Source organism: Lichenostomus cassidix, chromosome Z, assembly GCF_008360975.1.
Source record: "Lichenostomus cassidix isolate B80296 chromosome Z, HeHo_3.0, whole genome shotgun sequence".
NCBI lineage: Eukaryota > Metazoa > Chordata > Aves > Passeriformes > Meliphagidae > Lichenostomus > Lichenostomus cassidix.
The window spans coordinates 4,212,529-4,356,707 of NC_139511.1; the positions used below are offsets into that span (position 1 = coordinate 4,212,529).

Below are 144,179 nucleotides of genomic sequence, written 5' to 3' on the forward strand. Positions count from 1 at the left end.
AGAGTCAAATATTAGAAATATCTGTTCACCACAGTGCTGTGACAAGGGAAGGGAAGTTTCAGGGAAGTTTCAGGGAAGAAGTTTCAGGGAAGAAGTTTCAGGGAAGTTTCAGAGAAGTTTCAGGGAAGTTTCAGGGAAGTTTCAGGGAAGTTTCAGGGAAGAAGTTTCAGGGAAGTTTCAGGGAAGTTTCAGGGAAGGGAAGTTTCAGGGAAGTTTCAGGGAAGGGAAGTTTCAGAGAAGTTTCAGGGAAGTTTCAGGGAAGTTTCAGGGAAGGGAAGTTTCAGGGAAGTTTCAGGGAAGGGAAGTTTCAGGGAAGGGAAGTTTCAGGGAAGGGAAGTTTCAGCGAAGGGAAGTTTCAGGGAAGTTTCAGGGAAGTTTCAGGGAAGGGAAGTTTCAGGGAAGGTTTCAGGGAAGTTTCAGGGAAGTTTCAGGGAAGTTTCAGGGAAGTTTCAGGGAAGTTTCAGGGAAGTTTCAGGGAAGGGAAGTTTCAGGGAAGTTTCAGGGAAGTTTCAGGGAAGTTTCAGGGAAGGGAAGTTTCAGGGAAGGGAAGTTTCAGGGAAGGGAAGTTTCAGGGAAGTTTCAGGGAAGTTTCAGGGAAGTTTCAGGGAAGGGAAGGGAAGGGAAGTTTCAGGGAAGGGAAGTTTCAGGGAAGTTTCAGGGAAGTTTCAGGGAAGGGAAGTTTCAGGGAAGTTTCAGGGAAGTTTCAGGGAAGGGAAGTTTCAGGGAAGTTTCAGGGAAGTTTCAGGGAAGTTTCAGGGAAGTTTCAGGGAAGGGAAGTTTCAGGGAAGTTTCAGGGAAGTTTCAGGGAAGTTTCAGGGAAGTTTCAGGGAAGGGAAGGGAAGGGAAGGGAAGGGAAGGGAAGGGAAGGGAAGGGAAGGGAAGGGAAGGGAAGGGAAGGGAAGGGAAGGGAAGGGAAGGGAAGGGAAGGGAAGGGAAGGGAAAGGAAGGGAAGGGAAGGGAAGGGAAGGGAAGGGAAGGGAAGGGAAGGGAAGGGAAGGGAAGGGAAGGGAAGGGAAGGGAAGGGAAGGGAAGGGAAGGGAATTTGAACACAAGGTGAATTATGAAAACACTCATCCTGAGGTGACCTCCAAACCAGTGCTCCATTGGTAGAGGAAGAAGAAACTTGGAAATTCAAGTGTAAAATGCCCACAGGTTGGTTGTTGACTGATCCATTCCAAGTTTTGTCCAACCAGTCCCATTACAAGGAGAATACACGAGGGGGCACTCAAAGAGTTAGACTTACAGAGATCCATGGGCTTGCTTAGCAACTTGACAAAAAGTGAGTTGCCTCTCCAAAGAGTTTTCCCAAGTTTTGTGGTCCACAGGACAAAATAAAAAAAGAGTGAGCTGTGGTGTGGGGATGCCAAGAGTCCTGGGGACAGTGGTGGCACTTTGGGTGGACATGGTGACAAAGCAAGAGGAGCAGTGAAGCAAAGGGCACAGGGATTAAAACTGAGATTCACAGTGTTTGAATCACAAGCTTGACATCCAGGTCTGCATTATTATTTTGTACCTCTCAGGCAGCAAGGCTCAGCCCTGACGGGCTTCTTCCTGCCAGTCCCATTTTTAGGCTGGGAGAGCAGGACTGTTTATGTTTCCTCCTAGAATCCCTGGATGTTCCTGAGGCCTCTGGGCTGTGTGAGGAGGTCAGGTGGGTGGTGAGTCCAGGGACAGCATGGGGACAGTGTGGGGTGGGATGTCACCAGGCAGGGGCTCTGGTGACAAATCCCAGAGCCAGCCCTGTTGACACATCCTGATTCCAGGGAGAGGCAAGGAAAAGTGCTTCAGGAAAGCCTCTCTTCCATGTGAGATCTCCTCCTGCCACTTCTGCTGAGGTGGGATGTGATCCTGTCCTGTGCTGAGAGGGATCATCCACACGGATTGAGGGGGAAAAGGATGGACAGACAGCATAGCTGTCAAACCAACCCGAGCAAAAGTGGTGGAGTTCAGTAAATGCCTTCTAATTTTGGTCCTTTTGAAAAACAGATCCAAAGGATGTAAGGGGGAGACTTTCAAAAGCCACAAGTTTCAGCCTGGCTTTGGTCTCACTGCAGCCAGCAGGAATTTTACTCCTGATTACCAACGGGAAGAGAATAAAGTGGGGAGTGAGCAAACCCCACCTGTACAGAGCAGTATCATTCCTTCCCTCCGGAGCTGAGCAGAGCCTTGTTTCTGATGATCAGCAAAAAGCCTGCATTTAATGTCAGCCGAGGGGGGGAGAGTGCTAGAAACCTCACAGACACCCTGGGATGTCACACCGAAACAGGAGGCTGCGCTGAGCCCGGGATGAAAAGATGCAGCAGGCAAAGGCAGCGTTCACACAGACTCTGACAAAGAAAGGAGGAGGGAAAGGGAGCAGGAAAGCTCTGGGAACAAAAGGATGGACTCAGCTCTCAGCCAGGCTGAAACAAACGCTGCTGTAGTTGGTGATAACTGAGTGTAGCTTCCCCGGAGCTGATCTGGGGGAGGATGGGAGCACTTTTTTTGCTTTTTTTTTTATGTTTTTACACAGCAGGTGTGTGAATCTGGGCAACACAGTGCAGCAAATAAGGAAACAGAAAATAAAACCCAAGGAGTGACCGTAACCAAACCACAAGGATGACATCAGAGAGCCCAAATTTTCCACCCCCTGCAGCAGCAGTGACAGTGCCTGACTTCACCTCTATTGCTGTAAGACACCCACAGTCATCCTCCTTTGGATAGCTGCCCCAAGACTAACGCTGAACAGTGACTTAGAGAAATAAATTCTGGAGAAGAAAATGCACTGCTTGCCTCTTTCTTCTGTATTTGTAGTGGTGAATGGACCTCTAGTGGCAACAGCAAAAATCTCTGATCGAGTAGAAATAAGTTTTGGTTAAGGGAATATGGTGTAGATAGAAACTGTGTGAATGAAGTTCAGAATAAAGAACAGATACCTTGAGTAATTGAACATAATATTTTAATTTGTGGGTAGCAAGGCCATAATTATCTCTGTGTGCTGTTAACTGTGCAGTGGTCTTTGCTGGTTTTGCCAGAGCAAATATTAGTGTTAGCTGTGAAAAATGATTAAAAAGTTCCTCCTCATAGCTGAAATTTATTTTGAGTGATTTTATTAAACGAAATCATTCATTATCATTTTTGTGTGTGTGTGCAATTGCACTGAGATTAGCTTTTCTTCTTGAAGCCTCAATTTCTGCCTTGGAAATATGAAAGTCTGGAGCAGTGCAGATCAGTAAAGACTCCAGTAATATCCATGACTGGGACAGCATTGCAGAGTTGCCCAGCTGAAAGACATTTTTGTGCTTTACAAACTCAGATGAACAAAGAGGGAAAAGGCTGAGATCTAAATCTAGGTTGAAAAACTTTTATCTCACACTACTTTTCTTGCCTACCATTGCAGTTACCCACAAGCTTCTAATTAGGAATGGGGTTGGCCCAGGAATCCATCTCATTTATGGCACTGGGAAGGTAGGCAGTTTATGCATCCTTTCCAAAAGAGATCAGAAATTAAACATACTAAATCCTATTAATTTTCAACAAGCCACCAGCTTTCCAAGAGGTTAAGTAAGATTTGAAAATGACAGTGAGGCAGCTGAGATTTTCTTGCAGCAGGGTGATCCAACCACAGAAGGTTCCCCAAGCCATCGAGTGGCTTTTGAGCACAACATTTGCATTCTTGAGTCACAGGAGTGGGGTTTTGGTGGTGCTGCCTGGTGAAGTTCATCAGCTGGATCTCTCCTGGCACGGGAAGCAGCACTGAAAGTGGGCAAATGTCTCTCCAAGTGCTCAGGGCTCAGTTTATCTGGCTGTAGACACAGGGAGTCAGGCTACACTCACATTTTAGGGAGCCCAGGTTTTCTTTGCAGCTGGAAAGACCTAGAAAACTCTCTCATTTTTTTTTTACCTTCTAAGACCATAAATCCTGGCAGTGTATCTTCACCTGTTTGCCCTTTAAAATCTCCATGTATTTTCTCTGTCTGTTCTGCTGGAAGTTAATCTCACACTTGTCCTCCTGGCTGATGTCCTTTCCCAGGGTGTATTCTGGGGGCAGAGAGAGCTCTACAAAAGGACAGGCACCCCAGCTCAGCTCCAGCAACATTCTGCTCCTCTCTTAGGCATGTCTTTCCCTTTTATTGGCCCTTTTTCACTACTCACTTTTTCACTTCTGCTCTTGCTCTGCAGAGGGAATGGTTTTGATGGATGTGGTGCAGATTGAACACTCATCTCTTGATGTCTCAAAGCTGTTGAGCCAATCCAGCTCATCTCTCCCACCCTATCAATGAAAACACACAAAATCTATTCAACCAGAGCAGCTTAAAATGTAATTCACTAAGAAAGAACTTTTTTAGGAGGAAGAGAGAGAGCTCATGCAACAGGAACCTGATTTTTGGTCCTAAACATCACATTATCATTTCTCATATCAAAGTGATGCCTCTTACCAAAACTCTTCCTGCTTATGTGTGTGCTTTACAACCTCAAAGCTCATCTGAAGATAAATGTTTCCTTTGCTTTATAAGAGAACAATTAAAAAAAATAAAATAAAAATCTATCTGTAAAAATTGTCACAGGGCCAGAACTAAAAGAAGTGCAAAGACCTATTCTTCACAAAGTTCCAGCCTTATTAATCTCTAATCCAGGTAAGACACTGCAAGTCCCAGCATCTCTTGTCCTCTGCCTGTCTTTCACCACACATAAAATACACACAGAAGAGATGCAGATTCAGCAGCACCAAAGGGGGATAAACCCCACTGAATGTCAATGGCAGCTCAGAAACCAAAGCCTTCCTCAGAGTTTTTTTTAAATGTCGATTTAAAATTGCAACTACCTGGCTAAACGTTATTTGTAAAGCTTATGTGGCCCTTCTACACTGCAGGAATGCAGCTGTGACAAAATGAGACAATCACCCCTCCTCTTCACTGGTGCAATTTATCTGCTACACAGTGCATGTCAGACATCACTGAGGGGGTGGTGGTGTCAGATACATCACCAGATGCATTCCAATATCCAAACCAGGCTTCTGAGACCCTTTCCATGTTCTATCCATGCTCTTCAGACATGTTATAAAGAAATTATCAAGGAGGTCAACCAAAACCCTGACAGAAAACATCCTGGTTTGTATCTGTTTGCTGATGAAAGTTTTCTAAACCCTCTGGTGTTAATAAGCTATTAAAGACCATGTTTGCACTGTAATAATAATTAAAATATCACCAGTGTGGATCTGACCCTGTGTGTACAAATCCTTGTATGACAATTAATGTAGTAGTGAGATGTGCTCCTAAAAACAATTAAGATATAATTGGATGAGTTGATCCAGAAAACATATGGTTTATTTATAAGGAGGCAGAGGTGGAAGAAGCAGCTACTTTTCAGCATGGCACAAATTAGAGCATGAGAAGACACCACAACGTGTCTCCCTAATTAATTCAACTATTCAACGTCTATATTTAATTTAGTTTTTATCGCGGGGAGAAAATCGCCTAATTACGTGATTTCACAGCCTCATTTTCACCTTCACGACTCCTTATGTGGTCAGATGATGTCACCCCCAAGCAGGTGGCAAAGCAACCCTTCCTTTGTTCTGTGCAGCGATGCCACTTCTGCCTCCTTTCCCTCCTTGTGGCTTTGTCTGCACAGGATCAGGTTCTCCTGCCTCTGAAATAAGTCAGCTCAGAGTTAAGTTAATAAGTTGAGCCAGAGCTCATCACATGGTGACAGGGGCATGGCTTGGCAGCGCACAAGAGATGCTGGAGATCACACAAAAGATGCCTGGGGGACAGCCAGAGACTAGATTAGACACTAAGCCTTCCTCCCCTCTGCCTGGCCAAAAGTTGTCTCCAAAAAGCTGGCAGGAAGGATAGCCTTTTCATCTCCTTTGCTCTGCTGTAGTTATCCCACCTGACCAAGGGCTGGACTCACTGACTGCCCTCTGCACTCCCTGCAAAGTGAGATGGCCATGAAATCCAGAGCTGGGCTAATATTTGTTTCATCTGGGTCCATGACTTATGTTTTTCTTATTTGTGTTTTTCTTATGTGTGAAACAGGAGGCAAAGTGTTTCCCTCTTCCCAGCAGTTCCTGGGATTTAATTTAAAAAAAAAAAAAAAAAGCTCATAATGTGCACAAACTCTACCATAAAAACACAGTAACAACATGGTAAGTAAGGTCTCCAAGATGCCTTAGATAATTTGTTTGAGGATTTAGTATATCCTGAAAGAATGGGAAAGAGGTCCAATGAAAACTCCTGTTGTTCCAGTGGTGGGAGGTGACTGATATGGTGCAGAAATAAAACATGGCTGTAGAGTGAAAAGTGCTGGTCTTAAAAGCCTCCTAGCTCTGTTTGGACCTCTTGGAGTGAGGAACAGCCCTTTTTGGGGGGGACTGTGGATTATCCAAAATAGGGCAACACAATTCAGACTATAAGATCACTCCCACCCTTTTTGGAGAGCCAGCAGCCACACAAAACCCCAAATCCCACAGGGCTGGAAATTCCCAATCCCCACGGGCTGGGAAGTGAGGACAGCACTCACTGAGAGGCACAGGATGAGCTCACCTGGGGAAATCATTATGTCCATGGCAGGCAGAAAATCCCAGTGTTCAAAAATCCCCTCCTCTTTGATGTCCTCTCCCAGCAGGACAAACCAGCACCACCAGATGCTGGGCTGCCTCCACCCTGGTCAGTTTGGGCCAGCAGCGCTGGAAACCCCTGGAAGAGGCAAAACTTCCCTGAGAATGTGCTGATTTTGGCTGTCTGGTGTCTCCAGAGCAGCCAGCGGTGGGAACAGTGCTGCATTTTCCTGCTGGGCACCTCCTCCCTGAATCTTTCCCGTCAGAAGCTGCACGTCCTGCCCCAAATCCTTAGGAAAACTTTGGATTACTGCAAACAAAACGTTTAAGGTAGAGTGTGTTTGTCCTTCCTGTGTGTTTGGCAGATTCTTCCAGCTGCACTGGGTGTGACACGAGGAAGTTGTGCAGATTTAGCCATGCTGGCACCAGACAGGTTCCCAAGGAGCAGCACCACTTACAGCTGCAGTGCAGTTTTTCCAGCCTGGATTGCTATAAAGGGCAGAAATCTTGCCTACACTCCTTCCAAGGGTGGCTGCTTAAAAGCCTAGAGGAGACAAATTCCAGCACACACCGAAGCTGGGACTCTTGAAACACACCTGAGCACATGCAAAATGCACTTAATTAAGTCAGTGTCCCGTTGGAAATCACTTAACTGCTTAAGGGGTTTAACTGCTGCTGCATTGAGAAAACTCTAAAATGAATTATTGTACTTTGGAGCTGAATCAGCCACGCAATTTCAGATGGGCAGGGCACCCCGTATTTACAGCTTGGTGCATTCTGTCGAAAAGGTGAGATAAAACACGGGGAAACCACAACTAAAGAAGCTTTGAACCTGAGTAAACTCATTTCAAGTCCTGAAAAAAGTTGGAGTTTTCTTATATAACAAAGCAGCAGCTAAAAGAATCAGTAATAAATAGGTGTCTTAGCCCCATATCTTTGGCCGGTGGAGCATGCAGACACATCCATTATCACCTTTTCTCTTTTTATATGAGCCCTTCCACCCCTGGCTGTTGCAGCAAGAATGGATTCAAGAATCAGAGGAATTCACAGAGCCCTGCATTTTGCATATGAAATACCCGTGGTAACAGATAGTCTTGGGCAGCCTGTGTAATTGCTGGTGAGTGTTATAGGAAGTTTTGGACCGCCGTCAAGTAGTAAAAGAAAGTGAAGGAATAATACTTTTTTTAAAGTTTTGTCCCTTTTCAATGCCGAGGAGTGAGTCACCGCAGCCTGGCAGGCTGTGAAAGTCACATTCCTGGTTATACTGCCTGGTGAAGAAGAGATTCCTGATGTCTTTCCCGAGTTTGGTGAGACCCCAAGCCAGCGTGGAACCCCAACCATGAGCCAGGTCTGCCTCCAAACCCTGCCTGCTTTCCCCACACATATCTCTGGTGCCTCAAATTGCATTTTCCCGAGAGACTTCTCTCTGTGCTTCCTTTCAGGGAGACATTATTGAGTGAGGCAGAGATTACCTGGGCATAATAAAAAGCCAATTTGCAGCAATATTCAGATAAAGACCGAGTTCAACATTTTGTATTCAAAATTGTTATTGATTTGAGGGAGTTGAAGTTACGTTCATTAGTTTGTAGATTGTAAGTGAGAGGGCCTGTAAGCTTTGGAAAAACAGGCTGAGGAATCCAATCTGATCTTGACAAAATGGGAAATTAACCTGGGAAAAGGATTAAGAAAGTAAATTATTTGTCTTAAAAGCCTAAAGACAAACCTGGAAGGAATAACCAATTGTACAAATACAGTATAAAAATATTTGGGGGTTATAACTGGTCACAGATTACGTGTAAGCCAAGAGTGATATAGGCAGTTTCTGTCTGGATGAATGAACACAGCAGTTTTGTCTAACACATCTGAAGTCAGCCCTCTGCTTCTTCACACTGATACACTGTGTGTATTTACCTATTTGGTCATTTTTGGGGCATCAGATTTCAAGAGTAACGTGGGCTGTGCTTGAGAGGCTGGAAATCCTGACCTGCAAAGGCAGGACTGTGGTTCTCCAGCTCAGAGGACAGCAAAGGCAGGGGTGAGAGATGTCCTCAGCTGTTCCTCAGCTGCTCTGGGGAGGAATGAAATAACCTGCCTCCCATTCCCATGGCAGATGGGACACAGAATTGTGCTGCCAATTGCAGGAAAAGGTCATTAGCTCCAGATTCAGGAAACAAAACATCCAGGCAAGCAGGAGCAGCTGAGCCCTGGGGCTTGTGTGTCACACCTCCACCTCTGGAGAGATTGAAGGAGAGATTAGACAAAAATCCATCTTGAATAACCAGCCTTGGGGCACCGCCATGGAGGAGATGTCTCTTCCAGGCTTGTTCTCTGGCTTCCTGTTTGCCAGTTGACTTTTTAAATAAAGCACCTCCATCAGAGGATTATTTTCTGTTGTGTGAATGGGTTGCTGATGCTCAGATTGACCCCCTCCATTTTCCTCGGGCTCGTTTGTGGATCTGACATTGCAGAGAGCCCCAGAGCAGTGTTTCCTGGCTGATTGATCACTGTCCCTTGCTTGTCCCTGAGCTGCCACAGCTCAGCTGCTACCAGGTGTCTCCTCCAGCCATGTGCTTGAACCCCAGAAATCCTCCCCAGCTCTGTTTGCTCATAAAGAACCTGAAAACCTCGGGGAAAACACACTCCTGGAAAGATCACACTCCTCTCAGCCCTTTGGTGTTGGAGCAGGAACTCTTAATTCCACTTATATTAGTTTCTAATTAACGAGGCTTTACTCCCTCCCTGAAAATCCTCACATAATTCAGCTCCTACTCCCAGATTTTGTGAGTTTAGTAACTGGGAGAGCCCAGCTCAGAAATCAGGGGCTTGGTTGCCAATTGTGGGGAAATCAGTGTGAAATCATCAGTTTGAAGCCCTGTGGGTTGTGTTTCTGCAATGGATCATTTCCCCTGTGCTGGGGCATTCAGATGCTAGACCACAAAAGCCAATTTAGATAAGAAGGAACTTTGCAGCAGGGCCTGGTGATAAAAGGATCCAGAAACCAGGGCTGGGGAGACAAGAACAGAGCCAGAAGGAGGAGGGGGGTAGAGGGAATTTCCTGCTTTACCCACACACAACAAAACAGCAGCTAGAAACACACAAAGCATGTGTCTTACCCCAAATCTGATAATCAGTTTTCCTGCTCTTTGAGGAGGGAAGCAAAATCACCCTGTCCAAAGCCACTGCAGTTAACAGGATCACACCTGTCCACTTCAGCAGCAGTGGTGTTTTTAAGGACTTTATTGGACTTGTGGCAATTGCTGGGTAGGAAAACTTCTGTTCCATCCATCAGCCTAGGTGGATAACATCCCCAGCTGCTGTCCAAAACCATGATTGTCTACACAGATATGCTGCCCCCAAAACAAAGCTTAGCTGCCTGCCAGCAAAGTTCCTTCACTCTAATTTTGGACTGGAGATAGGGGAGACATTCCCAACAGTGTTGCTGTGGCACTTGGATCAAAATCAGTGCTATCAGGTGAAGAGGAACAAGGAATTAAATAGGGTTTTTTTCCCTACCATTTCTTCTTTCTCCTTATTGCTTTGACTCACAGCCTGAAAAAGTTATAGTTAGGATATGGTTTGGTTTGGTTTGGTTTGGTTTGGTTTGGTTTGGTTTGGTTTGGTTTGGTTTGGGATTTTTAAGAAAAAGATAGGCAGGGGGGGAAAATTCCAAACCACCATCCTGGAAAGCACAGCAAACTTTCTGCTTTGGGATTTTCTTCAGGAAAAAAGGCTTGTGGGAAGCCACCTTCCTCAGTTCAGAAAAATATCCAGCAGCTCCTTCTTTCCCTTCAGCTACAGCAATTCTGGTGGCTGATTGTTGTCACACATAAAGCAGCTACCAAGATCTGCCCCAAAAGTGTTGTTTTCCCCCAAGAATTTCGAGGCTCTGAGGTTCTCCTCTCACCACGTTCAACACGATCACTGTTGCTTCATTTCTCTGGCAGTGACACCTAGCAACCTCAATCATTTTGGCAGATGTTGTGCAAACACAGAGGTCCACTTACACGACTCTGCATGACACCCTCTGAGCTCTTCTATTATTTTTGGGATTATTTGCACGGCTGGTGAGAGTTTCTGTGCTTCCTGCCTCTCAAACACCCTCCATTCAGCCAGATCTCTCCTTAGAAATCTTCTCTAAGTGTAATCAAGCCAAGTCTTGGTGGATTCTCTCTCTTCAAACTGTCATATTCCCTGAGAAAATGTTGTTTTGGGTTTTTTTCCTTGCCTCTGGGCTGCCCCTTTTCAAACCTGAAGGCACCAAGGCAGATAAATCAGGAGAGAGAGGTTCTTTCTAAGCACTTGCCCATCAGTATGTCGTTTATATTCCCCTCACTTTTAGAAACCCTTCTCAGGGCTTTGTTTGCTTTTCAGCTGCTGCCAAACATTGTCCAGATGGTCTTAATGTCACATCACTGTAGGTCTTTTATTTCCTAGCCTGTGCCCTGTTTTGTCCTTCCTTCCAAGCCAATGTCTCTAAGACTATTTTTGGCCCCTTACTTCATTTCCCCTCCCTTCTGTCCATCAAGCTGGGTGAGTCACACTCATCTGTCCAGGAAACCTCATCCATTACCCCAATTGTTCTGGGCTGAAAGGAGGAGAAGAACAGTCATCTCCAGATGACATTGTTTATGCCACCCCAAAGCAGCTCACCAAGGGTTTAGGTACTTAATTCCAGGCAGTTTCTCCACACACACACAAAAGGCTGCCCTAGCAGCACTGACTGAACCTTCAGGAATGTGCTTTGGAGAGGGAGCATCCTGCCAGGAGCCTGCAGTTATCACATGCCAGGGTGTTTTTTAGCAGTTCCAGGAGATCCAATTCTCACCTAGACTTGCAGGAGGAACCCAGGGATGCCAGCAGAGATGTCCAAGCACAAACACTTGGCTGAGATTTGGCTCCTCTGCCACGCTGGGTGGGTAAAGAAAGATGCATACAGTCCTTGGGTCTTAAATTCAGGCAAATGGGCACTTGTCTTCAGCATTTTCCTTACCAGTGTGATCATCAGAAACCTTCATTTCCCTCCTCAGTTTTTCTCTGGCATGGAAAGTGACTATCTGCTCTGAGTTTAACTCCATCATAAGGAACCCTTTCCATTCTTTCAGTGCCATTCTCAGGGAAGAAAGCTTTTCTGACTTCTACCATCCTTCCAAATTCCAAGGACATCTTTTCCAGAGCTTTTGGTTTCACCATTGTCCTTAGTTTTGGTGCTCTCCTGTCTGCTCTGTTTTAAAACCAAATCCCAGTCAAACACCACATTCCTCCAGAGCAGGCAGCTCTTTCTCTGTGGTGTAACCTTCAATATCAGCAAACATGAGGGAAAAGAAATTATCTCAGCCTCAAGGAGCAGCTACTCCTGCCCTTCAGAGGCAGAGTAGAGGAGGTTTGTGGGTTTTGGAAACAAGGCTGTGCATGGTGGACACACAGAGCTGTAGACACCTTTGTGACTTTTTGTTTAACACCACTCAGTCATGAGTGGGAAGTATCTCTGATTATTAAAAAAAAAAAAAAAGTCTAACCACACCTGTGTCATAAAGAGCTAACATAATCAAGGGAGCTGAAAACTTCATAAATAGAGGACTTGACTGACAGCATCTCAGGAGGTCCCACATGGTGTCCAATTCACCAGACTTTGTGAGGCACAGAGCCAAATTCTCACATTGCTTACCTGACACTGTAGATAAAATCCCTTCTAATGCCAGAAAAAGAGCTCTGGAACCACACACTGGCGGTTCTTAAGAGGTGAGCTTGGTGTTTTCTCTCCCATCCAGTTCCAGGACTGTGAAACACTGCAGAGCTTTCCCTGGGGAGCCTCTGTGTGCTTCACAACTTGTGCAGCAAAAAGTGCTGCAACCAGCAAGATAACAAGGCAGGGAGGTGCTGGGGGTTGTAAGGTCTGCATACAAATTAATTTTGGGAAGGATGGAAGGAAGTTTTCCCTTTCCATTAAAAAAAAAAAAAAGAAGAAGAAGAAGAAATCTAGTTCACAGAAACTCCAGGTTGACCTAATTTTTTTTTTCCTAAAAGCACGCAATTCCAAAAAATCAAAAGCACCTGCAATCATTCAACACCTCTGTGAAATCAGGGCAAATCTTGGGCTTTTCTTATTTTCAAGAGTAATATAATACAGCGAGTTCAAACCAAAAGATCCTTCCCAGCCTGCCTAGTAATCTCCTGAGAGCCATCCCATACATCCTAACACAATGCTGTCAGCTGGATGATGGGATTAAATAGCATCCAGGTTAAAGCCAGTGCAATCCAGAGAACAATGATTTCAAACTCAGCAGTCTGGGAAGTGGAAGGCATGGTGTTCCTCCTTTTTTTTATTTTATTTTTTGTGACTTCAGGAATAATTCTGCATGCTGAGAAAATGAGAGTGAAGCTCTCAAAGGTCAACCCTGCCTGCCCACCAACAGGAAGATCTGGGTGGGATGTAACATCTGCAGTGACAGTAAGGGACACAGGAGCCATCCAAGACCATATTTAAAGCAGAGGTGTATTTTATAACATTTTAGTTAAAGGAAATGAAAAAAAAAAATATTTTTAAAGTCTGTCCAATCCCACCTCCATTTCTCACCAGTTATAATGGTATAGGCTTTGCAGGAATCAAAATATTCAGGCACAAAAAAAACTGGCTTTGGACTTTTCACTCCCTTGGTCTGCAACACAGGTTTCATTTTTAGAAAGCAGAGCAAATAATCCTAAAAATTTTGGTAAAATCTTTAAAATCTGGAACTTTTTTTTGTGTTCTACTGTTGGGCACCTGGTTCAGGGTCCAGATCCAACCAAGATCCTGGATTCTGTGCCAAGGTTTCAGATAGCCTATCCTGTCCTCAAGGATCAATATCAGTGCAGCAGCAGAGAGGCACACACAGACAGGAAATTTATGACCATGGGTTGGTAGAAAAAAGCTGATTTTTGAGGTGTTATGCACACACTGAACAGGCAAAGCTGGAGCACAGCCTAAAACTGACAAGCCCAGTGAGAAACCCAAATCAGAAATTCCCATGAACACTTTCCCCCCAGACACACACCCTTATTATTACGGTTGTTATTGCAATTACCATGCTTGTTGTTATTATTTCACCAGTTCTGATGTTTACATTTAATCTCCATCTGCCAGGCAGCTGCTGCAGAGCAGGGATCCTGTGTGTGTGAGCAGCTACTTTGGTGACCCCAGTAATTACAGAAGAGCTCCACAGCTTCCCCCTTCCCTAGGCACCGTGGAGATGACATCCCTGAGACAGCAGGATGAAGGCTTGGTCTGCCACTGTGGATCATCACTAAATTGTTTCCCCAGCTCCTGTCACCACCCTGCGAAGATTAATGAAAACAGAATGAAAAGCAGTGTTTTCCTCCCAGATCCTTCCACTCCTGCTGCTCAGAGAGGAGGATGAGCACACCCTGAGGGGTTTGGCACTCCAGGCAGAGCACAGGAGGTGAGCAGTGAGGAGGACAACGTGCATTGTCCTGCAGTGGGGTGAATCCCTTGGGACAAGCAGCTCTTGACCCCAGCAGGCAGAGCTGGGGCACAGGTGAACCCATCCTGGTAGAAAACATCATTTTCTGGGACAATCCCACTCCTCACAGACACTCAGCTCTGCCAGGGAGACCACTCAGCTCCAGTGGTCAAGCCACACTTCTGAAATGATGTATGCACTGAGCTCCTGCAAGTTCCTCAGGGTTTTTTTTCTTTTTTTGTGCTCTCCAGACAGTGGGAGCAATAACTCTGGGAGCTTCACAAATTTATGAGGCACAACTCACATGGCTGCAACCACGGTTAGAAACATGGGAGAGCTAAATGCAGCTGGCTATTTATAGAGGGACACAGGAGCACCTTCCAAATCACTGAAGATGCTCCAGGCTGGCTCGTTTTGCCTCTGGGACAGAAGGATGGGCTTTCAAAGAACCTGATGGTGTCAATCTGCACCTCTGGATTCCCAGCAGGGAGCAGTGGCCAGAGCCTCTGCTCAGGTTCTTGGGGAGCACAAAGGGAGGTAAATCCATCAGGCAGTGGAGGGGTGGTGATTTGTGCCAATGGAAGAGCTGCTGCCCTGGGGGAAAACTCACAAAGTTTTAGTCACACATTCCAGTTTGTCAGGAGATTTCCCTTGCAGACACACTGCAAGATGCGTGTGTGTGCATGTGTGAAGCTAGCAAAATCTCCTTTTTTTAATCTTTTTTTTCCCTCTGCAGCTAGTTGGGAATAGCTTCATCCAAGCTCCTGCATGACAGCTATCCAAACGTGAGGTCTTCCCCATCTTTCAGCTCCATGCTCTGGTGTTCCCAACCTTTCCATGTCCCCACTTTTCCCACTTCTCCATGCCCAGTGCATCCCATAACTTTGTGTCCTGCACTGCTCTATCAGGCAGCACTAGTCCTGGCAATGGAACAAAAATTCAGTGCCACAGCTGCCCTTATCAGGAGCTTCACTGTCGCTGCCTGAGGCTGGGAATTTCTCAGGAGTTGTCTTTGAGTTGAGGGGTTTTTTTCCTCTTTTTGCAAAATATTTTTAATAGTATTCAGGGTCTCATAGTATTTATTCAATCATTCTGGAGATGATTTGGCAGCATTCATAATCTTCTTTTTCTGCAGCAGCATGAAGTGCTAGAGGAAACAAGGGTTGGCCAGTGAGGGTGAGGAAGGAGAAGCTGACAAAATTGGTTTTTTTTCAGTTCCCTTGACAGAGAGGAACAAGCCACAGATGTGCAGTTGAGAAAAATAGGTGTTATTGTAGGAAAGGGAGCATTACAGCTCTGGGCATCGTGTGAGCCTCAACCTTTTCTAAACTGAGGTTTAGAAAAACCTGTAACAAGACTCTGTAACAAGAAAGGATATTGAACCAGTGCAAGAGCACTGAGAGTTGAAAAGTCTTTATTGCCTTGGTTATATGCCTGGGAAGGCAGGGAGAGGGGAAAGGACTGCAGTTTTCAGGAGCTGCTGGTGGGATACAGCAGGGAGACAAGGCAGCTGCTGTGGGATGCTTGTGAGCCTAAAGAAATGATCCAGCTCCACACAGAGGTATTTTTCATCAGGGCAGCATGAAGTGCATGCCCTTCTTTAGGATCCAGACTCCCTGCTCTGCCTCCTGGGCTTCAGGAGGTGAGAAACCAAGCCTGGTGAGGTCATGGAAAAACACCAGGGAGATGCTGCCTGACATGCTCTGCCTTTCCTCAGCCTGTGCTGTTTCTGTCATCCTGACCTCATTCTTTTCTCTGGTGTCCAGCCTGGATCCAGGGATGGAAACTGAAGCTCCTCATCTCAGCTGGCTGCCCCTTTACCAAGCCTCAGAGCTGTCAGGGAAAGCTCTGACTGCCTGACACTTCTGCTGAGATGCCACCAGGGTTTAAAGCTCCTTTCTCTGTGCACCTCTGCTCACAGGGATGAGATAACACAGCTCTGATCCCTCTGGGTCACCATGGCCCCGTTTGACACCCCTGCCTTCAGCACCAGGGATGGGCAGAAACTGGAGAATTCCTGCTTCAGAGAGCTCAATTCAGTGTTCAATTAAGAGCACAGATGTTGAGGTATCAAGTGTCCTCTGTGCTGATCCGGGCGGATTTGTAGGATTTGGTGAAGCAGGAATGTGTAATTGTCCTTCCAGAGGAGGGGAAAGGGAGCTGCATTCCAACCAAAACCAGCTTTGATTTCTGTGCTACCTGCCTCTCAAACACCCTCCACTCAGCCAGATCTCTCCAAAAGCTTCTCTAAGTGTAACCAAGCCAAGACTTGGTAGAATCTCTCTCTTCACACTGTCATATTCCCTGAGAAAACATTTTTGGGACCTTCCAGAATGGAGCTTTCAGCAGTGTTTTGTCTCCAAACAAAGGCCATCTCTACCAGGGCTCAGAGCAAGCCACACTGCCTTGATTTGTGAGGAGATTCCAGCCAGAATCTCTCGCACGGCAGGTTTTCTGAGCTCACTGAATCAGCACCTCCCAGCAGAAAACCTTTGCCTGTGGAAAGTTTCCAGCCCATCATTGCTTTGGAAACAGAGCTCAGGGCAAATCTCACTGCCACATCAACACTGAATCATACCTCAGATGGAGATAGAAGCCCAGAGGGTTTCCAGAGAAAGGTTTTTTCACCACACCCTTCATTCAAAAAAAAATTCCTTTTTCCACTTCCAGTTCTTCCCAGGGCAATGAGCATTGTTAGAAGTGTTTACATTGCTGCTCCCTGCCAAATTAACATTATCACTCTCACCACCGCAGGAGCTTCTAGGTGATGTGAGCTGCAGTTCCAGAAGCACTAAAAGCAAAGAGGATATATGGCTACATTTAACCATCACTCCGCTTCAACGAGCAGGAATCCTAAATTCTAGGCTTTGTGGAAAAGCCAGAATATCAGGTACCTCCGAGTTTCACGAAAACAAATTGCTTTGAGCACACATTTTGCTGCTCTGCTCTCTCAGCTGTCATTCCACAGCCACTGCTGGAGCAGTGAGAAGTAAAGAACCACCTAAAATATCAGCCCCTGTTTTCACCACATTCCTGCTCTCAGCAGCAGCAGGACAGCACTGCCACAGCTGACTGAAACAGGAATAATCCCTGCTATTCCTGTGGGGCAGAAAACTGAGGGCAACTCCTCCAAACCTCACCAAGCCTGACCTTTAAGGCTGTTCTCCCTCTCCCAGTCGTGTGTGCCAAGTCTTGGCATATCATCATCAGTGGGAAATATGTTAGGGGGCTGGAGGAGGAGGAGGAAAATAACTGGGAGACATGTGAGTAACTGAGACAATGCAGAGCTGCCAGGGCTGTGACAGCTGCTGAGGGCAAAGCTGAGCTCTGACATTATGCACATCCAGGTAAATTATGGTTTGGATGTGTGTTTTCCTGTGGGGAAAACATACAAGGGATTTATTATCATTATTGTTATCACCACCACGTTGTGAAGGGAATATTGAAAGCTCCATTTCACATCACCAGTGGCTGTTTTCTGGGAGGGGAAGAAGGGTGGTGGTGTCTCTCCCAAACACCCTGAAGTGGGTTGAGTGAAGTTATTCCTTCAAAAATGCCAAATCTACAACTCTTTAGCTTTCCAGAATGTATCTTAAACCAGTTTTTTCCAAACTTTTCTAAAATCTCTCAGCAACAGCAACATCAGCCTAAACACAGTGGACAAAAATTGTCTTTTCCATGCTGAACAGCTTAAGAAAAGTGAGGCAAAAAAAGAGATAGAATGAGAAAAGTAGTGGAGCACCAAGGCTGTCGCTGTTCCTGTGAGGACAACTCTTCATGCCTGATCTGAATGCCTTGTGGCTTCAGAAAAGCTTTGAGCTTTGCCAGACAGACTCCTGGCTGTTCTCAGAGCCCATGCTGGGTCCCCATCACCCTGTAGGATAAAGCACTTTTCCCTTTTTTCAGTGCTGAGTGAGCTCCTGCAGCTCCAAAGGAACATCCACAGCCTCTGGTGAAATGCTCAACTCTGCCTGAGGGACTGAGCTTCCCCAGGCTTGCTAAAACCAGCATCTCAATATCCCACAGCCTGCCTGGAAGGGTTTTGGCCAAGCTTCATCAGTGAGATAGGATGAAATATACCAGCTTGTGGTGGAAATATTAATTAGTTGCTGTTTCTGCAGTGTATTAGATGTTATGGTATCTCTGTCTCTTCTTATCTGCAATATGGGCTTTCTGGCCCTTCTCTCTACCCCAAACCAATATTTTATGCAAACCTGGAGTGCAAAGCCTTCACTGACATATCACAGGATGAGCCAAGTGACTATCACTCAAATATTTATTTCATGAGAAGTAAGAACATTTTGCACTTTTCTCCAGAACTCTTTCAAAATCAGCTCATTTCTTCTTGCTGGAAGGGAGCCCATTGTTCATTTGACACTAGAGATAGAGCTTTGCTGTTTTCTTTTAAGTCAGCATTTGGAGGGTGGACAGCAGAGAGGGAGTTAAGCTTTATTATGCTGCCTTGTCAAAAGGATACAACATTATGCAAAAGGAATGAAGTGGAACAGAAAAAAAAATTTGCTTTCTTTTCCACACGCTCTCCCTCTCTGGCATACAGCTTTCAAATGATATTCCTGCTTTGCTTTGTCTGGTAGATTGGATTTCAGATGTGTCAATTAAATGGCAAGAGCACCTTGCTGCCTCAGGAAACAGCCATCAGCTTCCTGTTGTCCTCAAAATTTCCAAATTAATGGGTCAGAAGGACGGTGCTGTTTGTCTGGTTTTAAATCTCCCTTAAACAAGCATTTGAACAGCTTAATGCTGGAGCCTGGAGTCTGGAATGAGCAATATTCCCCCAGAGTGAAGGCAGGCAGTGTCTCACCCAGGGGGGACAGGAGGGGCACAGAGTGATGTGCCTGAGGTGACACCGAGTGCGGCAGCAGGGACACACAGCCCCCCTGTCCCCAAACTGGAGGCAAACAGAGAGGGACGGCGTGATCCACCAGGAGAAAAGAGGACAGATGGTTGTTTTCCTCTGTGGCTTTGCAGGATAAACCAGAAAACAAGGAGTGATGCCCCTCCTGATTTGTTTTTCTAACAACGTGTCCCTGCATCCCAGCTGCTCCTCTCGCTGCAGAATGCTGGGCAGGGAAGGGTTGGAGCACAAATCTCATCAGGAGAGGCTGAGGGAGATGGGAAAGAGCTCAGCCTGGGGAAAAGGAGGATCAGGGGAGACTTTCTGGATTTCCACAGCTCCCTGACAGGAGGGGCAGCCAGGTGGGGATCAGGCTGTGCTCCCAGGGAACAGGACAGGATGGGAGGAAATGACCACAAGCTGTGCCGGGGGAGGTTTAGCTGGGATATTAGGAAAAATTTCTTCACTGAAAAGGCTATTAAGCATTGGGACAGGCTGTCCAGGGCAGTGATGGAGTCACCATCCTCAGAGGCATTTAAAGGACATGTAGATGTGGCACCTGGTGACACATTTTATTGCTGGGCTTGGTACTGCTGGGTTAACAGCCGGCCTTGATGGTATTAAAGGGTTTTTTTTCCAACCTAAACAATTGTATGATAGCCAATAAAGTGTTTCTTTGTGCGTTTACCATCCTTGGAAGTGGAATCCCTGCTGGCTGGATGTGGCTTGCAGGGACTCCCAGAGAAATCCAGAGCTGAGTGTGATTAACTCCCCTGCACCTCTGAGGAACAGCACCAGGAAATTGCTAACATTGTAAATTGTCTCAAACATGCACTTACTGAAGCCTTTAAAGAGCAATTACTATATGTTAACTGAACACCCATCAACTGTAAAAACAGCAGTTATGTGGGTTTAATAGGTATATAAAGGAGGAAATCTCACCACCCTGCAATTAGTTCTAAATCACATAAAAAGTGTAACTTGTACACTTATTGCTTATTAATACATAAAACATGTACAGCGTGTTAAAACATTTAATTAGCACGTACATAACAGGCCAAAAGTTAAGCACCAAATTATCACTAAAACACTGCTGAGCTCTTCATTAGCTGCATGAACAAACCCCCAGCAAGCAGGGCTGGGATTGTTCTGGGAATTGGGTGCTTCCAGCTGATGTTCAGTGATTTTAGACTGGGAACACTGACTGCCCATTTTTAGACTCCAGAATCACCTTTCTGACAGCACAGGATGTCCCTGGGAGAGCCAGAATTGGAGAGCTGGAGGCCTCCAGCATCACCAGGAGGGATGTGAGGGATGGATATTGCAATGGGAGTCTGAAAAAAGCATAAAAAGGGGGTCCTGAGTCTTGCAGTCAAGATGGATTCTCACTAGGGAGGAAAATAATACCTGAGATGTGCCGCTGGGAACATCACCCAGTCACACAGTCTGCTGACAGAAGGAAACCACAACGCAGAATTACCCTTTGTTTAGTCTAAGTCAGCTGCCAGAATGCACATCCACCACATGAAAGGCAAAACCTGAACATGTTCCCAGAACATCTTCCTGAAAAAGCCATCTGCCCAAGCTAATGTTACCATCCTGCTCATGACAATGAGCTCTGGGAGCATAAACTCCATTTTTCCAAGCAAGATAACATCCTCACCTCAGATTCAAGCCTGCCAAGGGCAGTCCAGAGCCTGATTTCTCCAGAATCACTCAGTTATGGTGTGCAGGATCATTCTAAGAGCCTGGGGCCAACAAGAGAGGGTCTTGTCTTGGCCCCAGACACACAGATGGATGTTGCTTCTCCCCAGGAAAAAAAAAAAAAAAGGTAATAAAACAAAAAAAAAAAGGGTAGAAAAGCCTCCTTTTCCTCGGAAGTGTTTTTTAACAGACCCTAAGGAGGTGTGCAGATTTCCTCCCCCTCAGAAAGAGGGTGTCCTCTCACTGAATGTGCTGAAATGATTTGGCAGTGTTTGATGGCGTTCTACTCATCTAGATAGTAAATCCTGATTTATGGTACCTTGCCAGATTCAAACACAAAGAAAAGCTAAAAAAAAGCTTGAAAAAAGCAAAATTTAAAAAAAAAAAAAGGGTGTTTCATGCACGAAGGTATAACTTGGAGCAAATATTTAACTTAAAGCATATTCCCTCTTGGTATGTCTGTGTACTTACCCAGGGAATGGATCAGAATCTGAGCAATTTGGGGAGAAAAAGGTGGAGAGCTGACCTTGGCTGCCTACCAGGTGCCCCTTGTTCCCTCCCCTCAACAGGACAGGGGAAAAAAACAGGACAAAAAGCTTGTGGGTAAAGATCAGGACAGGGATGTCACTTTCCATCATAGGCAAAAGCAAAATACACTCCCAATCCCTGGAAATGTGTTAATTTCTCCAATAACCATCAGCAATGTACCAGCAATATCATCTAAGCCCTGAAATAACTATTTTGTGTGGTCACCAAAAGGTTGGGCAGTGTAGAGCTGCTTGGAGGAAACAAATATTTTCCAGAAGGAACAGATTTCTGCTCTCTCCTGGGCCTGTGTGTCTTCAAAGTCAATGGAGAAAAAATGACCTTTTGACTCTGCAACACATCAGTTTTATGGTCAGATTAGCTCATCAGCACCCAGCTCCATGATGCAGATAGTTCCTTCTGATTTTCCATTTTTTGGTAACAGAGAAGGGAAGGTTTTCAGGCTGGGGCCATGGACAAGGACCCAATTCACCAGAATTTATTTTTGTATTATGGTAGAATTCCTCAAAATGACATTTCCTATACCAGTTTTCCATCTAGCAAAAAGAGATGTTAAAGCCTTTTTCTGCTCCAACAGTATGACACAACCTGTTTTTCCTTTATATTGTAAGATTTTTTGGTGAAGTATTTTTGCTCTGTTCCTACTACAGGAAACACCACAGAAATATTTGTGTGACAAGACTTCTTTATGCTATTGGCATGTAATATAGATTATTGTCTTGTTCAATTTTTTCTTATTCCATCCTCTAATTACTCTCTTTGAGAGAGCATTAGTGGCAAAGGATGAAATACTAACAGATTTCTTTTCAAATTATATCTACTGCTGGTGAAAAGAAACATTAGATTTAAAATAACTGAAATAACTTCATGAACTACAGAAGCCTCTCTAGTGCAACTGATCCTCCATGAAAGGGACCTTGAAATGGTGATAGGAGATATTTATACATAGTTTTAAGCCCTTGTCTGTCACTGGACTTCAAACAAGAATTACAGTTTAGGAATTTTGAATGCAAGTTTGTACAACCCTTCCTGCTCTGAGAGACTCAAAGTCTAAATATTATGGGTTTAGAGATTGTTATTCATGACACAGTAAATTTAATCAGGAGGGGACTATCACTACCTTTAAAAGAAAGGTCTGAAATCATTCCCAGTCTGAAATTGGAGACAACCTGGACCAGCTAAAGCTGTGCTGGAAACCTGCTGTTGGAGAAGAAAACAAGATTCCTTTCTGCTCAGTCAGCTGAAGACAACATGGAAACCCTTGGGCAGGGCAGAGCAGTCCAGCAATGGAATATCTGTGCAGACAGGTTGTTTAGGAATCACCAATTTAGATGTTTAGATCTGAGCCATGAAGCTTGGATCAGGATTCAGACAAGCTACAAGTGAGCCATGGGACTGGGGCAGTGCTCAGATCCTGATGTCTCCAAAATTCTTGTTTAATTTGGACCTGAGAGGGTCCAACTGACACCCAGCTCCAGCTCCAAAACATCTCAGTACTGAAAGGAAATACCTCATTTCATCCTCTGCTTTGAGGTCTGTGTGGGAAAGCACAGTGCCAGCCTGGGTAGGAGCTACAGATAACCCCAAAGAGAGAAAAAAATTAGGAAGCAAGCTTACATTGTCACTGTCTGCTTTTGTGTTTCCCTTTTTCCACCATTAGCTTTCAGATTAGACATCTAGGGAAAGGAAAGAAAAAGGAGGGAAGGAGGGAGGGAGGGAGGGAGGGAGGGAGGGAAGGAAGGAAGGAAGGAAGGAAGGAAGAAGGAAGGAAGGAAGGAAGGAAGGAAGGAAGGAAGGAAGGAAGGAAGGAAGGAAGGAAGGAAGGAAGGAAGGAAGGAAGGAAGGAAGGAAGGAAGGAAGGAAGGAAGGAAGGAAGGAAGGAAGGAAGGAAGGAAGGAAGGAAGGAAGGAAGGAAGGAAGGAAGGAAGGAAGGAAGGAAGGAAGGAAGGAAGGAAGGAAGGAAGGAAGAAAAAGAAAGAAAGAAAGAAAGAAAGAAAGAAAGAAAGAAAGAAAGAAAGAAAGAAAGAAAGAAAGAAAGAAAGAAAGAAAGAAAGAAAAGAAAAGAAAGAAAGGAAGAAAGGAAAGAAAGAAAGAAAGAGAATGAAGTATAATGGCCATGTTTGAGATACTTTGGTTTGATAAAAAGGCAAACCACATTTTTGTACATAAGAAGCAACCATGAAATGTAGTTCCTGCTATTTGCAGAAAATATTACTGAACACAGAATTAGTAAACTCTCTCAAAGCAGAAGAGCTGGAGAAGAGCTCACCTGTGTTACACCCCTGCAATTTCATTTACAGCATTTGCTGGTGCTCATTTTGGGATGGGAGCCCTCTGGAATTTAACCTGGACATTTTAACTGAGGAAACTTGGAAACTTGTCTCATTTAAGGTTCCAATTTTGAATGAAAAATGAAATTATCACCTCTTCCCTGAGCATTTTAACCACCTGTTAGCACAGCAATTTTCCATTGCTGACTGGTGAAGGTGCAGGGTCATACTCCTGTTTAAATTTAGTGTATAACCACAGGGTTTCCTCTCAAGGATGACACTGAGGAGAAGGTCTACTTTTTTCCACAGGTGAAAACTAGGTGAATCCTCTCAACCTAAGGCTCTCCCACAATGCACAGTGTCCTCAGTGACAGCATCCATTTGATATAAATTAATGGGGAGAAAAAAGAAGCATCTCCTTGTCAGCTTTCCAGTGAAATTACATGGAAAGAAATCTAGGTTACAGCATGAATCCCTGCAGAATTAGGTCCTAATCACAAAAAGTGCACTTTTAAATGGATTAAATAACAACATATGTTTAATCTGATGGTAAGAATATAAATATACTTTTGTTGCTGCTGTTTGTTGAGTCAGTTACATGGGATGTGGTGTCAATATCTGATCACCCTTCCTGTTTTTGGTTGATAGGACAGAAGAACAACCACTTTCTCAGAAGGATCATCATATTTAAAGTCGTGGACCTCCAAAAAGCTGGAGAAAGAAGCACAAGTCCTGTTTGCACCACCTCACCAACGACCATAAAAATGGAGAAGAAAATATCATTTTCCAACCTGTTTTCCAGGAGGATATTCCTGTTGTGTTAGCAAGAAAGACTCTGCAGCTGCAGCAAAAAGGCTCAAAGGCCTCATGTCTTTCTGCATCCAGTATGTTTGGAGTGCTGGATGTTTATTTACCTGTGAGAAACCAAATCCTTTCCACTTTTGAATGACAATTTTTACTCAAATCACATCTCAACAATCACGTGTCTGAAGCCCTGAAGAGTCTAAGCAGGGGAAAACATGTTTTCTTTCTGGAAAAAAAACACCAAAGACCTAGTGCTTACAGAGCTTGCCTGCTAATTATCTATTGGTTCTTAAAGACCAAAACTATCATTCCTTTAACTGCAGCATCTCTGCTAGAAGTCTGCAGTGACTTCAGTCTAAATGATTCCTCAAAGACTTGAAGCAATATTTGGCACAGTAGTTAAATATAATTTCCTTCGGTTGCAGAGAAAACTCAAAATTTCAGTCCAACATTTTCAACACAAGCTAAATTAATTTGAGGCATTGCTGGTAAATACCTCCCTCTCTTTAAATGCTGCTGAGAGCACAACAGAACAGCTGCAGGGAGACACATTTCACTTAGATTTGGAAGTCATGCATGTACAGTTGGCTAGACTGAGCTAAGCTCTTCATTAATAGAAGTGTAAACTCTATAGAGAATTCAAGAATCGAGCTGAGGCATATTTGCTCTTACACCAAATAATCAAAGAGGGAAATTATTTGAGAAGAAAAGCATGTCCCTTCTCATTCCAGCACCTGACTTCATTTTTTTTCCCCCCCTAAGCATCCCAGCTGAAATGAATCAATTGCAGTTCTTGACTGATTATTTTATGGAAAACACATTTTACAAACAATGTCAGAATAACAAGGTTCACACAACTAACTTTTAGGAAGCATTTAATTTTAGGATACTAAAATAGCAAAAAATTTTAGGCAGACAAATATTTTACCTGTCAGTCCTCATCAGAGAAATAAGCAGGTGTTCAGTCAAATTTAAAACTGAATTGGTAGCAAAAGTACTGTAACTGATATTACTATAACACACAATGAATGTGAAAGAGGTAGGACTTCTTCTACTTCTGTGGATAAAGCTTTTGTCAGAATGGATTAAGGTGAGGCTTTCATTAAGGGCAGATTATTCCCTTCCTGCTCACCATGGGATTTTCTTTTTTCTCCTTCAAGAGCTCAGACATGGAACCAGAGAAGGAACACACCTGATCTGATTGATTTCCACATTCTGCTGGAACAAAATAGATCTCAAATGCAGCAAAAGGAAAGTCAATAGTGCTACCTGACACTTATCTGCACACTCTCTCTGTTTGCTACACAATACAGAGCATTGCATGAGAATTTATTTTATTTTGCTTATTTTTTGAGCCTTTTTTCTCATTTTTTCACGAGCTGACAGAACTTTGGATTGGATTCCTCTAGCTGTAAAAAGCGAGAACACTGGCTCAACCCACAAAAGCCAAGCAAACCCAAAATCTCCCCACACTGGCAGTATTTTGTTGGGTGTTTCGCTTGATTTGCAGCATATTGTGTGAGTGCTGGAGAGAAGGGATGGTAGGATCCAAGTTGGAATGAATTAAATCTGAAACAGAGATCGATATCTCCTCCTCTGTGGTAGTAATTTTCTACATGTTAAGAGCTCTTGTGTGCTGTCCCCTGGCAGTGATTCCTATAAACCTGAAAGTCTGGCAAAATCCACTTTGATTCTGCTAAGAAATCACTGCCTTAATTATGTGATGTGACATTTAGATGCTCGTTTATTTGCTTTAGAAATAAAAAACAATATTTCGTATTGCTCGTACCTGTAGATTTGCCTCTTGGTCAAAAATTATTAGACATAGGACAGGCAGAAATGCTGCTCAGAGAAGAGGCAGGGAGAATACCCTCAAAATAGCTCACACTTCACCAAAATAATGGGCTTGCAAAAAGAGAAGTCAAGGGTTTAGAGAAGTCAAGGGTTTAGAGAACACCAAAGAAGTAGGAATTGGGAAATAGGCTCATGAGGGAGATCTGGAGGTCTCTGGTTCAGCCTCTTGCCAAAAGCAGGATTATTGCAGACACTAGACCCGGTCAGTGGTGTTTGTAATCTCTTTGCTTTGGGGCCAGAGAGCTGCTCCTTCGTGGTGGAGAAGTCCTGTGCTCTCAGAAAAACACTGGGGGAAGACTTCAGTGTGAGGAAGAGAGCAGGAACTTAGGCCAGCTTTCATGGAACTGGAAATCAGCAATTTTGTTTAGGTGTTTTCTCAAAGAGAGTGTGTGGGTTGACATGAAGTCTTTTGAGATAACCAGGCCAACACTTCATACAGTCTCTACCACTTCCCAAAAGGGGACTTTCCTCTGGAAACCCTACAGATCCTGAGCCACAGGACAACCTCAAACGCTGGACTCTTCTCCAGGGAGGCTGGATTTTTGGAAGAGAGGGAGATATCAGCCTGACATTGCTACTCCCATAGCAACTCCTGCACAGCCTTTGCTCTGGGGTGAAAACAAAGGCAAAATCTCTGTGTAGGGAGCATTCAGCCCCTGAGCCTCCAGGCTGAAGGGAAATGCCAGCAGCCAGGACAGCAATAAAGTGGCAAACATTTACCCAGGCCTCACAAGCAAAGGGAGGACAATGAGCCTGGGAACAGTGTGTGCAAAATCCCAGTTGTCCCACGGCACAAATGTGAAGCCCAGCTGGGAAAAAAGGGACTTGCCCATGGAGGCAGAGGAGTAATGTAACTGAAGGATCATTGTTAGTAACAATTCCCTTTATTCCCTTCGCTTCTTCCCTCCCACTCCTGTGTTGTTTCCATTTGGCACAGGTGATCCAGAGCCTGAAGGGAAGGATGGGATGAGAATGTTTACGAGAGCTTGTAGGGACAGGACAAGAGAGAAGAGGTTACAATCAAAGAGAGTGGGTTTAGATATCAGGAAAAAATTCCTGGCTGGGAGGGTGGGGAGGCCCTGGAATAGGATAGGATAGGATATAGATAGGATATAGATGGATAGGATAGGATAGGATAGGATAGGATAGGATAGGATAGGATAGGATATAGATGGATAGGATAGGATAGGATAGGATATAGATGGATAGGATAGGATAGGATAGGATAGGATAGGATAGGATAGGATAGGATAGGATAGGATAGGATAGGATAGGAGAATAGAATAGAATAGAATAGAATAGAATAGAATAGAATAGAATTCCCAGAGAAGCTGTGGCTGCCCCTGGATCCCTGGAAGTGTCCATGGCCAGGCTGGATCACCCTGGGATAGTGGAATTTGTCCCTGCCCAGGGCAGGGGGATTGGAACAGGATGGATCTTTTAAGATTCCTTCCAGCCCAAACCATTCCATGTTTTTATGATCCAATCACATCCAGCCTGATCCCTAAACACAGGGAGATCAAAGCCTTGTTTCAAACTCAAACAATCCTGACACTAAGGTAGGTGGGAAAACTCAACTGCAAGGATCTAGAATTCATCCCAAGGTCTTCCATTATTACATGAGGTATGTAATTCCTCTTAGTGATGTATCACTGAGCAACCCTTTCATTTTTTAAATTGGTGGAAGTGCAGGCTCTGGGCTAGATAATGTGCAAATTATTTGTAGGTCTTCCTGAACAACTGTTTCCAGAGATCACTGAAAAAGGTATTGTCTGACAGTCTAAAATGCATCGTTCCCTGCCTTCCCCCATAAACTCAGGTTAAGGAAATGAGCATCTTAACAGATAAATATATTTCTCTACTTCTTGACCCCTAGGGAAAAAGGTACAAGCATGTAAAGCTATCAGGTGGTCAGAGGTTTCATGCTGTTTCACAGCAAACACAGTCCTTTAAGATCCAACTCCAGTACAATCAAAAAGCTGCTTCAACTGGGAACAGGATCTGATTAAAACACAACCAGAAAAAAAGAAAAAACAAACAAACAAACAAAACCAAACCAAACAAACAAAAAAAACCCCACCAAAACACCCCCCCCAAAAAAACCAAACCAAAAAAACCCACCAACCTTCTGACACCTTCTCAACATGCATTAAAAAATCTGCATTCAGCAAAGAAAGATTCCATGACAACACCACAAGTATCACTTTAGGTTTTCAGAGGAGGAAACTCCCCATAACCTGCAAATCAAATATTCCCCATGAAGCATGGGAGGAAAGGTTGCAGGACCTTTTTATTTACCAGAAAGGGCATTTTGCTCCCCACCCAGAGCTGCCAATTGCAGAATCAGTCACTTGCAGGGACCCAGCTTCAAGAGAAGCCAATACAAAACCACACACAGACAAGCGCACACTCTTAAAAAGTTTTTATTAATTTTCATTGTTTTTTTTTTTTTAAAAAAAACAAACCCGTCAGTGCAACAGTTCAGTATCCCCTTCCTATCCCCCATCAGTAAGCAGTAATTTTAAAATCAGGAAATACCGAGTGCTGAAGCCAATGGGTTAGCATTTTGCTATTATTTCCTTCTGTCAAACTCTGAAAAAGTCCTCTGTATAAATTAAACAATGAAAAAAATGTTATTTTCAATTCTATGTCATTACAGTCAACAGAATCATAATAATGCACCTAAAATGTGTGTCCACAATATATCAGGTATACATTTTTGGGAAAAGAAAAAAAGGAAAAAAATATGACATTCTAAGCTTGTTAAAAGGATAATGGTCCCATATTTTTTTATTACAGGTTAGCAAAACAAAATCCAATGGATTACAATATTTACATGTTATTTGAAAAATTAAGTAGTGATAAAAGCATGTCACAATCATTGTTTCTTCTTTTTTTTTTTTTTTTTTTTTTTTCCTTTTTGGTAACCATTACAAACACCCAATCCAGGTATGGAACTGTTTAAATATATTTGAAATGAGGCCAATTAAAAAACAAATACAGACACAAAATGTGTATTTATACTTGTCCCTCCAATGTGTTTTTTGCTATGATGTTCCCTCCCTATTAAAAAAAAAAACGAAAACAAACCAAAACAAAAAACCCAACAGAAAAATAGAAAGAATCCCCCTAACACACAATTGATGAATCCCCAAAAGCAAAACACCATGCTTCTCAAGTAGCACTTATTCCACAAATGCAACATTTTTGCCATCGTTTTTTACGTGAAGCTCTCCAGGACACAATTTCCTCGAGAGCTTCCTATTTTCCCCCCCTCCCCCTCCCACAGATACCCCCCAAAAACAAAAAAAACAAACGAAGACACATGCATTTCTAAAACTAGGTTTCAGTCAAGTACTTTCTACTTTTTGGAAAGAAACTTTTTTTTTCAGTTTTTTTTTTTCCTCGTTTTTCTTTTTTTTTTTTCCTTTTTTTTTTCTTTTTATTTTAAATTTTAAGTTTTTGTTCACAATCAGAACATACCATGGGCACCAGATCCTGTATTGGCTGCTCAGGCAAAATCCCCAATATTTTTAGTTTAGTAATAGGCTTTTCTACCCAAGGAGTAGTTCAGGATCAGCCACTTAAGGTATGCAGGTTCCTGTCCATTTTACACTGCTCCCCTCATGCTAAAAAGCTAAGGAGGAGGGGAAAAAAACTTAGTAACTCCATCCACTGAATCGAGTAAAAGTAGTTCTCCAGGCTCAATGTCGTGTGTAACCAACTCACCTCCGCTTGCAAAAAGATGTGTTAACAGACACCCCTCCCTCCCACCACACTAAAACAACTAAAAAAAAAAATAAAATAAAAAATAAGAAAACACGCACAAACCACAGACGGAATTAAAAAAAAAAAAAAGGGGAAAAAAAAAAGGCAGCCAATCTCAACGAAAAGTTACTGGTGTGAGACTGATTGATGTTAATATGACAAGCAACAGAACGGTTATGAGGACCCATGTGTTTGGCCCATGAGCTGCATAGCTGTGCTGTAAGTTTGGTTCTTTAGTTTGTTTTTTTTTTTTTTTTAAAGTTAAAACTTCTTTGTTATCTCCATATGTTTAAAATTAACGACGACGACGACGACAACAGCGACAACAAAAAAAGGTTCTATTCATAAGATCTAGTCTCCTTTCCCTGTCCCCCACTCAAAAAGAAATACTCATTTTTACATGAGAAACTTAATTGTGCTGTATTTGTAACACCTCAGGCTGACAGAAAATAAAACGTGTGGCAAACAAAACCGCACAATCAGTCACATGAAATCTACCAAATACTAAAATTATAACTGAATACTAACAAACAGCTTACCTGGAATAAAGGATGACAATTCACAAACAGTTATCTAGGAATTAAAGTATCTCTCTCTTTTTTTTGTTTTTTTTTTTTACTAAAATAATTAAAAAAATCACAGTATTTTAAGAAATAAAACCCACACTGGGATTTTAAGCACAATTTGTTTTTCCTTTCTTTAAAACTTTTTTTTTTTCTTCCTCCATTCACCACCTTGCCCAGCAGTCTCTCTACATTTAACCACAACAACAACAGGTAGTACTGACAAATGCAGAGATCTCCCTTGGTTAATTCTGAGGTACTAGGAAACAGGTGACTGTTTTTAAGCAAAGCAGTTTCTGTTTTGTTTTTGTTTTCTTTTTTTTTTTTTTTTTTTTTTAATCTCCTGCGGGTTTTTTTTCTCTTTTTTTTTAGGTTTTTTTTTTCTCTTTTTCTTTTCTAAAGCAGTTGCGTTCAGTCTGGAAAAGCGTTATGTATTAAAACTAGAAAAACGCACACAAACTTGTGCGTCCAAAAGTTGTCCCCCCACCACTTCTTCCACGCTCACGACGCTTCCATTCACAAAAACAATCGAGGTCTCCACTGCAAAGCACGATGTGTAATGTAGGAAACACGGGGAGTTGCTTCATTAGTCCAAGATGAATATAACTTCCCATCGTCAGATCCGGGAGGAAAAAAGATGCAGTGATGTAATGGAGCCACTTATCATCCCATCACTTAAATAACTTTAATATACACACACTCACACAGGTACCAGTGCTTTGAAAATAGATCATTCAGTCCTAAAAGCAGCTTTGTTTCTTCCTTCTGCCCACCCCGCCCCGCCCCGTCCCGCTCATCACTGTTCAAGTAGGGTTGATCGGAACCACACCAAACTCATTCGTTTTTGGCCTCCGGGGTGTCTTGGAGAGGTTTGTCAGCAGCCACCATGCCCAGCGCCGTGTCCCCGCCGTGGGAGTAGTCCACCACCATGGTCTCGATGCCCTCCTTCTCGTCCGGCAGCGCGCTGACCGCCTCCTCCATGTCCTCCTTGGGCTGGCTGTCCTCGCCGCTCCGGTGCTTGCTCTCGTTCAGCGCCCTGCAGGGAGGGAAAACAGGAATGGTCAGGCATGGGAGCAGCAAAGCCAGCCCTGAGTGACACCTGAGGGACAGCAGTGTCACTGAAACTTCGGGGAAAAGAGAAACCCTCCAGCAATGTTTTTAATGTTAGAGAGTTGAGGCATTTCTTTGTTATCTGGCCAGGATGTGCCAAAGAAATCATCTCATCCACACCAGAGAGAATCATTCCATGACACATGGCTTTTACTAGATTCTTCAGATATTTCACACAGTAAAAATACATGGAAAAGTATTGGGTCAGTGTTCATTGGTCTAAAATTGAGCAAACTCCGAGTATTCAGTTTCCCATTGGATCTGAATCTCCTTGCCTCTGATATTAATTAGATTTTTCATTCTTCCATTTTTCTATCAGTCCTTTCTGGACCAGATGTCTTCACCCCTGCTGGAGGTGGTATCTGGGGTAGATGTTTGTAGACAGCCACTGGCTGACAGCCCTTCATCTTCTGGGTTACTCCTAGTCTGTTGCTATGCTGAGTCCACCTGACCACACCTGGTAGAACAATGCCCTGGAAAGAAACTTAAAACTCCTTTTCCAGGGTAAAGACAAACAAAACCCTTTGACTAAAGTTATACAAAATTTTCAAACTGGTATATTTTTCCCAAAGAGTTAATAATCCATTGAAACTTTCCATAGGTTGCAGTATTTCAAGTACTTATATTCAGACTTAGATCCTCTTACAGGTAAGAGACTTTATTATTTCTCATCCCAAGGCAGTTAACCTACAATATTGTGTTCAAACGCTTCCCACACGTCAGCAGCCTTGAATGAAATCTACTCTTTGAAGAAACTCTGTCCAGAAAAGAGATCTCTGCTACCAATGAGATCTTCATCAAAAGAAGGGAACAGATTGTGCCAGAGATGCCTATCTGTGGTGAGCATCATCCCACAGCATGCAAACTGCTGCAGAGAGGCAAAATTTAAAAAAATAAATCAACAGAACACTTAGGGGAAGTTAATCCTGACCGAGAGGCATTCACCTAGGGACAATCTTAACTTCTGGAATCACAGTTAAACCCTGCAGTTTACAGCCACCCTGGGCAGCAGAGTTAAAAGGGATGCAGAGACATCTGACAACTGCATCCACAGACAGGTTTGGTCTTCACAGAAGTGTGTTTGAATTCATCCCAGCTTTTTGGGAGGGGGGGTGGTTTGGGATGGGGGGAACATGCAGAGATCTGCTGACACCTCTGTCTGCTTGGCAAGGGAACACAAACCAACTTACATGCCATGTCTCAGCACGTGTCGCTCCCACTCAGAGCCCTCGGTGAAGGATCGGCCGCAGAACTCACACGGAAAGCGTTTCTCTGGAGCACTGCTGTCAGGAAACATCATGGGATCTGGGAAAAACACAGCACAGCCCAAAAATTCAGACATGCCAGGGACAAAAGGGACCACGGTGGTCCTGCTCTGATCCTCTCTGCTGCAACTCGCATTCCAGAGAAGCAAAAAGACTTTCCTGTCAAATAACTGTGAAAATGCAACTCCCTCCAAAGGAAAGTGACACTGCAAGTGACAAATCCCATCCTAGGTTTTAAAGCATCTCTGCAAGTAAGGGTAACAAGTTACTGCCCCCCGTTCCTGTATTTCAACAAATGAAGAGACTGTGGATTTGAAATTCTAAAAACTGCAAAGTTTAAGACTGAAATGGCCTGAAAGCAAAATCAAAAAACTCTCTCAAGTCCATCCACAATTTTCAGAATTGGCAGCACAAATTTTAGGAAACGCACAGATTTGGTATATTTAACAGGCTATTCTTGTAATAAATCATCAAGTCTCACGGATTAAGTCCTGCATCTCAACTGCATAGGTGTTTCATCCTGTCCTAATCTTTTATACAAAGTGCTTGGGGCCTCATTTGCAGAAGTGTCAAGCACCTTGTAATGTGACTGAAGTCACTGGCAGATCGGGGAGGGACATTCCTGAAAGCCAAGCTCCATGTGAACACAGCCTGCTCTGACAAAAGATGAAACATTTTCTCACAAATTAAGAAGATCACCGCACAAGCCATTAAAAATAATTGCATGAACTATCTCACTTGATTCTTTTGCTGGAAATGAGACAGCACCATCTGCTCAGAGCATTAATTCCTTAGCAGGGATTATCTTAAGCAAGAAATCAACAGAATGTCTTTCTGACTCCTCATGAACTACATAATAAAAGAAAAGGGATTTTGCTTAATTTTGGTTCTGATCTCTGCTCACTTGATTTCTTCACTCTCGGACTTACTCTACTCAAGATCAGTCTGTGAACTCAAAATTGCTCATACATTCCCTATTATCCATACCTAAGTCCTGCAAATGCATTTTTGTGACACATTTCTCACTTGTTAACCTTTACTTCACCTTTATATGGGATGGTTCTTGACATAATTTTTTACCTCTTCCCGTGAAAGAAAAAAAACCCACTTTGTATTTGACTTATTTTGTGGTTAAATACCATAAAGCTGCCGTGTCAGGGAGAACACCAGAAAGCAAGAAAATGCCATTACAGCTCAGTTTACATCTGGATTTCAACACCTTATGTGTGGCACAAATGTATAAACACACTGCAACACACAGACTAATCATGACACAGGGGTAAGTATTTTTGATGGGTAATAAGTTTTAGAGGCAAATGCTGCTGATAAATATATCTATATATGTCCACATGGACAATGGCCTTTCTTTGGTCCAACAGCCCATGTGGAGCAGCCACAAGCTCTACTTTGCACCTTCAGAACTGCACAGAGCTCAAGTCAAAATGGTGAATCTGGGGAAGAAATCCTGATTTCTGCCAAAGTCACAGATTTCAGAGGGTGCAGACAGCTATCTGGAGCACACAGAGGCACTCTCAGCAAACCCCACTTCCTGCTAACACCACAAAGGCTAGAATTGTCAGATGCACCCCTGCAGTACTCAGGATTGCACAGACTGATGTGGTTTGAAAGCTGTGACAGCATCAGCCACTGCTAACAGAGCAAACCATTTCTGTGTCACAAGTGAAAATGCCTAGGAAGATGCCAGCATGCAGCTTAGCATCCAACCATGCCTTCAGTTCCTGTCTCACTGGGACATTTTTCCAAATTCTTGCACCTTACAGTGGTAGTTCACATGAGCTGTCTAAAAAATGCAGTCAATACAACTGGATCTTTTTTACATTCACTTGTTTTAGTAGGTTTAAGTGTTTTCTGCCTTTTCTACCTATTTTAGTATAATCTATTGCAAATGATTAAGAGATTAAAAAGGAGAAAAAGAAAATAACAATGGTGAAATATCAACCCTACAGGCCAGACAGGAGAGAAATGCTGTAAAACAAACTTGAAAATATGCCTGATTTTTTTAGGCTGATCACCCAAACAAGCATGCAGAAATCATTTTAGCCAGTCATAGATTAAAGCAAACACACTCACAGGTGAATGAAAAAAAGTACAGAATCATTAAGACACTGTCCAACCCTTGCTTAACTTGAAACATGAGGACAACACATCTATTAACCCTTGCAAATTTAAAATTCCAGCCTGGAAGGTGATGTTTTCACACTCTGCCAGCGCAACCTGAAGCCAATTTAAACAATGAACTTCACCTTGGGCTGTCCCCCTCCCCGTGGCACGTGCACAGGGATTTGCAAGGCTTGGCAGAGAGCACTTTCCCCTCCTTGGTGTGGGTACCACAGCCTCCAAGGTGACCCCAGCACCTGTGCCTGTGTGCAGCGCTAAGGTAATCCTCACAAGGACGGCGTGACTCCTCACCCCCTGCTCGCCCTGGGTCTGCACTGAGCATTAATCAGCTCCTGCATCTGCAGCTGAGGTGAGCTGCTGCCTCAGTCACGTCATCACACAGTTATTGCTCCAGCCACCAGGCGCTGAGGGTCAGAGCTGGCCCTGGGCAGACACTCCCAAGCACATTTCCAAACAATTGCTGATGCTGAGCTCTGGAATGCTCGTGGAACTGAGGTCCCTTTAGGTCCTCCTCTGATTTTCCTGCTGCTCTACCTAAGACCCTCGTGCAGGATGTTTTTCATTAGAACATAAATGGTTTCCTATCCAGCTGGTTTCCCTTCTCATTTAAGTGAAAGCCATCACTAATCAGTCTCGAAGTACAAACTGACACTGAACAAACCCCAGGATTCTGGGGTCTTGCTATTCAAAGCTAAGAAGGATGCTATGAATCCCCGAGTACTGTAAGCTACCTGTGAATCCAGAAATGGGCATGTTTCAGCATCTGAAAAACACTGTACAGAGCCATCTTTTCTTTTGTGAAAAGCTCTTGAGTTTGAAAGCTAAAAATCTTGGAGGAAAAGGTTAAATGTGGTGGAAGCACACAGAACTTGGCTAACTGCAGTTGTCAGCATCAAGAGCTGGGTGAGCTGTCATTCAAACCACGAAGGGACTAAAGAATTAAAGAGTAATGCTGCACTTGAAAGCTGAATTGTTGCACCAGACAAAATACAGTTTACACCAGATATTGGAATAACCTGGCTTTTACACGAGAAGGCTGTTGAAAAGAAACCCTTCATTTAATTAACAGAGAACTTACTTTTTCCCTACTGACTTAACTTCAACCAAACCAAAAGCATTTGGCCTAGCCTTGTTGAAGTCAGTGGGATTATTCCTAGATACAAAGTTAGGCACATATTTAAATATAAAATGGTACAGACAGGTGGGGCATGGATGTACCCTGGCTCTGCAGCTGCCAACTGCAGCAACTGCAAACAGGACTGAAAAAAATGCTGGGCAGAGAGTAAATAACAGCCCATAAAGCAGCCTTCATCCCTCACTTGGACAATGCCAAGTGAAAGCTGGAAACTGGTTACCAAAACAAAAAAAATCACACCACTAAAATACACTTACATAGTTTTCCAAGCCCTTATAGATGTTATCTGAACAGCCAGATTAGTCACAGATGCTATCTGTGCTTTCTCATAGTATGTATTCTCTCTTAACAGAGAGAAAACTTGTGAGGAGGATTAGAAACACAAGATTCCCACAGGAGCTGTGTCTTCAGGAAAGCCACATTCTGCTTCTGCTGCCATGCCTGCTGCACAGTATGTGCTGCACACTCAGCATGGCTGGACTGGTCAGGCATGTGGCAGTGCCTAAAAAAACCCAACAAAAACCCCCCAACACATCAAAGAGCTGCACTGACCTCTCTCTTCAGCCTTGGGGCTTAACTCTTCTTCTTTTTCTTCTTCATCACTGCTAGAGCTCTCTGTTTTCCCTTTCATTTGTTCCAACTGGTCCAAGTTAACCCGTCCAACCAGCTCAAAATTACGACTCACCTTTGAAAGAAATGCTCATGTTAGCTGTCAGCAGAGTTACCAACCAACCAGGAAAACAAAATACAGAAAACAAAATCGAGTACACCTCAAAGCCTGCTCAGCTCGAGGTGACATGAAGCCCCCATCATCAAAATAACACTCATTTATTTCCAGTGACAGTGATTCTTCTATTGCTGTTCATTCTGCATTTCTCATATCTGTTTCTCAGAAATTAACGAGATTCAGTAAACTCCCTTCACTTCTTCATCCCAGAAATGTAAAACATTAAGTCATATCCTCATTTTTATTACATTATTCAGCTGCTGTGATCAAACACTGCTACCACACATCCACGCTGAAGGAAAACTCTCTGTGACTGGTTCATTCAGCTTTATTCATGAAAGGATGGCTCTTTTTTCCACTACAGCACATGGCTGCTGTGTGCCACATACACTCTCACTCATTAATAACAGATTAATTTTCATTACGCCGGGCTGCAAAGTGCTTTGCAAACTGATACACAGACTATAATGGGAACACTTCACCCAGCAGTCAGATTCTGCTAACCCTGGGGTGAAATGCACCAGCTACTTAACAGCTCACAGCAGCAGTATGAAAGGAGCAGCTGAGGGCACAGGAGTCAGGAACTCCAGCACATCCAACAGAAACAGCCCAGATTTACAGTGGAGGCGGAGAGCATGGAGCATGACCAGGACACTGAGGCTAATACTTGTTGGATGACAGGCGCCCTCTGAGCTCATTGATCACTGCTGGGAAGGGTTTTGGATTCATCTTTCATGCGGAGAGACAGCCCTGCAGCAGCACAGGCGCTGAGCCACGGAGGCAGGGAGGATGGAGATGGAGCAGCACAGCACGTCCTGCAAGATGCTGAATGAAATATCAACACCCACTGACTGATTTTTGTCCCTCTGCAGGGAAGGGGATGTGAATGATCCCAAGGAGGATGTGAAGTGGGCTGTAGAATACACCCAAACAGCAAAGAATCCTGAACACAGAGGTGTGAAGATCCCTAGTACTCTGTACAGATCGCTGAATTTCTGTAACTTCACACATCACCCACAGAGGTTTTAACAAACAAGACCTCATGCAAGGCACTTGATGCAACTCAGCTCATATAAAGGAACTATTTTCAAGGTGCAATATATAACCTGGGTAGTGTCTGAGCCCAGAGCTTAGACACAAATTGGAGAGGTGAAATTTACCAACAAAAAAAAGGGAAATTATACCCTAAACTACCAGCACCACCACTGCAGGTCCACATTGGAACAGAGAGCTAAATGAAGGGAATAATCTTCAAAAAACTCAAGCAGTAATTCCTCCTGGATATATCAGGCACCTTGCTGTGATGACTGGGAGGTGTGGAACTCCTTGTGCACCATTTGAATGGCAAAAGACTCCCCAGAAGTAATAAAGATGGCAGATGAGTACAGCAGACCAACATAAATTAACTAAGTTTGGTTTTATAAGATGGCCAAATATTTTTAAAGCATGAAAAGTGTTTGGGTTTTGTTTTCTTTTTCTGGGACTTCTGCTGCTAATACCTTCTATATAAATATATTTGGCTTTAAGGAAAAGTCATTCAGTCAAAGAAGTTTTAAATGAGGACCTTGGGCAGCTCAGCTCCAACAGGTGAAGGCATATAGCTGCCTCTCCTGGAAATCTGCCAAGGAAGCACTCTAGGAAACATTCCAAAACACAACTCAGTTCTAGAACTGAAATGCTTCCCAGCTACAGAAATTCAAAGCTAACAGTCGTGGAAAGCCTTTAATGACTTCTCAAAGACTGGACCTGGTATGCACTCAGGTAATCCACAAAAACTCCAAAGCAGTCTTAACTTGGGACCTGGTTGGACTTGCTGTTTATCTTTCCCTTGTTAAATGTAAAAGGGCATGTATAGCCCTCTTTGTTATTAAAATATGCATGGCATGTCAAGCTGCTGAAGTTACCAGAGCAATCCTGTGTTTGGAATCTCCTGCCTTTTACAGGGCCTGAATCACACTGCCTTGGTATTGTTCCACGACCCTTTCCCCACCCCCCTTTAAATAAACCCAGCGTACACAAGAGCCTCTTCCAGATAATCACACTCTGCATGCAGCAGTCTGCCAATTCTGATCAATATGAACAGCTTCAGAAATGCTTATCTTGCAGTTTCTGAAGGAATAAAAAAGAGAGAGAAAAACGAGGAAGTACAACATGGGATTAGTTTCCAGATTTGGGTAGGAAGAGGAAAAAAAAAAAACCAACCATGTCAAGCTGGCCACTCAGACAGGCACGGAAATTAATTGTTTGCAGAGAGTAAATTGCCACAAATTAAAACCATTTGGGTCTTACCTTGTGCTCATCTCGAAGGTGAGCGTCCAGCTCCTCTGTGTGTTTGGTCTCGTAGTAGCAGAGTTGGCATTTGTAAGGTTTCAGTTCATTGTGCTTCTCTATGTGCTGCTGCAAGCTCTCATCACTGGAGCAGGTGAAGGTACACTTGTCACAGCGGAAAACAACTCCCTGCAGGTACTTGGACAGCTTGGAGCGGCAGACTTCGATGGGAACGACCCTCTCCTCTGTGGGGACAGCAAAATATTCCTTTTATCACACCAGGGAGCAGTTTTTCCTACAAGGACAGGGTTAATCCCCAAAAGCTGCAAACAGGGGTGTCCTCTGTAAGGGGTGACTGGGTGAAGAGGAGAGGAACTGAAGGGTTTGGGCCAAATGAGATTCCATCTATGAGTCAGAGAAGTAGAGCTTAGGAATACAAAACCAGCCATAAATCAGCCCAGACCAAAAGTGCATTTTTGTTCAGTACTTGACAGCAGCCAGGAACGGCTTCTAGAAAAGTAATAAACAGGGAAGCTGCAGGGTGCTTCCCAGGCTGCTGGCTCTGCATAAATCCATGCTGGAGTCCTCACTATCACACCCAGACTCACCGTCTGGGGAATGAGAAGGTGAGCAAGGCAGCACCTTTCCTTAGAAAAAAAAAAAAAGGCTGCACAGTTCAGCCAGCAGCAGAAACTTCCCGACATACCCAGGGCTTTCAGAAAGCTCAGACTCCAACTCTGCCCGCATGACACACTGAAAATGCCCTTGCTGAGTTTTTAAACTCTCCACTCCTCTAACAAAGCACTGATGTTTAGCAGAGCAGCAATTAATTTCGGTCATTTGACACAGCCAGAATCCCAATGTGCCTCAACACTCATCCACTGTGGTTCCCTCCAAGCGGTACACACAAGAGAAACCCCAAATCTGACCGTTCAGCTGAGGGTCACCAGCAGATCCTCATTAAGGCTTTTGTTACCCAAACTGGCATTTTGAGCTAGAGCACTTGAAACTCAGCACTGCTCCTCCTCATGGACTGCATATTAAAGGAGGGGTTTGATCCTCCTCATCTAGGCTCATCCCTAAGGACAGGCAAAAAAAAAATCCTGAATCTCTCATGGTAGACATGAAGGCTGAAGGAATGTGAGACGTGGCAATGCACACATGGATCTGAGCCAACCAGCCCTTTCTTTGAGCGAGGAGGGTAAAATTACATCCAAAGACAACTACAGAAACACACACTCCCTTTACAGTAAGACTTCTTTTTCTACAGCTCAACAAAATATTCCATCCTGCCCAGCTTCTCCCCGAACACAAAAGTTATCCTATCTCGTAACTTCCTCTTTCTGAAGTTTTCCCTTAAGCTATGCCTCAACAAAAAAACCAAACCAAAACAAACACCCAAAGACTTGTGACTCTTTTCCACACAAACAACAGCTTCTCTGGCTATAAAGACACCAAGCAGTGGCCATTCAGGGCAGAAACAGGGGAGAACAGGGTCTGAGACATAGCAGAATTTAAAGCTGTGCTGCTGAGATCACCAGAAAAACTTTTTACAAGGTTGTTGCAGCTGCATGCTTTTGGACTCACAGAAGTAAGTGACACAGCCAGTTTCAGAAGTGAAAAAGCCAAGTGAGGTTTTGAAAAACAGAAATACTAATTAAATTTCACTTTTCTTCTAACACCTGCACGGATTAAAAAAGCTCAAACGTGGGATTGCATAAAAACTTTAAATCTACCAGTCTGAAGTAATGCAGCATTCTCAAAATCACATTAAAAAAACCTATTACCTCACAATCACACACACAGAGTCCCCAGATCAAAGGCAACACAGTAAGAGGAGAAGAGCAAAATAAACTTAAAGTGTTTCACAGATTGAAGGATTTCCATTTCAGGGAATGATTTATAACTTTTACATGATGTATTCATGTCAGTAAACTTCCTCCAAGCAATGATTTTGGAACTTGCAGGGCTACTTTGACCTGGAATGTTACATTTCCCAAGGTGATGCTCTCACCTCCAGCTTGCCCCGAAATGCTCTGTTTCTTTAATTACTCATTTAGAATGCACTTCATCATGTCTGGGCAACTGACAAAATTACAGCAAACCATAAAGCCCTGTACACAAATTGAAGAGGTAGCTTCTTTACCCACGTGTGGACTTCCTCAAAGTTCATCAGTTCATCATCAAAGACTACCATAGACACCCCACAAAAAAAATGTCCTGGCTTGTGGAACAATTTTGCAAGAGGTGTAATTAAAAAATAACAACGAAATAAACACCTAACAAAAGCGTTATCTTGGTTTAAAAAATCTGATCCTTCCATTAGACTGGAATATTCAGGCTAATTGTAGACAGGGACCAAGTATTTGGTCATCTTGGGTTTTGAAAATATACATTTTTGCCTGGAAACCCAAACTGCAGTCACAGAACATGTAGCATCTGCTTTCCAGTAGTTAAAAGCAAGCACTGCACAAGGGTTCTGAATGTATTAGTGAAGTTTCATGTACAACAGAAAATGCCTGAAAAAAACCATGGGCAAGGAATCAGGGTATGTACCAAGGAAACCTTTGGGGAAGTAGGTAAATTTGAAAATTTATCCTAAAGGTTATTATTCAAAACATTTGGGTGTTATTTCTCTTAGGTGGAAGAAGAAAAACACTAGTTCTCTAGTGGAAGGAAAAGGGAGAAAAATGCCCGAGGATTTAAAAGCAGAGCCAAGAGTGAACTTGGTGCGTTGCATTCAGCCCTGGGAAACACCCAACAGACTTCAAAATTCATGAGGGGTGTGCTGCTGGGAGGGATAACATCAGGAGAAAAGGTGGTCAGGCGTGGAACAAGCTGCCCAGGGAGGTTTGGAGGCCCCATCCCTGGAGGTGCCCAAGGAAAAACTGGATGTGGCATTCTGGGCTGGGGACAAGGTGGGGATCAGTCACAGGTTGATCTCAGAGCTCTTTTCCAGCCTAAACAATTCTGTGATACACTAATTGCATTGTCCAGCATAAATTAAAGGCCAGCACTGCTGCTATTCACAGATCAGGAGCTCCCTGTCTCCTTTTGCCTGTCATAAAGACCAGCAAGAACCAGAGAGCCAAACTTCTCCTCCCTGACCTGCAGCAGCCTCTGGCTGTGCCAGCCCCGTGGGACAGGGACTTGCAATGAGTCTGTGGTCCCCCTGTACCCACAGAAGGGAGGCTGAACTGCCCTGACACTGAAAAGGGATAGGTGGTACAGGAGAGAAGTTCTTGGAATCTCTCCTTCTTACTGGGGAGCAAATTCCTTGCCTGTTTTTTTTTCCTCACTAGGCATTCAGCCATCTGGCTGATATTCCTTTAACCCTGTGAAATTCAACCTCTGTAGTCACTCATTAGGAGGCAAATATATTCTCCATTTCAAGCACATGCTGCTTCACCAAGGATTAGGGGTGCAGCAACTTGGAAGTAATGCAAGAGTCATGCATCTGTAAACATGCCTTTTAACCATGAATGGATCAAATCCCTCACTCTTGATTTTACATACTGCACCACTCCATCTACCTGAGAACTCATTTTCCTGGGCCACAGCTCAGGGTTATGCCCTTGCTTTGCCAATGCAATGGCTATAAAACAGGAAGGCTATCTCAGACTACATCGACTGTCCCTCGGTCTCTCTTTCAGTGCACGTTAAATCTTGTCAAAACCATCTGCTTCAGCTGCCACACAATTAAACATGACAGACAGAGGGTTGTTTTCTAGCTGGATCCATGCACCAGAAATAACTTTAAGTATGAACCCTGCTTCCTTCATTACCTGGATACGTGATGTCAAAGAAAACCCTCTGGTGGCCTCTGAGATTCTTTATCAGCTATAATCCCATTTGCATTGAAACTCCTTTTACTCTGTTTTTTTCCTCTCCCACCACTGTGGTGTGCAGACAATTATGTCCCTTGCTGTAAGGTTTGTTCCAGCAGCAAAAACTCTTGAGAAAAAAACTCTTGGTTTGTGCAACTGAAGCATCAGCTCTACAGAAGAGCAGATCCACAGTTTTACCCACCCAGGAGGAGACAACCTCCTTGCAACAGGTCAGAAACATCTCTGCACAAGCAGCAGAGTTGCTTGAGCTCATGAAGTGCCTCTTCCACTTCTGCAAATGGCCATTCCCAAGACCAAATGATGGAAAATAACCTAAACCCATCCAGTTCCCCCTTACCCTGTCTGTTTTAAAGGCCTTGCATTGTCTGCTGGAGCCCTGGCAGAGCCACAAAATGGAGCAAAATGGGCAAAATCTGACACAGAAACACCTTCAGAGACAGGAAGATGAAGCCAAAGCATCTGCCAAACCCTTGCAACCTGGTATGGCAGCTTTGTAATGTGCTTTTTGAATCCCTGACAGGTCATTTCCCCAGATGTTCCCTCGGAACAGCCCTGGTAGCAGAAAGAAATTTGAATTTTGCCAAGCTCGCTGCGCTGGAATACAAGAAGGACTTAGTGCCACCAACCCTGGAAAGTGGTGTGTTGCAAGGAATTATGATAGCACTTGTAACACCAGAATCTCCTCCAGGAAAAAAGATGGCACGCAGAACTCGTGTTTGCTCACCACCAGTACCCCACTGTGAAACTCTGCCCAACCTGCAGGCAGGCAGAGTGCCATCCCAACACATGGGTTTGGATTTCGGCAGCCAACAGACCATCCACAAGCATCAAGTGTGATAGCTGTGGGCAGGAATCCCAGCCCAGAGAGCCCAAACTGCTGTCTCTCCTGAGCTAGCAAACCCACTGTTAATAGAATATAGAAATCCCTAATCCCACTTTCAGCAGGCTTAAAAAAAAATTAAAAACAATAAAAAAAAGGAGAGGTGTAGATAGGAGTCTTATATTAAAACAAAAAATGAGGTAATTTTTTATGAGGTTCTAAGAACACTGAGGAGAAAATACTCAATTAATTAATCAAGGGGTATTTTGAGGCCTCTGTGGTTAGCTGATAAACCTTTTGGGTGAGTTTATGATAGCAAGGCCTTCATGGTAACAAGGACATGGGCAAGGAACAACTCTGGCCTAAATCAAAGTTGTAAATTAGGGCAACTCTTGCTAAAAACCATTCCAGATCTACCCTGTTTTGGCACTGGCAAACTCTGAATTTCACAGGCAATAAGACGCATCATATAGAAACGAAACAAAAAAATAGTCAAGGGCTGGTGACTGATTTAACATGCTCATCCACATGTACAGAGGGAGGAAAAATTTAATGACAACAGTCTGAAAGCTGTCTGAAAAATTTAATTAAAGCAGAGCAGGGCACTGTGCAGCACTCCCCTCAGCAGACAGACACAGACATGGATGCTTTACCTCTGTGCAGGACTATGTGGTCAATCATGTTGCGTTTGTATTTGGTGTGATAGAGACAGAGAGGGCAGCGAAGGTCTTTGGGTCCTTCCTCGGGTACTGCTGAATGCCCAGCTTCCACGTGCATAGTAAAAGCAGATCTGCGAGACAGGAGGGAGACAGGAGCAGTCAGCAGGGGGACAACGAGGTGTCACAGCTCTATAAGGGATGTGTGGTGTAAAAAGGTGCAGATGCCACTCAGCCCTGTCTGCACAGCCTCTGCGGAGGGGCTGCTCACATGAGAGACACATGAGCAGAGGTATTTTGTACCCTCAAAGCAACAAACACTCGTTGTGACAAGATATTCCATGGTTGCTCCACAGTCACGTTGCTACAGTTGAGATAGCAAAAGAATTCCCATCCTTCATGCTCATTATCTGTCTTCAGGCTGAAACATTCAGCGTGCTTTCTCCAGGGAAGGTTACATTTTTAGCAAGTTGAACAAAATCCATCAACTGTCCTGGACTTGCAGAGGGGAGGACAAACTTATTTCAGGCAGAAAACTTCCTTAACCATCTTGGTCTAAGCAGCTAAACTGTTTAGATTGTGGGTACAAAAGAGATTTGTGTTCCTAGCGAGTTTGGCACTGAGTGGTTTAACTTTCAAAGCATCAGCTACAATGATCTGAAAACCCAAGAGTTACAATACTGTACTTATTAGTGTGGAAGAATGAATGAATACTCCACAGTACTTTTGAACCAAAAATTTCATGCTGGCATTGCACTGGCTGCATACTTAGAAGTTGCAAGAGATATACATAACAGAAGAAATTAACTATACATCCATCTCGCCACAAGCTCGACTGCTGAAATCAGAGCTGTCTCTAAACTTGGGGCGTTTGGTAATTTTTTCCTAAAGCAGTGATAAAGCTTGCAAAAGCTAAGGGTCTTGACACATTGAAGTAGAAAAATTGAAAAAGTGGCTCTGGACACAATCCAGCAATCACTGAATTCTGCAGGTATATTTCTATAAATTTCAGTCACTGCTTTCATGCATTTAAGTTTCTAGGGTGGCTTGAAGAGGGGATTGGAATGGGGTTGGTTTTTTTTGGCATCCCCCTCCCCTCTTTAAAGACAAAAATTATGCTTGATCCCTGAATGTTTGAGATACCACACAGAACACTACTCCCTCACACAACTATGAATGTGTTTAAATGCTGCTTGATTTATTTCGTAGCATCAAGGTGAAAGAAAATGGCATTTTCAAGACACAAACAGATTGGATCTGGAAACTTCTGGTAATATTTAGGACAGAGAGCAATCAGGATAAAAAGCATAAGCAGCAATTTTAACATAGAGATGGCAAAGGTGAAGGAACAGAGGGCAGAGACAGAGGCTGCCCTTATGTAGATCTCTCAGGTTTGTGCTTGACATTTCCTTCAACAGAATTCCTTCCCTTTATCTAGTCCTACTCTTTACTGTCACTCTAACAAGTTTAAGACCTCAAATATCAGCTGAGGGTGTTATGCTCAAGGGTCCAGCACATCAGGAGGAAATTTTGCACTGCACAGGTGCCTTTCACTCTTTTCTTACAGAAGAGCAGCTAAAAACACAACACACAAACAAACACACAAGGCACCGAGTCTTTAAAATTAAGTAATTGGATTTTCTGAAAAGACTCTGTGTGCTATGAGATACTCTAGAGAACAGCATCTTTCTACCATTTAAGACAGAAAGACTGGGGCAAAAATAAAATTACATGAGAAGGGTTTCTTCAGTAAGGTGATATAAATTCCCCTGTCACCCCAGGACACTTGACTGTCCCGTGTTTCATGCTGATTGCACCAGGAAATTACATTATTTCTGCAGAGCAAATTTTCACACTTAAGGACAAAGGGATCATGAAATTATTGTTTTTTCTCAGAGAATCTCAGAGAGAAAAGAGGAGAAAAAGGACAGAAATGGCAGCAGAACTACCACCATGGACTTCCAGAGGGCAGACTTTGGCCTGCTGAGGAGACTGGCAGAGAGTCCCTTGGGAGGGCATCCTGAAGGACAAAGGAAATCAGGAACACTGGATGTTCTCCAAGAAGAAAATCCTGAAGGTGCAGGAGCAGATTGACTCCATGTGCCAAAAGCTGAGACAGTGGGGAAAACTGGCCTGGCTGAACAGAGAGCTGTGTCTCGAACTCAAGGAAAAAAAGAGTTTATGATCTTTGGAAGAAGGATTGTGCCAAGAGGACAACGGGGATGTTGTGAACCTGTCGGCCTCAAGTTGCACCACGGGAGATTTAGATTGGATGTAAGGGAAAATTTCTTCCCAGAAAGGGCTGTCAGGCACTAGAACAGGCTGGCCAGGGAAGTGTTTGAGTCACCACCCCTGGAGGGATTTAGAGGACGTGCAGATGTGTCACTAAGGCTTAGTGCTGGGATTGGCAGTGCTGGGTTCGTGGTTAACTTGATGATCTTAAGGGTCTTTTCCATCTTGAACAATTCTATGATTCTAAAACCTACTGCAAGGACTTACTGTGCCATTGTCTGCAGCAGATGGTACCGGCTGTTGTAGGAGAGAAGAAAATGGATTACATGGATGCTGCTGTGATCTGGCATGGCATTTCCTACGTTCCTCTCCCTGGTCAGCAGTGGCCATGTTCCTGTTAGCTACAGCCAGCTCTCAAAGATCTCAGAAGTCTTTTCAAGCGCTAAAATAAACCCCTCATGAGTTCAGCTCATCTGTTTTGCACAGTACTTACTTAAAGCCTGTATAAAAGGAACAATCTTTGCACTTGAAGAGCTTTTTCCCTCCGTGCTTGTCACGGTAGTGGCGCCGAATGCTCTGGATGTAACCCGAGGAGAATTCACAAAATTCACAGTTAAGGATGGCTTCTGCCTTCTCCACCCCTGCAGCACTCCCAGAAAGTGGGATTGGGCTGATGTTGTTGTTGTTCCTGGCCAAAGCTGCCGACTGGTAGTGGTTCAACTGCTGCTGAACATCAGGAGGCTCTGAGTAGGAAGAGTCTGTAGGGAAAGAGAGAGGAGTTGTTATTCCAGGTGGATCAACAAATCTGAAAAAAGGCTTGATGATGCCTGCTCCAGAACCTAATGGCTTTTGGAGGGGGTTGGTCGAGCTGTTGGTTATGAAACTAAACCTTTTTGAAGGGTTTAAGAGGTGCAGCACTTCTTTATCCATCTAATTTAACGTGTATTCTACAATTTAAAAGGTGAGCAGTGTAAATTATGCTTTCTTAGGTCTAATTCGGGGAGGAAAGGAGTGACACATTTAAATTAAAACCGGGCTAAAAAGAAGCCTGATTTTAAGACACTTAATTTGTGAAGGTAAAGCCTGTTAATCGTACTGCCAAATATTTTATGTGTTTGGCGCATAAATCAGACCAGATCCTCTCAAATGTCTTATGCCAGTTCACACGAGGTGAAGATCTGGCACAGAGTACGTGTAAATAATCTATCTATATGGAAAAGAAATAAACAAGAAGAAAGAAAATAAATGGATACTCTTCCCTACTCATGCTGATGATGCTAGAAATTAAGTCACCACTGGAAAAAAAAAAAAAGACATTTAATCATAAATTCCAGTAAAGAAAACTTTCAAACTACTGTGTTTTGCTATACTGAGAAAAAAAATATTTCTTTTTATATGTATGTCTGTATGGACACATCCTTTCTGCAAGCCAGCAGAACTCTGCCACACCATTCAAATGGCATGTGGAGGAGCACAGTCCAGAGATGTCTCAGTACTGAAACTGAAAGCTGTAATATGTTGGTTGGATACCCCAAAAAAGGAGTGTGGGGGAAGGGAGGGTGGTGTTGAACCTTTCCCAACACACTGCTTGAATGTGGAGGTTAGGAATTCATCTGCTTTGTTCTATATAACCCACAGCTGCCCATGAATGGCACAAATCAAAGCAGATGAATAAAGCACAGATGAATTTCAGTGCAATTTTCCTGAATAGAAGACAAAAGGCTCTTTTCCTAAGCTTTCTAGAAGGGGAGGAAAAAAAGCAAGAGGGGGGTGGGAGGGAAGTCAGGACACAAACTGTACCAACCACCTCCTGCTTTGATGTGTACTTCGTTTTCCAAAGCTGAATTCCCCAAGGCCAGATATATAGGAATTCTCTAACAGACACACTTGTGGGAACTTAACACCATCCATTCCAACCAATTAGTATGGGGAAACAAAAGGCAAACAGCCCTATACAACACTGAGTGTGGGGACTTCTCCACCTGTCTTCAAAAGAGCAAAATGCTTGCTTTCTTTTCCCACTACCACAGGCAGGGGTTATGCATGCCCAAGAAATGAATAACAAATAATGACAATTAAAAAAACCAAACTAAACCCCGAAACAAAACAGACACAGCAGATAAATGTCTCCAGGCTCCCCTGGCTTCACCACCAGGTATACATAGCAAAGAGAAAGGCAGAGACATGAAGGATTCTGTTGAAATGAATGAAGTATTTATTTTTGTTTTTCTCATCCAAGCCCCACCAACAGAGCAAGGCTAGATTACAGCGCAGCATTTATCATCTCCTGCTCCCACCACTTCTACAGCACGTTTGTTCACCAGGAGGGCTCACAGTGAGCTCCACCTGTTTAAATGTCAAGGCTTTCTTTCCCTCGTGTTTGGAGCAGGCTCCCCACTTCCTTTACTTTGGCACAGGAGAGGCCTGAGAGCTGCAGCTCTCTGCAGAAGTCTATTTTCTCTCAAAGGCAGCAACTGTGTGCTCACCCTCCTTTGGAACAGAACCTTGATGGCTCAGAGAGGATTTGCTGCCTTTCCTCTTTGGGCTACCAGGTTCAGTGACCCTAAAAGCTCAAAACACACTCCTGACAAGGGTATGGCAACCTAAAAATGAAGTTCATAGCATTTGAATCAGCTTTTTTTTTTTTTTTTTTTTAATGTATACTAGTCAAATTACTCTTAGGGTACTGAAGTCCACTTTGTGGCTCACTTGCTCCCCTCCTCAGGAAGAAAGGATCAAAAATTTCCACCACATCATCAGTATTCCTGGCCAAAGCCTCAGAGATACCCATGACTAAGAATGCTGCAGGTCTAAAAATTATTCTTTCCAGGAGAAAGAAGCTCTGCCATTGTCTGCAAGGTCTGCAAGATCTACTGTACCTCAGATGTTTTTACTCCTCCTATCATCTGGTGTCTATTATTCCAGCTTTCGAACTTTCCATCGGTTATTTACACAGCCCTGTGGAATCTGGTATGTGAAAACTGCAGGAGTAGATAGCTTCATGTCCATTCCCACACAAAAAAGCACACCAAGTAGCTTTCCCTATCATCAGGAATAGCCAGAAGAAAACTCTACCATTCACACTGCCCACCTTGCAACTTTTAGAATATTGCTCTGTTACAATTAAAACAGTTATGATATTCAGAGGAAAAAAAGAAAAGCCATCTGAAGAGTTTTTCTCTTCAGTGAAAAGTGAGCTGTAACCTTTAAACAATGGCAACATGCATGGCCTAGTGTGTTCTTTGCCTTTTCCCTTGCCAAATTATTTCATTATATGGCAATCTCTCTGTAGCGAAAGATTTATCACTTCCTGAAGGAAAACACTTGGGATTAACACGTGTGTAGGGCTTCTGTTGGTGTCTGAGCATCAGACTGCCAGACAGCTATCCTGGCATGAAGGTGCAGCCCAGCTCAGCCAGGAACACCTTGGGAAGACTCCAAAGCTGACTGAAGGCACAGGAAGTTTTTTTGGGTTCAGAGAGCCCCACCTTCACCATGCCCACCCCAAAACCAGCAGTGCAGTGACAGCAGCTGACCTGAGCTTGCCTCCAAAGATGCATTCTGGCACACAGCATAGTGAGAAACAGTGGATGGGGCTCAGCTTTTGGGTGTTTTTAATTTATTTATCCAAAGCAGTATCCTAGAGAAGGGCCAGGGATTGGCAAATCCACAGCTATGGAGCAACAATGCTGCTTTAAAAACTGCTTTAAAAACCTTCCTTGCTCTATTCCTGGTGGAAGAGTTACAGGCTGATGTCACATACACATTTTGGAGGTGTTGCCCCAAAACCAGGATGCCTGGACACCAGGCTGGAGGAGGAAAGGAGCAGAGCTTTTCCCCCAGAACTGACCCAAAAACTGAGTCATGGCCACACACAATGCAAGTTCCACCTCTTCTTCTTCCTGCACCCCAAGCACAAAGGGTTGGGAGCACTCTGATAAAGTGTTCACAGCCTTGGCCTGGAGCAGGAAGAGGATTTAGCCATCCATGTCTGAAAAAAGTTTAAAAAAAAAAGGGCCTAGAAGCCTACAAAGTCAAAAAGCGGAAAACATTTAAGATAAGGAAAGGGAAGATTTAAGAAAATTTGTATTAAGTACATGTAAAACACAACAGTAGCAAAAAAACACAAATGGAAGGGAAATGAAATTTTAAAAAATGAAACACCAGGAAGTACCATTTACATTTTAAGGGAAAAAGGCAATTTTTTTTCCCACCAAACAGCCTTGAGGCAGCACAAGAAAATAAAGCACATTCATATATGCAATGAAAGGGAAGAAAAGGGAACACTTTGCCCTGACTCATTTGAAACAATCAAACAAACAAAAAAAGCCCACACCCAAAACACTGAGATTCCTTTTTAAAAAGTGATTTTATTCAAAATGATTGGAAGGACTTCACTTTGCAAGTCCAAAAACAAGACAACAGCATAGGATGATTTGAGAAAAAATGGAGGACACCTACATTCAGGTCAAGAGGCAAAAATTAACAGTGATTGCTGTAGTTAATAATGGAAGAACAGTGGCAATGCTGCAAATAAAAACCCTGCCCACACTTACGGATCTAAAAGTCATTATCTTATTAGCACAGAGCAGCTTTCTCATCCCCAAAATGCAGAAGTTGAAAGGAAAGCAGCAGAAATGACTGTCCACGTGGTGATTTATCAACACAGCTGTATCTGAATTACTGCTGCCAATCTAAATTCTCGTAAGAACACACAAGCAAGGCTCACTGTGCCCCTCCATGGGCACTTCCAGAGTGTCTAAAACACTAAAATGCCTGGTCAGGGATGTTGTCACCCTGAAAACCTCATCCAGGGTACAGTCCCAAAGAGGGCACAAATGAGTCTGCCAAAAAATCTGGAAGTTACTACCTCACTCAAAAGAGCAAAGCAATACAGTAATGAAAATTCAGCTTCATACCCAGCATACCCGGGGATCACACACTGGGGAAAAAATGTGCAGTGAAAATATACAGTGAAAACCCAACACAGAAGCAAAATTAAAATCCAAGCTTCATTGGATCCTGTGCGGCATGTAACATGTTTGAGACACCTAAATGGAAACAGAACTTTGGGATCCTTCCAGAAGAAAAAATGCAATTTCAGATTCCTAAACTGAACACATATGTTTACGCAGAAATTCAGTGATGTTCCAGTTGTTTGTAGGTATTTTCAGAGCTATCAATGAACAGCATATGCAACAGCAAAAAACTTCCACAAGACCCCTAAACCAAAAATCTACAGACCAGAAATACACCCAGACATGTCTAAGAGACACTGAGCAACAGCTGAGAAACAAGAGGGAAAAATACTTATTAAAGGGAGGGAATTAAGGCACTGCTTCATCCTTTTAGGGTGGACAGAACTAAACATATGTAATATAAACACTTTCATGCCTCCACAGTGATGGATAGGGGTGGAGAGAGGAACACTGCTCAGGAAAAGCAGCTGTTGGAGTACACTGGAGAGTGATGTTATTCAATTTACAGAATTTTAATCATTGCATAGCTCAGTGACCAGGAGGAGTCACTGGGAGACAGAAATGAAGACACCATGCTCTCCTGGTATTATCCACACAGAAACATCAGCCAGTCAAAAGAGACCAGCATTTGTAAAAACAGTGAAACTGGGGACAGCGATATTTGGCTCATGAGGTAAGGAAAAAAAAACCACAAAGAGAATGTATAAATAACAAAAAGTGCCTCGTAATGCTCTGTGAATTAAAAAAAAAAAAAGGAAATTAGCTATTAATGCAGGCCAGGACATTCTGGATTTCGAGGAAATGTTCTAGATAGACTAAGAGGAAAATACCTGGAATGCTATTTAATTTAATCTGAATTCATTCATAAGGAGAAATTTCTACGAATAATGACAAGAAAAAAATCCAAGCATTTAAGAAAAGTAGCAGTTTCCTCAGGAGAGAAACAAATTTGAAAAACCAAGTAAAGATGCAACACTGCACCAAAGAACATCAACAAACAACATACGGCCGATTATTACTATTTTAAAATGCTTAAGGTAAGTGTGAGGGTGGAATTTGGGAGATTTAGGAACACAATCCCTTCCAAAATTCCATGGGACTCAAAATTACCAGCTGACAGAGTGGCAGGATTGCACATAGCCATGAATGGCAACAGCTTGAAAAGTGGGAAGGTGGCAAAGCAGGGTGTCATACAAAGATTGTGAAGACTACACACATTTGTTCACTTTATGCCACGCAGCACTGACCTGGAAGGAAGAGTATGTGGGAGGGTGAAATGTTCTGGCAATAAATTAAGCTGAGGGGAGGGGAAGATAGAAGAGGCTAAGACGCAGAGAGATGCAACAAAACATTCATGAAGAAGCTCAGGGAAACACACAGTAAAAGGAAGTCTTGTTTAAAAACAGAGTGTGAGCTTACTCCTCTACCTGAATTCTGATTTCTGCTAAAGAACCTTTACATGGCTAGAATGTTGTGAGTGAGATATAATCGAAACATGATTTGTTCTCTCATTCACATGCTCTGAAAGATAAAAGAGTAATTACGAAGTAAAGGCAATAAAGCCCTGGGATAAAATCACCATTTAAAGGATTTGTACACCATCACCAGGACCCTAAAAAACCCTCAAAAAACAGCAACAAATCCAAACCAAAACAACAACAATAAACCCAAAACAGCAACAAAAACAAAAAACCAAAACCAAAATCCAACCAAACAACAACAACAAAAACCAAACAAAAACAAACCCCTTACCAATCCAAACCAAAAACCTCGCTGAAGGAATTTATTTCAGAATTATCTGTAAAAGGCCACTTCTTCGATCATGTCAGACCAGCTTTGGTGAGAAAGACATTAACTATATTTCTAAGCCTCAGAAGAGAGCAATGAGAAAGACATGTTAACTACTCAAATCTTGTTTATTCAAAAGAAGTGAGAGAAGCTATATCCATGTTTCTTCATAACTCTGAATTTGTGTGCACACCCCAGGTCTGAACAGGACTGAGACATATGCCATGCAGCTTCTTGTGCTAATATCCAAATAATTTCCAATGGACATAAATTTCACCTAATAAGAAAATCACAAATAATTTTTATCATCTGAATCAGTTCCACAGAGAGAGTCTCACACTGCTCCCTGTACAAGAATTCTGGAGTTTCACGAGTGGCTGCAAGTCTGCATAAAATTACACATTTGAAAGCAGCAGGAAGTGATTAAGATCTAGGGAGGAGTAATGTAATCGATGAAATAGGGTTACACCATATTATTTCCACAAAATGAAAAAGATCAGTTCAGGAGATCCCCCCCCATGCCCTCCTGTTTTAGAGTATCCAACACCAGCACAAATTCCTATTTTCATGAACTTTCAAGGCAGGCACAGCTGATGCTGTGATTTGGAAGGATCATGAAACACTTCACCATTTAGTTTCTAGTTATCTCTTATTTTCACCTGTTCTCCCCACATCATTTCTTCCTTGGCTTCACCTCAATCTAACTTTCCTGCAGTTCTTTAGTGACTTGGCCACTTACAGGTCACATTCAGGCTGCACACAACCTTCTCACTGTAAACAGAATTAAATTCCATTGTCTAAATACAGCACTGTACTTAAAACCAAGATTTACATTACATGTCAAACACTGGGATCTCCATGAACTCACCTATTTCCATAAAATGCATAGAACAAAAAGTTTGTCTAGCTGTTCCTTATTCCATTGAACCAAACTCAAACCTCATAAATGGAAGTGCATTTACAGAAGCAAGGGACATAACAGAACTGGAAATAGCTTGAGCAAGACACTGATTTTAACAACTGCTAAAAGGACTTATAGATAACAGGTTGTTTTTTTTGAATTTACAAATGTACAAAATTCTACATCAACTGATTCTTCACACAAGACAATTATCTACCAATCAATAATTTTTTTTTTCATCAGTAACCAAATGATCCTCATGCTACTGTGTTCCATTATTTCCTTCTCATTTTTAAGGGCAACTTATCAGGTATTTTTCAGAAGTGCTGCACATTTCCTTCTCTATTGCACTGACCCCCTACCTATCTCTATTAATACAAACACAGTGCCAAAACCACACATGTTGCTGTCACCTAAAAGCTCACTCTCCTCTAAGGCTTGAAATAAAGAAGGGCAAAATAACCAGATTTATCAAGCAATACGTATTTGCATTCTGTTTTACAATTACAGTGGCAGTATGTGGGTATCAAAGATTCATTCTAACCATAGGGCTCAGGAACCTGAACTTGTGTGATTTGTTCTGGAGACCTCCAGCACACACCTTGACATTATTTTTATTGCCAACAGAAAGTTCTCATCTCTCTCACCAGCTCCAAGCTCAGAACACTTCAGGCAGTATTTTCAAGCACTTGTAGCAACAATGTTCCTTAAAGAAGAAATAAAACCAGCTACTTAAATGTCAAATATTGGGCTGTCAAGTATGATGATAACACACATCCATTTCAGCAGAGCTAAAATGAGCAAAGAAGTTTCACCTCTCTGCCAAGCATCAGATCCCTCCAGCATGTTTTAAATCAATGGGATGAACTGGAGTCTAAGGTGACAGGGAGAGAAGGCTAGAATATGAGAGGGGGAATGAGAACCTGCAAAACAACCTTGGTCAAGTCACACCCTGTATCCCTTCACACCAACAGCATCCTTTTTACCCTGTACTGAGTGATCACAAATTCCCCAGACCCACAATACCACTTTTGTCCTCTCTCCTGAACATGAAAACCAGTGCCAAAAGAAAGCAAAAACCTCAGAAAAAAAACCCCAAAACACAAAAGGAGTCAGGATATGCTTCTTTCTTTTCACTGTGGGTGCAATCAGGTAACTTCCTTCTGCTCAGAAGGAACCCAGAAGACATTTCTTCCTTCATTTATTTCTTGGTCCGCCCAAACATTTTGTCTTCTCCCTACCCTAGGCGAGTCTCTCAGTGGCTCAGCAATCCCATCACAGCAGGGTGGCTGAGTCCACACAAGACTGAGAGCAACCTTCTCCCAGCTGCAGGAGTTCCAGCCTGCATCCTGCTGAACCTCAGCTTTGCCTTTGCCCATTCAGCTCCAAGCACAAAAAACAGCACCAGGAGAAAAAGCACAATGAACAGCAAGCTGACACTCCCCTCAGCACAGCCAATGACATCTCCCTCTGTTCCACCAGCCACAAAACAGTTCTCAACAAGCTGCAGGAAAAGGCCAGAAGCCAAACAACTATACCCCAGTGGAAGAGAGCTGCAGAGAACAAGGTCATCCCCCCCAGTGCCTCAGGACCGTGGAACAGTGAGGAGTTTGTTTGGGAAAAGTGGAGGTGAACAAGCCCTGGGCTTGTTCCACCAGTCTGTGCCAATCTGATGGAGGAGAAAAGCTCCATCTGATCCAGCATCTGATATTTAGCTTTAACACTGACCACAAGGCACACCAACAAGTACCCAGAGACTTTTATGAGCGCTGGAAGGCAGAGTGGCTAAATGGGAAGAAGAGACTGAGGGGAAAGCAGGATTTTGCTCTAGGTTAGAGAAAGAAGGAACATGGCTGGGGGGAAAAAAAGCAGCCTGCAGGTAAGAGAGGTTAATCTGATACTTCAGAGTGAGAATGAGGCATCACTCCTGTGGGGCACAAAAGCAGGGAAACAAGCAGAACAAGCAGACAGCTCTTTGCATCCCTGCTGTAACTACAAAAGCAGAAGCATCTTCTGCTCTGCAGTATGCAGATCACCATCTTGCATCCTTCACGTGGATGCAATCCTTCCAACTCACCTGGCAATTAAAGCAATTAGCCATTGAAGCTCTGCCTGAATTTGCCCTGTAGTCACTACTGGCTCTCTGCCCTTCCAGTCAAACTACAGTGAAACAAAAGGGTCTGAAACTTCAAAGGAGTCTTTGTCCAAGCCCCTCCTCCCCCCAAAAAACCCCAAACCCCCAGCTAAATACATTCTGCTCCAATACAAAGTTTTCTGGCTGTGAGGACTGACCACTGTGATTTTCCCCAGACAGCAGCAGACATAAAATACAAAGGCACACCAGGAACAATGAGGGAGAAACAGCAGCAGAGGGGAAGGGACCATCTTAGGAACTTCCCACCCTGATTGCAAGGTTAGAAAAATATCCCTTATCAAGAGTAACAGCACGCATGAATAAAAACAAGCAAGTCAGCCAAAACCCATGATATGGCTTAAAAAACCAAAAACAACAACAAAACCAACAAAATCCACAAATCAGGGCAGTATGTCTCGCCATATGGAAAGCTTGCCTCTGTTCTGAAAGGTGGAAGGCAGAACCATAACTCCCTAGCATCAACATAGTGGATTTTGTTGCAAAGGCACCTTGCTGCCCATCGTTCTATTCTCATTCTGGAAGTACAAGAAATTGCTTTAGCAAACCCACCAAAGGCCCTCTGCAACCTTCAGTTCATCTGTGAGGCAGCACAGAGGGAGACATACATCCTGATTATGCACTATCTACTCTGAAAAATTGTGCAGAAATGGGAGGGGATTTACAGTTCCGAAACAACAGTCCAGGAAACAAGACTTAGTTAAGCAGTTTTGTGCCCAAGCCTAGCTCTGGCAAAGCAAACAGATGTATTTATATTTCAGTCTCTAGATGAGGCAAAGTTATTTTCCACTGGCAAAGGCTAAAGTTCGGGGAAAAAAAACAACTGGAAGAGGGCACTGGATGTTTCACTTAGCAGTTTTCAATGCATTTGCTGCTGCAAGTAATTAAATTTAATGAAGATGTTGATAAACCACGTACTGGGAGACTAAAGGAATCTTCTAGTTCTGACCTTACACGTTTTGTGATGTGTGCTGGTATTAATGATAGATCCTGTTTGGTTTGCACAACAGTGAAAAGCATAATTACTGAGCTTCAAGGGCACACAAAAAGTGAGCTGCTTTCTGTAGATGAAGAACTGGTGACCAGCAAAAAGGAATGGTCTTATAAAACAGCAGCATGACTGAGAAGACACTAGAAACCACATCCAGGTCTGTTTAGCCTTGCACTTTGCTGCCTTATTTTGACAATTCACAATTCTTAAACAGTAACATTTTAAAAAGCTGTAATTTTGAATTACTGCACACAGTCATGACACAAGGAAATTTACGAGGCTCCAAATCTGCCAGCCATATGAATAAAGAGCACTGCTTTGCTCCACAACGTGGTCAGGCCACAGGGGTTATTTTCAAAAAAATAAAGGGCTACTCCAAAAATCAATAATGGTAGCCAGGGCAATTTAGGGCAGGTATTTCACACGTTCTCAAGAAGCCTTTGCTGTGGGTGAAGCCATAACGTGAAAATGTTTAACAATTTATTGAGTTCCCTCTCCTTTACAGACTTTATGACAAGGGGCTGTGTCTCTCCAGTTTGTGAGAGGAAGGAGTTCCCCAACTCCACAGCCCCTGAACACAGAACACATTTATAACCCCACTCACATAGGCAGTGTCTGTGGCCATGTGCTGTTTGCTCAGCTGATGATCCCCTTGCACGCAACTCCTGTTGGTGTTTTCTCATGTTCAGCCACGCAGTTGCGTCTCTGCCTCACCTGCAGCTCTTCCTCATGGAAAGAAGCCTTCCAATGTGGTGCCTTGGCAAGGCAGGTGGTGGGATTCACTGCCTTGCACTCAAACCCAGCAGGAGCAGAGCTGGGAACACTTACCTGTGACACGCTCAGCCCCACAGGGTGACAGCACAACCAAAAAACCCATAAACCCCATTCTGGCCAGAGATTACCACAAATGCAAGCTCTTATTCTCACAAAGGCTGAAAGAACATGGAAGCTGATCTTGTGAGGAGATTCATCCAATCCCTCCCATTATCAGTGTGCAGTATTTCAATTTACAATTGATTTTTACTTCCCAAGTTCTCAAAACAGTTAAGCAGCATTTTAGTGTAAATCGCAAATGAGTGAATTCTAACAACCCAACCACACATGCAAATATTTAGCAAATCCCCACCTATTTTTTATTTTCTTGCAAGATAAAAAAATAGCTGTAAACTATCAGGAGAGGAGAAGAACATTTTGGCACAGTGGCAGCCTCATCATGTCATGAAGACCTGGACACTACAAACCATTCAGTACCCCTACACTAGAAAACCAGAAAAATAGCACTCATGATCAACACTTCCTGGTGGCTTTTTTGGGTCTGTTTGCAAGAAAAACACCCACAAACCAAATATTGTCACCCCACACCCCCCAAAAAAAAACCTACTGAGTGCTTTACCTCTGGTTAGAAGAAGATACAGTGAAAAGAGGATTTTTTTGTATCAAAATATTGTCCAACAGGCAAAGAGGGGTGCGAAACAAAAGGAAGGATCATTGAATGATGGTGTCTGTAAAAAAAGCCCTCTCTGCTGACTCATCGGGACTGACACAATCACCTTCTCACACTGCTGCCCTGCGAGAAGCACACACACACTGAAATGTTTGCTATTAACTGGACTGAAAAGGTTGTTATGCTTTCTAATGACAATTGTCACCAGAATTACAGCTGGCAAGGATGGCTCTACTTAAAACATTCAGCACCTTCTCCACTTTAGCTTCAGTCCCACAAAAAATCTGTCAAGCACCCCAAAACACCTCTGGGATGTACAGCTGAATGCTTCAGATAAGTTTGCTGCTGCCAAGACAAAACTGAAAGAGATGAGCCACAGAAACTTAAACACACTCACTTTTTTTTAGTGGATGGATCAACCTAAAAGAATAAAAGGAACGCTCTAAGAAAGGCCTGTCAGGGAACAATTTTTGCAGGGGGAAAAAAACATCACAGAATTTCCACTGGGCTGCTGTCCCAGAGCAGCTCTATTCAGACATGCACTCTGCTATCCCAATTCAGTACCCTTCCCCCTTTTCTACATTTTTACAGAGCTCAACAACCAACAAGATGAGTTCTGGTAGCTCCCCAAATCACCCTGTTGTATTTCCTATCCACAATACTCAGACAGAGGAACAGCTCCTTTCTGCAACCTTTCTGCAATTACACAAGCCTGCTGCACACCACCTATCAACCTTATAAAACAAGTTCCCCAACAGTGGGATGCAACCTTTTGTCTGTCTTTCACCCCAGCCCTAACTCAGTGTTGCACCCCTGGTGAATTAACTTGATCATGGTTCACACTGCAGGTTATTTATATACACCAGCAGACAAAATCCAGCTACACCACACCATGTGAGCCCTTCCCAACACTCCAGCTGGACATAATAGGACCTGCACTTCCTATTATTGGGACCAGTATTTTATCTAGTCTTGCACACCACCTGTGACTCACCACCTGGGCCACAGAGGCAATGATTTATTTCCTCCTAAAAAACAACAAAACAAAAAAACCCACAAAAAAACCATGTGATGCCATAACAGCAGCCATGATTAACCTGATCCGGAGCCAAGTGCATAATGTGAAAACATTACTTAAAGCAGGTTACTCCTTCCTCGAGCAATGCCGAAAATGCTAACACGATTATTATAACACCTGTACTTGTCTGACCAGCTCCCCAGTGGGTGGCTTCTATTATTGTCAAAGTGACTTAACCATTAACCCCATTTAAAGATGATCTAGCTAACTGGGACAAATTTGGCCTTGGTCTCAGGCTGTAATACAGAGGTAGGTAACAAAGTCAACCCAACAAAATGCTTTTGTTAACAGAGTCATCATTTCCGCTGTTTTTAAAAGTTCTTTAAGGCTGCAAAATTATCCTCCCCAGGATCTGCAGCTGAATGGTAACTCCACTAATCATGAGTTCGAGGTCCTGGGATAAGCAAAATTAAAAAAAAGTAACTGAACCATCCTTCCCAAAACACACCATTGCTAACAAAAGACTGCTAACTAACACAGCAAAGGCTAGGACAGCCACTGAAAATTATTCCCCACTTCTTAAGTAAGTAATGGATCATTTTATTTGAAAAAAACAGTTAAAAAAAAAAAGAAAAAAATACTGCAGTAGAACACATCTCAAGATGTCTTCTGCTCGTTGGGTTAGTTTAGCAAAAAAACTGTTACTGCACTGTTCCAGACAACCCATTGACAAAAGGCTGTCTGAGAGCAGCTGGTCAAAATCCTTTGCTAAGATTCTGATTCTGACCCAAAAAGTGACTTGCTAAGCCACAAAAATATTTTGCTTGTTTTCTTTTTTCCTTCAATAAAGTAATTCTATGCTGATTATTTATTTATTTCAATTCCTTTCAGCCATTTCCTGAACATCTTTCTTTTCTTTCACTCTTTCTCATTTCACTTGGGTTTTTTTTCTGATGAGAAAGAAAAGGAAGACAGGAGACCAAAAATACTACAAAATGATTATTGATAATATTTATCTTCCATCCTCAGTATCCCCAGTATCCCAAGCAAAACAGCAAACAACAAAATTCTTGCTGTTCAACAGCTAGAACCACTCAAGCTTCTGGGAAAAAAAAGGTATTTTTCCCTCTTCTAATACACCTTCCATACATTCCAGTTCCTTGAACATCTGCAAATATTCTCCTTCCATATCAATGCAACTCATCCAGGAATTAAGGTGGTTTCTGTTGGTTTTTTTTCCAAAAAAGAGCTCTTTTTTTAACTGGCAGGAAGTGACACCCAAAGATGCCTCATGAGCTACTACTTCAAAAGCTTGCTGTGATACCATACACCACCTCTTGTATTTCTCTGTTTGAACAGTGTCCCTCCCTCTGCTGCTTTCCAAGCATCTTCTACACACCCCTCCAGCACAAGGGGATTAACAGCTCTCAAAGGAAGCACTGAAAAGAAAACAGTGCTTAGGTTCTCCTTCCTGCAGCTGAATATCTGAAAGTGTTTTTGGTGTCCTCTGCAGGAAGGACAACAACAATAATTACTCTTACTACTATTAGAGGTTCACATTTTAAGCTTAACCATTTGGTTTCACTGAAGGGCCCTACTGAGAAGATTAGATATTAGGAAAAAATTCTGGTGAGGCCCTGGCAGAGGTTGCCCAGAGAAGCTGTGGCTGCCCCTGGATCCCTAGAAGTGTCCAAGGCCAGGGGGTGAAACAAGATGATCATCAAGGTCCCCTTCCAACCCAAACCATTCTATGATTCTATGAATGTAAAGGAAAATCAGGAATATGGATTGAATTTGAAGATCCCTTTCCCACTGGCTGTCAACAGAAACCATGACTTTGAAAATCTCCTACAGTGCAAGTTTCTGCTAACCAAGCCAGCAGTGACACATCCCAAAGTCAACTGGTGTAGTGATGGAACAAATTCATGTCATATGAACTGGTGAGGACCTAAAGCAGATCACTTCCTACAACACCACGTTTACTCTTGGTTTTGATGCAACTTCTGGTTTTTTGTTTTTTTTTTCCCTAATGATCAAATGAAGATGCTTTCGGTGCAAAGCTGCCTGCTGCAATTTTGCTTGCAATAAAAATATCAAGCGGCACCTTAGACAATTAAATTCTTGCTCCGAGGCACCTCTTACCATTAGAGTCCTCCACTTCTTCAGCAGGAGTGTGGTTCTTGGAGGTGTGGTGGGCGTGTGAGGCTGCAAGGTTGACAATGCGGGGTCTTGGCAGTGTCAGTGCTTTCCCATGCACTTTCAAGGAGTGCTCTTTCAGCTGGCTGATTGTCATGGTGGAAAATGAGCAGGAGGAACATTTGTAGGCATGTTCACCTGGGTGAGCGAAATACAGGCAAGTCATCAGCTCACAAAAGAAACAAAATGGGGCCCTCATACTTCTCTTACTGAACTTGGCAGTAAAATTCCCATGGACTCTTCAGCGAAAGACTGATCCCAAAGAAAACAAGCTATGCATGTCTCCTTGCTGGAGCAGTCTGGAGTCTGCGGGTGTGGACACCTGCTCTGGACCAAAGTATCACTTTCTGACAACTGCAGATCCTTGCACAGCGGCTGATGTCAAAAAAAAAAAAAAACCACCAAAAAACAGAGACCAGACTCTCAGCATGCCTGTGTTGCATGGTATGAGAAGAAAACAGACTCTGAGATGAAAATGGAGTCACTTAACCACGGCATTTCCAAATTTGTTTGGGAGTACAGCAACTAAAGATGGTGAAGTCATTTGTTTCTGCATGCAGCACATCCAGCGTCATTATTAACGAAGCAAGAAGGACACTATAAAACTCTAACAAAGGGCCCTCCACAAAAAACAAAAAAAAGAAAAACAAAAGAGAAAAAAAAGAAGGAAAGTGTGGCGTAATTATTTTTGGGAAAGGTCAGAGTTTTCCTTATGAGAAACCTGCCATTAGGCAGCAGTAATCTTCACAGAAGTGGCAACCAAGTCAAGGCTGGTGAACACAGCAGTGCCAAGTACAAAGGGTGTATCTGCCAGGCTGTGTGAAAGTGTGTTATGAAAAAGCACTAAAAGGAGTGGAAGAACAGAAGCAATGCACAGTAGTGAATTTAAATTTTGAACACATTCCAAGCCATAGAGACAGCAAACAAGGGGAAACAAATCCTGATGCAAGATTTGTTTTGCATGGAGGCATGGAGGCAACTGGAACACAAAGTGAAACTGTCCCAACACAAACAATGTGATATTATATATACAGGTGCCAAGTTATTGTTTTGGAAGTGCCACTTCCATGTACAAGAGTAACACTGGCCACATATGAGCTGTACATAAAGTGCCAAAACTAATACAGGAGTGAAATATTCATGAGTAGTAACAGAGGAACGAGAGTTCTGGTAATGAACAAAGCAGAAAATGTTTTCCACCTCTCAACAAATCCAGCAAAGAAGGTTCTCAAGCAGCACTGTTTCCCACACTAGAAATAAGCGAACCAAAAGAAAATATGAAAACACACGTGTTGCAGCCAGAGTAAGCACACCTGAAAGGATTAGCAACCATCCTCCACAAAACTCCCACCCCTGTCTTCCAGAAAAACCATGCTAATCATCAGGACAAAATACAAACTCACAGAATGCCCTTTTTTGGCAACATCTGAAAAACAACACATCACCCAAGAGTCTGAATTGGTGAAACAAAAAATTGTCCTGCATGTTTGTTTTTTTTTCAAATTACACTCCTCACCTGTGCATTGTATGAGTTACATATTTCCTTTTTACAAATAGAAACAGAACATTTCTTGAGCACCACGCGCAACAAGTTGCTCAATGGAACACAACAATTTAAGGACAAAATATATTCCAAGGTTGCAAGATACCAATGGGATACAGACATAGACCTTCATGGCTTTGTCAGGGTAAGATTCCTGGATGACAACATGCACCATTAACTAAAAAGCACCACAAGACATTAAAGCAAATAAAGGATGATTACATACCAAGCAGCCTAGACACATTAATAAATACACCCACTATTCATTTCAAATGGACACCAAAACATGAAAGGATGTGTCTGATTGCAGAGGAAAAGCTACATTTTGGCTCAACAGCAGTATTCTGCAGTCTTTCTTCTGTCTTGCCTGTTTTGCATCTCACAAGGTGATCATATATTAATACACATACAAATAAATAAATGCAAGCATTATGTAGTGGGTCTCAACACTTGATATATACTCAAAGCACTGTGTTCCAGATTACACAGAAACTGAACAGGGGCCAATGCTCTTATCTTACAATCACTCATTTCTGCATTTCCAGAGCCACTGCTAATTAAGAAATTGTCAACGAGGATCGCTCAAAAACACAAGCAAAAAAAAAAAAAGAAAAAAAAATAGAAACAGGTGAAAAAGTTCAGATGAAAACAACAGAGAGGCCGTTTAGAGAAACTGTAAACTGTTCTGCTCCACGCCAAAGGAGATGGCACACACTGGATGAAAAACAAATGCCAGAAACACTGGTACCAGCTGTCACACAAGAACGGATTTTGTAGTTCACTGAATTTTGATCTATCCCCAGAAAACGAGGGAGAGAGGCACACTGAGTAAAACACTTCAGCATTCATGACTTTATGGACTTTTAAAGATCTCCAGGAGACTCCAGGAAAAATTCAGTGGGGGATTGAAGTTTTAAATTCTAAACAAACCGGTAATGAGAGGATTGACAGTTGACAGAAAAATGGCAACAAAAGAGAGGTTCAGAGAATGTTACTGAAAAGCTGGGGAGTCTGTGGAAGTCAGACATGTCTGTTCAGTAACACACATTTCTGAACGACTGACTCAGAACACACCAAAGCAAAGCTCTGACTGAAAAACACACAAGCAACTTTTCCGTGACGTTGACCATTCATTTGGTGGAAATGGGACTGAGGCAGAAACACATCACAAACCTTTGGAAACCCTATTACCCAAGTCATTGTGCAAGCACTATCTAGGCAACCATGAAATTGTGTTCTTGTACAATGCAAAACATGGCCCTTCAAGGGGTGTCCGTCCACTAAACCAAGTTCAGAAGCATGAATTCCTAATAAATAAATCAATGAATTACATGAAGAGAAGTGTGAAGTAAATATTAGTTGCACGGTAACTTTGGGTCTGAAAATCTGGCAGGTTCAAGCAAGGCAACACGAAGGAGCCCAGCTGTGTAATAGCATAAAGAAAACATTACTTTCTGGTTGGTGAAAATAAAGAACCATGGCTCCTCCATACAGGATGTGGGATTCTCTGAACTGGAACTGCTGGACATAGTTGGATTTCCTAAAAGGGATAGAATGCCATGGTCCTACACAATAGGAAGGTGGGAAAAGTTAAGTCTGTTTCAGGCATCCAGGTACAGAAAGTGACACAAGCTCTGTGAAATCCCCCAAAAAATACAGGAAACAAAGTACACAAGACCATCAACCCCACCTATATTTTTTGCAGATGAAAAATGCCTTTGGATCAATGGCAACAATTATTTTTTTGTTTGTTTTTACCAGCAGACAGCTACAAATTTCTTATGCCTTTTCTCCCCATTTTTTTGCCTTCCTCCTCGATCCCAACCAGAGTATATGACTTTGAGTGAACAACTAATAGAATAAGGAACATACTTGTAGCTCTTTTTGTCAGAAACTTCTATTTAAGCACTTTCTACTCGCAAGTTTTTAACAACTGGGCTAGTTTTCAGGTTTTCAGACTGGTCACTATTCTATTATTTGCATCAGAGTGCATGTTTGCATTGCAAACCAAGGGATAACCTTTCAGTGCAGGATGACTGACGGTGCCAAGAGTCTACAGCCAAGGCATGAAGATGAGGAAATTCTGAGTCTTACTTTTCAATAATCAAAGGTGGAGCAATTTCAGGTGACCTACTCTGTGTGACCCATCACCTTCCCAGTTCCTGTTCCTGAGAAGCATGTCTGCTTTCTTGGCTGTGTGTATTCCGTACTGAAATACAGAGATTTGCAAGACAAATTTCCATGTTTGGCAACGCCATTTTGGCATTCTCAGTCTGTTGCACACAGACCTGACTCCCAAAGTTTGCAGTGTTTGGTTTTAACATGAAAGCCAGCGTAAGACTCTAATAAAACCAAAGTGCAGCTCACAGTCTTTCTCCCAGAGTCACCTAAAGCACAAATATAAATTCAGAGAGCAGAGCAAAGCTCACTGCCAATTTTGTTATGGCATCTATGGTGCAAGCGATGAAATCCACTTGGAGAAAAGCAGAAACAAGGAAAAAAATGTCATTCATACAAAAGAAAAAAGAAAAAAAGTTCCTGAAGTACTCATCACTGTTTTTAATTCTTGCCATTGCCATTTCCCAAACTCCCACTTATCCCAAAACAGCTTCCACAGGCTGGCAAGACACGACTGTGGCCTTTGGAAAAATCTTACCCAGTCCTGGTGACAAAACACGTGGTTCAACCCCTCATCTGTGATCAGCCACAAGAACACACGGGCCATTTCAGCTGCCTGGCTGCAAGAATGAGAGGGGAACACTTACCAGCATGAGCCTTGAGGATATGGGTTTTCAGGCGGCTGTTGTAGGAGGACTTGAAGGGGCAGAGCTTGCAGCGGAACGGCTTGTGGTGTCCATGGTGGGTCTGCATGTGGCGGTCCAGGCTGGGGAAGGAATAGAAAAAAGAGACAAGAAAAGAGTCAGTCATTTCAGCTGTTTCTTCAGATGCAAGGCAAAGCACTTAATAGCAGCAATGGAACGAGTGAGAATTGTTTCTTGTTCTCCCTCTTCAACAAATTCAACAGGTCTGCTTACACAATAAAGTCAGATCTAGAGTGAAGGAAAGGGGCAGAGCTGACAGCAATTCTGTTTATACAGAGAGCAAGCCACCTAAATAAAACTTATAGGGCAAGATTAGTATAATTTAAGTTATGCATGACCCAGACTTTAAGGGCCAGTTGAAGAAAAATGGAACAGGCAACAAATTATTTTCTCACTAAGGTATCATTGCACAAGTTTTCTCCTGGCAACATTTTTGTGAAAATATGTCCCCTCTTGTCCCCTTGATCAAGGGTAAATAAAAAAAAAAATTTAAAAAAGTATATATTTTTTTGTTGACCAGCTTTACTGAGGAAGCCTTCTTTTGGTTACAGCAGCAAAAGCAGATTAGAGATCCTGCTCTGGGGAGAGTGCCAGCAGGCTACAGTTGATGAGTTCCAGGATTAAAAGGCAGCAGAGTTTCAGAAGCAGCAGTGTAGGAGATTCTACATGAAGCTCAGCAGGAGAAGAAGGGGTGGCAAAGACCAGCCTCCACTTTCTTCAGGGAAAATGGAAGTACCAACAGCCTGAATACTGCCAAGTGATCAAAACCTGCTCTCTCCACAATTTGTCATAACAGCTCAGTAAAGTTTGGAGGAGAAAAAGGGATGTTTCCCACATTTTCTAACAGAAGATCAAATTCATTCTAACTGAGTGAATCCTGCAGAGCTCTGCAGTTCCTACATTGTGGCTGACAGGCATGAATTCACAGTCTCTGGGTGGCAGGCAGGTAGTCTGAGCCCAAGCTGTAAACATTTCTACTTTGGACACACTTATGCTTTCTGATCTGGTCTTAGTTTGAGCCACCCCATGCATGGTGATGGAACAACAACAGGGCAGAGTCACTGCAGGAGTTGCAGTTTGCCAAAACTGCCCTTCATCCCCCACCTTAACTCTAGATGTATTTCAGCCACAGCTTTTTTCATTTGTCCTAAATTGTCCTGCTATTTCACAGAGAATCAACATAGCAGTTGTTCCAGCCCTGTCACACTGCACAAGATTTCACGTGATCTTTAGTCCCACACTGACAAGGGCTTGAGCCAGAAAATCCCTGTTTACCAGAGCTAACACTGAAGCCTGTGTATTCAAACATCTGATAACAGCAAAAAAATAGAAAATGAACTTATATCTCCTCTCAGGGTCACTTCATACAAATAAAACTTAACAGAAATCCAGGATGGAGTTTGTGGCAAGACAAAATGCACAGGTTTTCTAGAGAAATGAGGGAAAATTCTCCTAAATGAGGAAGGCTTAGAACACTTGCAGTGAATACTTCATAGAACACAACTTGTTTTAAATAGCCTCCAGGGAATGAGATTACTTAACAATTAAAGCAGACTGCCAAAGAGGTATGTAATACATATTAAGCTATTATAAATATATACCTTAAGGTACTCTACATGGCAATAATTAAAACTATATTCATAACCACATACTTTGCCAGCTGCACTCTTCCAACAGGAGGTTTTAAAGTCTCGGTCAGATTTGGGAGAACAGTGGGCTGTTTAAACATTTGGTTTGGTTTCTTTCACAGACATAATCTCCCAAGAGAATAATTGCATCAGAACCAAAAATAAAAGAAGCAAACAACTTCAACAACAGAGACCACACCTATTACCACATTAGGTGATGAGTTCTTCCCTGCCATCCACCACCTTCTGATTTACCAATCCTGCAGCTTCTGCGATAAAACTTATCCTCAGCAGGAAAGAGAGTGACCAGGCACCAAACTCAACAAAATTCTGTTGAAGCAGGGTGGGATACACCCAGCAGTGCACATCCTTCCCCTAAATCCCTTTCCTACCCTTGGCTGCTCCATCCCATGGACCTTTCCAACTGTGGCATCAATTGGCAGAGTTGTGACACCAGCAGAAACCTTGCTTTTTAACATAAGGAATGAAAAAATGCTTTCTGTTCCACGTGCATTTGATTGCAAAACGGTGGCACCACCACCAAATTTAAGAGTTCTATGAATGCATACATCAAATGAGCACCTGGATCTGTCTTCTTTTGTTAAAACAGTGAAAAAACAGCTTGCTGCCCAGAAATTAGAGAAAATGCAGACCTGTGAATCAGGCCTGGGACGCCAGTGGGAAATAAACCACAAATTCCATTTTTGGGGGAACATATATATTTTTATGAGTAAAATAATTTTTAAAACTAACAACCTTAAAGCTAAGTCAGATTTCAGGGAAACAAAATCATAAGAAAGGTGGCTATTAATGATGACCATGTATCAGACAAGGAAACAGGATGAGGGAGTCACTCACATGCCACACTGGCATGAATTTGAAATATTTGTAGACTGAAACAGCATGCCACAATTAAGAAAAAAATACCCTGATTTAAGGTAAATTATGATATTTTTTTAACATTAGAAATGAAAACTCAACCCACAAAGAGTTGCAGTACTTATATGCAGCAGAAGTTTCTTAAATATGAAAGACTAACTAGGAAAATGCTTTTCTCTTCTTGGCTTGTTGAGTCCCATGCATTTGACAAGGGTGCATAAGTGGTGGGCTGCATTATTTGCCTACGGACATAATTCTTATTCTTTGCCCTGCATGCTTCTCTCTTACATGCAAAAAGAGGGCTAACGTGAATTAAAGAAAAATAAATATAATAAATATAATATAAAGGTGCAATCTTTTACAAACAGCCAATCATAATGGCCAAATATACAAAAACCACGAGAGAAGTGCAGCTCAACATCGAGCTCTTCCTCACAAAACAGCAGCACTAGGCTGGCGATTCTTTAGGAAACAAAAGCAAAAAGCCACAACTTACTTGTGCCTGAAAGCAGAGACAAAGGAGCAATACTGGCAGCTGTACTTGTCTTCCCGGGCAAACATGGCCAGAGCCAAGTGACTCCTCTCGTGGGATCGCAGACCCTGCATAGACATCAAAACCCGGTCACACTGGCTGCAGTGGTAGCCCCCAGGCCTGGCTTCATCTTCCAGGGATGCTCCATATTCAGCTTCTGTAAATTCCACCATGCCAGGGTCTTTGGCTCCCTCAAAACCCTCCATCAAAGTTGTGTTTGAAGGATCTTCAGCTTCCTGCTAAAAAACACATATCCCCCCAAAGCCATCAATTCTCTCTCCCTTCTGCCCCCTCGGTCTTTCCCCTGTGTTCATCACAACGTCCAGGTTTCCCACTGCGTTATGTCTCTAAATATATCCCTACATAAACTCCACATCAATGGCTTTCTGAAAAAAAAAAAAAAAAGAGCTATTCTTGGGAGGCAAAAACATAATTGTATCAATTATATACATGCATACATATGTTAAAAAAAAGAATCTCACTCCTTGACGAAGTTTGTGTCAGATCATGCAAAAAGACAAGAAACCTATGTCTCCATGGTCTTGGTGGGAATCTTCCGAACTTGATCAGATAATAATTAGTAAGTTACAGAGCAGTTAATTTTAGTTTATTTTGCTCTAGCTGACTGTAGCTACCCTGCAGACTAATACAGTTGTCTGTCTAAAGTAGATTTCATCCATCCATGTCAAACTCTCAAGAAAGAAGCTGGTACACTAAGACCCTAGAAGCCTCTTTAAAAACGTAGAGCAAACAGAAGAAGCCTTTTTTATTTTTAACTCTCTTTCATTACTTTCCTTTCCCATTTCTAACCAGAGCATGCATTTGTGCAGCTAGTTAAATACCCTGTAAGAGGCATTTCCAGCACATTCTTTAGGCTGAGGCTCTCAGCTTTTGTTCCCTGATGCAAGATTTCTATTTACTCAAAAGAAAGCACTGACCCCACTACATAAGCATCACTTGAGAAGCGAGGAGAGGAAAAGCACTCTTAGGAGGGAAGCATCTGAATCTGTCAGGAGTACCAGGTAAGAAGGTAAAGAAAGGTCAGTGGTAGGGCAATGGAAGCTCTCTCAGGTGGAATGAGTTAGGCTGTGGAAGACACAGCTTCCCCACAAAAACCAAACCATGTCACGAGAAAAGCCCTGTCAGTCAGGCAGCATAGCCTTGGTGCACTTTCACTTCCCCTGCCAATATCCTGGAAATGAGACTCTGGGACATTGCCTGTCCTTGGAGATGTCATAGGAGGCATCCCTTTCCACAGGGATAAAGGAACAACACGTTTGCACCTAATCACTTGACGGGGATCACTGCCTCAGCTGGCCACTGAATGTTTTGTTTGGAGCCAGCGTGCAGGTTTCATGTGGAAAGGTGTACCACAAGCAGCTTCGCACACTTATATGTGCACACTTCTTCTTCTTAAAAAAAATTATACATATATAGATACAAAAAAAGAAAACAAACAGCTCTTTTTTGAGCTTAACTAAGCAGAAACGTAGCCCAGACAGTAGCTGAGAGAAAGTTTTCCCGCTCATAAACCAAGCCTTTCGGTCATCAACGACATCAACTCCTTTGTGGCTGAGAAGAAATGAGAATTAAAGAGTCTTCGTGGCCCTGGATCAAGAGTGAAAAAAAGTTAAAACATCTTGAAATGAACCAAACACACTTCAGAAACTTAGTGTTAAATTAAAAAGCCATGCTGAACCGGAATGCCCAGTTCAAAACCCATTCAACTTCACAAGGGCTCTCTGTAGGTTATCAACGAGGCCTTTATTTTAAACAATGCAAGTAGTTTCAGTCTCTTTTAGTCACCTTTAAAGAATTCCTACCTTTACTGTGGCCGACACAGACGAGACATTCCCATACTGGACATGCTTGCGGAGGTGATTACAGATGGCTCGAAGTGTTGGGTGGACTTCCACGCAAAACTTGCACTTGTAGCCAACCACCTTCCTCTCCTTGAGTTTTGAAACATCTTCCAGGTGTCCAAAAGCCTGTTTGAGCACACAAGCATAAATCACTGAAGTGAGTTTTGCCACCTCAGTTTCTAGGACCACAGACCAGACTCTGGACCTGATGTTACACTTGATGTCCAGTTCTGCAGAACTGCAAGGTCAGTTTCTGTTGCCATCATTGATTCCTACAAAGTAAGTGGACAAGACATCTCTGCAGAAGAAACCTTCAGTTTATGGTTAACAGTGGTCCCCTAGAAGACCATTTCAGTTTGGCCTGAAGCTGTGCCTTGTCTTCCCTGACCCCATGACTTCCCCAACCCCATGACTTCCCCAACATCTGTGCAAAGCTTTTCCCACGCAAGTGCATTTTTCAAACTGAAGCAGAAGGAAGGGGGAAAGTGGGCAAGAAATGGAGCAACAATTTAGTCTTCTCCTTATGAGACACTTGCCCAAATGTTCTGTCACCAGACAGGATTCATGGCATGCCGATACTGAGTGCTCAATGAGAGAAAGGGCTGAGAGAGAGAAGGCTGAGAAGCAAATTGATGTGTTATTCAGAGGGACATGGAAGAAGGGGATGGGACATTTTGTAGAGAATCTGTGACAAAGTACATGGCAGCCTTGCCACAGAAGAACAAGTGACTGTCAGACACAGATGGCCCTCCAGAAGCGTGGGAGGGAGGAAAGACGATAAAGAAAATACTGAAGGAAGCAGTAGGAAGGAACAAGGTTTCCTACAGAACCTAGGGAGATGTGGCGGATGGATGAGGAAATTAAAGCAGAATGTGTAATTGACTTATGGAGCTCACTGGCACTCTGAGTCATTCATTAGCCTGTGGTCATTTGGCTGTCAAAGAGAACATGCAAGTGGGCATTGGTGGGCTCCCCAGCGGGGAGCAGGGGGCAGAGAAAGAGACCAGACACACAAATCCTTACCCTCTCTTGTTTGAAATCTGCAAAAGCACCATCTGCATATTTCTGCTTGCTCAAAAGCTGCTTCCTCCTCTCCTGACGTTTGGCACGCTTCTGGAATTCCTCATTGTGACCATTCAAGTGTGCAGTCAGCTCTGCCGTGCTGTGCAGTTTTGTATCACAGTGCTTGCACTGGTAGACAGGGCTCTGAGAGCGGGTGCCACTTCCAAGTATGGAAAAGTCCCTCTTCAAATCCTTGCTGTGGTGGTCAGTGTAATGCATACACAGCAGCTCTGCCGTGCTGAAGGACAGCTTGAAGCATTTAATGCACCTGAAGGGAAGCCACTCTATTTCCTGAGTCTCAGTCTCCACCTCAGGCTTCTCGAAGTCGTTCCTCTCCTCGGCTGGAGCTGGTTTCTCATGCTCATCAGCATACACAGCAGTGAAATATCCCCCCAGCTTGCTGGCATGCTGCTTCTTGGGGAAAACCCCAGGGTGACGCTTCATGTAGTGGGACACGATGCCCTTCTTGCTGAAGGACTGGAAGGAACAGAGAGAGCACTTCTTCTTCTCTACAGCCCTCCTCAGCTCCTCACTCAGCTGAGGAGTGTCATCCTTGGGAGGAGATGGAATGATCACTTTATTGGGTTTGTCGCTTACCGTCCTGGAGGCTGCCAGGCAGTGAGTGTAGTAAGCATCAATGTCATGTCTTTTCTGGTAGTGTGCCGCGAGCCCTTTGCGAATGGGGTTGGTGTAGGAGCACAGGGCACACTTGAAGAGGTTGTTTTTGCCCTCTGGCTGTGCCCGGACATTGTTGTGTTTGATGCGGTAGTGCCTCGCTATCCCCTTCCGGGTGGAGCAAAAGTATTTGCAGAGCTGACACCGGAAAACTGTGTGAGACACTAAGTGAGAACTGGAGAAATGAGGTGCTGGCATGGAGACTTCTCCAACATCCTCGGCAGCAATTTCTGGGGAGGCTTTGATCTCAGCCACCATGTCTGGCTCCACTGAGGCAGACACCTTTGGCGGCGACTGGGCGAAAACATCAAATTCGGGTTGATTGTGGTACTTCTCATAGTGGATTTTCAGCTTCTCAAGCGTTCCGTGGGTGTAAGGGCAGAGTTTGCACCGGTAAGCACCATAGCCTTGCTTGAAAATCCTACTCGTCTCTTCCACGTCGTTCTGAGCAATATCAGTCGACTGCTCCACGTCATGCACAAAGTCTTCAGCAGTGACTTTCACCGATGGGTGCCGCTTCTGGTAGTGTGTGAGGACGCCGTGGATACGTGTGTTGATGTATGGGCAGTGTCTGCACTTATACACAGCCCCTGGGTTAATGTCTATGTCCTGAGCAAAGTCTGCTGCTTTCACTTTCATGCCAGGATGCTTTTTGCCATAATGCGTCAGGAGACCGTGCAGGTTGTTGTACTCAGACTGGCACACTGTACACTGATACGGAGTGGAGGAGATGGCAGGGTTTGCAGAAGCCAGCTGGACAGTTTTTTCATGGGAAAGGCTGGGATCCTCTGCACACTCTGCATCCTGATCCATCTGCGACGTTGCTATCTGGTCTTCGGAATCCATCCTGACCCCACCCTCATCAGGCTGTGGCATGGTTTTCTCAACAGAATCTTTCTCTTTAATGATGTCTAACAACACAGACTCATCTCCATTCATGGCCCAAGGGTGAAATGCTTGGTAGTGATTAGTAATATCCCAAATAGAAGATGCTTCAAAAATGCAGTCTCTGCATTTATAGGTCTTCATCTCTGTCGGCATCACCAGGGCAGGAGGGGAAGGATCGGGACCTGCCCAGAGTTTGGTTGCCATGTAGGTATAATCAACATAATGCTCGGGATGCCTCCTTTGGTAATGCACAAGCAGGCCGCTCGGCTCTGTGTGCGAATAAATGCACCATTCACAGTGATAACCAGCTTCTATCAAGCCATCCAGAAATGCCCACCTCAGTATGGAAGTGACCGTGGCCTTCAGGGTTGGGTGGTCTTTCTTAATATGCTTCCTCAATGCATAGAAGTAAGGGGAGGTGTAGCTGCACTGCCTGCACTTGAGGGCTCTCAGCTTGGACTTATCCCGCTCGCTGCCAGAGGTGTGGGCGGGCAGGCTGCCAGCTGATTTCTTCTGGCTGCGGTCACAAAGGCTCCTGATGGTGGCCGTGTGCTGCCTGATCACATCCGCGTTGGCTTTGAAGTCGCGGTGCTTCTTCTGGTAGTGGATGAGCACGCCCTTCACGGTGCGGTTTCCGTAATCACAGTGCTGGCAGAAGAACATTTCGTTCTCCGGAGGGTTCACGGAGCTCTCGGACCCAGCGCGGCCCAGCTGCTGCATGGACACCGGTGGCCTCTGCATGCCGGGGGGCAGCTCCCCTGCCCGCATCATGGCCGCGGTGGGGGGAGCCTGCCTGATGTACTTGGCCGTGACCTTGATCTCGGGGTGCCTCTTCTGGTAGTGGACCAACACCCCCACGACGGAGCGGTTGCTGTAGGAACAGTGTTTGCAGTAGTAGAGCTCAGTAGAGAGGTCTGGGGGTGGTGGTGGGGGAGGTGGAGGCTGGGAAGCCAGGTTGGACAGTTTTGGGGAGATGGGAGCCCCCAGCTCAAACGACATCTGAGCGAGGGCAGAGCCCCTGTCAACAGAGACTACGCGCATGGTCTTCTGAATCCTGAAATATGAGGCTTTTTCTTCGGGGTGCTTTTTCTGGTAGTGCACCAGAACTGAATGCATGTTAGGGCTTGCAAATGAACACACATCACAGTCATAAACAACCACAGTGTTGACTGAAGGTTCCTTCTGATTTTCACATTCAGGACTGAAACTCTTGGTGGCACTTTTGTTAAAACCAGCTGGCACACCAGTCCCGCGAGCCACGGGGGTGGAGGTTGCCATAGTTTTTGGAGCAGAATTCAAGATCTCTCTCAGTGTCTGAGACTCTGTGTTCAGCCCTTCTTGCTGCTCAACAACATAGCTTGAAAATATCATTGCATTGTTAATTTTCACTGTGGGATGCATTCTTTGGTAATGTGGCATCAGGCTTCTAACATTTGGGCTTGTGTAAGAGCAGAAGCGGCAGCGGTAGATCAGATCAGAATGATCGAAATTCAGTACATTCATAGCTTCAGGATGATGCTCCCCATAATGCTGCTGCAGGTCTTCGAAGTTTGTGTAGTCAATGTAGCACTCGAGACACCGGTACACTGCACTGTGATCATTGGGATCCAGGATGTACCTAAAGCTGAATTTAATGTAGGGATGCATTCGCTGGTAGTGGGTGCTAACACTCCTGGCAGATTTGTTGCTGAAATCACAGTGTTTGCAATAGTAAAGCCTGCCAGAGTCATTGAACTCCGAATTCTCGTTGTTCTGGTCGGTACCATACATGTTGGACTGGCTCCCCAGAACAGAGGCGTTCGGGCTCTGATGGTCCTTCATGCTGACAGCAGAATAATAGTCCTCCTCATCCTCAGACAAAGTGAGCTCAATCTCCGCCCCGTTGGTGGAATTGTAGTCATGCTGCATGCTCCTGAAGCTTGCCTCCTTCTGGGAATCATTAGCCTCTCTGCCCCACATTTGCTGGGGTGCGTAAGAACTGGAAACATCAATCATTGGCTCCGTTTGCTCTTCTTCTCTGTCCAACTCCACCTCTATCTCCACCTCATTGTCCTCCTCCTCTTCCTCATCATCCTCTACGTTAATCACAGCATCCTCCTGCTGTTTGTTTTGGCTGATCTTGCTCTGCAGGTTGCTCGCTATTTCATCAATTCTAGTTCTCTTTTTCACGGGAGAGAGATCTAAAGGGAAGTCATTTGAGACCTTCCTAGGGGCTTTAGCAACAAAGTTATTTTTAGATGAGAGCCCAAGGATGGAGGTCTGGCTCTTCTTCACGGTGCTGGCAGAGGGGTGAGCATCTGCCTCGCTCTCCTGCGGTGCGTTTGATGGCGGCCCATCGTATTTTGGCAAGTTGTCACAGAATGAGTGCTTGTGCTGCTGATGAACTCTGAGGCCCTTCAAAGTGGTGGTGGAATAGTTGCACAACGTGCACTTGTAGGGATGCTGTGAATGGGGCTGGGGCGACTGCTGCTGCTGCTGCTGCGGCTGCTGCTGCGGCTGCTGCTGTGGCTGCACGGGTTCCATCATCCCGGCTGACTTCCTGCCATTGATGTTCCCGCTCTCGTAAGACACCGAGCTGTCGTTCAGGGACGAGGCGATGCTCTCAGCCTGGGAGTTCATGGTGTCCCAGTCGGATGTTGCTCCCGTGTGACACTGCTTGTGGGCGCCGAGCTTCAGTGAGCTCTTGCAGGTGAAGGGGCATTCGTCGCACTTGTACACAGCCGTCTTTCCAGACAGGTGGATGTTCTCGATGTGGCGGGAAATACTGCGGCGGTGCATCGTCAGGAAAGGGCAGAAAGGACACTGGAACCTGTTCATGTATCTTCTGAAGGGAATTCCCTTTGTTTCCAATAGTTTGTTGCCATCAGATCCCATCAGCTGCTCTGCAGACATTCCTGAGGTCTGGTGATCCATGGAGTTTAAGCCATTCTCACTGTCCATTTCATTTAGCTCTTCATCTGAGCTGGAGTCATTTAGCATACTGCTTGTTTCCAGGTCAGCAGAAGAATTCGTCATATCAGCAATTCCATAGCGGGATCTGTCAGACAAATTAACCATGCCCGAGTTGTGAGGTGACTTAGGCTTCATTTGAGGGTAAGACACAGAAGAAAACTTCGAAGATGTAGAAGAGTTGGGCCTGATAAGTGAATTGCCCATAGATCCCCTGAAGTTTGAGACGTTAGCATTTGACATCTCACGTCCTGTTGTGCTCATGGACATGTAATTTGAGTTTGGAGAGGCACTCGGGGCACTCTTACTCTGCACCTCAGGCGCGCTGGTTCCATCCTGCTGCTGCCTCAGGCTCGACAGTATTTTCACCATGCTGCGGTGCTTCTTCATCATGTGGTCACACCAGCGCTCCCTCCGAGGTGTCTGGTAGCTGCACCACTCACAGCAAAAGTTGCCCCTAGACTTTGTCAGGGGCTTGACCATCGACTCCAAAATGCTCCGCTCCACCACCTCAGCCGGCAGCTCCTTGCAGGGTTCCTGCACTGGCACAGAAGCAGACGTTGATTCAGACACAGCAGCAGCAGCAGCAGCAGCAGCAGAAGGAGCTGAACTCTCTTTCAGGTTGTTTTTGTGATACATTTTCTGGTGCTTAATAATCCTTGCACGCCTGGGTGACTTGTAGGTGCAGAACTGGCAACTGAAAACTTTACCAAACCCTTCATGCATCATGATGTTGTAATTTAGGGAACTAGAAGCTGGTGGCCCCACTGAGCTCCCCCCAGCCTGTGCTCCATGAACCTTCCGTGTGTGCTCTATGAGGAGGTTTTTGGAACGGAAGTAACGCACACAGAACTTGCACTGGAAAAACTTGCTGGTTGGTTTAGGATTTGGAGCCATATGCTGGCCATAGAAACTCTGGCTCTGGCTATAGTAACTTCCAGTCCCCATCTGACTTGTTGCATTTTGCCCTAAAATGAGAATTAAGGTGTATATGTAAATAAATAAAATAAAAAGTCTCTTCTTCCACCCACCCTGTATGCTTAGGAATGTAACAACATCCTGAATTGACACCAATCACTCCAGGATTCCCTCACTTACTTATGGTAATACCTACAGATCTGGCAATGGTCAGAAACATGACCATTATGCATAAATTCTACATATAAATGACTGTGGTGTACAGTTTTGGATAGACAGTTTCCAAAATGACCTTTTTTGGGGGAAAAAATAAAACTAGTATGCTGACAAAAGTTGAAAATTTTGAGGTGGTTCATGGTAGTGAAGAACAACCATGAAAAGCTGAAAATGAAAAACTAGTATGAAGAACCCCATGAAAAGAAGCTGGGAAATAAAACCATCATCCATGCTTGCATTTGCAAAAAAAAAAAAAAAAGCCATGGGCAGAACCAGTGTGGCTGATGCTACATATCTGCTTTGCTGACACAGCCATAAAGATAATGCAAATTTTGAAACCACATCAAAAGCAGAAACACACTGAAAAAGCACATGTAAAATAGGGGGTAAAAGCTGAGATCTTAGGGTTGAGAGCAATCTTGGAGTTGAGATTTACCTGCTATGTCATCTGCAATTGCGAATTCATCCTTTACAGAAGAAAATTCAACCTCGGTCTGGTTGCTAGCATTGATGGAACCAGACCTCGGCTGGGTAGGGCTCTCCTCAGAGACATCAGTTGGCTGCAGAAAAGCAGTGTGAACATCCTGAATATGGGCTTTTAGGTCTTCATAAGATGGAGCTCGAAAATCGCAGCCATCACACTGCAGGACCTCCATGGTTCAGGATGATCTTTTACATTAGAAAAATCTGCAAGAAAAAAACAGGGGGGAAGGAGAGAAGAAGAAAGGTGTGAGTTTACAGCAGTGCTCTTGGAACAAATCCTGGAAACACCAAGGTAACACCACGCTTTTGATGACTCAGTCATTTGCAGAGATTCCACAAACACAGCAGCGTGAAACTCAACCTTTCCCTACCCCATTAAGAAGCATCTACTCAGATCCACAAGTAGTCCTATCTAGGTAGCTCACAAGCTGCTGACTAAACTCTACGGACAGTCAACTCTCTGACAAGTGACTACTGATTCAGTGGACTTTGTTCTCTTGGCTTTTCCATTACACAGGGCTGTTATTCAGAACACGGTCTTGTTCAAAGACCACAACCCATGTGCAGAGAAATGCCACATTACTCCCAGTCATGCACTGAAATTTACAAACCACAAGCCAGTGGCTTCTGCCTTTAGGAGACTCACTCTATCCTTCCTGGAAGTTGCCAATTCCTGCCTCATTCAATACCATGCATCAAAAGCTTTCACAGTGAGAAATCTGATTTTCTTCACAGAGTCCTATCAGTTCTGATATTGGTGGAAAACCTAGACATAACAGCAAGGTTAGATGCAAACCCTAAGCAAAATACTTTGCTCTATTTCCACCAAGCTTTTAAGGGCACCTCCACTCTTTGTTAAAATGTTTACAGTTTCATTTCAGCCCATTCTGGGGACAAGACCTTTGTGCCTTAGCAGTCTGGGGAATGGAGACAGCCGGAGGAAGAAAAGGACAGCAAACAGGAATAACCATACCAAAAAAGCACAATGGAAACATGAGTTACAAAGACTCCAGAGTCATTATGACTTCCTTGATTTATCCAAAAGCCCTGCATACCTTCAAGAACAAAGCAAAATAAGATACAGTGAAGCGTGGTGGTTCAGCTTCTGACAATTAATCCTGCGACAGAGGGTTTCACTGCCATGAGGAACAGGAGACACAAAGCACAAGGCAAACAAAAGACTAAGACCCTCCTACCCTGTGCATCGCCCAGGCACAAGAGCCACCTTCCTATGATAACACAGCAATAGCCTCTTCAAGCTTCCATGCATATGCTGCAAAAGGATGACAAACCGAGCATTTCAGAAGTCCAAGACACAACAGCAGCCCAAAGCAATTTAAATTCCATGTGTCTGTTGTACGAAGGAAGCAACCTACACAGTGAAGAGGAAGCTCCAAAACATTAAGGCACAGAAACAAGAGAGCACCAGGGCTTTAGATGAAAGAATGCTTCTTCTGATAGCCTGCTAAAATAAACTTCTAGCAAGTCAAATTCCGGACAGTCTGAGCACAGAGGCTCTCCACATATTTACCTACATTACTTCGCAAGCTGCACTGTGTCCTTTCTCTCCCCCCACTCCCTCTCACCACCAATAAAGAAAATGAACGCTGCACCAGCTTCTTTTCAGCTAACAAAGTTACAATAATCGAGATACTCAAGCTTTTATGTGCAAGCACCAGACCAAATTGTGTGGAAGAGGTTGCTATCTGCTCTGGATCAAATTACAGCAGTGAGTGAAGCCCCACCCCACGTCTCCTTTAGCACAGTCCATTAGACCTGAAAACAAATTTTTCCATGGAGCAGACGACTCCTGCATTTAGAGCACTTCACAGAAAAGCAGATCATCCAGTTTTCACTACCCATCCCCCAAGCTTAGTCCTTTCATCTCAGCCAAACAAGCCACAGCTCTGCTGAATGTGTTTATCACACTTTCAAGAGATATGAGCCCCTGCGTCACTGAAGCTTTAAGACTCACTAAGCTGCCCTAGTCCTCTGAGCTTTGGGAGCAGCCATTTTAGCTCAGACAACTCCTGCTCTCAGAGCCTCACAGCTTCTTGCCTGTGCACAACATGGCCTCACTTAGCTTCAGCTCAAGCACACCAGACTTTTTTCCCTTCCTTCCTTCCTTTCTTTTTTTTTCTCCCCGTTTTCCCCCCTTTTTTAAACTCCTCCTCCTCCTGAGGTGATGCTTTAAAAATCACCATCCCCAGAACGCATCTCCCCTTCCTCCTGCATGACTTGCCCTCCAAATCATGTCGCTGCTCTCCCCCTGCGGCTCCCTCAGAACCTGCACCTTCTCTCCTTCAGCAGAGCCTTGGGTTTCCCCAAACCATCTCCTCAGGGTTGGGTTCCCCTGTCCCATGGATGGCAAAATGTGACGGCTCGTCCCACAGACGCTGCGTTCACAGCGTCAAACACACTGGTCCAAGCTGTCCTACAGGCACAGGCGACACACAGCTGAGCCTCCCAGGAGCAGCAGGAGGAGGAGGAGGAGGAGGAGGAGGAGGAGGAGGCGCGGGGGCTGAGGGGGACAGCAGGCGGGGAGCCTCCAGCCGGGCCTGTCCCTGGGGAGCTCTCCTGCTTGGCGCAGAAGACACACCACCCCACTCCCCTGCCAGATTCCAAAGTCTAATGACCTTTGTTAATCACCAGCCAGCCTGTCTGCATCAGCAAACCCTGCCAGCAGACACACCCTTCACACAAAGGCTGTAGCTATGCCTTTTAAGAGAGGTTCTCTGAAAGCTCCATTGTGTGGAAGAGATGAAAAACAACGCGCGCACAAAAATCTCGCTCTTCTCCCCTCACCCCTCCAGCCCAGCCCTCCCTCTCCTCAGGCCCCCGAAAACTTCAGACCCTTCAGAAAACATCACCGCAAAACCCTCTCAGCTCTGTCTCTTTTGGAATCTTCAGGCCAGCTTACAAAATAGAAAACCAGAAGGGAGACCAACGCTGAGGATCTGAAAAAAAAGGACAATCCTGGCAACTTCAAGAGGTGACAACCACCACCATTCTCATCTCCAGCACACACTGCTGCTGCTTGGAGAATGCATCCTCTTAAGGATGCTGGTTGCTGTCTTAAACCAACCTTTGTGTGGAGAGATATCATTAATACCTGCTAATTACAAAACTGATGTAGATTTTCTAATGGGTTCCAGCTCGAATCTCAGCAGGGCCTGCAATGCCAAGGCAGCTCCAAGTCTGAGAAGAGGTTAATCTTACTGAACAAACATCAGGTACAGCTGAGTGGACTTCAGTGTGATGTTTTCACCATGCATCACCCTGAGAGCAGGATGAAGCGTTCTGTAAGGAATTCTGCTCTACCATTTCCACGTTCTTCTTTAAAATCCCATCATTGCATAAGGGCTAAAACCACAAACTGCCAGTTTGAGCTCGTATGTCAAAAGGAGCTGTAACACAATATGCATCTTTCTTCTTTTTTGCCCTTATGGGACGTGACACCGGGAGAGACACACCTACAGACCGGCAAAGAGCATTTTCAAGTGCAGATGTTAATCCATCTGCATCCCAAGCCAAGGAGACAAAGCAAGGTTCACACACTTCCATCATGGTCAGCTAAGGTAACACATTCCATAAACCCTTTACATTTCCAATAGGAAAATTCAGAGGGGAGTGGAGGTGGAGTGAGACAGGAGTTACCAAATCTACTAACTCAACAGCAGAAGTGTGGGAAGAAAAACCCAAAACAACCAAACAAAACCACCATTAAATGAATCCATAAATCCCACAAGCCCTCGAATACATTCATAAGCAATCTCTTGAGACCACATTGCCTATAAATAATATGTGACTCCTAAAATACCCTTACTAATGCAATGCTAACCTCACAAAACACTATTAAAATGCCATTGTCTGGCTAATTTGCATTTACAACCTCTTCTTAAATACATGGCCTTAATGCTTAAATACGGAGGTGTTCTTAGTTTTATTATGAGCAAAAAGCTTTTAACACCTTGGGCAATAGAGATTCTCAAAGCCACCATTTTAAAGACACGAGGTGGTCTCAAATTGTCTCCAGCATCCTTCTTTACACTCATAAATGCCTGAGAACATCTGAGACACAGTTGCATTAGATTTCGAGGTTTTTAAAAATCCAAAACAAAAGATAATTGTGCTTGTTGAACAACAGCAATTACAGAATTTGGCAGCAGCCAAAGTAGTACAAATCATTATGTTTAAGTTTGGTTTTAAAGCTTCAAAATACAAAATTAATTGTGAAGCCCAAGGCACTGACCTCAAAATTGAGCTTCTGTGGTTTGACTACCCATCCGTTATATTTTGAGATGGAGTCAGCAGAGCTTCTACAAGTTAAGAATATGCACATGCACAACCACAACTAAAAAGGTCAGTCAGACCACACAACACTCTGTGGGAGCTTCCAGCTCAGCATTAGCACCATTGCATGTGAAACAAAGCAATCTCCAGCCCTCCAAGCCTTCCTCTGGTCAGATGATCCCAGGCATCTTCATCCCTACATCACAAAAGGCAGGTTGGGCACACAGCTTTCCTTTTACTCAGTGAAAAGGTGGAGCTGAAGAGAAAATGTCTACCCCCAAGCGTGGGAAGTGGTTGAGTCACCCTCCCGGGGGGTATTTAAAAGATGTGTGGATGTGGCCCCTGGGGGCATGGTTTAGTGGGTGAATATGGGCAGTGCTGGTTGATGGTTGGACTTCATGGCCCTCGAGGTTTTCCCACCCTTCCCCACCCTTCCAGAAATTAACTACTAAACACCACGGAAACACCATTTGCCGGCAAGTAATTACAGATAAGAAGAGTTTTCAAAATTCCCATGAGTAACACCTCAGGCATTTTTCCCTGCTAGAGAAGCCTGGGCTTCTACCAGTGCCTACAGCTGTGCTGAGGACCTTCCAGCCCTGCTTCCTGGGCTCCTGGCCAGGTTCAGCCCATGTGCAGTGAAGCTGCTGCTCTGATGTCTTAGGATTTGGGGTTTTAGCCTTTCTTCTTTCTTTCTTTTTTTTTTTTTTTTCCTTAAAGACTTTGTAATGTAAGATCACAAAAGGGAAAACGAGGACTAAACCGATACAATCATAAGAGTAATGCAAAAACTTACACATTTGAGAAACTGGAAACCTGAAGGCTATTCCTCAGCTGGAGGAAGCCAGCCTCATCTTTCATTTATGAAAGGAAACCCCATAATTAATTAAGAATTCCAAGAATAAATTCAACTCTCAACTACAGTCAGGCAAACCTACTCAACTAATGGATCTTTTTCAATGACCAAATTCCAGTCAAGCTATTGGAATTCTTGGTCCTCTGAGGACTATCTTCAGAGTTACTTCTCTGAGCTGGTAACAACATGAACTAAAATGAAATACCATGCCTTTTCTAATTTTTTTTCTCTTTTCGATTTGATAGAACTTGGTTTTGTTAAAGCTCCATGAGTTGGGTTGCAACTCTACATTGTACATACTTTGTTCATATTTTCTTGTAAAGGAATTAATGGTAAAATTTTATCATCACCAGTAACAGCTTTAACTTTCAGGATCTCCACACGTCCAGTTTTGGGTTGTTTGTTCCATTTTGAAACTCAACAGTTGTGGCCATAAGAACCATGTTAGGTGATATCTGTGATTCCATTCTTCCAGTGAATACTTCCCTTGACTTACATGAAAATATGTATTACAATGTAAGGTATTTTCAAGAAGAACTTTACTATTAGAGATTCATTAGAAGTCAAGAGTGAAAATCTGAACTGAGAAGACACAAACTCATTTTCTTCCTAAAACAAACTTATCCAGCCACCTGAAGGAGTCTTTGAACCTGAGGTGGGCTTTGGATCTGAATCCACAAAAGAACGTCATCCTACTACACTTTTTTATACCTTATCTTCCAAACTTTTCAGCCTGTCATGGAAAACAGGATGGCCAACTTTGTTGATGCCTGTACAGTTAATATCTCTTTGTATTCCTGAATACACACTTTAACATACCTCATATGAGACTGTAATGCTGGTACAGCTTTGCTGTAAAACTACCTCAAATCTTCTACATTAAAAAAAACATATATCAACCACATTATTTTTAAAGCTCATGGAAGAGATGCTACTCACTGCTGTCAGAAGCATGGATGTATTTTTTTTTTCAGTTCAAGAACAAGGATTCACAGAACCCCTCACATAAATGACATTAAATTGGTCCATATGATGGACACATCGCTATCAACTCAACTGGGTCCCCAACACTGTGACTTTTCAAAAAATGGGAGTGAATAAAAGGCAAAACAAAGAAAAAAAAAATCCAGAACTCCAGAAAAACATGGTTATTGAATATTAATGCCAATTAGCCATCTCACTGTAAGACCCTGGCAAAATAAAGGCACACCATGGATTTTAGGAGGTATGAAAAGAGAATCACAGATACTGGCTGTTTCTCCTGGGGCTTTACTGATTCATACCTCACTGCTGATCATTCCTTCATTTCTCACAAACAATGTTTCCTTCTCCTTCTTTCTTTCCTGGGGTCTACATATATAGCTGTTCTTTTTAAAAACATACATTAAGAGGCCATCCACATGCCTGAAGGATACTTTCAAACTTCAGACTTCTGAAATAAAAGCAGATGGCAAATAAAATGCTACAATCTTATTAAAAGACAAACGTAGACTGTCATACAAATTACAATTCTGTCTTTTTTTGTCCTTCTTTCCTTTGGGTTAGCTGTGAGGCAGTACATGATACAGAGCATAGGCAACAGAGTCTTAGGAAAAAGAACTTCCCTTATGAGAAAGGCTCTCAAACATTAAATGCTCTTGCTCCAAGCAAGGCTAGGATGGGTTCTTCTGATCTTCTGAATTACTTTCATGGCAAGTTATTAATCCCTACAGAAATCAAAAAGACACTAAATATATATATGAGAATCTCAACAACTGGATTGGTCAGAGTAAAACTTTCCTTATGAAGTATGATACTTAATTTGCTGCACAAAACTGGTTTAAGAGGGAGATGAAACAGCATGGGGCAAAACTCTAGAAACAGAAATATGGTTTGCCACTTGGTTCCCACAGTAAATGCTCACAGGACATGAGCCAGTCCCTTCACATCTCTGACACAACCCAACCCCTCAATGCTCTTCTGCAGAGACACCAGTGTTCCAGGGGCAAGTGGGCTGGCCCTCGTGAGGAAAACAGACACCAGAGCCAAGCAGCTTGGCTTTTTGTACCCTGCTCATTAGTGCTCCCCATATGGCACAATGGAGCTGAATGCACTGGGTCCCGGGTTTCTAATTTCCAGCCAAGAGTGTATTGTTAATTACCTCGAGTAATGCAGTTGCTGTGAGTTGAGAGAGGTGCAAACCCCGGAGTTGAGATGGAGAGGGAGATGTCAGTAGGTGGTGCTGAAGAACACGGCAGCTCCGTGCCTGGCTACTCCAGAAACAACTTAATTCCTTCTCATGCATTGCAAATACCTTCCAGGAGCTTTTTACACAAAGGATGCATTACCAGCCTCACCCCTGGAAGGAGCAGGGGAGGAGCAGGCTCCTCAGCTTGGCACAACCCCAGCGAAGATCTCTTCCTTGCCAAGAAAAGTCAGAGCTGTTGTAAAGGGGGTCCTGCCAGTAGCAAATCAGATACTACAAACTCCACGGCAAACTCCATCACATACCGTGCTGGAACCATGGACTGAAAGAGCAAAGTTGTGTCTGAAGAGAGAAGAGATTATCTCCCGATAGCCATCTGCCCTTAAAACACCCTCTAGTGCCTTTAGAAGTAATCTTGCCATTCACCCTGAACCTCATGCTCCATTCCATGGTCACTGGCAGTGCTGTGGCTGGTGAGCTGCAAGCTTTAAAGAGGACCAAATCTCAGTTTGCAAGGAGCACGGTATTTTTACAGAGGCTAAATACAGCTTTATAAACTGGTGACAGAGCTAAACCATGGGAACACAGAAACTGCTGGATTATTTTAGAGGCCACAGAATTTTAATCTTAAAAGATCTGAGATTAGACCAGCCAACACAGCTGGTTTGAAACACATGCAGGCACTCTGAGCATAGTCACAGAGGTGAAAATCAAGTCACTAGCACTCAGAAACCACAAATGCAAAGGGCAAAGCTCTGCTTTGGGCCTGCTACTGAATAAATGTAATGTAAAATAAAGCCAGAGTATCACTAGCTTGAAAGATGGATGTGAAAAGTTGCTTTTCTGTACTCATTTTCCTCCTTTAAGTGCAAAAACAGGACTGGACCTGAAGTAGCCGTGGTGACAGAGACTGAACTTGGCTGGTGAGAGGAGTAATCTTCCAGCCAGAGATCATTTCCCTAATTTGGCACCCCGTTACCCTGTTTGGTCATTCAGGACTCACTAAGAGAAGTTCACAGGGCAGTTGGGAACCAAAGGAACATTGCCTGGATCAGATCCATGTGAGCCACAGCCCTCTGCCTGTCTTTCATCACCCATAAGAGCTCAGCTTAGTAAAGATGCTGGGGAGCAAGAAGCCCTCTCAGTCCACCCAGAGATCTTACATGCTCCAGAAGTATGTCTTTAAAAGTGCAGAGAGCGTGTGGAGAGGATGGCAAAAGGACATTCAGAGGTTTTAACCCCATAAAACCAAAGCACCAGAAACCACGTTCTGTACCCACAAACAAAGCTGAGTGCAACAACACATCACCTCATGCAAACCCACCTCATGCATGACTCCCTTTATAAAGCAAGATCCACTGCTGAAACCCTGCTGGAGGATAAGAAAATGCTGATGAACAAAGTCTAAAGATTGTTTAAAGCTCCCCCAGCCTACCCCTCAGAAGCACATGTTTGTTTGAGGAGCTCCGCTGACACCCTGGCTATTTTAACACTGCCTTTGTCTCCAGCTATTCCTCCCCTTCCCCCAAGCTTTCTGCTGTATTTGACATTTGCAGGGCAGCAAGCAGAAGCTTCTCTGTCCGCCAGTTCATTTCCTCAGGTAATACAAATCCATCACTGACCCATTTATAATACCAGACAGAAATACACAGTTTTATTTGCCCACTGACTCACACGCAGTATGGCAGCCAGCCTCTCTGCCCCAAGTAAAAGAACATACACTCTTCCAGCCCTTGACAGATCTCAGACCAGTGATTACCACCAGGCTGCCACCTTTCTCTCTGCCAACCCCTCCCAAAAAGATCTTTTCCACCTGTGCAAGTGAAGGTCTTCTGTTTTGTGGTGGTGGCAGCAAGATGCTGGTCCTGCCACCGGTGGCTGAGAAGTGAGACTGCTGAAAATGAAGAATTTACATTGCCCAAAATACTTTTCCCAAATAACTTCAGATTTAGATAGAGTCCTTTGGATTACATGTTGAGATGCACTATAAATAAATGCAATATCCTGGGTCCAGATGAGAACCTTGCTCCTTTTACTCCCCCTTCAGCCCCCATTTTCCACCCACTTACTCCTTCCAGGAACCAAGTTTTTGCAGTTGCTGTAATAACACAAAGCTCAAGCACAAAATACTTAAAATAGCACTGTGGCTCATAATCATAATCATTACTGTGATACATGGATGGCAGACAGGCCATAGAAGAAACCAAGTGGAACATCTACAGTGCACTTCAGGATGGGGGTAAAAAAAGGATCTTACAATTATGGACTACAACGTTTGTGAATTGACTAATTTAAATGAAAGTTCTCCAGCTAGAAAGTGTTTTAATCAAAGAGGAATTAGAAACTATTACATTTAAAACAGGAAAAAGCTGTTACTCCCTGTCTATTAAAAGAAAAAATATGTATATACTTTGTTACGCAGGTAATAATTAAGAACAATCTCCCACACAAAAAGAAAAAAACCACAACCAAACAACCTCTTGTTAACCTTATTTCATGTCTTTCCAGCAATAAACATCTCTTGCCCCTGACTACTATGGATGCATTCAAATTAAGGAGACATCTAGTATTAGAGCTCAGTTGTATCAAAACTGGTAAGAGGTTGAAGCTCCTAATGGAGTTCTTCTATCCTAGTTTAATCCTTTTTGCTTTAAATAACCTGTTTGAGGGTCAACCACTAAGATCCAATTTCTTTTTCTTCCTCCAAAGAAATACTCAAACAGGAAATGGATCATAAAGAATAAAAAATAACTCAGACTTTCTTTGTAGTACGAGCTGAGATTACAAGCAACTGCATCCTTCAAAAGCTACAATCCTGGCAAATATGTAGACATTACAGAACTCTTAAAGAGTTTTTTCTCTTCTGCAAGTCCATTACACAACTTTTTTTTTTTAGCGGTTGCAAATGCTTTGCATTTAATGATTTAAATCTCAGCAATCTTCAAGCATTTAAATTTATTTAGGAAGGTAGGAAATTCCAATTTAGAATAAAACCATCAGTCCCCATTGTTGTAAGATGACTCTCATTTTGAAGAACCATTTTCACTTGACCTTAAAGATACAGGATGAAACCTGATAAAAAAGAAAGTGGTTGCCAAAACTGCACTCCAGAATATATGAGCAATTGCCATTGTTTAAATTGCCATTTACATTTTTTACATATAAAACCCCCAATGTTTCTTGTCATAAGGAACAAAAATTACAGTTTAAGACTAGTTTATCAACATTTAAAGTATCTCTCGGGTTAAGAAAAAAAAAAAAACCAACCAAAACCACCGAACAACAACTGACAAACCTGGAATCTGCACCCAAATACTTGACTTTTGTAACAGGCAAGAGGAGACTGAATGAGGTTTTCAGTTTTCCTGGCCTAAGAGAAGAGAATTCTTGGGTAAATTCAAGGTGGAAGGACTTTTTAGAAAGCACTTATGTGTGTCCCTAGTAAATATTTGGACCTTCTCCAAAGAGGAAAAAAAAATGCAGTGAAAACCCCACCAAGATTCTTAGACAAATTCAAGAAAAGGCAGCCCAGTGTCTTTGTTAGGATTTTGTTTTTGTGTATAAGAACCAATAAAGAAAAGCCTCAGGAGAAGCATTAAAAATGGCCAAGAAATGGTCTTCTAATAGGACCTGTCCTCAGAAAAACCCTTTATTTGTTGCAAATGCAGTTACATAATTGAAAACTGGTGGCACAGTGGCCCTTCAGGACAGGTAATCTGCTTTTGGCTACAACTAGAAAGCCACCCAAGCTTGACTTTAGGGTGGGCAGCAGGTCAGTTTTCCTCTCCCCCCATCAGTACACTCACTTTAGAGAGCACCTGAAACTGCTCCAGGAATATTTCCTCTCTGGAAAGGAGCAGACAGATCATCTGGGCTGCCAAGAGCTCCACAGGCAGGATGCAGAAACACAAGGAGGCTGTTGCCTGTCTGAGTGTGGAGCAGATCCTCCAGTTCATCTCTGTGTGAGCAGGGACAGAGGAGAGGCTGTAGCCAGAGCTGGACATGCTTTGGGACCCAACAAAGCTGTTTGGAACTGCAGTCTCTCTGTCTAAGTAACTCCATGGCTAGGCAAACTTTGACATTTACTCTGCATGCAAGAGTGGATAGGAGTGGGTAAGATATTTTAAGCTAACGAAGATGGAAAAGGCAAAAAAAAAGTTTAAAAATGTGCAAAAGAACCCAGAAGATTCAAGCCCTGTGGTGTTTTAAAATCCATCTGTAAACCCAACAGAACCTTCAACCCAATGAGATACGAACAGAATGATGGAATATAGCTTGCCTTCTGATCTGGTAAATTCAGAAGTAATGTTCTGGAAGCAAAGGAAGGGTTCGCTGGCTCTCAGTGATTTTAACGGGGAAAGTAAATTCACCTATGATAATGGCAAAGACCCATGTGCTGCACACCACAGTTCCAAAGCAATGGGGTAATAATTACAATTATTATAGAACCACTGAAAAAAAGGGAACCAAAGTTTGGCTTAAAGGGAACGCACTTAAAACCTTCCCAACTCGCTACTTTTCCAAGACGTACATCCAAGTACTTTCAGTAGATCCAGTGTCACTGGAATGTCCAGCTCAAGAAATTTTAAAATAATGCAGGATTAAGTTCAAAGCAGAATCACGTAGAGAATACTATTTTGTTCTCAGTAAAGGAATAAAGATGGAAACAAGCAAGCAAGAAACAAAAACAAACAAAAAGAAAACAAAACCTAAAGCAGAAAAACCTATGTTACACTCAACTGTTAAAAAAAAAAGTGTTTACGGTGGTTGAAAGGGACAGGGTGCATCTTTTCATTCACAAATGGAGAGGAGACAAGGACAATCACATATATAAACAACACATTCTCCTTTCATTGAGAGTGCAGCTAAGTGATCAGCTCTTCAGACATAGCATTCAGCAACACCACTTGCCAGTCAGGTGCATCTCCTCCCCGTTTCTCTCATCCCAAAAGAGGCGGACATGAACCTGATGACTCCAGAATTCATACAAAGAGTATTCTGAGACATTTGTTTCTAGCCAACATCCTTGAACACTATGGAAGAGAAAAAAAGAATGTAATGTGGCTTGCAGTCCATTCTAGACTTTTCCCCCCTTTTTAAAAGTCGTTTGAATAAAAGGCATTTGCGCTTTTTTTTTTTATTTGTTTCTTGCAACAAGCATTCATTCAGGCGTGGGTTCTTGTTTGCAGGAATGCACGCAGAGTCAAAGTTCCACATTAATTTATGACCTCATTGACAAAGTGTCTTTGGGAGAAGTGTTACAATCAGTTCTGCGCAAATTTCATTTTCCCTTCTGCTGTTTATGGAACACTGAAGCATGACAAAAGACAGGATCATATGTTTCAGGTTTCCACTCATTTATCACAGACGAGTCATTAAAGCCAGCTGAAGTGACTTGATCTCAAAGAGAAAGCAAAGACTGAAGTATTCCCCTGGTTTTCAAACAGTTTCAAATTCAAAATGAAATCTGAAGGCTCACAATTTCAAGCTACACATAATAAACAAAAAGGCAGATTCAAGTATTTCGAGCAGCAGTACTGATAGTCTATTCCATCCAATGACATCCTGTTTGACCCATGCAGTTCAGGCCATACATGCTGGTGAGCTCTGTGTGAAAAGCAAGTTGAGTGAGTCTGCACCAGAAAATAAACCTTCTTCCTTTACCTGGCAGTGGAGAACCACAAAGAAGTGAAGCAGCCTAGCTCCAGGTCACACAGCTGGTCTGTGGCACTGCCAGAAGCACCAAGTGGCTTTCCAGACTCCAGCCCTTCCCTGTTATGCCACACTACCTTCCTGTGCCACTGTCCCTGGAATCCCAGTGCTCACTTCCCACAAGAAGAAATGAAAAAGCTCTCCAGCAGAGCTGAAGTTTAAATTTCAGAAGCAAGGGTAAATCAAAACACCACACAAATGAGGATAGAACTGATGCTCTTTATTTATCTTTGTGTTTACTTTCTAACTGGAGCTGCCATTTCCACATTTCTGCACAGAATCCAAGCCTTTTGCTGAAGAATTTAGGTCAACTCGGCAAAATGTTCGCAGAGAAGAATACCAGTGGAGACAGAGTTTAGGTGGACATGGTCTAACCCTCATATTATTTGACTTTGTAGTGGAGGAGGAACAGGGAAAAACACACTGGCCTGATTTTTCAAGGGAGCTTTATGTGAGGGTGAGGAAGAATATTTGTTTTTCAGGGCTAGCAGCTAGAAAAACTGGAATTTTTATAAGATCTGAAAGGCTTTTCTCTTCATAGGAGTTTGCCCAAACTGCTGAATCTTTCCACTCTCTTCCCAAACTCTTCTAAATAATCAGCAACATAGTATTAATCCTTCTGTTCTGGCAAATATCTGGACAAAACCCCATCAATACTTCCTAATAATCACCAAAGAGTCTCCTTTATAGCACCTTTCTAAAGATATCTGCAAGAGGAACTCTCTGGGTCTTCCTCAATGTCTTTTTTTAAGCAGGAGATACTCAAGACCATAGAAGAGGAAGTTTGATTTAATCAGACCTCTCTTTCACATATGCTGGCTGGAGCCACAAAGCATGTGCACACTTCCACTCCACCCTGGCTGACAAAATTTACGAGAGCAAACCAAACAATTAGTTTTCACACGCTGACAGTTGCACCTATCTGTCATTGTTTGTGCATCACCACAAGCAAGACACAGACATTTTATGGATTTCTAAAAAAAAAAGCTTGGATTGTAAGAAAATCACATCCCAGAAAACCTTTAGGCTATGCATCACCTTTGGTCTATGTTCAACCAGCATGTGAAGCTGCTATGGTTTTTATGAAAATATGGTTTTCAATAAAATAAGTGTTCCATACTGGGAGTCTGGACGTCTAAGAAAACACATCTTTCCAAAGGGCTCTGTGCTCACAGCCATGCACAGCCTACCAAGGACTCCTGATCCCCTTTAATGTGAACCCAAACTCTGCAAAAGGAGCTTACAGACACAGAGCAGCCTCTGTAGTAATCCAAGATACTGCTGGCATTCCTGCTGAAGGAAGCACACTGAGCATGCTTCATCCTATGTCTGCAGAGCAGAACCAGCCTGAGCTCTGCCAAAAGCCAAGTGTGTCATGGACAGCTGTGACTGCTACTTTTCCTGGGCACAGATGAGGAAAAACATCTCTTCTCTGGGTGTTTGGTTTTTGTTTTTTTTTCCTGCCTGTATCTGTCAACTGATATACACAAACATTCTTGGTGCAGTTGGAAGACACCTGGCTGAAAACTCAGTTTGTGTTTGCTGTGAGGTACATCTGGGCACACCATGCAGTCCAAAGCATGGGCTCCAATCTTCCAGCACACCTCAGGAGGCACACAGTTTTTCTGCCAGAAGGACAATCCCTGCTGCTTCACACCCAGCCAGCCACTGGAACAACCCTGGCTTCCCACTCTGGTCAGCCCAGCTCACAGTCACCACACAAAGCCTGGGAGCTGGTGTGAGATCAGCACTTTGGGGGAGCAGGCAAAAAAGGGTTAAATCTTTCACTTCCTTCATCCCTCCCGACATTCATAATTAAGGAAGAATTGTATCTTCCTAGGTTTGTAGACTTGTTTGTCTGAGTAGCATCACCTTTTCTCTCAAAAGATCATTCCTTTCTAGCATAACTTGCCTCACTTCCCAAGCTGTATTCAGGGCATTAAACCATATCTTTCTGCTTTTCTGCAAACAAACTGTTCCTCCTGGTCTATCCACTTATCTCTTCTATATGTCTCTCATCCTCCAGGTCTTCTAGAAAGATGATCTGATCATCTGCTTTTTCTACAGTCCAACAGATAAACATGCCAGTGATATGGCTCTGAAGCCCAAATAGTTAGTCTTTCCTTTCTTCTGGAGATGTCTGGCATCCCTGGTCACTCAGCAGGAAATAAAGGCCACTGCTTTTCTCTCTTAAGAAGCACCTTCTCAAAAAAGACTGCCCAGCCCAGACCCCTTACTCAGCAGGGCAGAGTAAATGAAGGAGAGAGAAGGGAGGGCAGGGAAGATCCTACAGCAAACATCGCCAGGAATGACTGGCAGTTGTCTGTCCCTTAACCTGCCGCTGCCCAGGGGCCTCCCATGCACACCAGAAACTGCCATCCGAGGCTAGAGAAGCTTTCTACTTCTTCCTCTTTCCTTTTGAGGAACAAGACTCTCTTTTTGGTGCTCATTGTCTGTCGCCCTGGGCTCTGTAACTGATATAACCGTGGCCAGTCAAGGTCCTGCGTATGTGTTTGCTATGTCTGGATCCTCAGGAAGGCAGCCTGGTATTTTATTTTTAAACTTTGGCCCCCGTTGCACAGCCCCACGTAAAATGGCTCCACTCCTGAAGGTTGGATACTCTTCTGCTATCAGTTTTCAAAGAAAAACAAAGCCATCCAAGCCCAACATCACCAAGAGAACGGGACCAAACTTCTCTCCTACACATTTCCATTCTCACAAAAAAACCTCAGGATATCACAGAAAATAATAAGCCATCACTGTCATCCCAGCTTCATGCTGCTGTACCCTTGCAAGCTGTAGAATATTATGCAAGTCCCACTAACTGCTGGGGGTTTTGAGATCTCCCTAGGTTTTTATTTCTAGAAATTTGCTGGAGTTCTGCCAGTTTTCCCTAGCTGAGGACCAGACCTTTACGTGGATCAGCACTCACTACAGCCCTTTATTATGAAATGGAGGGTTGAAACAAGAGTAAGCTTCACCTCACCTGAAAGCAGAGCCTGCAGTGGATCTTCCAGAAGATCTCAGAAGCTGAAAAAAGCAGAACCAGACATGCTAATGAAGGACTGGTGCTTCTGAAGGCTCTGAAACTGAAGGTTCACCCTTCCTGGAGAGCCTGCCCTTCAGATGTGTGACAAAGCTGACAAACTACCTGATATCTTATACCTCTATGCCAACAGCAGTACAAGATCATTTCAGCAGTGAAGGTTCACTGTCAAAAAAGGAAAAGAAAGTGGTTTCCTTTTCAGCTGAGCACATAGGGTCTGTATCTGCACGCTTGATTACTAGAAGAAAGGAAATGTTCAAGTTGAAGGCAAGAGCACTTGCACCCATGCCTGGGAGAAAAGATTTGACACAGAATATGGGAGAGAAATGGAGAAAAAGGGGTTTGTCAAGAGAAAGTAATCTTTTTATATCTTATCTTTACTTTCATTTCATGATGGAACATCACTAATCTGAGTGTTATTTACAGGTTAAAACAGTCACTTCTTCCAAAAACAAGGGGAACAGCTTCAACAACCTTCTCCTTCTTAATTCCTGACCTCCTTTCTTCTCTCATTGTCTTCTAACTCCCTCAGTCAGACTGCTGCCATACAGAGTTTTGAATCTTCAAAGAAATCTTCCAAAAACTGAAACTACAAATTAAGAACTGAAAACAACCTGCCAATTACAGAATGAAAATTCTCCTTCATCCTGCTGTAGAGTAATTGGTTTATAAAGTTAAAAAAAAAAAAGAATTTACAGTGAAGCCTCTACTACTGACCTTCAAAACCAAGCTAATAGTACATCAAGTACTATTTTTCCCTGGAAACTGACTTGTTTTTGCATCAGTTATCAAAAAAGAAGATCTAATTGTAGTGCTTACTGCTGAAGTCTTTCATAAGCACAGAAGAAAAAATTAGTTAATCTCTAGGTTTCCTAGATTTATCACCCTTCACAGACCAAAGCCTAAGATTTTTTGAGAGATGACTAACAAAAAAATGAAACCAATTACTACTGAAATCACTGAGATGCCGGAATCTACTGAAATGCATTCACAAAATAATAATAATAATAATAATAATAATAATAATAATAATAATAATAATAATTTCAGATAGCTTGGTTGGGCTATCCACAGTAGAATGTTAGGTTACCCTAGGAAACTGACACATTGACAAATTATGATTGGGTTTTCTGCAACAACCACCTCTGTGGTAACTACAGGACAAAAGTCTCTGGTTCCCATCTGTAAAACCAAGACTGAAATTTGGGGTGACCAAAGTGCTAGGTTGCCGAGTCCAGAGGAAACCAAGAGATCTTCCTTCTGGGGGATTTATTTGTCCTTTAGAAATTACTGTGTGAAAGTCTATAACACCTCTGTCAGGACATTAAAAAAAAAATCTATTTCTTTTTTCCTCTACTGCAGAGACAACAGAAAAATGCATGTGACTATGAAGAGGAAGGCAGGTTCCACCAATGTCCTGCACAGATTCCACTTTGAGAACAAAATGCAAATCTCTTGTACACAGTTTTAAGTTCAAGACAGGGATATGGAGGAAAACCCACTACTGATAATCAAGACCAAACTGATACAAACTACAAAACGGTTATTTGCTTCCCATTCTTTTGCAAGGTGAGAAGGAATCTTCTTGCACGTTCTGGTAAAACTCAACCACCTCCTTGGGCTCCCTCTAAAGCAGCTCCACATGGCAGCATTCTCATCAGCTGTGATTTAATCCCTGACTTGACCTGGGAGTCATCTTGCTGAAGGTTCAGCTTCTGTTACTCCACAATTTGTCCACAACCAACTTAATCAAGCCTCTGACCCACCACAGCATGCTAAGAGAAACTACACTTGACCCTTTACAACATCTGAGAAAATTCCATCAGAAATTCCAGTATCTTTTAACATTTTCCTCCACAATTAAATTAGAAATAAAGAATTTTTTACATAATGAGCGTTTTTCTAGTCTTAGGTTCCGGCCACTGCATCTTTTTACAGCTCCATAAAGACTCCAGAATCCTATAATATTGGACACAGAATGGCAAACTGGCTGCTTTTAGTCCTTCAAATGGCACTCCTGAAAACCTCTGAAAGAAGGGAGATGACCTGAAAGCTTTCATGGTGATGCACAGTTTTCCAGACTTCAGATCATTACTATCCTCAGCATTTCCAGCCTAGTCCACTTAGCTATTCTAACTGTTTTAAATATCTACTCCTTTGCAGGATCTTTTTTTTTTTTTTTTAATTTAGAAGGAAGACAGGAGCCTTCCCTTAAGTCCACACAGGCTACAAAGCCAACACATTTCTTGAGTGAGTCATGGACCACTTTCTGTTCCACATTTTCTGTCTTTTACAGACACAAACTGAGTGACAAGCTTTTAGGTTTGACACGTTAAAAAATATAAGTCGTAGAAAACAGACAGAAAAAGTCTCTTTAAATCCTGTCAGATACTCTTCTTGTCTGACCTGTGGGATGCTTTTGTTTTGAATGGAATGGGTCCAAAATACAAAGGAAAACCCTTGCTTATCACTTTGGGATCAAGAGCTCTCAAAGGCACAACAGTGGTGTTATTTGTTTGATACAAAGCAAGGTCATTACTTACTTCAGCCTTGGAAAGATCCAAAAGTCTTCTGATACACCAGAAAAGCCAATGGCCAATGAGAACTATGACTGTCCTGCACTCTCTGCTTGGAATTTTGTCATCCCAACACTCCCTTCCTCCTAGAGCTGTAAAAAACAGGTGCCTCCATCTGGATGATCCCTGAGGCACTGACCCAATTCTCAATCCCTTTTACTTGGGGGGAAAAAAAAACAAAACAAAAACAAAAAACAAACCACAGAACATGTCAGACTTAGATCTAAAGATGGCACAAATACATGTTTTGATCTTCAGCTCAACTCCATTGTGAACATTCAATGACAGCACCAGAAGTCTGTTGTAGTATTTAAAGAACGATGGATAAATTCCAAAATTCAAATTTTGTCCACAGGAACTTCAGACATTCACTTTTTTCTTTTTTTTTTTCTCTTTTTTGCCAAAAACATTATTAGCTTTATGATTGGCACAGTGCTCTGACTTTTCAGAAAGCAGTGATTGGTCCAACTGTTTTACACCTTAAGAAGGAGTCCTATTACTAAGAAAATAATAAAAATATCCCACAAAGATAAGATCTGCCTAATATAGATGTGGGAATGTAGAAGCTTCAAAGAGTACTCTTCTCAAAATCTGCAAACCTAGCCAAGATCCTCTGCTGTCTCTCCCATTTCCTGAAGAGGTAAGCAGAAGATAGAAAGAAATCATTTTGCAGCCTTCACTGAACAAAATTGACCTTCTAATCTCTGCTTGGCACCAGGCTGATACAGTTCTTTCACTCTTAGACCCAAAACTTTATCACATGAGAGAACACTCCTTCATTTTTTTGTGAGATTTGTGTGCAACCATGAAATTTTTCCCCTTGTCCTCACACTCAGGCATGGGTTTAAATCTCACTGAACTGTATCCATTAGACATCTTTGGAATATAAGCATTTTTGATCACTCTATCCAAATAACACTCATGGTTGAATAAAGGAGAAATACTAGGGTATTATTTCCTGTCCCCAGCATTACTCCCTCTAGGGCTACAAGTGTAATTAGGGCACTGGAGCACCTCCCTGATGAGGAAAGGCTGGGGGAGCTGGGAGCATTGGAAAGAGACAACAGGAGGTTGGACTGGATAACCTCCCTTCCCAACCTCACTGTGATTTTCTGTGATTCCACGAATTTTGACAATTGCTTTTGGACACTAAAGATGCAAACCATGGCAGCCCAGCCATCACACATTCCAGAGTTTGGGCACAGGCTTCCACTTGGGGAGTCTGATGGCTTTCTGGTGTGCTTTCCCAAGTGGGCTTCTGAAGCAGCAGCTTCGTTCCCAGTGCATGCTGATGATGGACTGTCAGCATCCTGTGGAATTAATTTACTTTTTGAGTTGGCAGAATCTTCTAGGCTGCACATGGGAAAACAAAAGGCATCCATCTCATGGATGGCCAGGACTGGTTCTGTTATCACAGACACAAATCTCCATTAACTTGAAGAAAGTAAAATAGTGTGTTTGCTAAAAAAATCCCAACTGTTGATCCCTGAGCCAAGAAATGCTACATTTGAAAGAAAACTGGTTCCATATGGAAGCCTTCTGATCATGGTGCACCTAATGCTAGCAATTTCTAGTCCCAGTGACCATGCAAAAAGGTAATACACAAAGATCTAACCAGCCAGGTTACTGATATAAATTCTACACCCTTCCCTCTAAAGGATTAATTCCTCAGCTGAAATACCCCTTGAAGCTGGAAGTCATGTATTATAGTTCTCAAATGTGAACCCTCAATTCTACCCAGCTTATCAAAAATCCCTGCCCTGCTCTCTCCCTTCTCACATTTCCTTGCCTTCATTGTGCTTTTAAAAAGGGAGATTGCTACTAAAACCCCAGCTGGGTTAATTTGACAGCTGGAGCAAGAGAAACGCCCAAGAATCTCCCAAGGAGAAGGTTCTTACTGTTCCAGTAATTTGATCAGATTTCTAAGAAAAAGCCCTATCAGGAACACAACTGAGAGGTATCCCAGAACACACAGACAAGCTATTCAGGGGACACAGGGGAAGAACAAAAGGAAAAAAAGAAAATTAAAAACATCAAAAGTACAGACAAAGTCTCAACTAGGAGGTCAGAGTTTACTGGATTTAAGGACCCACTGACCTTCCTTCAAGATAGGCCTGGTCCCATATTCCAGGTCTGGAACATTTCACCAGTTTCGTAATTAGAGATTTTCTAGGCAGGCTACAGAAGTGAAAGTACTCCCTCAACACCAGCAGTCCACTGCCACATTTTCCTATTACAAGCCTGTCAGCCTGCCAATGCAGAGAACTTCTAGAACTCCTCCTTGCCTCTCTTCCCACAGAACACAAAGCAGCATATTCCTTCAGAAGCCCTATTCAAACTCCCTTTCTTCTCCATGAGGCTGCATCTTTGAGACAATGGATAAGAGGAGGCGGACCACTTCCGCCATTCATTTGCTCAGCCTGCTGAAACGTCAGATCTGTCTGATCTTGCAGCAGAAGCATTATCCTTTGTTCTGATCAGGTTGCACAAATAGCTGTGCTTGTGTCAGTCGCAGAGCAGACTTTTTTTTTTTTCCAATTTTTTTTTCTCATGACCAATATGATTTACAGCTCGCATAACACACTGTGTCCTGCTAAAAATGTTGTGGGTTTGTTTTCCACCAGGTCAGGCAGCTTTCCTACAAAAACTCAAGAGTTACATGCTAAGGAAGAAGGGGAAACTGCACAATGCTGTTGCTACATGTATCCCAGACAAACCTGCCAAAATACTCCCAAGCCTCATACAAATAAGCCCAGAGTCACAAGAAATACCCAAAGAGGCTCAGATTGAAGGAGTCAGAGATGCACAAGATGATTATGAGTCCCCAGACATCCCACCACTTCTCAGAAGGTTGGGCACTCCCCGTGCTCATCACTGCAGCTGCCTTTGCATGTCCTGACAGCTTTCTGCTTCCCACACAGACCAACTGGGCTGGCCCCAGCCACCCCCACCGCCGTGGTGACATACCTTTGCCCAGAATTCACACCTGGACTGCTGGCAAGCCATCTGCGACTGAGGAGACAAAAGTTAGCCACTGCCAGGTTGTGTGAGCACACAACGAGGTGAGCAGTTCAGTGTTCCCAGACTGGATGAAGAAAAATAAATCACAGCATCCACTGATGGAGCTGTGAGCTCTCGAAAGATTACAGAATGTGGCTTTAATTTTTCCTTCCCCCTGTTCTACCATAATGCACACTTGCTCATGAAAACAGTTGTTATCATACATCCTTCCTTTTCCTAGGGCAGAAAACCAAAGCAACCAGAAAGCACAGCCAAGAAGTTCTTCAGAACTTCAGTGTGTGGGAAAGTGTCACTCAGGTTGGAGGTTCAACTTTACCTACTACCTCCAAATTTCTTGTATTTTTGCCTAAGTGTAAGTATTTGCATGAGTATGCTGTCTCAGTTATCAGGTAAAAGCTCAAATACCCATTTCTGGCTTCTATCCAGCATTTAGAAAGGAAAAAAATTTGCTAATCCATGGTTGCAATGGAAAAAACACCTACCACAGGGAAAAAATCCTCCTGCCTTTAGCCAAATCTAATCTAATCTTTTCTCACAGCTGTAATATCAGTCTGAATGCTTCACTACCTAACTTTAGCTTCACATACGGAGCATGCGGAATTATTGATACAAACCTTTTGTACAAGGCCAGCCTGAAAAACAAAATAATACATGAGTGGCTGTGTTTTACATTCCTGAGTCTGCCATCAGCATGAGTATAGTTCCATGAAGATATTGCCATTTTTAGTGCACTAAGATAGCCTCCAAAACGCAGCAGCATTACATGATTTCTGTTTCATAGAGGCTTTGACGTTCCATCTATTATCCCAGTCTTGCTTTAGCACATATTTTATATTAGAATGCGTTCCAGGAGGCATATGGCAATAGAACTAGGTCAACCATTAACCAAATAACAGGAAGCTGCTCTGCAGAGCACACCCTTCAAAGCTCGCTTAATGAGCTGGCTCTTCAGAGTGTGTCCTTCAGTAAGGTTGAAGGTAACTGTTCCATGGGATTTTCCTTAAAGACACAAGGTCACCCGAGGCAGGTGACTTATGGACTTGAGAGACTATGAAGAGCCATCCCAGAGTGTAAAAGAATCTGGGATAGGTGTTGAGATGAAGAACAATCCACCATCACTCGTGGGACATTGAACATCAGGAGCCACTTCCAATAATTTCTTCATCTTATGTGCAAGCAGAACCCATTCCATCATTAACCTGCTCCCACAACTCCACAGGAAGAGAGCAGAGCCTTTTTAGAGTTTGTAGAGAAGGATACCATCATCACTAGATAAAGAGTTATCATCTCTCTGTCCAGATGAGTCAATTCCAAAAACTTGCAGGGTTTGGGAAAAAGGGATGATATTAAGCCTTGCAAGTCTGTTTCTGACTAAATTCTTCCCATCCTGCTTTGTCATTGATCTCATTGAGATACATGGATCTAACATCATCTGCCAAATCCAGTACAGAAAAAAAACCCATCATCACTGCAGACATCTTCATTTGTTCCATGTCAGTGTCACCAATTGCTTCCTCTAAATATCACATTCCACACTTCCAAGCAGCCAGAGATGCCCAGGCTTGAAAGAAAAGTTCTTAGGACTGAGAAGCATCAGGCACCACAGAACAGAACCCATGAGTAACATGGGAGTTAGAAGAAGTTCTGATTCATATTACACTGCCAACAAAGCAGTGGAGATGGCCTGATCAAGTTGTTTCTAAACAAATAAAAGGCAAACACTTGCCAGCACTCTAATTGACAGAAGTTTGCATACAACAGCCACTGATACCCATCACATAACTGTTGCAATAACATGGTAACTCAACAGCCATGTACCACAAGGCAGTATAAACTTTTCCATTTCAAAAAAAGTCACCATCAGGCTATGTGACTACAGCCAAATCTTGACACTAAGCATGTATGGATACTAATATTAGTTTTCTGACACTCTTACAAAAAATGGATAGAGCCTCTTATTTCTTTATCTTAGTCCTTCTTTTGGACAGTACCTCTAGGAAACAAAACACTCAGAGATCCTGAGGTCATTATTTACCTAAACAAAGCTAACAATAGAAAAAAATCCTCTCTACACCATTGCCAGGGGTATGCTTGTATTTCTCCATAATTTCTAATAGGAATGAGTGCTGTAAGCATAAAGATACATATATATAATAACATGTTCAAAGAGTTTCCCCAGCAGTTCACATCTATCCTTGTGACAAAAATGAAAGGCAAAAAGCCCATGTCTAACAGATATTCTTCTACCAGAGGCTCCATAACTCAGAACTTCTCTACAAATGTTTGTGAGGTGGGAACTCAGGTCCATCTTTCTGGTGGTGGATCCTGCTGGTTTACCAGATAGTAATTCCAGTTCCTAATTACAGACACAGGAAATGATAAGGCATCCATGATGACTGAGAAAACAGTCAGTGTGTGTGATCATATGTCCCTGCAGATTGCTTTGTATCTTAAGCGACAGCTCCTTGCTGAAACAGGCTAACTCAGTGGAAGACTGCCAAGCATGCTGTGGTGAGATTATCATCTTAGTAGTTATTTATAATAAACTATCTTCAGCAAGTAGCACCTTTTTCAGTAGGAAAAAGTCAAGGACAATGCATTTTCTTTGCAGTACAGAAATGGTCTATGAGAAAACGTGCAGACAATATCTGGTGGCATTGTTCATTTGCATATGAAGAAGCACTTCTGATGAAAATTCCTCCAGCATGTTCTGAAAACCGTTCCAACACCACCAGAAAAAGCACAGAATTACCAGCCACTACAAAACACAGCCTGCAATGGAAATTACGTGGATAGACAGAACAGAGTGGTCACACTTTATTTAAAAAAAAAAATCTTTTCATTTGCCTGCATCCTTAATACTTCTGATGCTGGAACAGCCACCACACCATGGCATATCTATGGAACCAAGAAAGAGTTCTGCCCTGAGAGATGGTGTTCAAGCCTCATATAATCCCTCAGTGCCCTTTCTTTGCAAGTGCCCTATGCAGAAGTGCCAGACCCCCACAGCTCCAACCAAAAAACCTGACTGGGGCCAGTGGAGCAGGGAGGACTGTGCAGAGGATGGAGTTACTGCAGAACAGAGCAAACAGTCTTCACACACAAGCCATGTTTTATATGCATCCCCTCCTCCCATCACCAAATTGCAACTGGGAAAACATACCTGTGGGCTGACTACTCCCACACTCCCACTCCAGTTCTTAGGAACGCATGAAGAAAGTCATACTTTCGCAGGTCTGCCACAGAACAGCATCTAAGACAAGGATTCATTCAAGGGGATCTGTAATATATTCTCTGAAGATCCTGCTCAACAGGCAATGGAAACCATGAGAGCTCTGATTATGAGGTTCAGCTCTGCTGTGCCCATGAAGAAGCAAGCTCTGGTGTTCTGGAGTTTTCCAGGATGCAGATACAGGAAGGTATCTCCAAACCAGTTGACTAGTGTGTGGCAGAGCTGACAGAAGACATATCAGCAGATTTTTTAACTCCATTGAACGCTTAGCAAGGTTATTTAGACATCTCTTTTCTGTGGATTTAGATGGACATGTAACAATATTTGGCTCTTTGAAAAAAAAAACAACGGCATCATGGCTTTAGCTAAATAGGACAAAGGGATTCTAAAAGTGCATTTCTGCTAAAAAGCAAGCAGGAACAGTTACATTAGCTTTCTACCATTTCTTAGTAATTACACCGTTTCAAGGTCTACACAGTAACCCAGCATTTCATACCTTCTGCATTTCGAAGCTGCAGTTCAATGTTCTCAAATGGTTACAGCTTTTGAACGAACCCTGTCTGCACCAAAGCCAGAAAGATCTACAATGGAGCTCCATCTGAAGCTCAGGACTTGCACATGACTGGACTCTTCTCTTTCTCCAGATCTGCTTAGCCCTTCAGCCTCCCCCCAGCCCCTTAATTAATCCATCTGGACAAGTTTTTGGAGTGCAGTTCATTGCTTTGTTTGGTTTTAAAAAAATATACACACCAAAAAAAAAAAAAAAAAACCCACCAAAACAAAACAAAACGAAGAAAAAACCCCCACAGGTTTAGAAAGAGAAAGAGAGGAAGAAATGAAACCCTGCTGGATTGAAGTTTTCAGATGACAAAGCAGAAGGTAATCATTTAATACCAAGAACGAAAGCCAGCATAAAAGGACAAGATGCAGAGGGGGAAAAAATCTATTTGGGCTTCCTGCACTGGCATGAAATGGCTGCTTTCCTTCTCACTGCCAGCTCCCATGCTTCATGTTGACATTACACATCCTGTGCTGTAGATCCACCCCCATGCTGATGCTTGCCCAACAGAATTATCTCCTGCGTCACAGCAGTGGTAACAGAACTGCTGGCTCTGCAGATCTCAGAGCACCATTTCAACGCTTAATACATGCAGCAACTGGACACACTACCAGGTATTCTGGGTTGGTTTATGGCACTCTCAGCTTTGCCTAACCTTCTGTTAACCAGATGGTCTGTCCTCCCCTTGGGACCAAACCATTAAACTTTATTTCATTAATTTCTACCAAAGTGCAGGGACGGTTTGGAGCACTTGCATCTGGTTTGCCTCCAACAGGGTTGCTAAGATGAAAATGACCTAAAAATAACTGGAAACGCTGCTTCACACCAACAGAGAACAAGATCTTTTGGAGTAAATATTTAAATGATCTGCCAGATGAACTGCCACAGCAGCATGAGCCACATGGATAGGAACTTGTATTATGTACACACATGCAATGTTACACACTCCTGTCATTTTAGAAGGACCTAGGTTGCATTTTCCCTGATCCAAAACACTTTGTCTTCAACAGACATTTACCACATTGGATTATTCAAGCCAATCCCTTAATTAAAAAGTAAAAAAATGAGGAGGAAAAAAGGCTTCCAAAACCACCACAGTCAGTGATGGGGCTCCAGAATGCACAAACATCATCCACAGGCAACACAGCAACAGGAATGCTGTCACTAGAACATCTGCAAAGTCACATGAAACCGCACTTCAGGGACATGCCAGCACTAATTGAAGTCAAAGTTGAGTATTTATAACATACATGGCTCCTGCTGTCAAAATACAAAGAGTGAGAACGAAAGAAGGAGCACATGAATGAAAGTGAAAGAATTATCTTATGCATATGCTTCCGCTGAATCTTGCAAATCTGCTACAGCCATGCCCTCACATGCAACCACAAATGAGCATCTCATGTATGTAGGTGGAAGCTGTTGAAAGTTAAGGGCATCCTCAATTCAAGATGTAATTTTCAAACGCCTCCCTGAAAGCTCCACAAGAATTACTCCATGCAGCTAAGGATCTGATCTTCAAATGTTTACTCACACAAGTAGCTGCACTGAAAATTCAGAATCAGAGCACAGCGACTATTCACATGAATGAGCTCTCAGAGCATAAGGGCTTTAGTTCCCATCATCTATTATCTACCAAATGCACTACGGTAACAAGAAAACGCAACAGTGGTGAGGTCTGACCTATTAAAAAGCCTTTGTTAACATTCCTAACAGTGGCTGTGAGCAGTTATAAAATAAATAAATAAAGCGTACATGCCTGCACACCAAACAAAATCCCAGGAATGTAAGAACAATCCTGTAAAAGCTGCAGTTTGCCTGTCTTCCAAAGAAAATAGGAAGCGAATCCACATAAAATCTAACTACAATAAATGATTAAAATCTATTCTTTGTGGCTGCCACCACAGTGCTTTGAAAGGACAAGTGGACTGACTGCTCAGGTTGCTGCACACATGCATTGGCCTGAGACTGGACCTTTTCAACCCAAAGCTCCAAACCTCTGCAGGCTGGGGTGTCAAACACATTCAGAGAGGACAACACTGCTACTGTCCAACCTCTTACATGTGACTAACTTCTGAAGTGGAAGGAGATCACAAATCACCTTCTTCACACCACCTGGGCAGCTAAAATGTTCTTGTGGTCATCCATTACTAAAAGTCTTACTGAGACATGAATAACCCTCCAATCTGGATGTCAACAGATCAGCAGGTATTGCCTTCAGCTCATAAGCAGACTGCTTAATTCACCTGTAAAGAGGATTAGATGTCTTCAGCACATCAAGGAAACAAGCATGAGAACAGGCTGTGTGACATTTTAGCTCCATCTATCTTTAAAATTTCCCCAAAGAGCAGGATTTTTTTTTTTATGTCCCATTTAAGTTACTAACTCATCATCATATGACTGGCCTCCACTGCCATGACATACAAAACTTCAGTATATGGTGACAGGCCCCCTAGAAAGTCATTCCACAACCTGAAACATCATCTACCCTTCAAACACACTAAAAATAGATTCCTCACCCCCTTGAGGTCTCAGCAGCCCATCTGATATTACAGTACAGTATTAACAAACCTATGTAGACATGAATTCCTAAAATAAATATCTTCAGAGATAAGACCAGAATACCAGCAAGCAGACTGTATTCCTGCACACCACTGGTGGACCTGTGGAAGCACTGGAGAACCATGGAGGGCAACAACCATTTCATGCTCGCTTTGCAGGAGCACAACTCCTGCAACCTTTGGTCAACCTGCCTGACTTCTTGCCAAGCAACTTCTGACTGCCTGAAAGACATTTTCTGAGTACAGCCTCGGCAGGTTGTTTTTTTTTATGTGGTTCCTTGGGAGAAGAACACACTGAAAACCTTGTCTTCCCTGCCCCACGGTGGAAGGAGAGCAGCACATCTGCAGAGGGCGCGGAATGGAAAGCTCCTTGTAGTATTTTATCACCTCTGCAATCTGATCATTTTAAAATAATTCAGGTTTACTCATTTATTCATGCAAAGACCCAAACACACTGACTCACTCTCTCAGCAGCCCCAGTGAGTAATGCAGTCATGTCCTTGGAGGCAGAGATTTCAGGTCTCACACATGCTCAGGGTGTTCTGGCAGGAGAAACCCACACAGCTACAGCAGCTTCTCCCCAACCCACCAGGATGGAACACACCAGGAGCCAGCACTTCTGAAGGGTTAAACACACCCATCCTGCGAGCCCCGAGGTGACATTCACCACCCATGCTGATGCAGAACATGGCCTTGGGTCATATTTACCCATGGAAGGGCTGCTGGGGTGCTCCTCTGTCCATACCACCTATGCTGGGCTGTTTTACACCATATGCCTGATCACAGACAAGAGAACTTGGCCTCTGCATGACCTGGCATAGCTGAAAGCTGATATGCTTTCTCCCCACTGCCCTCCCCCAGCAAAGATAAAAGGTCATTTAGACCAAAAGGAACCTGTCCACACTGACTTCACGTTACATTAATTCAACTTTTGGGATGCACTCCTGGCCAGGAACCCAAAACCTTTCTCACAGGGCTGCAAGCCACAGCCATATGACGGGGCAGGAACAATTCAGCAGTCAAGGAGCTAATTAACCAGGCTGAGAGCTGTCTGGCTGCTCTCAATTTTCCATCAGCCATTTGTTACATTTTTTCTGCACTTGTCAAGCTATTTAGAAGCTGAGCATGACAGAAGAAAGGTTTCATAGCCCACCAGTGCTGGAGGTCCCACATCCTGCAGCCAGAGCCACCCAGCTGTGGACAAAAGGGAGGGGAAAACTGAAATGCAAAATCTGAGCTTCCAATCAAATACGGAGAGAAATAATTCCAAATTTGCTCACATTGACATTTTATTTATTTATTTGTTTGCTTTTATGGTGCCACTTGTCTCACAACACAGAAGAAAACAAAATGACTCTGTTGGCCATTGCCTTCCAAACTTTGATACATCACCAACTAAGTAAATACTGTATATATATATATATTTGTCCATACTCACCACAAGCGACAGGATCACTGAGAATTACAGCAGTGACACACAAATAATGTGGCAGGTGACTAGTTCCCACCTCCCAAGTGCTTGCCAAGAGTAGAGCAGCTCTGCTCCAGTCTCACACACCAGAACCACTCACAAAAGGATACTATTCATATCTTGGTTTGTCTTAACACACACAACAGCAGAATCCAGCACCAAGATCCTAATTTTCAATGTCCCTGTTAAATCCTTAATTATGCCTCTATTTTACTGGGTAGAGGGATAGATGGTTGAAGGAATTAAAAAAAAAAAAAAAAAAAAAAAGCAAGATTTCAAGGGCTGGACAGCAATTCTTTGGTCTCCTTTGTTTTTGGCCAGAGTCCCAAATCCCCTCACAAAGAGCCACATGCCCACAAATCTAGCAGAGTCTGACTGGAACTGAAGAATCGAAGTCTGAGTTAAAATAAATAAATATTCGTGGGCCTCTTAAATTCTCTCCAGAAGCAGTTTGCTCAGCTAGAGATGAGCATCATCCAAAGATGAGCATCATCGTTGACTCACTGCATCCCTTTTAAGACCAGCACTCCTCAAGCTATTCCAAGTTTAGCCCAGACTTCAGTTATCACTTTAATAAAAACATGAACATTAAAAATTAAAACAACAAAAAAAAGGAAATTATAAAAAAGTTGATAAACAGTCACCACTGACACACCTTCACCAATCCCTCTAGAATTTCTGACCTGAGATCTATTTCAGCTGTCCATTTAATATCAACAAGAGGGAAGCAGAAAGGAAAAAAAAAAAACCTTTTCAGCATCATCAGCCAGCTGAATTCTGGCTTTTGGACCACAGCAAGGCCTTTATTAATGATCCCTTTCCCAGCTGCACACTCAATTAAATTCTCCAGCAAGTCAGTCATTAGAAGGTAAATGAACCACCCTCCACGTCACCATCACGCTGGACACCAGAATCTTCCAGCACATGGAGTCTCATCTTAGCTTTGCTCTTTATTTGACAAACAGGGAGAAAATTCAAAAACCTGTGCTAGCTGGAGGTTCCAAGTGTCACATTCCCCCATCCTGCTCTTTTCTTTGCCAGCAGTGAGAGGTGTGGGAGGAATGTGTTTGCCTGGCTCCTGAGATAAGTGCCCATTGTGTTTGGAACCATTTGCATGACAACAGTCCAACCCAGGATGACCCATCTTCTTCCCAAAAGGAACATCCTGTGATGCCTTCTTTCCACCACCCAGAGCCACTGCTTGAACCTAAGAGCTGCAGGCGGAAAGGAAGAGTTTGCTCATCCCAGCAAATGCAAAGAAGCCCCCATTGTCCTGCCAGGCCACGGAAACAGTGACCACATGTGCATCAGAAGATTCCATTTTTAGCATCTTTCAAAACAAAGTCTTCTCTTTCACATTATCACGAGCACACTGAATCCTCAGTCTTCAGATATCATTCTCTGCAATGTCTGCTTTGTTTTGTCTCGAAAAAATCCTTCTCCTGCCTCTCTACCCCATGCCACTGCTCTATTAGCAGCAAGTTTCCACTGCACATAATTATGGCATGCCTTAGCCTACTTTTTTCCTGAATAGCTCTGCCTATTTTCTACTTGTGCTGATGCTACCATTTACTTTTCCTGACGCTCTAATCCTTGCATCCTTTGAAGGCCTGACTTCCTCCACACCATGACAGCAGCTGGGGTTCTCAAGCCCCTTTCCAGACCTTTTTAATAGCAACAGTAATGCCACTGATGAACATCCCACTTCCTAATCTTCAGGTCAGCACAGAGCCTCTGCATCTGTAACAAGTGCTGCAAACACACCATCCAGGGCTGCTGAGCACCCATTATCTAAATGACTATCAAGTTATTAATTGCATATTCCTGGAACTGGAAGGAGAAGGAAAAACACAGTCCCATAATGCAGGCACTTAGCTTCTTCTCACATAATCCCAATTAGAAGGTCTTATTTTCCATAGGAAGTAACAAGTGACACACTTCAAGAACCGAATTCCTAATTTAACTAGTTCAAAACTAATAGAAGTAGCCCAGAGAATCAAGTGCTTTCTCAGAATTATTCGTCCTCAACACACACTGGCCTTGCAATGATTGCTACCCTAATAAGCTCTAAATAAGTCCTTCCTAATCACTCATGACATTGATGCTGTGCCTACAGCTCTTTATGCTGACATTATTAAACAAGTATGCTTAAAGAGACTGCGTTTGACTCCACTCAAGAACAATTCCTGAACATCCTGAGATGTCCCAATTTCCATCTTCCTTCAATTACTAGCTAAACTAAACTACAAATAATTGCTTCTCTTGATGGATCTTAGCATCTTCTACCCAAGAAGCTGCTTTTAGCCCACTGTATTTCCCCTGAGACAGCAGCTGTAGAGGTCCATAACTGTGCCACAAAAACTAGCCAAAAATTAGTCTCAAAAATTATGAGACTTTTGATCAAGGTGAAATACAATGTGCAGCACTGCTGCTACGTCTGGAACTGATGTTCTGAAAACTTATGTATCTCCAAAATTACTGCAAAGCAGTCAAAACCAATGATGAGGGAAAGCTCTTTCCCAAACACTGCTTAAAGGAAAAGTTCCTTGAAGTAGTGATTAGGCCAAGATATTTTGAGTTACTGCAGTAACATATGACCTCAAGCTGACCAAAGCAACTGTAGCAAGATCTTCAACTCCCACAAAGCTGAAAAGAGCACAAAAAAAAGAAAAAAAGAAAAAAATTACATTGTACTTAAGATTGCTTTTAACTACAAGACACCAGACACAAAGATTCCCCTTTCCTCATCTCAAACTCCTCCTCTCCTTCAAATCCCTTCAGAGATGTGTTTGTGCTGCAACTTCTGGCACAGCTTAATAAAGCTGGAGAGATGAGGTGCAGAATTTTTATATCTTTGGTACTGTTTTTAAAGTTAAAAGAACAAAATGGAACAGAACCCAAAAACAAGTCTCATGTGACTTTGTATTTACCTTTGTGTCGAACTTCCCAAGCACAAGCTGAAAGCAGAAGAATACTTCCAAAACTCATGACACAAGTGAAGACCACATTCTATTAAACCTGGTCCCCCAAGTTTGGAAACTTCTACTAAAGCCCTTTTTTATTTTGCCACAACCAACAAGATAATTATCATAAGTTGATCTATCTCCCTTCCTCCCCCTTTTTCTTCTTTCAGCACTGGCATACAAACCATGCTATTTTAACTTCTTTCCTGTTCTCCCAGTTCTTCTGGAACATTTTATTTTCAACAGTCAACTCATTTGGAGAAGTGCCATGCTGAAGTTCAACCGTTTACAATGTTAACTGTGTCTCTGCCAGCAGCTGAGGACTTGCATCACACCACCTTCTCCAGCACCTCTTGATTAAACAATTTGAGTTCCTCTCTCTGAGAAGTCAGCAGATGTTTAAGCAACCTTCATTCTCATCACACTCCATATTCTTTTTTTCCTCTCAGAAATTATTCTCACTCTCTGAAGAGTAAGATGGCATTTCTCAATCTCTACTCAATTAACACTAAGTAGACCTCCTGCCCACCTCCTATGGACCCATAGATTTCTTGATTATTTAGTACTCTAGAGTGAAGCAACTCTTTGAAAAGCAAGCAAGCAAGCATTTGGACTGATGAAGTTCAACACCTCTGCTGAAACCAACTATTAGAACTTCATATTTGAAGACACCATGGAACATAAAGTGTGCCAGTCAAGCAAATCATACAGTTCTGGCACTGGTAGCAGACCATATTCATCCAGAACAAGTTCTCAAAGTGCATAATCTTTTACTTCAAAGTAGAGAAATATCTGTTATAATCCAGATATTATCAAAACAGAGAAATACATGATGTTAGGAGATATTTTCCATTAATTTTCTCCTACAATGGACTGGAAGTTTAACAAAACATAAGGGAATGAAATACATGAGATGGCACAGACATCATGGCCTTTGTAGACCTTTGCTGTGATAACAGAACCTCCTTGCTCTATAGCAGCTTCTTTAAATCTCTATTCCACTGAGACTTTTGCATTTGTCTCTAAGTTTGCCTGGTGAATCTTCATCATGGGACAATATTAGTTAATGAATACTACACAGCTATTCACCAGTTTCCCACTTTTAAGTCCTTTTTATGTAGTTTCTTACTTCAAAGCAATGTTGTCCTGCACAATTAAGGAACTTATCCACAACACCACACAGAGAAAGTGTTACAGTAAACTGAGGTTATCTCAATTTATATTTTAACTCCACGCACGTTGTTTGGAATAATAGGAAAACTCAATAGGAAAAGCTAATTTACAATGGGTTTATGGGAGCTCCAGATTTCAAGAGACATCTTCTGAGCTTTTCTGAAGTAACCTTCCTCTAACTGTAAAAGTCATACTATTATAAGACTTAAGTTCTTCCCATTTCCTTTTTAAGGCTAAAATTAAATTTGTCCATTCCTTGGGGCCCAGAGGAACATCTGCCAGATGTCCAGACATCTATGTTGAACAATAGTCATCTACTTGTCAACTTTCTTTCTAATCATGCTTTTATCAGTCTTCATAAAAGTCAGTCCTCTTCTAAGTCAAAGTTCACGACACTAACGAATTTGTTATAAAGGTTACTGGATTGGAATTATCATATTTTTTTCCATTTCCACTTGCAGTTGTCCTGCTTTCCCTTTCCAGCACCCCATTATGTATTCATATTCTTCACAGTCTAGGCATACACATTATTGTATTTTTAGTTTTCCTCTTGCAACAAAGTAATATTTCTAATTATGGAAGGAAATTGTAAACATGACATCTTAAGTTTCTCATCAGCGTAACCCAGTATGAAGCTAATGAAAATGTAAAAGGAAATCAAATAATTGTTTAAGTATTTTTAAAGCAGTGGTTCATAGGCTATGTCTAATAGGTATGAGGAAAGCCATTAAGAAAAGCATATTTAAATACTGGAGAATAAGCTAGGAATGCTTATTCTTTCTGTTAGAGCTTGCACCAAGAAAAGGTTATGAGTGCCCCAAACCAAAAGCAATTGAAAACCATTGTCTGAATGAAGAAATTTATGCCTGATTAGAAGAAACATTCATGTCACCACCATGGCATGAATTAAGATCATCTTTCTGGAGCTTCTTTAAAAAACCAATGGATTTGGCTTTTTTGTTTGTTTGTTTGTGATTTCTTGGAGGGGGGATTTATATTTGTTTTGTGTCCTTTTGGGGATTTTTTTTTTTTTTGAAAATAGAAGTTCTTTAGCTAGTATTTGAAAGAATAAGGTGGACTTTGGTCTGTCTGGGCAGAACTAGAGCAAGAAACACCATTGACAAGAATACAATTCTCTGAAGAGGTTTCAGTCTCACAGCAAGGAGACCCAGGGAAAAAACAGAAACAAAAAAAAAGGACCCAAAAAACCCACCAAAACACAAAAAAACCCATTAAAACACCAGCATTCTCACTCCAGCTCAAACTATTGCAATGCTGTTTGGTTCTCTAGGGCGTAAGAGGCCCTCCCATAAAGATCCTGATCCTAAATCTCAGAGCTGTTCTTGGACTGCACACGTTCAAGGGCAGTGTGTCTGCAGGGCACCCTGTAGTGCCAGCACTGGGCTGACCTCCCCACAAGTAAGAGGAGATTCACAGCTCTGAACCACAAGGACTCTGCATACAGTCCATACAGGGGGTGGATATTTGGGATCTGACCCAAATAAGCAAAGGTCAGTGGGCAATTTTTCAATTTTTCTTCAATGGCTGATTTAGACCTGAAAAATGCATCAAAGACTATCACCTCAGGGGGGGAGGAAAAAAAAACCCAAAACACCACAACAACAGCAAAACCAACCAAGCAAACAAACAAAAGCCCCAAACCAAAACCAGTTAACCTATCTTTTGGTCAAAATATAAGATTAAACATACCTGAAATGGTATGTTCCATGGCTCTCTTCTGAAAGATGGGAGACAACCAGAGTATCTCAGTAATTTGGGTGACGCATCAGAAAACAGAACTTAAGAAATGCACAGTTGATAAAGCAACATCCTTCCAAGGTATATTAGATTACACATTAAAACATTTCTCCCACAGCAAAAATAAAACAAGGGCATTGATTTTAACCTTTAAGCCGGATCTCAAGTTCATCACCCGTTCATTGCAATCCTCAAATCTTTCTGGTTTTCTGCACATCTGGGAGCGTGTTCTGAGTCAGATTCACTGCTCCCCCACCCTGCCACTAACATCTTTCCACATTTGTCCTAAAAAACCTCAGAGAAACCAAGGAATGGACGTTATTCACACCTTTCCATGGAGCTGTGCCTTCAAGCTCAGCAGCACTGCGCCCTGGCATCCCCCTCGTGAATTTTGGGATGTGTTTTGAACTTTTTGAGGAACTGCATCTACTGTGCAGCTGATGTGCAAATTCTAGAGGGTGAGAAAAGACCCGAGGCCTGCTTTGGGTCTCCTCAAAATTGTTTCCAATTAGAAGGTGGGTTAAAAACAAAGGACACGGATTCCTGCTCCACTGCTATCTCTCTTTAAACATCTCAGGTTTCCATAATGACATTAAAATCACAATAAGAACGCTGCTGTAAGTTTTCGGGGAAAAAAAGTATTTTATGACACCAAAAAGACAGCTGTGAAAACTGTTTTGCTTTTTCCAAGAGAAATTATGTACGTTATGATGCTCTGAGGAACCTACTAAAAGCTTGCCAGTATCACTTTTAATGCAACCCAGTGAGCGGGGAGAAATATTCCATCTTAATTTAAAACACATCCAAAAGAAGGAATGCTCTTGAAAATGAGATGTTAAAAATCCCAAAAATTAGGCATCATCACCTAGGAAAAAAAGAGACATTTCATGATACCCTCTGGAAGAACCTGAGCAGCCTCAAGCTGCATGCACTTACCTCCAAAATGCTTTCAGAAATCTACAAATATATGCTTATATACACTATTTACTTGGCCAACTGATCAACCTCCTAAATTCTGTGGTCTTTAACCAAAGAAAAATATCTAGAAGGGTGACCTCCGCATGAAAGCATCAGAGAAAAAAAAGCCTGAGGATGTGTTTCTCTGTGTGAAGGAGAATCTGAGCAATTTCCTCCAATCCTCATTTCCTGATAGCATGAAGACAGCGAGAGAAGACCCATCACAATGTTGTGCATTGAAAAAATCTGAAGGAAAACCTTAGGGGGAAAAAATCATGATTAAGCCAGCTCCTGCCCAGCAAAGCCTCAAAACATGGAGAGACATCCACAATGTTAGGAGCACTTCCCATCTCAGCTTTGTCTACTCTCTCTCTCCTCCATTTTCTGGTGGAGCTAGAGAACATGACATGGCTTACCTGACTCAGATCACAGCTCTCTGCCAAACTAGTCACTTCCTCTTAGACATGCAAGCAGCTTCATGAGACAAACAGACCCCCACAGACGCACACACAAAAGCAGTGGCAGAAAGCACTCAAAACTTGGAGGTCTCTCCCCTTCCAAACACCAGAAAAACAAATGAAACTTTTCCCTTTTCTCCCCCAAAAGAGGGAGGTGGAAGGGAGGGGGTTAGAAATCCTATCAGATCACAACTACATGAAGCTCCAGGAGGATCTCTCGGTGTGGAGAATAGAAACCACAGTGCTGAGAGGAGCCGGGGGGGACGGGGGGGGAAAGAGAAGGTTACTCCAGAAGACATAAAGAGCCTGTGGACTGTGTGTGTGCATGTGTGTGAGAGCGAGGAGAAGCTTTGTGTTGTGGAGCCTGGACTGGAACCAAAGCAGACAGCTTGCAAATGGAGGACAGGGAGATAAAGAAAGGGAAAGAGGGGGAGAGATAGGGAGAAACCTGCTCCGGGTGGGTTGAGAAAGGGGCAGGGGAGAAAGCGCCTTCTCCCTCGCCTGGTTTAAAGGTAGGGACATCGGGGAACTGAGCAAGTAGAAGTGGGCTCCTTCCCCTTCCTTTCTTCCCTTCTCGCTCTCCTTTCTCTCAAAGGAGAGCACAAGCGTGTGTAATGGCTCCTGCTCTCCAGCTGAACGCTGTCCTCCTCCAAGCCACCTCCTGCGGGCACCACCAGCCCCCCAGCCCCGACGGCGGCGGGGACCCCCGCATCCCAACTCCAGCAGAGCCGCGGTGGGGGCAACCAGCCGGGCTGAGGGACCAGCCTCGCTCGCCAGCGGCGAGGAGAGCAGCGAGAGGGGTCGAGGAGAAAGAGGAGGAGGGGGAGAGCCACTGGGAGAGGGAGAGAAAGAAAGCGAGAAGGAGAGAAAGAAAGAGAGCGAGGAAGAAAGGAAGGAAGGAAGAAAGAGGTCACCCGATTGCCTGGGTCGTGCCAGCACGGAGCTTTTCTCTCCTCCGTGTGTCTCCCGTCTCTGATCCAAGTCCACACGCACAGCACCATCCAGACCTCGCACACACACACATATCCTCTCAGGCACCCCCCACCCCGAAAGCTCGGCTGGTATCTCACTTATCTCCCCATATTTCCCCCCCCACCTCCCCCCCCGGTAATGCAACAACAAAAAATTAATTAACCGCCTTCCTCCTCCTCCCACCACCACCACCACCACCACCAGCACCTCCTCCTCTTCTCCTCCTCCATGCAAGAGACTTCTCTCTCAAACAAAACACCCCGCTCTCGCTCCCCTCTCTTCTCTCTCTCTCTTTTTTTTTTTTCCCCTTCCTTTCTTTCTTCCTCCTTCCTCCGTTGACCGAATGAATGGATTTTCAGAGGAAGGTGGTGGAAAGAAAGAGGGACATAAAAGACCAAACAAAATAACACACGCACGGACACACGCACACACACACACAGAGACACACACAAACGAGAGATGATCCCTTCCAATGCCAAACCAGAGATGGGTTTTAATTTCGAGAACTTACAGGAGCGTCCCGGCACTGCTGCTCTTGCTGCTGCCTCCTCTCCTCTCCTCTTCCTCTCTGCCTAGCTCTTCTTGTTATTGTTGTGGAAGTTGTTTTGTGAGTCTCATGTGCTCCTTGCCAGGTCTCAGCAATGGAGGATCGCCATCTTTCCCTGCTTTTCCCCCCCTCTCTCTCTCTCCCTCTCCCTCTCTCTCTCTCTCCTTCACTGGTTTGCTGCAGCTGCAGATGACCTGAGATATCCGTCTCTCTCTCTCTCTCTCTCTCTCTCACCCTCTGTGTCTCTCTCTGAATAATGAGCAACCAGAGGGAGAGAGAGAAAGAAGACAATCTCCTCTCCTACCACACAAAACGCAAGAGCACCAGGGGGTGCAAGAATCCTTTCTAACAACAACAACAACGTGTAGGGGAAGAGGAGGAAAAAGAGAAAGAAAAGAGAAGAAAAGAGAGGAGGAAAAGGCAAGAAGAAAGAGGAGGGAGGTGGAAGAGGAGGGGGGAAAGCAAGCAAGCGAGAGGGAGATCCAGCAGGCAGACAGATGGAGGAGAAGATGGTAGTGATAGAGGAGGAGGTGTTGAAGATGAAGGAGATTAAGAGGAGGAAGGTGGTAACAAAAAGTTAAGGTTTGGGACACTGAATCACTCACAGGCCAGGGAGGAGGAGAAGAAGGGGGAAAGATCTGAAGATCTTCCCCTTCCAAGCTGTTGCCTTCACAAAGCTTGCTGTGCAGGAGCGCTCAGCAGCTCCTGCGATGCTGGGGGAGCCGCTCGGATGGAGCGCTCTGCTGGGTCATAGCTCTCTTCCAGCCATGACAAAAACCGGTTTCTGCATGCAGATCTGCCCCCGAGGTGATCCCTCAGACACATCCATCTAGAGGCTAATCTTCCCTGAGCAGGGTAAAGAACATAAATGGAGCTGGAGGTTGCAAAGTATAAAACCAGATCTACCACGTGGTTGGTTTTTAATCCCCCTTCCAGCTCGCATTTGATGTGGAGAAAGGACACTCGAATTGTCCATTTCTGGCACGTATTTTGAAGTCTACTCCTGGAAATAAAGACAGTCATCTCCAGGTTTTTTATTTCTCACAAGCGTTTGGGAGAAAAGAGAGCTTGTACTACTATCACCAAAATCACTTCCTACATTGGTGAAACGTTTTTGGCTGCAAAATAAAATAAATAATTCCACTTAAAATAACTTTTATGCCTCCCAACACCTAGTTGTCTGCTTCTTTGTGAGTGATTATTTAAAACCGTGGAAACTAACGATCAAGGCTCACAAAGAAAGGTATCTGGGTGATGAAGGCAAGCAGACAAAGACAAAGCGGCTGTAGCCTGCATTTTTATTTAGTCTCGTTTCTATTAAGCATTGTCCTGAGCTACTTCTTTAGCTCGACACCCCCACCTCAGCTCGCCCCCCTCTCCCCCCTCCCCAAATCTTTCCACAGCACCAGGTCAGATTCTTTCTGGGGTTATGTCTAACGGGGAAAGAAAGGGGGATGGGGGTGGAGGGGCGGGAGGAATTAGGGTTTACGTGCAGACTCAGTAAATCAATACGCGGGAGTGAGGCAAAATCAATTTGAGCACAAGGGCATGACTGGTATTGGAACATCAGTGGGGTTTCTCCAGCTCTGCAGTTTGGATGGCTGGAAGAGAGACTAGAACCACGGAGCTGCGGTTCGGGTGGAGGGGGAGATCCTCCGAGGTGGTTGCGTGTGAGTGGTGAAGATGAGGTGATCTCCTGAAAATCTGAGCTCAGGTTTTACTGGCTCTGGGAGAAGCCAAGCGTGTTAGAACTTCGTTGTCTCTCCCAGCTTCAGCTGAAGACCAAAATCGCAGGAATGCTAACAATAGCAATAAAATAAAATGAAAAGCAAAAATCGGTCGCCCAGGTAGTGGTCAAATATTAAACCCATGCACCCTCCCATCTTCCCATCCGCAAGAATGCCGTGAGTACAAAGCACACATGCAAGATCTCTCCCATTAAATCTTCTTTTTCTTTGAGCCGTGCAAGTTAATGACTAAACAGGAGAAAGATCTTCTCCCTCCTCCTCCTCCTCCTCTCCCCTCTTTCCGCTCCCCCCCCTCCACCCCAAACAAGTGCTGTGAGAAATGGGAGGAAGGATAATATCTGGGCAGAAGGAGCACTGTTGGATTTAGAGAATCCTTCTTAAGGAAAAGGAGAAAAAACACCAAAACTGAGGATTCCTGCTAAGACTACTGGTTTCATGCAGACAAACGGAGCGGACACCTCCTAAGAAGCTGATAAAAGAACATTAAGGAAAAGGGAGGGACTGTCTTTACGGCTGCCAGAATGTGCATGTGTTCTGCCTGCAATTTTCTATAAATCATCCTCATCGCAGGAACAGAGCGCCTGGGCTTTGCAATCTTTGACGTACCATCAACGCCGAGGCAGATAATTCACCTCTTTGTCTCTCAGCGTTGTATTTGAAATTAAAAAAAAAAATAAAAGAAACAAACACAAAATAAAATTAAAAAAAGAAAGAAAAAAAAAAGACATAAATAAACCAAGCAAGCAAACAAACAAACAAAAACAAAGGGGAAAAAAAATAGAAAGAGAGAGAGAGCAACCCACAACCACAAAACACGTTACTTCTGACCAGAAAGAAAGAAACTGGATCTTCATGGAGATAGTCTGGAAGTGTTTTCCCGCCCTATCCCCCCGGTCCTTCTGCGGGGGGGAGGGGGAATCCCTCCCGCTCCGCTCCCGGAGGAGACCCCCGAGGTCCGAGGGGGGTCAGTGGCGCTCCGGCCACGCACCCGCGGTCCGAGCGGCTGGAGCTCGGCGCGGCCGGAGGAACCGCGGCTGTGCCGGGCAGCGCCGGGGGGCACGGGGCGGGAGGCTGCTCCGCGGGGCTCCGGTGGTCCATAACTTCCTCCCGCGGGCTTTCTGCCATCCCCACCGCGCTCCCAGCGCCGCCGCGGAGAGCCCACCGCGAGGTGGACGCGCTGGGCTGGGGAGAAGCGGCCAGCGGGGAAAAGAGAGGGGGGAACGTCCCTGGAGACCCCCCGGCTCCTCGGAGCTCTGGGGACAGGCGTCTGTGGCTGCCGAGGCGAGGGGGGCGAGCCCGGGGGATGCAGGACTCTGCCAGGGTGGTGGGAGTGCGGGAGGACAGCCTGGATCAGCCCGGTGCAGCGCCCGGCAATAAAGAGGTTAATCGTGCCGACAGCCCCCTGGTCTTAATTACCCCGGCGGGTTAATTGTCCCATTAAGGGCGATGAAGACAGTTTGCTCCTCTCTGGGTGCTGGCATTTGGGTCGTCGGGTTGTGGCCAGGGCTCTGCCAGAGCCCACTCCAGCCGTGAGTGGGAAGCTAGAGGGGAATTTGAGTTTCTGTCTTCCCAGCAAAGGTGGTGTCCCACCTTCGCGTTGGTTTGAAGCCACAGGAAAGGGGTGATCCTGGTTTTAAATAAAAAAGTTAATTTGTTCATTGATCTGGGGGTAGATGGTCGATGGTCCGCCATGTAGCCAGGGGAAAGTAAAGCCTGGAGTGAGGGAAAAAAAAACCAACCAAACAAACCCAAACAATTTTCCAGCCTCTCAGAGGTGAGCGGATAGTGTAGAATGATCAAGATGATGCTATTCTCACTTTCCTTTCCCCCCATCTCAGTCCTCCCAGCCAAACCTGTTTTTCTATGGGCTCTAATTAGCTCCTCAGGATGGCAAACTGAGCCATTTAGCATGGACAGTGAACACAGCCTTGGTGAGCAGGAGACATCAGGAAAGCAGTGTGGAAAATAAAGACACTGAAAGCGCAATCTTTGAACACAATCAACAGTGAAGCACTGCAGTTAATGTCCACTCATGCAAGTGGAAGTGGCTTCTCTTTTTTCCTCCCCAGATCTGGAAGAATTTCTTCCTTTTCCCACACAAGTTTAGATGAACTTCTATTTGTTCTGCTTTTCTTCATGCCTTTTTTATCCTTCAGAGTCCTTCTGCAGGAGGCAAGTAAGTATTGTATCAGCTTCCTGTAGAACTAAATATCAGTCTGTCTGTAGAATATTATGTTCTGCAGCTATTGAGAGAATTTCACTTTCCTGTCTAAAAAGATTAGTAATGTGCTGATCTGACCTTTAGCCTGGTAACTCACTTATTTTTTTTAACCTCTAAGAGTTTCCTTATTGTGAAAGGACTTTGAGGAAAAACTGGTTGGCTGGAAGCACTGAAGTCCTACTCTGGTCTGCCAAAGACAAGGGATGTCTCACCAGCAAAATTTGCTTGAAGAAATACTCTTCTAGAAGACAGGGTTTCAAGAAGGTTTACATGTAAATAGCGCAAATCTAGGCTCAGAAGAACTCTTCAGAAAATTATTCTGTTAAAACATAAAACTGTCAGCTTTCTAACAAAATTTGAAATGCTTTTTTTTACGTGGGAGAACTCAGACTGGAATCTCCAAGAGCAAGCTCTTCACAGTGAGATCACTTTGCCGGCAAGGACACCCTAGAATGTAGTACACGTGTTGAAAACCCATAGAAAGATGTATTTTTATGTTGCTGAGAATGCTCAAGAGAAGTGCACTGGTGAGGACCATGCTGGGTATTGGAAGTCACTTCCTTCTCTGATAGATGCATAAGTGGCAATTATTAGAAATAGAGGTTTTACGCCTTCGAGGAAAATGAATCTTTGGCAGTCAGATGTTTGAGTGAACTCACAGTTAGGTTTTTATACTTCCCCCAAGGTTCCTCTGAAACTCTTCACTAGGACCAGGACTCCAGAAATCGCTTTGCAAAGAGAACCAGTCCTACTCCAAAACCTTTTAACTGAGCTGTGAGACAAAACTAATGGTTGTGTGGTGTTGGCCGGCTGTGGTAGACCTCAAGGTGGGTTTGGTGGGTACCACAGGTCACACTTCCCCAACCTTAGAACATGCCTAGAAGTGCAGGCAGCAGAATAAGTTGTGTTTTGGAGACCAGTGAAAGCTGCAGTAGAGTTAATGAAAAAATTCCTTCGGTGTTAAAATTAACTGGGTTGGAACCAAACAAAACACGTCCTTGGTCACTAAAACATCACAAATGGGCCTGGATCTTTTTTAAGCAATTAGTATATATCCACTTTTCAATGATAAGTTTGATTTAATGATATAGTAGAATGCAGTCTAGTCAAAAGGATGTTTTATCCACCACTAGAAGAGAAGCAACAAACTGACTTTGCAATTACCATAACAAGGATTTCTAAGCAACTAAAGGCACATCCTTACTTCACTTCTTACTAAAAGTCAGTGACCGTGAAGCTTAATCAAATTCACTTTTTTCACTTTTGAAACCTTTAGAAGCAAAATATTCTTTGCCATAGGTGCAAATTAAGTTTTATGAAATTCAGTCCTTCAAAAGACACAGCTGGATTTCATTTACCTTCAGCGTGGCTTTAGGTGGAGTCAATGAGATTGAAACTGCAGTCATTTTACAACATCTGACCTCAGCATGATGACAGAAATTTGCTGGTTGGGACACAGTATCCCAATATTGCATTATGCTCACTACTAAGAAGACTTCAGGAGGGAAACATTTTGATTTTGTCTTCAGAAGAGAGAGGTACGGAGTGATTTGTGAAATTATTTTGAATTTTTGGGTGAGATACAAATGATTTCTGGCTGTATTTACCAGTCATTTTCCAGTGTGTCTATCCCCCCTCGTGTATTTTACTAGATGTATGCAATTCAATACAAATCTATTTTTACTTGTATATCCTTCAGAAAACTATTTATCTTTTTTTTTCCCAAGACCTAAATACAACTCTTGCTTGATATGTCCCTCTAACACTCCACTATTTTTAAAACTTAAGCTCTCAAATATCAGCCAAATAATTTTTATTCTGTGTATCCTAATCAACCCGTATAATATATAGCTTCCAAAAGGCTTGAGTTCCCCTTCCTACCCAGTTTTTCTGATACCTAATTTTTCTAGACACACCATAAAATTGATCAAGGCCATCTCTGGCTTTGTAGGGAAGTGCCTGGTACCACAGAATAATCTGTCTGGTATATGCAGTTTGATGACATTTTTATTGATACATTACAAACTTAGCCCAAGTTTCATTTTTTGAAGCAACTCCAGTAGGTATTTTCGTTGCCTGTGGAAGGATTTCAGGCGTAGTTGATTTCCCATCTTGCATGCCTTTGAAGATATAAAAAGGAAACAATGTATTTTATCTTCTACTTTTTTGAACTAGTTCAGCTTATAGTTTATTTCCTAATGAAGTTGTTTCTTCTGCAGCTTTTGCTGAAGTCCCAGTGGTACTCATGGGTCAATTCCAGTTCATTTTCCCTGGGAGCAGAGGGATCCACACTGCAGAAAGTGGAACATTGCTGAAGTGGCTGCCAAAGCTCTATTCTTCTAATAATGTCGTTTGTTTTGGGCACACCTTTCCTCTCTCTGAGCTCCTCACTGCTGCTGCTACTCTGGAGAGTATTCCACAAATTCCCTCTGAAGGTTTTGCTCAGGGTTTTAAGTTTGTGACCAGCACAAAATTAAGGTCTTCCTCGTCCATCTGCTGGCCATTTCATCTCTGTTAAAAGACTGAATTTTCTCTAATTCCATGTATTTATGGCACTTCTTAATTTTTTCCCCATTCCACATCTCTAAGTGATCAACCAAATCCTCAGCTGATGCAATTTGGCTGGCTTCATTGACTCCAATGGATAAACTGCTAATTTAAACCTTCTGCTTGGCTCATTCTTGCATCTAATTGGGTTAATAATCTTTACCAATTCCTTTCAGTAGTTCAGAGATTTCTCTTTTTGCTTGTAGGTGTTACGTATTGAAATTATGTGTTTCTCTCCATTGGTGCTTTATCTATGACACAGTGATAAAACATAAAGTGCTAGTCTGTTTATAAAAATTACTTTTTTTGTCAGATACCTGTTCTGATCTCTCCAGAGTTATTGTCTCCTAATGCCCACCTTGACCTGCTTTATTTTCAACCAGACTTTTGCTGAGTTTCTCTCTGCATTAATTTATTTTAATATGCTGTAATTCAAAGGAGCTCTTCTGCAACATCTCACCCAAACTCGTGTTGTGACAATTATATAGAAGACATTTCCAGTTTTTATCCTCACAGCTGTTGTGTTCTCTAGAATAAGTGAAGGTACACCATTTGTAATGTGAGTTCATATTTTCAGTGATTACATTATAGACTGATGTAGTCAGGGATGGCCAATACTACTGCCATGAAATGTAACCTCATATTGAAAGAGATAGGTTCTGTAATGTAGATTTTAAAAAAATAAAATAAAAAAAAACTGAAACCAAGAATATTTTATAACCTGTGGCCATTCTTATCTGTCTTGAGACTGCACGTAGTAATGTTTTTACACTAACACAGGGAAACAGCTGGGTACATTTTGCTTCCTGTCTTGCCAGCACCAAATATGAGGATTTTCCAGCTCTTTTATGGAAACCCAAGCTTTTGAGGTGACTGGGTGGATCCTGTTAATAGGAAGAAGGTAGGACAAAAGCAAGATGCAAAGAAGAACACAAAAGAAAGTCCAGAAATAGTACCAGCACACTTGGAAAAAAATCCTCACCTATAATTGCAAAAATATTTCAGCATCCCATTCTGTCTTCAGAAAGGTAACAATTATTTATACATATCAGTCTCTATGTAAATGCCACCTGTCCAATCAATATATTAATATTTGAATTAATTTCAAAAGAAGATGGCAGAAAAAAAAAGCCATCATTTCCTCAGTAATGAACTAATTTATCTGAAAATCTGACAACTGCAAGTGGGTGGTACTCTTCTCGGTGTAGTCTTTCAAAAGATATAGCTGCAATCAAGCTGGTACTTATTATTCTAATAGTAAAACATGCCGAGCATCAAAACTTGACATGGAATGTAATGAGAAGGGATATAATTGAGCAGAGATTTAGCAGATATGTTAGTTATATTATGTTAGCGTGATTTCTGCTCTGGGTCTTGAAAACTTAGTACACAAAAACACACTCTCTTGGTGAGTGAGACAATTTCTGGTGGAAAGTGGACCTTAAGGAACGCCTGGGAGAGAAAACAAAGGAAATGTGGCCAATGTAGGGACAATGCTCTGATTTTAAATAGCCAAATAGGAAAGTTTATTATGACAGATGAACAGTGGCTTGTTCTGCAGAAGGGAAGGGAAGCTTTGGGAAGGGAAGGGAAGCTTTGGGAAGGGAAGCTTTGGGAAGGGAAGGGAAGCTTTGGGAAGGGAAGGGAAGCTTTGGGAAGGGAAGGGAAGGGAAGCTTTGGGAAGCTTTGGGAAGCTTTGGGAAGGGAAGCTTTGGGAAGGAAGGAAGGAAGGGAAGGGAAGGGAAGGGAAGGGAAGGGAAGGGAAGGGAAGGGAAGGGAAGGGAAGGGAAGGGAAGGGAAGGGAAGGGAAGGGAAGGGGGTTAAAAGGGGGAAAATAAAAAGAAACATTCAAATTTGACATGACTGTAAGTAGTAAGCAGAGAAGGGGATTTGGGTGAAGGCTGAGATGTAGCTGGAATCGTGAGTTGATACTTAGTGGTGGTACCTGGGACAGATTGAAAGGGACAAGGTGGGCATCAGCAAATGCAGCAGAACTGATTGTGGCAAACGTAACCAAGCCAAAGTTTTTCAGAAGAGCCACAAAGAGATTAATAGCTTTGGGGAAAGCAGCAAGGGTTCATGTTTTGGATAGAAAAGGTGAAGGCAATAGCAAGTTCCCAGAAGGAAAAGTAGGTGAGTTACATGTGCAGGGGATATAATCAGGTTTGTTCTGCAGCCAGTTAGCTCCAGTTCAGTTGAATTTGCACCGAAAATTGCTCCCTGTCTCTAGACTGGATTATCATACTTGTTGCTGCTTGCCTGTTCTGTTCTCAGTGGTTTTTGCTGCAGGTGCTGTTGCCTGTGGAAGCTTCTCTCTGGTGCCCGGTTGTTCTCCAAGGCCCAAGTGTGCATGTTGTATAACGTGTTTCTAGTCATTGTGACTGCAAATTAAATCCTGATAAATGTGCCTCAAACACAGCTGATGCAGGTACTTTTGAGTTTGCAGAGAGCCTGGAGCAGTAGCTCCAAGAGGTTTGGACCTTCTCATTCATCTCAGTATGTTCTCAAATTGTCATTCTTCACATTCTTCTAGCTTAAACATCAGCTTTAGAGCTGGGCTCATGTTTAACTGTTTCCCTTTTGATCACTTCATAGAAGCCCTCTGAAGTTTTTTATTCCCTAATTTCAAAGTGTTTCTTGTGCCCTCCAGGTGAGAAAGTCCAGAGCTGCAGTGATATCTATTTTCCCTCTTGACAATTTTCGAGCTGCAAATGGGAATTTCCAGTGCCAGAACCCATGGCATACTAGAAAAAACATAGGGACTCCAATAAATTAATTGGTTTGCCTACCTACTTAATTGTCCCTGGGATTAATGTAGTGAATGATTAATTGCCTTCATAGCTAGTTACTCACGGGTTTCGATATCTTCAGTGTAAAATCAAGCTGCCATGTAATTTCACGGCAACAAGAATCCTTTGGCACACCAACTCAGGTGTGGTTTGCTGGTGAGGAGGTCTTAGAGCTCAAAATGTCTTATTCACTCTTGGTCTTGCCCTCCTGGGGTTGGAGGGCTGGTGTTAACCAGTTTTGTTCCGCCAAACACTGCTTAATTGCGCTGATCAAATGTCAATTCACAGCAGTTTAGTGCTCCACGAGTTTATTCAAACATCCATCCTCCTCTACTGTTAAGTCGTTAAGTTAAACAATTGCTCTTTGTCCCTTGGGCAGGGGGATTGAAGGACACAAGCAGAGGAGGTGTGAGTCACAGGAGATGGACACTGGCATTCCTGGAAGGTGTGCAGCTCCTGTCTCAGTGCTCACCATCAGAACCACCCCAGTTTTCCAGCTGGCATGTTCATCTGCCGTAATCTGTTTTCCTTGGTGTTCCCCAGCCAGCAGGACTTGAAAGCCATCCTTGGGCTAAGCTCTGGGATAGACACAGTTTAGCCTGAGGGCTAAGCCCAGCCAACTTTGTGCTCTCCCTCTCTCCTAAGGATTTCTTTGCCTGGCTGAGCACTCATCTGCATCGGGAAACTGACCAGCCAAGCTTTAGCAGTGTCATTATTCCAATATAACCAGTCCATTTCCTGTGCAGACAAGCCCTTAAGACTAATCTTCTTGCCTGACCCACAACCCCAGTTGCAGAAGCCTTGGAACATGTTTTGGAGCCTCACTCCACTCCTAGATTGCAGAGCCTGCCAAACCTTTTCATTTTGCTCAAGGCTTCCTGCCATTTCAGCGTTGGAACCCATCTGATTCCAGATCTTTTGCCCACCAGCCAAGAAGTTTCAGCCAAGCCACATACATCCTGCCACCAGGATGCTCCTACAGTGCCAAGCTCAAAATCCTCCTCAGTTCTTCTGTCCGTGGATATCTAACCTCGTGCAGACATTAACAACTTGGGGAATGGGCATTTTGAGGCCAGAATGCAAGTTTTGAGGTCTGTTCATTATTAATTTTCACATTATTAATTTTCACAAATAGGCACAGTTACCTTGTCCTAGAGAGTTCTGTGATGCAAAGGCACCAATACATTCCACTGTCTCTAATGTTAACTAACAAAATCAAGAAATTCCACCATTCCCATGTAATCCTTTTCATAGTTTAACCACCTAACGCTGATTTCATCAACTTTCCTCTGTGAAAATAGCAGGCAAAGATGACATTTTTCTTGTGCACTCCTTATTTCATGGTTTTCTAGATCCCATTATTCTTGCTTTAAGTTATTTTACACATTGTTAAATTATATGAAAAAAACCCAAAACACCAAAACACCTAACAGATTTGCAGTGATGCAGATAGATGTGTCTTATGAAGACACCTAAATGCAAGTGCACATTGAATAAGATGAATAGGAAGTGAATAGAATTTTTTGCATTTTGTAATTTTCAGTTTTAGTAAGTCTCAACACACACATTATTCCTAAATTTTTTTTGCATTAGATTCCAAGCCAGACCAGGAAGAGCAAGCTTATATGCAGTTTTTAGCATTGTGGGCATGCACTATAAAAAGAAGATTGCAACAGACACACAAGTTTCACTGTATAGCAGTAATTCTTCTTCTTGCTGTGTAAAATTCAATAGTACAAAAGAATCCCACTGCTTAAATGCTCTCAGGTAGGAAGTGCAGTAACTCCTGCTCATCCCTTCACTGAGGGGAAAAAAAATCAGTTACCACATCAAGATCATAGTCCTGGCTATTTTCCTCACAATTTCAACCTCACTTCTGCCAAGTTTTGTCAGAGTCTTCCACTGCTTTAAATCCCCTAAATCTTCACTGCTGACAGCACCTGTCAGCCAGGTCTGTCCTCTCATTTGTCCCATCCTTTGGGGACCACACTGAGGAGCAGCTTTCACATGTCCTTCATAAGGATCTGCTCTCCAGCAGGACTGGCTGTCCCCATGATCCCAGAGGGACACATTTATCCTCCCCTGGAAATCGAGGCAGGGATGTCTCCCTGCTTCCATCCTGCTCCACCAGCCCTTCACTACTCATTTTTCTCCACTGGATACTCAAGGTTGAAATCAGGGCTGGGAAGGACCTTGAAGACCAAAGATCTGACCTGGAACAAAGTGTTATGGCCAAATGCTGCGCAGATGAGGAAATGTGTGTCTAGAGGGCCATCTTACTTTTTCTTGTCTCAAAAAGAAGTGTTTATGAAAGGTAAAAAAAGCATTCCGTTTTTGACATATGAATGGTGTTGGTTATCTTCTCTGGTTTATTAAGAAATGCTCTGGCAGGTGAGGACAAAAATCAAATTAATCCCATTCCCTGCCACTGGTAGGAAGATTCTTTTCCCTGTGGTCTTGGGAGCATAAATCATCCCCTATTCTCTCTTCTCTTTTGAAATGTAAGAGAACAAGATGCAGTAGCTTTCAATTGATCTTCCTGAAAAACATGGGTGTATTGGTCACTTCAGCCATGCAATGGAACGCAATTAAACCTATTCTAAAGTATTAGAAAATGCACCACAAAAGGCCACCAATTAATTCAGGCACTTCTTATTTCAGGTTTCTTTTCATTAATCAGTGTGTTATTTTTAATGGACACTAAATAAGGTTGTCTGGAAAACACACTCTTAAATTCAAGAGAGGTTGGATATTTTGATTTTTTTTTTTGTTTTATTTAAAAGAGGAAGCAAAAATTTCTTACAACTATTTCAATGTACTTTAATTTAATGATTCATTTTCTGATTTAAAATTACTAAAGTCATAACAGTAGCATTTTGGTAAAACTGTATAACTGTATATGGAAAATTGGTATCTCAAAAGTAATTTTAATAATTCTTTTGTGCTTCCATGCACTTTTCTAGCAGTAAGTGCTAAATGAATTCCAATTGATTTAATTTTTAAAGTCATTCATTAGCAACATATAGATGGTATCCCAAGAACCTACTGATAACTGGAGAGGTTTAAAAAAACAGTCTTCTTTAACAGAGGCTTGAATGAAAGAATAGTTGCACTGAAATTTATTAACATTTTATAATTTTTTTCAGAATACTGTTGTAGTGATTTGAAGACTTTTAAAACAGGAATTTAGTGTTTTCATAATGCTTTTATCACAACACTTTAGAAGTTGTTAGCATCCTAGATTACAAAGATTCATTCCCTAGTGTGGGAATTTGGGAGAATAATAAACACAGTCATTGGGATTTGCAGAAAAATTTAAGGGGAAATTGTAATCCATTCATCTTGGCAGATTTTGTAGAATTCGTCTTTGCATTCCAGTCATATAAGCAGTTCCAGTCATAAAAGTGAAGCAAGCATCTTTTAAAAAATTGGGTAAGGCATGGCGAGTACCAAAGACTAATACTCACTGAACTCAAGTTTCTCAGGCAAGTGTTAACAAAAAACCACCAGTATGTTACCAGTGTATTCAAAATAATGAGTAGAGCAGGAGGGTGAACAAACCAGAGTTTGACCACGGGAAAGTAGAGATGTAATAATGGGGAGACAACACAAAGGCTAAACTGAACCTTTCAATACCAGCGTTGCCTGAAGAAAACATGAAGTTAAGAGGGGAAAAAAAGTGTTTGTGTTCAGTTTAAGGCACAGGTAGGTTTGTCTGAGTGAAGAAGGAAGGGAATAATCAAATTATTCTACCTCTGGCATCCACAAGCACCTCACTTTACCTTCTGAGGCAAGGAATGGCACAGACCACCCCTTGATTTCTGCACGAGTGTGCAAAGCATCATTGCCTGTTGGAGAGTCCCCAGCACACAGCTCCTGTCCTTAGCAACTGGTTGGGCTGGGCACAGGAGCTGTGCTGGAAATTGAATTGCCAAATATAGGAAACAATTTGTGGGAAAATGAGTGCTGGTCGGATTTGATCAGTCCAGAAACCACGTTTCATAAACTGCAAAGTGTCCTGAGCTGCAGCCTTGTCCTGTTTCCACTCTGAGTTTTTTCAGCCCTGTCACTTTCTCCCTCTCCTCGTTCTGTTGCAGAGGTGAAGTCAGCGCAACAACAGCAAGTGTTGCTTGGGGAGGATGTTTCTTCCTCATTGTGTGTGTATTCCATGTTGCTGAAGGCAAATAAAGGGTTTCCTTGAAGATCAAAGGCTTCCTGTGGCGTGATCGGTATCTAAAAAAGACTTCATATACATGATGAGCTCGCACCTTCCTGATTCATTCCTGCAACAGGGAACTGCACACTCACCAGCATGTAAAGAATGTGTAAAGAATACTCATTAATGTATTTCCCTCAAAGGGTTGGAAACATTCCCATCAGGCACAACAGGGCTTGATTTGAACCTTGAGGGCCTGCAGCATCTAATCTTCCTTGCTCCAAGTGATGCTTTGCTTTGGATCTAGTCCCATGTGGCATTAAACACTCAATGGTGAAGACATTTCATGGCAAAAATCCAGGGGTTTTAAACTGTTAGTTTATTAAGAGTTTACATGCTTTTGAGGCACAGCAAATGTGCTTAACCAACCACCACAGACCATGATAGGAACAGCATCAGGTGTAACCAACCACAGCCCCACAGTATGAGCACCTATTGGCTCTACTAATTGTTTTACAATCATGTAACTTGTTTTTCACCTCTAGTTTAGCTGAGTCATTCCCAGAATGCTTTTCTAGTTAGCCTAGGTAACAGAAGTGAGCAAGGATTTTACAAGGGCAGCAAGGCCTTGCAAAGGCCTTCCAAGGCCTTTCTGCTCTGCAGCGGTCCCACCATGCTCATCCTCCCTGGCAAGCCTCTGCCTCCTCTTCCTTTTCCTCCTGGCTTTTTTCTCTCTGCAAAGCACAGCCAGGAGCAGAGTAGAGAGGGAGGATCATCCATGCATCCTTGGTTTTCAGTGTGGCCTTAACTTTGCAGGCAGGAGAAGGACATTTTCCCTTGCTCCTCCTCCAAAACCCTGTTCCAGGTCTCCCGTAGCAAGGTCAAGCTTTGGCAGGATGAGCAGAGCTTGTTGCACTTACTTGCTGAGCTTTTTTGTTTTTTCCCATCTTCAGATGGTCCTTCTCAAATGATTAGCGCCTTCCTGCCACATATCTAAACAAATTGAGGAAAAAAAAAAAGCTATTTCTTTCTAGTTGTACTTTTGCTCTTCTGTGGAAAAATCCATCAATCCTTCAATTAAAAAAGGATTTTAAGCACGGGGACAAAATCCCATGTGGCCTCAACCAGCTTTTCCCTTTGTTTTTTGAGGTAACAAGTGCCCTTCATGCCTGTGGAGCAGAGTGGATTCCCACCCTTCCGGACACAACAGAGCATCTTGTCAGGGCTTGGGGGCTAAGAAATGGCCTTATGAGGACAACTATAAACTGCATCACTGTTTGGAAAGGAAACTGGGATTCTTTGAAACTGCAAATACACAGCCACAAGCACATGTGAAGGCTGCAAAGAGCTGTGCAGGGTGAATACCCGTGAGCCCAAAAAACCTGTTGAAAGGGGGTGAGAGAACATCCACACCACAGAGCTCTGCTGGCTCGCTCAGTGCCCCACTGGAAATTCTCAGAGACCCAAGTGATGCACGTATGAGAACCCCGAGTGGAAAAGAACAGAAAGCTCTTCAAACCAGTCAAAGTGAGTTGATTTTGGCTGAGCTACTATAGAACATTTGATAAAGTCAAAGTTTTGGCAAGCTTCAGGCTCCTCAATCCAAGCTCAATATAGTGGTGATTGTTCTACAGAAATGAAGGGATTGCCTGTTCTATTTTGGCCAAATAGTTTGCAGGGTTGAGTATTAGTAGCACTGTCATCCTCACGGTGTTGAACTCCCCCAGAGGCCCTCAGATTCCTGCGTTCAGAGCTTCCCCTGCAACGGGGAGCAGCCTGATGGATTCTGCTCCTGTTGTTGAGGTGTGTGCTCGATTTCATTCCCAATTAAATCTATTTCGGAGGAGGGGCTGGGGAGGTAGTGGTGTTCAAACCTGGCCAGAGCTGAAAATCTGAGCCGTGCTGAAGCAAAAGTGGATGACTTGCTGAGGTGCTGCTCTCTGACACCTCGTTCAAAGGCTGCAGTTTCAAAGCTCTGTTCTGGGGTGCAGCAGGTCAGGTATTTTTTGATGGAGTTACTGCCCTGTGAGCCAGCTGTTGTTCAAAGTAGGAGATTGGAGCAAAGCGACTGGAAGTCCCTTCTAGACATGCATGGCACTGAGCACAGGGGAAATTATACAACTAAATTCTCACAGCATGCAGTAATATATTCAGGTTTGTAGAGACTTCTCTTAATTTTTTTTTTTCAGAACATGGAGGAGTATTCCAGGAAAAGATCCCTCTATAGCTGTTCTGACCTCATATTCCTTCCTCAAGCATCTGCTGTTGGTCATTGTCAGAGATGGGATCAGTCTGACCCAACATGACAAATTCTGGATACCTTAGGTAATTGCATATTTTCTTTTTTTTCCTGCTTGATGATACTGATAAATAGTCGAGTTAGGATGGAGCCTTGATATTGCCTGACACTGTTAAAGAAATAATATTAGTAAAGAAGAAGGGAACAGATTCAATTCAAGAGTCTTGGCACTACTACATCTCTACAGCATCACTTTCTGCATTAGGAGCACAACAGACATGCAAAAATGATGTATATGTTAAGCTAAGCCAAAGTAGGCCTCAGTTTTGCACAGAAGTTGCCCAGGCTCTCTGATGCCTTGCTTTTTATTTAATCAGGAGTGCTAATGTTTCTGATTGAAGTCTTTCTTCTTAAATTCTTGAAGCTGAAGAGCATGTCCTCTTGAATCTCTAGATTAGGCTGAGATGTGGGTCACCAAGAGGAGTCTTTTTATTTTATTTTATTTTATTTTATTTTATTTTATTTTATTTTATTTTTTCATTTTAATCTTACCAGACAGCTGGCAACTCTTTCAGAGGGAGAGTCTGATGAAACACAAGCCACCTGCACTGGTTGTGGGCAACACAGATCTCTGGTTTTGTCCCCAAATCCTTGCCCAGGAGGTAACAGTGTGGTGACAGTGGTTCCAGTGGAGCTGGGTTGGCTTTCCCCTGCTGGAATCCAGATGTGTGCAGGTGGTCATGCCAAAAATACAAAATAATCTGTAATTCCAGAAAATTATATGCGATGAAGGTTGTATTTGCATGCCTTCCCTATAGATTAGGCATGAAACTCTGGATGTTAAGGACTGAAGGTTTAACTACTTTGCTTCTCTCACAAAGGAGTCATGTAATGGACATTTTATTGGTCCTTCTTCAGTTGTTGGTGAATTTATGGTGTCAGATATTATCTACTAGACTGTGATTTTTGTTCATGCCTTTTTAATAAAAAATAGAAATTCTACAAGATTAAGTTGTTCACATGAAGTAACTACTTAAATCTAAACTTGCCAATCTTTGTTTGCTACATTCCAAATTTTCTCTGCTTTTCATGAAAAGCTAGCCTTTTTAAAAGAAAAAAAAAAAAGAAGTGGAATATATTGTCTGTGATTGTTTTTTCATGAGTGAAAGAAAAAAAAGAAAATTATGAACAGTTATACCATAAACATATTTAAGACTTGGAATGTAAATATTCAGAAACAAAAGACATTTCAGCTTTTCATTCATGAACGCCAGAGAGCTAAATAAGACCGTGCTTGATTTAATCTCTTATTACCCAGTTTGATAGTGGGGTATAAAAATGTGAAGAAAATATTTTGCATATCTTGTATAAACATGAGATACATCTCATGTATCATGGAGAAGTTCTGTATGTCTTTAAAAGAGCAAATCCTGGGGAGAGGTAGCTGGGTGAGAGGTGTAGTAGAAAGACCAAAAAAATGAAGTGCCAGGGCTGTAAGTGGAGAAATGCTTGGATGGAGTGGTAAAAGTGTATGAGAACAGAAGCCTGAACCAGAGAAAAAGGATTTAAAGCTCCCTTATGCCCTCAAGATAACTCGCTTAATGAAGAAAAAGTCCTCCATGAGTGGCAGAAATAATGAATTTTGGTTTTCAGCATCTCTTTCTTATGTGCTTTTTCCCATCTCTAATAAAGGGTGAGGTTATTAGCCACTCTCGGGGAAAGGAGAAGGAAACATCATACACTCAATTATACTAGTGGTTTCTCACTGGAAAAAAAGGGCTGAAGTTGCTATAAAGCCTCTGCTCAAAGAGAGCAGAGCCAAAGCTGAGAGCACTCAGGAACCAAATAAAACATTCCAGGTAAAATCCTGGCCTGTTGGTATGGGTGGCAGAGCTTTCCTTGACTTTACAATGCTGGGCTTTCACCCCTGTTTTTAACTGTCTGCTCAAGGCAAACAGCTCTTTTTCTCTTCTCTCGGGGTATGATGTGAAATTTTTAGTAACCCTTTGGTTCTCAATGAGCCAAGATTTCCTGGCTCTCTGGGGATGATAAAATAAACCTAAATTTAAAAAGTGCCCTAGCTATGAGGCTGGGCAAGGACACCAGCTGTATCTCAGGGTGAAATATCAGAAGACTGCAGTGCTGGAGGAGAGGCTTAGCACATCGACTTTTCTGTTAAAAAAAAAAAGAAAAATAGTACTTCTGATGATGCAGTGATAAAGCTAACATGGTTATGAAGGCAAGTGACTACAGACTTTCCAAGCTTAAGGATTAAGGTTTTAGGTTAAGCAGTCCTTCTGGACAGAAAGGGGGAAGGATTAAAAATCAGAAGGAAGATCAACTGTCTCTGTTCATAATATGGGCGATAGGTAAATTGGAAAAAGCACTGCTAAAATATTTTGCTTTTGGAACATCAGGGTGAAATGGACATGCAGGGCTGCACAGCAAAGGGTGAGTCCTCACACATTAAATCCCAGCTGTGTGATAAGGAGTTTTCACATGACATGGGGCTAATCTGTTTACAGCAGCGATGCAGATGATCCCATGGCTTGCTTGTTTTTTGCTTTTGTTTTTTTGTTGGTTCTTTTTTTTCTTTGCGATAGTAGAATAGCATAATCCATAGATATGAATCTGCAAAACAAAAATTAAAAATCTCCCTCTGCTTCTCAGTCAGTCAGGCATATTCAGAGTTCCTCTTTGAGCTTCCAGCAAGGAAGCAATGTTCCTTCAGAAGAGAAAGTGGAGGAAATCTGCCTGATTATTTATGCCACCACATTTTTCAGTGGTAAAAAGAGGACAAGCCAGGAATCTCTGTGGTGTGGGTGATTAACCATTCTTCTTTGTTCTGCTACACACACAAAGCCAACGTCCACCTGTTTTCTCTTAAACTTGGTTTGCAGAAACTTGAAATTTTTGCAGAATTTTATTTCCTTCCTAGAACTTGAAAAGACCCCAAGGTGTGTTTGTCTTTCACATGGCTCCTTGGTGCACAAAAGGTGTTGCAGAATGGGTTGAGGGGAGAGGCTGGGGGGTGTGGGAAATCTTTCCTGTCATCTCAAATATTTGCAGGGCTAGAAAAATCAATGCCATTTGCATAGTGTTATAAAAGAAAGAAAAAAACCCACAGAAAAACAAAAACCACACCAAAACCTAGGACCATTTAAATTTCTGTTGCAAGACACCATATGACTTTTTGGGGGAACACAGAATGCTGCAGAAGGCTGAGTTATAATCAGCTCTGCAGAGGTCACAGCAGGTTGATCCAACAGCCATCCTCACTGAGGTCCCAGTTCCACACAGCATTTAAATGCATGTTTAATTTTAATCACATATGTGAGTCCTGCATGAACTTCATGTTTAACACGTGCTTGAGTGAGTTGAAGTGCAGGTGGAGATGTGTTTTCCTGGGAGCAGGAAGGAGAAAGAGCCTTTTGCTGTTGGTTCTCATTTGTGGGACTCAGTCAGGATCAAAGGCTGCAGCATCAGCTCTGAGGCAGGAAATGTCCACACAATGCTGAGAAACAGACAACAGGGGTGAGCAATTTGTAAGGAAGGTGTAGTAGGAGCTGGAAAATGTGGCCCACATGTTGGCTGTGCACTTTCCTTCTTCTCTCTGAGCTGTATCCAGGCCTGTGACTCTCATTCTTTACTTTAGGAAATGTTTATGGTCAGTGTCTTGATGGCTTCAGTGGGAGAAATTCAACTCATGCTCTGCTGGAGTTATTTTGCGGAATATGAGTCTACACACATTGATGCAAGGTTGGATTTTACTGTTTGCTGCCTTTGCTGTCATTCTTTTGATTTTAAGAACGTTGTTCTCCTGATGCAAATGAAAAAAGTGTACCCTTCTAATTCAGGAGAAAAGGGGGAGAGAATTTTTCTTCTAAGACCACAAGACTGATATCCCAGTGGTAGTCAGGTTCTTCAATCATATTCTCTTGCCAGTAGTACTAAACTTTGAAAAGTATCTTGATATTCATACTTGGGTTTTGCAGCTCTGCTACTTCAAGAAAATCGTTGGGATGGTCACTTCCCCTTATTTACTTTCTGAATTCTGTCAAATCAACTGAACTCAGGGCAGATGAAGAAAGCATGTGAGATAACGTCCTGACATCAGTATTGTATTCAGTGGGCCAAATTCTCTTATACTTGTTGATCACCTTGTCAGGGACACTTTGGTAGATGTACTGAATTAAATGGGCAAACAAGTGGATCAAACAGCCCAAGAGAACAACCATAATAAAGATTTGGACTCTCCTAATGTCGTGCCCAGATTAGCAACTGGTCCAGTTTGTCTTCTCTGGACTCCTTGATGAGTCTCCTGCACAAACAGCTCTGGTCCTCCACCCATATCTGTGGGGGAAAAAAGACTCTCTGTGCCTGATTTGTGAAAGCAAACATGGTAAGGACTATGGTGAACCCCATAAAACAAATATTTTAGCTTGAGGGTGAAGGAGGATCAGCGTGGTTCACAGTTCACCACTGTTTTGCTGCGATCCTGGCCAATGTGGCTGGCAGAACAGGGACTTCTTTAGCAGTCCTGCTGCTTGGCCTCAGACAGAAAGCGTGTTCATGACTTGAGCAGATGTTTCTGCTTTTAGGAATCAGCCGTTTCCTCTTTTCCAGAAGCACATGCCAGCACAGTCAATATCTGGAAACCTGCTGCTTCACAGTAGGTCCAGAGTCTAAACTGGTACTTTACTAGAAAATGGTAATAAAGCAGTTTGAATTGCTTTTCATCCTTCATGCTCTTAATGGCTTTCAGGTTCATATGAGACCAATCAATTAATCCTGGTTCAGACCTAGAGGAATGGGATGTTTCTTACCCTCTGAACAGGAAAGAAACCCATAACAAAGATTACCAATCCACTTATTAAGACTTATGTCAGCAGTGCAGTCTAACAGAGCCTCCAGCTGGGGTTGGGACTACAGATTTGCAATCTTGTATAAGCCTAATGTTCACTAGTCATATGCTAATTAATTGCTAAATCACAAAAGGCAAATCATAATTATTGTTTCAGGTTAGCAATTCTCCCTGACCTGATTGCATGCTTGCTGTTTGAAAGAATTAAGGAATGAGGCTCATTTAGGAGCACTTACCTGTATAATCTGTTTTTGGCTCTATTAGTTTTTGTTTTCAGGTGATGAAAAACTCTTTTTGATCTGAGCTGTTCTTGGATGGATTCTGCTACCCTTCATCATTCTGGGAGGTCAATTAAGTTGCAAGAATATGGCTCTGGTCATGCAAAGATTTTCAGTGGTCTGAATGTGTCACAAATCCACACTTGGCTGGATTTGTGCAGACTGGAATACTTGAAGTTTCCCATTTCAGGACTTTTCTGGAGGCAACTGGGCCACTTACATAGCAAGCCCGTGCTTTTCTAGCTTCTTTCCTTATTTGCCCCATGCAGTGCTAGCACTTGGTAAAAACATTTCTGCTGAAGTTGTTATTGGTGAACAAAGGCACAGGAATTACTAAATGCTCTTCCAGAAGTCCCATTAAGATGAGAAGCAAAACTCCTGTTGATCTCAGGCACACAGAGTCAAATTTTTATTTAAAAAGAAAAAAAAGGTTAGTGGCATATTTGAAAACTGATCAAAGCAAGCTTCCCCAGTTCCTTTGTCACATGGTCCTGTGCACCCAAAACCCACAGGGAAGGGAGTCAAGGGGTTATCAGGAAGCTTTCTGGCTGACAGTCAGGCATATTCACATGTAAGGGCTGGCTGACATGTGGCTGAAGTCATGAGGATGCAGAGGGTACTGCCTTGGCTCGGAAAGCTCTTACTCAGCTTGCTATCTAAAACTGTCCCAACCCATCAAGCCTAACGTGTTTAGATCTCTTCCAATCGTTATCTGTTAGTTGTGTGGTGAGAAGGTTGACTTGGCAGCTCTGAAATGACAGTCTAGAAATTGGAGTAATTTCCTCGCTAGGAAAAGGTAGTTCTGGCAGTAACTGTGCAGGAGAGATGAGGCTGCTGCATAAATCCCTAGTCTGAGGTTATTTCACCAACAAACCGACATTGATATGCCCACTGTTACCAGTCAAGGTCACGTCTGAAATATTTTGATGGTTGCCCTGAGCCAGACAACTCTCAGAACTGTTGCTCCCTGCTGCTCTGTGTTCTCTGGTTAAAACTGGGACTGCAGAGGAACAACCCCTGGCCAAGGGCAGCTGCATGGTGGAAAAAAAGAAAAGCAAGAGGAAAAAAGGGCTGTGGCTTCTGGGCAGTAGACAGCTCAGGAACGTTGAGAGAATTTTCTAGCAAGCAAGAAGCTGCTGCAGATGAAGAGGCATTCCCTCCACCCTGCTGTAACTCTAGCCAGCTGGCGAAGCAGCACAGCAGACATTCAGTGGCACTGGCCCCAGCCCAAGTGCCTGTGCCAGGCTCCCAGCACACCTGTTCAGCAGATTCCTTTCACCTAGCGTCCAGCTAACGTTTCAGCCCTGGCTGGTGATCCTCCCAGGCTGTTGCAGGGCTGCTTTCCTCACTCATCACACCTCAGTGCCCACTGTGGCGCTGGGGTGTCCAAACCAGGCACAGAGAGCTGCCACCCTGAGCTGGACAAGGTGATCCACCTGCCCAGGGCAATATGAGGTGCTCAAGGAGTTGGGAAGGCCATCTGTCTGTCCTTCCATCCATCCATCTGTCCATCCATCCATTCATCCATCCATCTATCATTTATCCATCCATCCATCCATCCATCCATCCATCCATCCATCCCTGTCCATCCATCCCTCCATCCATCCACCCATCATCCATCCATCCATCATCCATCTATCTGTCCATCCATTATCCATCCATCCATCATCCATCCGTCCAGCCATTTATCCATCCATCCATCTGTCCATCCATCCACCATCCATCCATCCATCCATCCACCATCCATCATCCATCCTACTGTTCCATCCATCCATCCATCCATCCACCATCCATCCATCCATCCATCCACCATCCATCATCCATCCTACTGTTCTATCCATCCATCCATCCATCCATCCACCATCCATCCACCATCCATCCATCCATCCACCATCCATCCATCCATCCATCCACCCATCACCCATCCATCCATCCATCCATCCATCCACTAGACAGTGATACGGTACTTCTTCCTCCTGTTCTTTCAACTCATCTCTTTTTTATGTTTAGAAACAAGTGTGGATGCTTTGTGCCTTATGAGTTTTCATGAGGAATTTCCAGTTTTGCCCTTGTTTGTTTTAGTCCAACATTGAGATATGAAGAGGATTAAACTGACTCTCAGATAATCTCTGGATTAGCTGTCCGCTGCTGGAAAATCTGCTGGGCAGTTTTAGTAGAAAGTGCACACAGCAATGAACATTTTCAAGTGAACTTCTGGCTGAGAATCAGGACTTCTGAAAACCTCAAGAAAAAGTGTAGACAGGACAAAACCTCAAGAAAAAGTGTATGTGGAGGACTCCACATACAAAGGATGGTTTATTCCACCCCAATATGCAGATAGGACTGTCTTAAGTACTGTGCCTGAATTGTTTTCTACAAACGTGGAGATAAAGCCACAATTCTTGCAATGTGAAACAACTAACAAAAAGTGATGCGTGAGGTTCAGAGCTGCTTTATTCAATTTCCATCTGACAACACACCAGGAACAGGGGGAACTTGGGAGGTTCAGTCTCTCCCCAAGAACTTTAGAGCCGTTAGGAAACAGCTTCAAACTTCTCTCCTGATCGTTATCCAGCAGAGTCCTGACCCGAGTTAGCAGGGCTGGAACTTGCTCTAAAGCGTTGAGGTTGGATGTTGTTTTCCTACATTAGGACCTTTTATCTCCCTGTGGCTGTTTAGAGCAGTGGCTGTTCCTTCACATTGTTGAAAACACATTGTGTAGGCCTGGCTCTGGTGGAGCACAGGTCTCACTCTTTTTCATTAGCAAAGCCATGTGCGAGGTGTTTACTCTTAGCAGCGCTCAAGGGCAGCGCTAATTTATTTTTGTAGCAGTCCTTTTCAGACAGAGAAGTTGGTGACAGCCATAATTTATTCATGGTGATCTGCTGCTCTACATAGCATGTCACACAGGCCTGCAGCAACTGGAAGTAGTTATTTTCTTAGGAAAGTGCAGAGACCAAAACTGGTAACGCACTGCGACATAAAGGAATCTGCTTGTGTTTAAGGAGGATAAAGCACACCAGCAAAGGGAACTGCAGATGGCTGAGACTTCTTGTTTTCCTCGTGGCTTGTCCTATCTCTCTCAGCTCTCCTCAGCTCCATGAGACGATGTTTACAGTAAGCAGGAATTATTTTCATCCACCCATGCTGGTCTTCACAGCTAATACAACTCAGAGAGTTGCATTTAAGGGCTTTCTCCACAATTCCCAAGAAAAGACACAACAGTACAACCAGGTCTGCTCTTTGGGGATGAGAGCTCCAAGTCACATCTGCTCTCATTAGGTTCAAATTTGGCTATGCTGAACACATGCCATCATCACTGTCATTGCCATGGCAACCCGTGGCAACATCAGAATATCCCAGCCATGTGGCAGGAGGTCAGGCTGAAAGGAAACCTGGGCTGGGAGAGACGCGGCGCTCGCGTCTTCACTGGTATTAATAAACAAAACAGCCACCAGCAAAGTAAATTTGCTTTTGTGTAAATATTCCCTTCCTCAAGCTTGCCTGAATGGGAAAGCTGCTCTCCAGGGATTTGTCTATTGCTTTGGTCTGGCCAGGGCTTGAGGCTGCTCATTCTCCTACCTGCGTTCCCACAGGATTGTTTGTGGGGAATCTGGTGTGATTCTTCATGGCTTCCACCCAATTAAAAAAAAAAAAAAGAAAAAAAAGGAATCAAGGAATCTTTGGGAACCAGTCATCCAGCTTCACGCAGTTTGTGAGAGTTAACCTCTCTGTTTAGATAATGGAATGCCATAAATTATGTGCTTTATTTTTTTATAAATTTGCCTGTTCTTCTATTCAAAGAGAGGGGGGCAAAACAAAGGCTTAAGGTTGAGGATTTATGAATAATTTGAGACCATGTTAACTTTTAAGAACATCAGGACCAAACAAAAATTAACAGAAGCAAAAGAAATTCAAAATTAGGTTTTCTATGCCTGCTCATGCACTCCTGAAGTCAGCAAATGTTCTTCCTTTGACTTCAATGTGTTTTATCAAGACCTCCAACAATCACAATGTCCTGCTTCTTCTCCATTAGAGACAAGAAAAGCAACAAGTGTATCACCATTTGTTACATTCAAACAATTTCTCAGCACATGCAAGCCCAGGGTTTATTATGCCACAATCTACAGCAAATTTTGGAAAACTTACCTAGCAACATTTTCATATTATTTTCACCATGGAAGTCCAAATATGTAATTTATTGTTTGGTCATTGTAAATACAAGGAGAATCACTTTCAAAGACAATGCTGGGTCACTTTCTATTTCAATAATTAAAGCAGAAGTGAATAATTGAGCATATTTAATATCTTGGTAGTATACATTATATTAAAATTAACCAGAGAGATCAAAATCTGCAATGGCATAAATGAGAAGTTAAGATGGCAAATGCATGCTTAGGGTCTTTAAAATCCTATGTCTCCCTGTCATTTCTTGGGTTCTTTCACTTCCACTGCCATTTTCCACTGAAAGAAGAGTGCATGGAAAATTATGGAAGAAAAAGCAATTTACTACAGCCACACTTACTCTGTATGCATTTTAAAAAAGCCAAGCAGAAAACCACAAAGATGCCCAACAGTCACTGAGAAACAGCACCCAACATGGTTTGATTTGCAAACCACAGATGCCAACAAAATGAGTTCCCTTTGATTTCAATGATTGGACTGTTTTCAGAGTGCCCCATTATGAAATGTGATGCCAGCCAAGATACAGAGAGTTAATGTTTCTGCATTTGTAATTGGGAATAATAAAAAAAAAAAAAAAAAAAAAAGACTGCAGATCTTTTTGAAGCACATTGTTCAAAAATCCACACTTAGTCTTTATCAGCCTGCATTTTTTGTAAAATGGAATTAGTGTCATTCAGCATTAGATAAAACGTCATTAACTCCAAGATAGGAGGAAAGTCTGTTTATTTATCCATTTGTATAGTCTGTTGCCAAAATTTTAACATAGTTGCGTTCTCCAAAACCCTAGTAGCCTAAATATGTAAGATAATACATAGATATAGATTGACAGAATAGTTTGGGCTGGAAGGGAGCTCTGGAGGCCATCGGATGGTTCAACATCTTACTCAGTTACGTCAGTTTGCTCCAAGTCTTGACAAGCTAAATTTTTAAAACCAAGAGGAAGGTCCCATAAGAATGCTGGACCTCTGTTCCAGTGTTTAACTACCCACAACATGATTATTTTTTCCTCCATATGTAGACAAAACTCAGATTGCTGCATTGCCCTTCACCCTATTGCTGTGCAGCTCCAAGAGAAGCTTGGCTCTCTCCTCTCTTTGCTTCCTGAAGGGCTGAAATCTGCAGTAAGGTCTGTCTTGAGTTGAACCTCTTGTACCAAGACTCAAAAAACCATAAAACTGAGCCACAGGAGAGTTCTGGCAGAAAAAGTTTGTGCAAAAGTCACCTGGTATGACATCTACTCAGCATTGTTTGCATGGGAGAAGATCATAGAAACACCAGCTGGGCACTGGGGAGGAACTGTAGCTGTGTGCGTGGAAAAGATTGGCAGCAATGGACAGACAAAGGTATTACTCAAAATATTTATTGGCATTACTAACATGTCAAATAGTATTAATGACATTGCTAATATGTCTTGGCCTGAGTGTGACTGAACATCTCTGGGCAGCTCTGCTCTCAGAGCACTTGTAAGCAAGTCTAGCAGCCTTCTATTGGAACTGGCAGTCCACAGCAAGGAGTCTTGTGATAAACTGTCAGGAATTAATGAATTCCTCTGTTGAGTGGGCTTTCTTTTTGGTTTTTTTTTCTTTCTTCCCCCCTCCTTTTTTTTTTTTTAGTTCTCTCACATAGGGAACAATCAAAGATAATTTTTGTCTGGAATCCACAATCAGGCCAATTGGACAGTTAAACCTTCATGGGAGGAGAAGAACTGCTGTCTGTGTAACCTGCAGTATCATATCTTCAGCAGATATGAGCCTCACTGCTAAGTTGCAGAGAGAAATCTGTTTGTTAGTGCCAAATCAGAGACCTCTGCTTGAACATTGCAGTTTTTCCCTGAGTGCAATTTTTTTTTTTTTGGTAGCTGAGTCTAAATAGTCCTGTAGCCCAAATATATGCATCTAACAAAATCCTGTTAGCTGAAGGGCAGCCAGTGGGTGAGATGTTCTGTTTCCTCTGGATATGTTTGCACATCTTTTTGCAGCATTAAATGCTAATAGAAGTGCTGGACCTAAATGCTAATAATCTCTTGCAGGGGTTGTTTTAGTCACTATATTTATCATCTTCATGGAATTGAGAAAAACACCCACAAGATCAGATCTTGTTCTCCTGCCTTCCTTCATCTCCATCCAAAAACATGTTTCCTTTTAGCTCAACTTTTTCTGTAGAACCTATTTGCAATTTATACTTACCTCCTCTTTTGGGTTTTTTTTAAAGCCCATTTGCTGGAGTGGAGACATTATTTCTCTGTGCACTGGGCTTGCTTCTCCCCACTACGAAGAAAAGATTATTTCCTGTCTGGTCCTGTTCTAAGCACTACAACTGCAAGAAAA

The 144,179-nt window shown here is 43.1% G+C and overlaps 1 protein-coding gene across 6 annotated transcripts; it reads right to left on the bottom strand.

Moving 5' to 3' along the window:
* Window positions 1–28,438: 28,438 nt before the first annotated feature.
* Window positions 28,439–117,161, bottom strand: ZNF462 (zinc finger protein 462). 6 transcript variants are annotated; one of them, XM_085042548.1, is made up of 13 exons: window positions 116,790–117,161; window positions 78,442–78,692; window positions 72,321–77,839; window positions 71,259–71,423; window positions 69,400–69,674; window positions 66,340–66,458; window positions 61,978–62,169; window positions 47,056–47,320; window positions 44,328–44,464; window positions 39,028–39,251; window positions 36,564–36,696; window positions 32,663–32,777; window positions 28,439–31,398 (listed from the first exon to the last, which is right to left on the bottom strand). In XM_085042548.1, exons 2-13 carry the CDS (start codon window positions 78,659–78,661, stop codon window positions 31,197–31,199), a joined length of 7,566 nt encoding a protein of 2,521 aa, XP_084898674.1. In that variant the 5' UTR covers window positions 78,662–78,692; window positions 116,790–117,161; the 3' UTR covers window positions 28,439–31,196. The 6 variants fall into 6 exon arrangements, with proteins under 6 accessions (XP_084898674.1, XP_084898677.1, XP_084898679.1 ...); XM_085042551.1 differs by having other exon boundaries at window positions 69,400–69,503; window positions 116,790–117,160; XM_085042553.1 differs by having other exon boundaries at window positions 69,400–69,503; window positions 72,321–77,413; window positions 116,790–117,159.
* Window positions 117,162–144,179: the final 27,018 nt, after the last annotated feature.

What these genes read in the sequence shown, in the direction of transcription:
- ZNF462 (XM_085042548.1), bottom strand. Translation starts at nt 78,661, where the DNA reads ATGGAGGTCCTGCAGTGTGATGGCTGCGATTTTCGAGCTCCATCTTAT. An exon ending in CCACATAGTCCTGCACAGAG is followed by an intron (nt 39,252 to 44,327) that starts GTAAAGCATCCA and finishes CTGTCCCCACAG; the next exon opens with AGGAGAGGGTCGTTCCCATC. An exon ending in ACCTTCGAGATGAGCACAAG is followed by an intron (nt 36,697 to 39,027) that starts GTAAGACCCAAA and finishes TTTCTTTCAAAG; the next exon opens with GTGAGTCGTAATTTTGAGCT.